The sequence below is a fragment of the Uloborus diversus genome, chromosome 4 (assembly GCF_026930045.1).
Source record: "Uloborus diversus isolate 005 chromosome 4, Udiv.v.3.1, whole genome shotgun sequence".
Lineage (NCBI taxonomy): Eukaryota > Metazoa > Arthropoda > Arachnida > Araneae > Uloboridae > Uloborus > Uloborus diversus.
Window position 1 is genome coordinate 24,013,335 of NC_072734.1, and position 144,179 is coordinate 24,157,513.

Sequence of the window (144,179 nt, forward strand, 5' to 3'; positions counted from 1 at the left end):
CTCAATAATAAAATTGTCTGTACAATTTCCTTCTTTCTTTAAAAAAATAATGTACTCCAGATTTTGTTTAACTTCCCATGCCCAAAAATGAAATTAATTAAAACTTTAGAATGAAAATAAAAACATCATCACAACAATCATTATTGTTCAGTGAAAATCAGGGCTACGGGTTTGACATTGAACTGGTTTTGGGGTTAAAAAAGTCGGAGTTGGGAGTGGAAGGCTTTAAAATTTCATGAGTCGAAGTCTTATTTTCCCTCAGTGTCTGCACTTCTGCCTGAGTCGGGAGTTGGTCCCACTGCCTTGCAGCCCTAGTACTTCGAATTAATTTAATTTTGTTTGAGCTTTTTTTTTTAAATCTGTTACTTGCATTAATGTTAAGTCTACAAGATAAGGAATTTTAATTTTTATTAATATTTTCTGTTGCTGTCTTGTCCATGATGTGCAAAAGAAAAGCACTAGATTACTCCAAAGCTGTCGAAGATGAAGACAGACTCTGCAACCTCCACAGCCTTTTCTGAAAAAATCAAGTCATTCGGGTCTCCAAGCCGATCCATTTTTTTTCTCTAATTCTATGAACATGAACCAAAAATAGAGAATATATTCAGAATCTTCACAATTTTTTTTTGTACCAAAAAGTTATTTTTCATGTTATCATTTATGTTAAAATTTTTTGAATATTTCGGAAAATTTCCTTAAAATAATCAAATTAAAAATAATCTAAAAAATAAGTTCTATAAATGTTCATCGAGAGCTATTTTAAAAAATGTTTGCTTAAAGCAAATCCACCTTTGAGTGGGTTCTATAGATCTACAGTCGAATCTTGACTGTAGATCTATTCTCATGAGCCACCATCCGTCGTATAAAAATCGGATCGCTCAAACGAACAAAATTTTACTGATTTTTGTGAAAAAATTCGATCGGCAATTGTTAAGGATTTTATTTGCTGAAAATTGTTTGTAGGAATAGTTACATATAGAAAAAAAAAAGAAACAGAAAAGAAAAAAAAAAAAAAAAGATGCATAGCAAGCCTTCATGTGGAGTGAAATTCGTCAGGAATGACCATTCACTGTGCCAATGTTGGTCTGCTTAAACATACAAAATTTACTATTAGTAGTAAAAAATGCCCAAAAACAATTGTTTATGCTTTTATTTACTCATTTTTTAAACAAGAACGTTTACATTAACTAAAAAAAAAAAAATTAATGGCTAAAATTAAAATAGATATTTTCTAAAACGGAAAAAAAAGTGTCATTGATTACACTCTCCCTATATAAAGTTATCGTTGTGTCTATTTCGTCACAGCACAATTTCAAGTGACTTATTCATTTATCTATTTATTATAGTTTATTATTATTATTATTTATTTATATCTTTTTTTTTTTTTCGCTGTCGCGACGGTGATCAATAACGTCTAACCTGTCGACGCAGCATTAAAAAAGTTCCTTTTTTGCATGTCGCAAGTTGTTTTCGCTGTAATGTGTCTATAAAGACTGGAAAACTGCATTGCAAGCCTTCATGTCGGTTTCTATGTGGGCAATGAAACTAGCCAGGTGCCACCTACTGTCGTATAAATATCGGATTGCTCAAACAAACAAAATTTTACTGTTTTAAGTTAAAAAAAAATTCGGTGAGCAATTGTTTAGGATTTTGTTTGCTGAAAATTGTTTCTAGAATAGTTACATATTGAGAAAAAAAAAAAAAAAAAAGGTGCATTGGCCATCCAACTAGCAAATGACGTCATCGTTTGTCGATCCACAATGATATTGGGAAGTGAGCACTTCGATTAATATTTTGGTTAAATAAAACTATTTGGTTTATTTATTATTGACTTCTGTTATTTTAGTAGCATTACAAGTTCTACTTTTTCATTTGAAAACATAAAAAGGAACCGATAATCATACATTAAAAAGTACACTGAGCTTAATTCATAGTATTTGACATAAAAAAAATTATAAGTATTACAAAGTATTCAAATAATTAAACACGATTTTATTTTACAATCATGTTAAAACAAAGTGATAAATAAACACAGTTTTATTTTTCATTGGAAATTGTTTTTTAACTAATCGCATTTTAACTACTCGTATATTGTATTGAAACATTAAGTCTTAAGAAGTATTCAAATAAATAAATGAACTTTCATTTTACAATTACATCAAAACAAAAAATAATATTACTATTGTATTTGAATAAGAATTAAATGAAATTTTAAAAAATAAATAAACATTTTTACTTAAGAAAACGGGAAACATGACTGCAATATGTTTCAAAGACATAACATCAAATTAAAGTACATAATACCATATTATTAATGTTAACTTAGCAGAGCAAATTTATGCTTTTCAAAAGACGTGAATGCTTGGGTGCCATCCCCTAAAGTAGACGGTGCCCTACCCCCTTCAATTATGAAAACTTCAAAAAAAAAAAAAAAAGAACCCCAAAACATCTCCATCTCCCTTAAAATTTAAAGGGCACAGTTATTTATAACTATAGCCGTTGAAAAGCTATCATTACTATGAGACTATGATTCCGACCCCCCCCCCCCCCTTCGGTGGGCACTCTCGAAAAATTACACAGGAATTCAACTTGAAAAACGTTAATTAAAGAATGTATAATACAACATCATGAATTCTGTATGTTGTACATCCAAAAAATGTATTCAATATCTAAACAGCCTTTTTTTTTTGGAATTCGGCTACTTTTCCATTTTCAGCTTTTTCTGCTGCTAATGATTCTTGTGTGTGGGGGGGGGGCTTTAATAGTTCATCATTTTAGGCTTTTGAAAAATTATTTTAAAAAGCATTAATTGATGACAAAGTAACCTTTTTCAAAAAACTTTTCATAGAATGACCATTTTAACAACTTTCTTTACTACTTAAAACCTCATATATGTTAAATTTAGATCAACATTTTGCTGAGTATGCTCTTTTAGGAAATCAATGTGACAGTTTTGTGACAGGGGGAAGGGAGGGGATAACAAGAAGTGTGACATCACGCGTTGTTTATAACAATATGCTCATGTTGAACAGCGTTACATGTAACAAGGAGGAGGGGGGGGGATTTGTTCAAAAGTTTGCATAATACTTTATAGACAGCCCCTTAATTCAATTTATGTTACAGTTTCAGAGTTCCTGAAAGCTTATTAATAGAAAACCCAAGGAGTTCAAAAAATATGTAGTTCAAGATATTTTGCCCTTTTTAAGCATAAACAAACAAGCACAGAGCATTTGGCAAAAACACGTTGTGTATCCACTGCTCAAAACTAATCTTTCGCAAGCCCAAAAATTATGAATACCGTTAACTTAACCACAATGTGTGCATAAATATCATAAAACTTAAAGACAACCCTGAAAAAAAACCGTATATATTTTTTTAATTTACGCACAGAACCAGCTTGTTTGAATAACATTGCAGGGGCGTAGTTGGGGGGAAATGTTTGAGTATCGGACCCACGACCTCCGGCGTTCAAATCTAGTCTTCTATCTCAGAACTACGGAAGCCCATCAAGGAATGTTTTTTGATCAAAATAACACATGCTAGCGTATGAAACAATTTAATCGAAACGGAAAATATAAGATTAGTTCAGTTAAAACCCTGTTTCAATAAACTTGCTTACATATTAACTGAATATCAACACCAAGTTACGTTGCTTCTGATAGCAACAAGTATATCTGCAGAAAATTTTGACATATGTATATTGTCAGCTTGGAAAATCCATTTCGAATAAATGCGTGTACAAAGTTGAAAAAATAAAGAAATAAAAAGTTGCAAGTTAACCGTTTCAAATATTAAAGCAGTATACTAAAATTACAAATCACAGACAAAGATATCAGAAAAGAAACTGACAATTGTTCGTGTAATGAAGGAAAACTTAAGTAATCTTAACTGCATAAAATGTAAATTTGTTTATCTGAGAAAAGTACTTACCTCCGAACTTTAAAATTTATTCCATGAGACGCCCAGCTTTTTTCTTCACATGCAGGTTGTTCGGAAGCGGAAATCGCTGACTCAAATTCATTCAGCAGACACTTATATTATATATATATTTTTTAATTGCCTCTACATTCCGGTACGTGGAAAGGATGAGATAAATCCAACAGTATTGTATTCAAAAATGTGCAGCCGAAGTTAATATTTCCTATTTCATCTATTTCAACCAGACCAAGAAGCACTATTGTTTAACTGGTAGACTGCACTGCTTTCAAAGTTTCGCGCCAAGTTCAAAGATCGACTACTGGTGGCGTAACGAAGCGGGGGGGAGGGGAGTTGTCTGGCCTGGTTATCACGTGGGTCTCGATTGGAAGCCTTCATGTGGAGTTAAATTAGTCAGGAATGACCATTGACTGTGCCAATGTTGGTCTGCTTAAACATACAAAATTTACTATTAGTAGTAAAAAATGGCCAAAAAGGATTGTTTATACTTTATTTACGGCCAAAAAGGATTGTTTATACTTTATTTACTCATTTTTTAAACAAGAACGTTTACATTAACCAAAAAAAAAAAAAATCAATGGCTAAAATTAAAATAAATATTTTCTAAAACGGAAAAAAAAGTGTCATTGATTACCACTCTCCCTCTATAAAGTTATCGTTGTGTCCATTTCGTCACAGCATAATTTCAAGTGACTTATTAATTTATTTATTTATTATAGTTTATTATTATTATTTATTTATATCTTTTTTTTCGGTGTCACGACGGTGATCAATAACGCCTAACCTGTCTACGCAGCATTAAAAAAGTTCCTTTTTTGGATGTCGCAAGTTGTTTTCGCTGTAATCTTTACCAATATTATAAAGAGAGAGGGCGGATTTTTGTGTGTTTATATGTTCGAGGTAATCTCCGGAACTACTGCACCTATTTGAAAAATTATTTCACTACATGAAAGGGGCTTTTTTACTGAGTAACACAGGCTATAATTCGGAAAAATCCGATAGATAGTTCTTTTTTTATTCCAATTTAGGCCCAAAATTTCACGTAAATTGCCTATTATTAGCTATTAAAGGGGTGAAAAATTACTTGCACATATTAATATTTTATATCGTTGAAAAGGGTAGAATTTTCCGTGTTCTAAGCAATTTGTTTCATTGCTCTAACTTCATTAGTGCCGATTTACACGATTCCCGCTTTCGGACATCTGACGTCATTTTGAGCTCGAAAACCAGTTTTCGCGCCTCCAAAACCTGCCTGACTTCGTCGGGAATGGGTTGTGGATCGTCCACAACTCCAAGTCAGAAAAGCGAAGTCCGACGTGCAATGATTGGCTATTGATGTCACATGCTTTCGTTTCTATGGTAACAATAAACCTTCTAAAATCAGGGAAAAGGTAGCCATCTTTGTGTCTACGGTAATGATTTTGATAAAGTGAATTTCAAAGTGTAACTTCGAAATTGAACAAAGCTACGTAAATCATTGATAATCGCGCGAAATGAATGAGCCTCTTTTTTATGAAGGACCATCATGCACTGGAAAAAAAGCGATTTTAAACATGCTAGGAACTGCAGCGTAGCATCTATACGAATTAGCTGGGTAACTCTTATCGGCAGGATCATTTCTGTATATTCTGTCATAAGAATTATCTTGCTGGCAAAAAGAAGATATTATAATTTTATTCTTGCTTATGGAGGCAATGAGAAGATTTACTAGATTTTCAATGTTACACCTATAACCTTTTCAAGTAAGTACCATTGTGATTGTTTATCATACAAATACTTTGTGATATTACTTAGATTATTATGTAATAAAAATAATGACATTGTTTTCATTAGTAGCTAGAAGTGTTTAAACAATGTTTTACGCAATATTGTAATAGCTTCATTTCATAACAAATGAAGAAATCTTTAAATAATTATCAATCAAATGTTGTAAAGTCACTTTTTTCATAGGAACTTCCAAGTAGGTACATATTCTCAATTATGGGACCGCTTATAGTGCAATGGATTCTTTTAAATTTACTGTGTTTTATTCTAGGGCATAATTGTTCGTAATTTATTATGGGACATAATACTATGTGTATTGTAAAAAAAATATTCACGACAAATTGTTATGTGCTGAATCAGTTCATGATTTGGCTGGGCTGAAGCTCTGTTCCACTCCTATTTTTAATTAACAATTGTACTAAATGTTGAAACAACAACAAATTTTGGCAAAATATTCAGTATTCAGCTGAAGATAAGGACAGAATTTTAACTTAATGTTCGGTATTCAGTGCATCCCTAGTTTTTGGTTTATGCGGTCTTTTAAAAAAAATTCGAGTTTACGGAAAAAACACACACAGGTATAAATTTTACATTTAATGATAATGATAAAAATAAATACAATGTGTACAAGTTAATTACAACTTTTTTCTTCAATTTCCTGATAAATATTTTCCATGAACATTCAACAGGAGTTGAAAAGAAAGTTATTGTTCATTAGTTGGCTACATAATAAGAATATTAAATGCAAAAATTTTGTTCGATATCTTTCTTTCCAAAGTTACATCAACATTGGAAAAGGATAGGCATTACTTGCGAGCGTCAAACTATCGTGAAAGGTGGGTGGACGAAAGGAAAACAATCTCAATGCATGTTACGCATGTTCATTTTAAGCTATATTTATCTGATTTTTCTGTTTATATACAGGAGGGGGTATCTTCAAGGGGTTTTTTTTCCTTGCCATCATTGAATAAAAAATGACCATAAACATCTTTCATCTGACTAAAATTTCAATGTTTAAAATAGTTTCCTCTCACATCCTTCACAATTAAACCTCTGGTTTTGCTAATCAACTTTAGCTGAGGGTAAAATATTTATCTTCGTGTTTGTTGTTTCTATATTCATTTCCTTTTGTGCTTGCAAGTAGCGAGAGTCAAAAAAAAAATAATAATTTGAATTTTGACATCTTGAATTCAAATTATGTTTTTCGCAATCACGAGTGTGTATGTAGGGGTGTGTGTTTGTGTCCAGGCATGAATGTGGGTATATGTGTGTATGTATGCGTGTGTGTATGTGTCTGTGTGCAGGCATGAGTGTATGGGTATGGGTGTGTATGTCAGTCTGTGGTGTCTGTGTGCAGGCATGAGTGTGTGGGTATTTGTGTGTGCATGTAGTTGTGTATGTATGTGCGTGTGTGTAGGACATGGATGCTACCTGGAGACGGTTTTGGCTAGGGGAATAGCATTGTGAAGAGCCGGTCGACAGTGATGCTGCAGAGGGTGCTGGTGGGAAAATAAAATCATAGGATATCAAAACAGTCAAATGAAAGCAATAAGCAATCATGATTGCTCAAAAAAACCATAAAGATACACTTCTGAACATTTCTATGGTGCAGACTGCGTCATGACCCCCCCCCCCCAGTAACTTCCCACCCATAGTCACTTCTTTGACCACTAGACAAGGCGGTTGGTAAAACTAGCATTTGTAAAAACCCCAACTGGATTTTTAAAGGAGCACCTGGATTTTTTCAGGTAACTTTTAAATTTTGGTTTCTTTCAAAATTTAAACTGATTATTTTTCAATTAAATTATGGAAAAAGTTAAATAAACAATAAAAGTAGAATCTATATGTCTAAACAAAATATGATGTATGTTAGTGATTGTGTGTGCTATGTAGTTTATACAAATCCACAATTGCCAGATTTTTGCCAAATTTGTCACAAAGGTCCTTTGATACTTGAGAATTTACATGAGGAGTTTCACCCCACGGTGCACAACCATGGGAGGGGGGGGGGGGGGTCCTTACATTGTAAAAAAATTCCGAAACGTTACTGGGTATTTCCGTGTTACGTTTCGGGATTTTAATTGTTTTTATCCACTTCCTGGAAAAATCAAGTATCGTTGTCAAAAAGTTTCCTGAATTGCTACAAGTCGCACAAATGCAGATTTTTCACTGTTGTGAAAAATATTTTTAGCTCCCAGTTTAAAGATTAACTGAGCGTATTTATAAAGTGTATCGGCTTCAGTTACGTTACGGCCCGTTCATGCTAATTAAGCTCCCAAAGGGAGCGATTAAGTATGGACTACGTTGCTTTGCAAGAATTGCAGGTGAGTTAAATTCTCTTCACTTACCAGCAATTCTGGCTTAGCTTCGGCCATGTTTGAAGTAATGCTCTTGGAACTTCCTTGATAAAGCAGGAAGATGCCGAGCAATTACATTATACTTTCCTAAGTTTACTCGAATTTTCCAGAGAAACGACTGGCTTTTAATGGGAATATTTCTGAATTTTTCAGGATGCTTCCAGGATAATATCAGGAAGGTTACTGAGATTCAGCGAAAAACTTTCCTGGATTTTGCACGATATGTTACTGGCAGAAATTGGGCACATCAGCTGCCCATTATTTCCCAGGAACGTTCCTGAATCGTTTTTACAGTGTACACAAATACAGTTTATCAAATCTTGTGCAGAGGCAGTGGCGTAGCTACATTTTCTGCCGCCCGTGACAATTCCTCAATTTGCTGCCCTTTGGTTGAGAAACAGTCAAAAGTATTTAAAGGAAAAATAAGAACTTAATTACGAAGAAAAATAAAGAATATGCTCTATTCAGAAAAAATTTCTAAATTAGTCCTAAGAATGCATTTTAACCTTTTGGTGACACCAGGCAGGAGCTTAGAGGCCGCCGCTCTGCAATTTTATGGTTTCTTTGGTCCTTTCAAAGGGGGTAATGACATCCTTTTGGATCCGTGCTGGGGTGCCTGTCTTAATGTTGAAAAACTCGGAAATTGCCGCTTTCCTAGATCCAATGCTGCCATATTACAGAATTTGGATGGTTTTCTTTTTCACTGATACAGGGTGATAAGATTAATGAGCCCTATAAGTTCGATTAACCATACTGATTCATGAGAAGGAAAAGTTGTGTATTGAAAATCATTACTTTCCATGTGAATGTGAAAGGTTTACTTAGACATCAATTCACTAATTAAAAACCTTCTGCTTAAATGAATGTCTCAGTTTGAAACTCGCTGTTTATAGGAATTTTACTGATATAAAGCAGTAAGATTAGTCGCAGTTATTATTTGAGTTGTGAGTAAGTACTTTTATAAGATAAACATAAAATTAATTCTGGTCTGAATAAAAGTTTTGTAATAAGTGACCAATTAAAGCAATTTCTGAAACAGATAATGCTACCCCAAAGATAAGCAATTAATTGCCCAGACCTCTCTTTTCTTACTCTTGTTGTAACTTTCCTCAAAAAAATAGTTTTTTTTTTTAATAAGGTAGTTTTCGAGTAACTTTCTTAAAATCAAGTGCTAGTTTCATATTATAACGAGAAGTTTTTTTTTTTTTGCCTCCAGTAATTGATCAGAAGCATGATTTCCCTATTAGCAAATGTTGAACTTTTTTCACATCAAGAGCATGAAATTGCCACCCCCCCCCGCAAAATGGTGCGGACCAACCCCTCCGTCCCACCTTAGTTACGCCACTGTGCAGAGGTCGTGCAATGCTTAGGAATACACATAGGAGGGTATTCGTCTACCTAATGGGGAGAACCCCCCATAAGGAGTTTTCCTTATACAGCTCCATAACTTACAACAGATCTTTGCAAAATTTGGCGTCTTTTTGCGATTTTTAATTTGTGATAATTCATCTGCTTCGTGTTATCATACATAAAAAATAGTTTGCTCATATGTATATTATTTAGATGTGCGTAACATTTACTGTCTGGCCACGGATTGTATGGAAAGACAAACATCCGTTTTACAGCCGGAAATGGACAAATCTATTATTTTTTATCGATGCCAGCTTTTGCAGAAGCAGAGTCTCATTCAAATGAGTGGAATACGGGCATCAAATTTTTACTTTTCCCCCTTATTCACATAGATTCGTCTTATCTGGACGTATAAAAATTCCATGCAATCCGTGGTTGGACAGTATGTACTTCGGACAATAATTTAGTTTAACTTTTTAGTTCTGAAAAGTAATGACTTGAACATAATTATTCAATTCCCCTCCCCCTCCCTTTATTTCTTTTACTATTTGTGTATTTAAAAAAACCTTGAAAGGACTACATATTTGTTTTAGATATTAAATTCAATGCCTCTTGTAACAGTTCCGTTTTCTTGTAACGGCTGCATATTAGCCATTTCCCATTTTTCAAAAAAGTACTTATCAGACTAAAGTAAGCAAGAATTATTTCAATCAAATTCCAAGACGTTTTTTTTTTTAAATTGTTGGGGGGAAATGCTTTGATTAACTGAAAATGGCCATATTTTTTTTAACAACAGCTCAATGCAAGGTTTCCAAGAGAAAAAGCCATAATTCAAAAGTCAATTCCGATCACCCCTCCCTTACATCCACCCTTACTCGAAACAACTTCGAGATGAAGAGATAACTAACTCCTGCTCAAAGGTAAAAACGTACACTGTGTTCAAAATGAAATATATGTACATTACTTTCCTTTTGATACATCAAATAAATGCCAAACATATTTTTTCAATACTGCATTTGTCTATAAATCCTCAGCCCAGGAGTTAACTAGAATTTTCTCGAACATTAATGCAATAAAGGCGCTCAAAAGACATTTGCACGATGGCACCGATCAGGCTTGGTGCTGGCCTGCATACACGTAGATTTGCACATGTGTTAAATGTAGCCTCCCCCCCCCCCCGAAAAAATATTTCAACACCACTGTTAGTATTATTCCACAATAACATGCAAAGCAGTTCTAAAAAAATATATTTTTTGATACATCACTACAAGCATTTTATTAAACAGTGAAACTTCTCCGAGAAGCCACCCCTTCGTTCAGTGAAAATGTGGACACAGAAGGGGTGGCCATACTTAAGAGTTTTCGTTATTGAACTCGAGCTGTACTATGAATTATATAATTCAACACTTTTTAATGATGTTTCAAGAAAATAAAGGGGTCAACATACACAGGTTTCACTGTATCACTAAATGAAAAAATGCTCCTCATCGAGTTCTGAAAATGTAATAGCAATAACACAGCAAAAATTATCAACTGTTGTTTTCCGAGCGGCTATCCGAAAGAAAAACTTTTGCACACTGAGAACAGTGGTGTTCCCATACGGTATATTCCATGTATGCCGTATATTCTCAATTATTTTTTAGACATATAGCGTATACCTTCAAGTTTCAAAAATTTCCATATAAACACATATTACATATATCGTTGCCTCAGAGCAACACTAAGACATCTAATCCCCGAAATAACATTAAGATATCCTACTGTTGCTCTGAGGCAACGATTTGATCGCATACAAATATTGTGCGTAATGGTTTACTGGGAGTATACCCTCAGAAAAATGCATACAACAGCAGCATGATGTGATAAGATCCTAGAACATACACCATTCTATTTTTTTAAAATTAATCTTTGAATTTCAGGGGGGGGGAGGGAATGCTTGTTCGATGAACCCAGAATTATCTTCTATTTATTTTTTTAGCCTGGCTTAATTGTGCACATGTTATGTATTGAATATGCACACAGATTTAAAAAAACCAGCGGTAAACCATTACCGCGAAACACGGGAAAGCACTGTTTGGCAAATTTAGAATTTTTTACTTCTATTTTTAGCGTGGCTCAAAAAAAAAGATTAAAAAAAGCGCTATCCAAGACATGTTTTCTAAAAAATAAACCTTCAACATTTACGGAAAACACTTCAATTCTTTAACAATTAAAAAAATAGTAGGAAATAACAGAAGATTCAACGGAAGCAAATATAAACAAACAGGTGCAGACGCCCTGTCAAAACACCGAACCGGTTACGAAATTTGCATACGCTTCCCGCTTTCCGCCTTCGTGTAAATGAGCAACGATTTTCCTCTGACTTGTGACGTCACATGTCTGCCGTCCGATGTCCGAAAGCGGGAATCGTGTAAAAGGGGTCTTACGACGGGAGCAATTTGCATTTTAATCTCGAACTTTTTTAGGCTTAGCTGAAATTTTGGCAATACTTTCTTCATTAAATCTATCAATAAAAAGTGAAGGAATTGTCACAGTTTTCTTTTTGACACCATTGGAAAAAGCGACATTTTTTACTCCAGAAATATCTCGACCTTCGGTAGAAAAAGTAACCTTCTATCTCCAAAGGAAAAAAAGTTACAAGCCGTTAAAAATAAAGTTTGAATAAATCTAATCTCCATTAAAATTACTGATGTTTTGTTTCGAATTGCCATGGTTACGTCTTTTAGCTTCGCTTCATTTTAACATCTTAAACGTCCACAAACTTGGCCCCACGGAATTTAAGCAATGGGGAAATGCTTTCGCCAATTCTGCATATTTTACGATCTACGTTATGATAATTCCCGCAGACAATGTAGAAATTGCGGAAAGAGTTTGAAAACTAAGAGTCTTAGCAATTTTCCCGATTGTCGCCAAATTTGTGGACTCCAAAGACCAAGGGCCAAAGTTCTTCGGCCATGGCCTTGCTGATAGTGGCAGAAGCAAATAAAGTGGGGTTGTTTCCTTCAGTCAAAAGAAGTACTTTTAGTCACTGAAATTTTTTTTAACAGAACGGTTCAAACACTTGATAGTTTATCGAATTTTTTTAACTTTTCAATTTACAAAGTTTGAACAGAACATTGTCTGTCGGGTCCTCTAGTGTGTCTATAAAGACTGGAAAACTGCATTGCAAGCCTTCATGTCGGTTTCTATGTGGGCAATGGAACTAGCCAGGAGGCCAGGAGCCACCGTCCGTCGTATAAATATCGGATCGCTCAAACGAACAAAACTTTACTGATTTTTATAAAAAAAATCGATCGGCAATTGTTAAGGATTTTATTTGCTGAAAATTGTTTGTAGGAATAGTTACATATAGAAAAAAAAAGAAACAGAAAAGAAAAAAAAAGAAGATGCATTGCAAGCCTTCATGTGGAGTGAAATTAGTCAGGAATGACCATTCACTGTGCCAATGTTGGTCTGCTTAAACATACAAAATTTACTATTAGTAGTAAAAAATGCGCAAAAACAATTGTATATGCTTTTGTTTACTCATTTTTTAAACAAGAACGTTTACATTAACTAAAAAAAAATCAATGGCTAAAATTAAAATAGATATTTTCTAATACGGGAAAAAAAAGTGTCATTGATTACCACTCTCCCTCCATAAGGTTATCATTGTGTTCATTTCGTCACAGCACAATTTCAAGTGACTTATTCATTTATCTATTTATTATAGTTTATTATTATTATTATTTATTTATATCTTTTTTTTTTCGCTGTCGCGACGGTGATCAATAACGCCTAACCTGTCTACGCAGCATTAAAAAAGTTCCTTTTTTGCATGTCGCAAGTTGTTTTCGCTGTAATGTGTCTATAAAGACTGGAAAGCTGTATTGCAAGCCTTCTGTCGGTTTCTATGTGGGCAATGAAACTAGCCAGGAGCCACCATCCGTCGTATAAATATCGGATTGCTCAAACAAACAATTTTTATTGTTTTTAGTTAAAAAAAATTCGGTCAGCAATTGTTTAGGATTTTGTTTCTTGAAAATTATTTCTGGAATAGTTACATACTGAAAAAAAAAAAAAAAAGGTGCATTGGAAGCCTTCATGTGGAGTGAAATTAGTCAGGAATGACCATTGACTGTGCCAATGTTGGACTGCTTAAACATACAAAATTTACTATTAGTAGTAAAAAATGCGCAAAAAGGATTGTTAATACTTTATTTACTCATTTTTTAAACAAGAATGTTTACATTAACAAAAAAAAAAATCAATAGCTAAAATTAAAATAGATATTTTCTAAAACGGAAAAAAAAAGGGTCATTGATTACCACTCTCCCTATATAAAGTTATCGTTGTGTCTATTTCGTCACAGCACATTTTCAAGTGACTTATTCATTTATTTATTTATTATAGTTTATTATTATTATTTATTTATTTATTTTTTTCGCTGTCGCGACGGTGCTCAATAACGCCTAACCTGTCTACACAGCATGTAAAAAGTTCCTTTTTTGGATGTCGCAAGTTGTTTTCGCTGTAATGTGTCTATAACGACTGGAAAACAGCATTGCAAGCCTTCATGTCGGTTTCTATGTGGGCAATGAAATTTGCCAGGAGCCGCCATCCGTCGTATAAATATCGGATTGCTCAAACAAACAATTTTTACTGTTTTTAGTTAAAAAAAATTCGGTCAGCAATTGTTTAGGATTTTGTTTCTTGAAAATTGTTTCTGGAATAGTTACATATTGAAAAAAAAAAGGTACATTGGAAGCCTTCATGTGGAGTGAAATTAGTCAGGAATGACCATTGACTGTGCCAATGTTGGACTGCTTAAACATTCAAAATTTACTATTAATAGTAAAAAATGCGCAAAAAGGATTGTTAATACTTTATTTACTCATTTTTTAAACAAGAATGTTTACATTAACAAAAAAAAAAAAAATCAGTAGGTAAAATTAAAATAGATATTTTCTAAAACAGGGAAAAAAAAAAGTGTCATTGATTACCACTCTCTTATTTATTTATTATAGTTTATTATTATTATTTATTTATATTTTTTTTCGCTGTCGCGACGGTGCTCAATAACGCCTAACCTGTCTACACAGCATGTAAAAAGTTCCTTTTTTGGATGTCGCAAGTTGTTTTCGCTGTAATGTGTCTATAACGACTGGAAAACTAGATTGCAAGCCTTCATGTCGGTTTCTATGTGGGCAATGAAACTAGCCAGGAGCCACCATCCCTCGTATAAATATCGGATTGCTCAAACAAACAATTTTTACTGTTTTTAGTTAAAAAAAATTCGGTCAGCAATTGTTTAGGATTTTGTTTCTTGAAAATTGTTTCTGGAATAGTTACAAATTGAAAAAAAAAAAAAAAAGGTGCATTGGAAGCCTTCATGTGGCGTGAAATTAGTCAGGAATGACCATTGACTGCGCCAATGTTGAACTGCTTAAACATACAAAATTTACTATTAGTAGTAAAAAATGCGCAAAAAGGATTGTTAATACTTTATTTACTCATTTTTTAAACAAAAATGTTTATATTAACAAAAAAAAAATCAATAGGTAAAATTAAAATAGATATTTTCTAAAACGGGGGAAAAAAAGTGTCATTGATTACCACTCTCTTATTTATTTATTATAGTTTATTATTATTATTTATTTATATTTTTTTTCGCTGTCGCGACGGTGCTCAATGACGCCGAACCTGTCTACACAGCATGTAAAAAGTTCCTTTTTTGGATGTCGCAAGTTGTTTTCGCTGTAATGTGTCTATAACGACTGGAAAACTGCATTGCAAGCCTTCATGTCGGTTTCTATGTGGGCAATGAAACTAGCCAGGAGCCACCATCCGTCGTATAAATATCGGATTGCTCAAACAAACAATTTTTACTGTTTTTAGTTAAAAAAAATTCAGTCAGCAATTGTTTAGGATTTTGTTTCTTGAAAATAGTTTCTGGAATAGTTACATATTGAAAAAAAAAAGAAAAAAGGTGCATTGGAAGCCTTCATGTGGAGTGAAATTAGTCAGGAATGACCATTGACTGTGCCAATTATGGACTGCTTAAACATACAAAATTTACTATTAGTAGTAAAAAATGCGCAAAAAGGATTGTTAATACTTTATTTACTCATTTTTTAAACCAGAATGTTTACATTAACAAAAAAAAAAAAAAATCAATAGCTAAAATTAAAATAGATATTTTCTAAAACGGGGAAAAAAAAGTGTTATTGATTACCACTCTCTTATTTATTTATTATAGTTTATTATTAATATTTATTTATATTTTTTTTTGCTGTCGCGACGGTGCTCAATAACGCCGAACCTGTCTACACAGCATGTAAAAAGTTCCTTTTTTGGATGTCGCAAGTTGTTTTCGCTGTAATGTGTCTATAACGACTGGAAAACTGCATTGCAAGCCTTCATGTCGGTTTCTATGTGGGCAATGAAACTAGCCAGGAGCCACCATCCGTCGTATAAATATCGGATTGCTCAAACAAACAATTTTTACTGTTTTTAGTCAAAAAAAAATTCGGTCAGCAATTGTTTAGGATTTTGTTTCTTGAAAATTGTTTCTGGAATAGTTACATATTGAAAAAAAAAGGTGCATTGGAAGCCTTCATGTGGAGTGAAATTAGTCAGGAATGACCATTGACTGTGCCAATGTTGGACTGCTTAAACATACAAAATTTACTATTAGTAGTAAAAAATGCGCAAAAAAGATTGTTAATACTTTATTTACTCATTTTTTAAACAAGATTTTTTACATTAACAAAAAAAAAAAATCAATGGCTAAAATTAAAATAGATATTTTCTAAAACGAAAAAAAAAAGTGTCATTGATTACCACTCTCTTATTTATTTATTATAGTTTATTATTATTATTTATTTATATTTTTTTTCGCTGTCGTGACGGTGCTCAATAACGCCTAACCTGTCTACACAACATGTAAAAAGTTCCTTTTCTGGATGTCGCAAGTTGTTTTCGCTGTAATGTGTCTATAACGACTGGAAAACTGCATTGCAAGCCTTCATGTCGGTTTCTATGTGGGCAATGTAACTAGCCAGGAGCCACCATCCGTCGTATAAATATCGGATTGCTCAAACAAACAATTTTTACTGTTTTTAGTTAAAAAAAATTCGGTCAGCAATTGTTTCGGATTTTGTTTCTTGAAAATTGTTTCTGGAATAGTTACATGTTGAAAAAAAAAAAGGTGCATTGCAAGCCTTCATGTGGAGTGAAATTAGTCAGGAATGACCATTGACTGTGCCAATGTTGGACTGCTTAAACATAAAAAATTTACTATTAGGAGTAAAAAATGCGCAAAAAGGATTGTTAATACTTTATTTACTCATTTTTTAAACAAGAATGTTTACATTAACAAAAAAAAATCAATAGCTAAAATTAAAATAGATATTTTCTAAAACGGAAAAAAAAGTGTCATTGATTACCACTCTCCCTATATAAAATTATCGCTGTGTCTATTTCGTCACAGCGCAATTTCAAGTGACTTATTCATTTATTTATTTATTATAGTTTATTATTATTATTTATTTATATTTTTTTTCGCTGTCGCGACGGTACTCAATAACGCCTAACCTGTCTACACAGCATGTAAAAAGTTCCTTTTTTGGATGTCGCAAGTTGTTTTCGCTGTAATGTGTCTATAACGACTGGAAAACTGCATTGCAAGCCTTCATGTCGGTTTCTATGTGGGCAATGAAACTAGCCAGGAGCCACCATCCGTCGTATAAATATCGGATTGCTCAAACAAACAATTTTTACTGTTTTTAGTCAAAAAAAAAATTCGGTCAGCAATTGTTTAGGATTTTGTTTCTTGAAAATTGTTTCTGGAATAGTTACATATTGAAAAAAAAAGGTGCATTGGAAGCCTTCATGTGGAGTGAAATTAGTCAGGAATGACCATTGACTGTGCCAATGTTGGACTGCTTAAACATACAAAATTTACTATTAGTAGTAAAAAATGCGCAAAAAAGATTGTTAATACTTTATTTACTCATTTTTTAAACAAGATTTTTTACATTAACAAAAAAAAAAATCAATGGCTAAAATTAAAATAGATATTTTCTAAAACGGAAAAAAAAAGTGTCATTGATTACCACTCTCTTATTTATTTATTATAGTTTATTATTATTATTTATTTATATTTTTTTTCGCTGTCGTGACGGTGCTCAATAACGCCTAACCTGTCTACACAGCATGTAAAAAGTTCCTTTTCTGGATGTCGCAAGTTGTTTTCGCTGTAATGTGTCTATAACGACTGGAAAACTGCATTGCAAGCCTTCATGTCGGTTTCTATGTGGGCAATGTAACGAGCCAGGAGCCACCATCCGTCGTATAAATATCGGATTGCTCAAACAAACAATTTTTACTGTTTTTAGTTAAAAAAAAATTCGGTCAGCAATTGTTTCGGATTTTGTTTCTTGAAAATTGTTTCTGGAATAGTTACATGTTGAAAAAAAAAAGGTGCATTGCAAGCCTTCATGTGGAGTGAAATTAGTCAGGAATGACCATTGACTGTGCCAATGTTGGACTGCTTAAACATAAAAAATTTACTATTAGGAGTAAAAAATGCGCAAAAAGGATTGTTAATACTTTATTTACTCATTTTTTAAACAAGAATGTTTACATTAACAAAAAAAAATCAATAGCTAAAATTAAAATAGATATTTTCTAAAACGGAAAAAAAAGTGTCATTGATTACCACTCTCCCTATATAAAATTTTCGCTGTGTCTATTTCGTCACAGCGCAATTTCAAGTGACTTATTCATTTATTTATTTATTATAGTTTATTATTATTATTTATTTATATTTTTTTTCGCTGTCGCGACGGTACTCAATAACGCCTAACCTGTCTACACAGCATGTAAAAAGTTCCTTTTTTGGATGTCGCAAGTTGTTTTCGCTGTAATGTGTCTATAACGACTGGAAAACTGCATTGCAAGCCTTCATGTCGGTTTCTATGTGGGCAATGAAACTAGCCAGGAGCCATCATCCGTCGTATAAATATCGGATTGCTCAAACAAACAATTTTTACTGTTTTTAGTTTTAAAAAAAATCGGTCAGCAATTGTTTAGGATTTTGTTTCTTGAAAATTGTTTCTGGAATAGTTACATATTGAAAAAAAAAAAAAAAAGGTGCATTGGAAGCCTTCATGTGGAGTGAAATTAATCAGGAATGACCATTGACTGTGCCAATGTTGGACTGCTTAAACATAAAAAATTTACTATTAGTAGTAAAAAATGCGCAAAAAGGATTGTTAATACTTTATTTACTCATTTTTTAAACAAGATTGTTTACATTAACAAAAAAAAATCAATGGCTAAAATTAAAATAGATATTTTCTAAAACGGAAAAAAAAAAGTGTCATTGATTACCACTCTCCCTATATAAAGTTATCGTTGTGTCTATTTCGTCACAGCGCAATTTCAAGTGACTTATTCATTTATTTATTTATTATAGTTTATTATTGTTATTTATTTATATTTTTTTTCGCTGTCGCGACGGTACTCAATAACGCCTAACCTGTCTACACAGCATGTAAAAAGTTCCTTTTTTGGATGTCGCAAGTTGTTTTCGCTGTAATGTGTGTATAACGACTGGAAAACTGTATTGCAAGCCTTCATGTCGGTTTCTATGTGGGCAATGAAACTAGTCTGGAGCCACCATCCGTCGTATAAATATCGGATTGCTCAAACAAAATTTTACTGCTTTTAGTTTAAAAAAAATTCGGTCAGCAATTGTTTAGGATTTCGTTTGCTGAAAATTGTTTCTGGAATAGTTACATATTGAAAAAAAAAGAAAACAAATTATGTTTTTCGCAATCACGATTTGCGACAAGATTCTACTGGTTAGAGTTATTGTTTCTAGAAATGGCTCCCCCGCCCAAGCATGTCCCTCCTCCTTGGTGCTTACGTGTATATAGTTGTGTGCGTGTATGCACGTAGGCGTGTGTATGTGTGTAAAGGCGTGCGCGCGTATGCGACTGTGTATGCGCATGCGTGTGTAGGACATGGACGCCACTGCCCAGCAAAAGTGGATTCCGGGGGACAGTGCTCAGGACCAGCCGCGCCGTCGCCGGTGGACGGTGGTGCTGCAGGCCTGGTCCAAGCTGAAATAGGAACCGGAACATCACGGACTGTCAAGTGAGAACAATAAGCAATCGTGATTGCTCAAAAAAAAAAAAGGTGCATTGGAAGCCTTCATGTGGAGTGAAATTAGTCAGGAATGATCATTCACTCTGCCAATGTTGAACTGCTTAAACATAAAAAAAGTCTACTAGATTGATTTGCCAGTGTTGACCACCTGCCAGTAGTTGACCACTCGAACATTAATATATACAAAACAAGAATAAATAAGTAGATATTTTTTATCTGATTGCTGGAACTAATTTCTAGCATCCCATGAAGTGTTCTTTTATGATTTATAGTTGCAACTAAAGTTTTGAATGGAGGTTAGGACGGTACAATTAGAAAGACACTTGAAAATTTTCAAGAATATCACTTTTCTTACTACAGTGAAACCTGTGTAAGTTGACCACTTGCGGTGCACTACTTTAGTGGTCAACTTAATAAGGTTGATTTATATGATACAGTGAAACCTGTGTAAGTTAATAACTTGCGGTGCACTACTTTAGTGGTCAACTTAAAAGGTGGTCAACTTACAAAGGTTGATTTATATGATAAAAGCTAATTCTGTGGCTGAAAAAAGCGGTCAACTTAGCCATGTGGTCAACTTCACAGGTTTTACTGTAAGGACTAATTCTGTGGCTGAAAAAAGCGGTCAACTTACAAGGTTTGTCAATTTCACAGGTTTTACTGTAGTGAGAATTGTCATGAGATAAAATGTTCAAACGTATTCCTCGACGTTAAATTTTATTCTTTAGGCTCATTTACTGATATATGCTGATCATCCATGTTTGTACTAAGTAAATTTAAAAAATTTCATCATTTTACTAATCATTCATGCTGTTATTGAGGAGTGGTCAACTACTGGTTGCCTAAAATGCAATTAATGCCAGTAGTTGACCAGAACGGTCAAGTAATGAACTTATGGTTTTAAAGCTTTTTTCTGGAAACCAAAGCGATTACAAACATATTTAGCTTAAGATAAACTATGATGCTACTTTTGTTCAAAAAAAAAAAAAAAAGTATTTTTGCAAGCAATTGACTAGCCACCTGTCCCCTGAACCAATAGAACTAAAATTTGTGTTACGGTTATTTGAACAGATGCTCTCCTAATTGCGAAATTTTTAAACAACGTAGTACTAACACAAATTTTGTTATAGTAAACTAATTCGGAAATTTCGAATTGCAACATCCACATTTTTCTTGCGCAAATTGATCCGCGCATTGAAAAACCTCACATTGTGTTGTAACGAGTGGCGTGTTACAAAAACTGCAAAGATGAAAATTGTTTATCCTAGTGACAGTATAAAAGAGAAGCAGTTTGCATAACTCACAGGGTAAGACAGTAGTAGAAGCATCAAACACACTAAACACCATGTGCAAAGCTAAAGAACAAAATCTGTAAAATGCAGAGTGGAAAGCGTGTTTCTTCAGTCTCTCTCTCGGTGCTTAAATTTTCAAACAAACAATTTTTGGTCGATCGATTGAACGCCATTTCTGGCTCATCAATACACTGATCAATTTACGCAAGGAAAAAGTGGGTCATTTGAAAATTTTGAGATTCAATTACTGTAACCGCGACCATGAGATCACTGCTTTGTTTAAAATCATCAATCTCAAACGCATTCCTTCAAATAACCGTTCTGAAATTTTGAATCGATAGGGTTCAGCTAATAGACCGCTAGGACTCCGTGTTTAAGGAAATTTACTTTTCGACACCCCTATAAACTATTAAACATTTTTCAGTTAAGTGTTACTTAACAGTAATGTTGTAATATTTAAGCATTATTCTGGCAGCTATGCTGACTAGATTCGGGTCGACGGTAACGTTCGGGTCCTGCGGTTACTTACAAGATGGTAATGTCATATCTGCTTGGAGTGGCTGCTATGGACTTGGCGAGAAATTAAAGAAATATCACTAAGTTGGCATCATTTTTGGCAACTTATTTTTGGCACCAAATTTGGCAAAAATTTGCTAAATGTCGTCAACTTTGGCGACTTTTTAAAATTTGACAGGTCATCGCTGGCAGAGTTTAAAAGTATGTGCGAGTGTTGATTTTTTTAGCTATCGGTTTTAATTTACTTTGCGGATTATCCGAGGAATTTTCTTATCTGAGGTTACCATGTCACTCTACTCTGCAGGTGGTTGGGAGTTTACTGTACTTACTCTGATCACTCGTAATATCAATGCATTATTTTCAGTAAATATTTAAGCATTATACGAGCGGTCTAGGATGGCTAGATTCTCCGCCTTCGGCGTCTCATATATCAATGACGTCATATGCGTTTGCAGTCTGCAGACTTGGCAATAAATTGAAGATGTACTATAAAGTTGGCACCATATTTTGGTGACTTAGTTTTGACATCAAATGTCACGAAATTTTCAGGACATTTTAACCTATTAGTCATCACTGTCGTGTAACCACCATGACGTCATTTACCCAACAACCAATCAGGGCCGCTTTAAGGGAACATTAGGGCTGCGTTCGGAAACGATCCACCGGTTACACCGCGTGGTTAGCCCGGTGTGGTTATGACGTATTTGGAATTTCTCTAGGAATTCCGGTAGAACAGCTGTGTTTCCGAACGCTCGTGGTTAAACCGCGGTAGTTCTAGTTCAGCAGCAAACGACACTCCAATCAAAGCTAACTTTCATGAAAAGGCAAGTCACGTGCGTTACGATCAAAACATGAAACACGACCGGATTGGCCAACACAGACTTTGTGACGTTTGTGATCTCGCTAACCGCTTCCAGACAGCGGTGCCACAGGTTGCTACCAAGTCGACCGCCAGAAAACAACCGCAGTGTTTCCGAACGCGGTTAAGTGACGTCACCGGTTCCACCGCAAGCGTTTCCGAACGCTTGCGGTGGAACTGATAGTTTTATAGACACATAGAAAAATTTTCAATTTTTTTCCAGTTTTTTTTTTTTTTTGTGAAATTAAATAGAACTTGTAGAAATTTTCACTAAATGGTCAACTACTGGCAAATGACCCTATTATAATAATAGACTAGTATGTTGTGGCCATCACGAAACTTTCTTCTATATTTTTCCTTTTTCTGATCCCTCCCCATGCTTGACGAGGAAGCAATATTCCTAACAAAAACAAAATTACACATGCAAAAACTTGACGACCATCCCAATGCCTGAATTATTGTAAAAACAAAACAAAGAGCGAAAATTGAAAGTTACTTTAAAAGCCTTACTTGAATTAATTACAAATATTTTATTTATTAAGAAACATAAGATGGCAACAGTTAAAAATTTTAAATCATAGAGATAATATTTCCGATCATTTCCATACAATTAAAATACGTTCGGATAAATCTGCAACGGTCTACCACTGACGTCACAGCTACGTTGCCTTATGATGTCATCTAAATGGGTGGAGCTACGTTTTCTTGCCGGTCTGAAATAAGCGGATTTACGTTGTTTTATCTCGCTGGTTTTTTTTTTTTGTTTTTTTTTTCTAACTCATTCTTTTCCTTTTTCTTATACTTTTGTAATTTTACTGGTACGACAACGATGTGACACCTATTATTTCCACAGGAAATAAGAGATGTGCACATAGCACATGGGTGCCGGCAAGGGGGGGGGGGGGGCAAGGAGGATTTCTTATACTTCACGGCTTTTGAAAAAAAAATCAGAAAACAATTTTCAAGAAACATTTTTTTTTTTATATTAATTTTTTTACTAGTTATTTATAAGAAATTTAAACATATATCACTAGATTTTCTTTTATATTTAGGTGTTTATATTATTTTTAGGGGCATTCTTCATCCTCGACTTATAAAAACTAAATTGGATTAGTTAAACATATTGAAAAATTACAAAATATCTTAAAGAACTGCAAAATGCATCACGATTAATATTATTCCATCGTTTATGTTTACCTGAATTTGCAAAAAGCCCCCCCCCCCCGGCGACTTTAAAAGATAAAGTTGCAATAATTTAAGAACAAAAACTTTTTAATACTTTTAAAATATTTTTAATGATACTAAATAAGAAAGAAAGTAACTACTTTTACTGAATAAGAAAGAAAGTAAAAATAACTGCATTTTAAGCAAAGGGCAAATACAAAACTGCAGAAATACTGTGATCAGAAAAATGTAACTTTTGAACTGAATAATTAAATAGAAATACGTTTTAGAAGTCGCTTTAAGATAAATTAAATGAATAATTAATTATTCGCATAATTTTTTAAAAATTGGAAAATCAATAAATAAATAAAAATTAATTTTAATTTTGACTATGTCTTTCGCAATCACGAGTTTGTGTGTGTATGTAGGCGTGTGCGTATAAGTCTATCTGCAGGCATGTTGTTGTGTGCAGGCGTGTATATGTAGGTGTGTGAGTGTGTATGCAGGCGTGTGTGTGCGTGCAGGCGTGTGTGTGCGTGCAGGCGTGTGTGTGTGTGCAGGCGTGTGTGTGCGTGTAGGCCTCTGCGTGTGTCTAGGATATCTATGCAACCTGGAGACGGTGTCCGCTGGAGTAGCAGTATGGGGACAGGGGGATGGCCAAGGTGGAGTCCCTCCAAAAATCCACCGGTGGTGGCAAAAAATAAAATCAAAGGACGGACGGACGCCCAAAACGGTCAAGTGAGAACAATAAGCAATTCACAATTGCTGAATTTTAAAAAAAAAATGTAAAATAAAAAAGTTTATATAAATATGTTTTTGAGCAATCGCGGTTGTTTAGTGTTTTTACTTGACAATAATTGATTTCCTTTGATTTCATTTTTCTATGCTTATGATGCAAACTTCTCTGGTGCACGGGTCTCCATGAGCGTGTCCATCTTCTTCAATGGTGGCGCCCATGTCCTCTGGTCCTCGGGCCTCCGCGAGCATGTTCCTCCCCTTGGATGGTAGCGTCCATGCACCTCGAAATCGAATTATTTATTAACGACTTTTTCGATTTCACACATCCTTTTTAAGCGAAAACATTATCCAGCACGCAACATCCAAAACATAACATTCAGTATCAAGCCCCAGGCAATCATTTCAATTTTGAAGTCAAGAATTCAATTACAGCGTTGCGGTAAAATCCATTAGTGGGAAAAAGAAGCCCATTGAGCAAGGTCCCCATGTATACAGCGACCTTTGCATGTTCTTAACATGTGGCCGTATTCTTCTGATCGGTAGGGCGTTGGATTCACAACTGCAGGATCGCGGATTTGATTAGGCTGGTCGGAGATCCTCCGTGCACGCTAATAGTGACAGGTTCACGTCACGTTTAATCAGTCGTAATCACGAAGACCTCCAAGTTTCCTTTCAAAATCGATATCTCCGAGGGTGCTGGATCAGGGATTACCCGGCTCCTGGTCTGGATCAAGAAACTTAACTGTTTTCAGGGTCCCATCTGACCAATGAAACCATGAGTAAGCGGTAGGTACGGGAACATGGGCGCCCATATGCATAATTTTAAAAATGAGGGGGGGGGGCTCAGATATTTTTTCATGGTTTAGCAGGATATTTTCCCCATAGAAACCGATTTCAGTGCAGATTAGACTTTTTGAAGTGTGACATTTTTAATAAATTATTCATTGGTGGCTAGAGAAGAAATGTTTTTACATTTTTGCAAAGAAAACGTACTAAAAGCAAGGAGGTTCCAATATCTGGGGGGGGGGGCCTTGAGCTCCCACTTTCCCCCCTATATGGGCGCCCTTGACGAGGGAGCCTGGAGTGTAGGCTAGTGTTATTTAACACGTTGACCACGGAGGTATTGCTATTTCTGTTACTTTAATCTGCTATTATTCTATTACCAAGTATTTGCAAGAGAAAAAAAGTTACACTTCCATCTCATTTCATTCCCCTTCCCCCGAAATTTTAAACTTTTTTTATTCGATCCTATATTTACAAGTTTATTCATTAAAAAAAACGTATTGCTAGCTTTATATCCTTGAAATTAAAATCAACAAAACTTATGAACTAACATTTGGCACTGGGGTGCTAAAATCAGATGTTCCGGTCAGCCGAACGCGGAGCCCCTAGTGTTTAGGTTCCAAGCACGCTTGGTACTCGTTTTATCGACCCACTGAAGAAATGAAAGGCCGAGTTGACCGTGCCGAACATTGGCATAAAACCTGGGTCTGCGGCGTAGCGAAACGAGCAGGGGACTCTTATTCAAGTCATCTTAGTTTATTCCATAAAATAATACAAAAAAACCGAAACTTTGTCAAAAGCAGTCATTTAAAGGAGTTGGGATGCCTGAGCACAAATGCGCTAAACTTCAATGATGTAAATTTTTCGTTTTAATCCATTCCTCTGTTTCCTCTTATTCCTTAGATATAATTTGGATTTGGTATAACAATATTGCCCCTCCCCCCCCCCCCCATCCTGCTCTTCCATTTTCATTGTTTTTTTGTCAGCTGTTTTATTTCACGGACTCTTAAAACCTATTGTTCCCAATAAACTTAGCTATTAAATTATCCCATTTAGCTATTAAATTTTATTTAATTGCTAAAATAAAAATATAATGGTTGAGTAACTTGATAAACTTATTTTGACAATCGCCACCCCTATTTTAAACTTTAATAATATTATTAACAAGAAATAACCAATGTATTTTAGTACAAATAAACAGATTTTTACCGGGTGTCTTTACATCCAAAAGTTCACAACTTTGAATTGAAAAAGGGGTTCCTGGAAACCCCGAAACATGTGTATCCAACACTCTATTTATTTGTGCTAATAAACGTTAGATAATTCCTGTTATTCCTCGGCTCAAAGGAATTAAATTATTTCTTAACAAAAAAAATCGTGATTTTTTTTCCATTTTTTTTCGTATACCGTTTTATTTTACAGAGAAACTTAAAATCTATTTTTCCTCACAAAATGTTTCCCTTAAATAGCTAAAATAAAACATATTTTAGTAAATAACTTGAAAAACTATTCTTGATATCTCCTCCCCCCTCCCATTTTTCGAATAAAATAATCATATCTTTCATAACGCCAAATTTATGTCTTAAAAATAAATAATATTTAATTAAATATGAAGTAAAACCATTTTTGCTTTAAAAAATAAACTCCCTTTCTGTTTTATAACAATAATAAAAAGGAAATAAAGATAAAAAAAGAGAAATAAATAAATAAAAAAATGTGATCGGAAAGCGAAAAGAAAAAAATTTTGAAAAAAAAAATAGAACCGACTTCAAAATTGCTCTAAAAAGTGAAAAATAATTTTATTCTTTAAACACCATCGATAATGCTTTTAAACATAATTTTTGAAGTTGGCGCAAAAACAAAACGTAAAATCCAGTGTAACCATGCTTCGTTCATATTTTTTTTCAGAAAAGCATCCAAAGTTACGAACGAAACATTTATATCGCTATTCAAATATGCCGTCATCAATGCATAATGTATGTGATAGTGAAGAAGCTGGTCCTGGTTAAATTTATAGTTGTATTTGAGTTATGGCTGTGAATGATTTTATCTATCGTTTTTGCGCCAACTTCAAAAATAATGTTTAAAAGCATTATCGATGGTGTTTAAAGAATAAAATTATTTTTCACTTTTTAGAGCAATTTTGAAGTCGGTTCTATTTTTTTTTTCAAAATTTTTTTATTTCATTCTTTTTAGTGTAAATGTAGGTATTTCAGAAATAAAAAGAAGTTACCATCACGAAACTTCACATTTTTTTCTTAAAAATGCTCCATACTAAAAAAAAAATATTGACACGCGTTAAACTTTAAGCGATTGGCACTAAAAACTTATCTTTGTTCCTCTCTGGAAATCATGCGGAGTTAATTTAATTATAACCATTTAAGTATTACGTTTTTCCTAACTAATTTACATTCCACAGCATCTAAGTTGCTCATGATGCAATCCTGTATTTTCTTAGTCCCGATCATCTGTTATCGGTATAGATGATAATGATAAAAATACTACAGAGTAGTTGAGTCAAACCTAATGGTAGCATTGTGAAGGCTAAGCAGATCCTAATCACTGCATCACCTCGCTTCCAGGTTAGGTTTATCCTGCTATAGAGCAATAGCACTGAAGAAAGGAAGCTTTTGATAATTCACATAGGGTTACTATAAATCAGCAGGGTTACTAAAATAAAATTATTTATACCAAAAATTAGACGACAGCGCCAGATTCCCCGATTGTCGAAATATCCCTCTGAAGAAATTTGATGCTTGCTTCAGAGAAGCCTTCATTCAAAATTATCACTACAATTACTATTAATGTTACTGTTATATGGCACCAAACTTTTATAACAATGAGTTTCCTATTGTGGCGTAGATGAAAATAGCGAAGACAATGTGAAAGCCAAATGAAGCGAATACTCGTTAGTCTCAACTCGAGATCTTTATTCAGAACCACGAATGAACGTTACATCTCCTTATATACAATTTGAGAAAGTGCTGGAACTTTCCAGACTTGGAAAGATACAGAAATTAATAGAAAATTCGAGAAAATACGGGAAACAATAGAAACGAAATTTTAGTAAAATTCACTTTTTCCTAGTCGGGATTTGAACTCGGGTCGCTCGTGTGGGAGGCGAGAATTCTACCACTGAGCCACCGTTATCCACGGATGAAAAGTGCGAACTTCGATACAAAATCATTTAATAGGGTAATTGCATAAAATTTACTGTTTTTTGCCCATAACTTTTTTTCTCAAGAACAAATATGGTCAAACAAAGTAATGGGACCTAAGTTGAGCCATCCCCAATCCATTAAAAAAAGAATCATCAAAATCGGTTCACTAGGTGAAACGCTATGAGTGGACAAACAAAAAAAAAAAAAACATACATACGGTATGAATTGATAACCGCCTCCTTTTTGAAGTCGGTTAAAAATACTACAAAGTAGTTGAGTCAAACCTAATGCTTGCATTGTGAAGGCTAAGCAGATCCTAATCACTGCATCACCTCGCTTCCAGGTTAGGTTTACCCCTACTATGGAGCAATAGCACTGAAGAAAGGAAGATTTTGATAATTCACATTGGGTTACTATAAATCAGCAGGGTTACTAAAATAAAATTATTTACGCCAAAAATGAGACGACAGCGTCAGATTCCCCATTATCGAAATATCCCTTGAAGAAATTTGATGCTTGCTTCAGAGAAGCCTTCATTCAAAATTATCATTACAATTACTATTAATGTTACTGTTATAGGGCACCAAAGTTTTATAACAATGAGTTTCCTATTGTCGCGTAGATGAAGAAAGCGAAGACAATGTGAAAGCCAAATGAAGCGAATACTCGTTAGTCTCAACTCGAGATCTTTATTCAGAACCACGAATGAACGTTACATCTCCTTATATACAACTTGAGAAAGTGCTGGAACTTTCCAGACTTGGAAAGATACAGAAATTAATAGAAGATTCGAGAAAATACGGGAAACAGTAGAAACGAAATTTTAGTAAAATACACTTTGTCCTAGTCGGGATTTGAACCCGAGTTGCCCGTGTGGGAGGCGAGAATTCTACCACTGAGCCACCGTTGTCCACGGATGAAAAGTGCGAACTTCGCTACAAAATCATTTAATAGGGAAATTGCATGAAATTTACTGTTTTTTGCCCATAACTTTTTTTCTAAAGAACAAATATGGTCAAACGAAATAATGGGACCTAAGTTGAGCCATCCCCTATCCATTAAAAAAAGAATCATCAAAATCGGTTCACTAGGTGAGACGCTATGAGTGGACAAACAAAAAAAAAACATACATACGGTATGAATTGATAACCGCCTCCTTTTTGAAGTCGGTTAAAAAATTATCAAACGCGAAAATCAACTAGCAAAGAAAACGAGTGACGTCAGAAAGTTACGTAGCTCCACCCATTCTTGTGACGTCAGAGGTAGACGATTTATCCGAACGTATTAAAATCACGAGAAATACGCAGACGACAATCTATTACGATTTATCTTTCTTATTGTTGCATTAATAAAACTATTTTTATTCGCAAAAAAAAAAAAAAAAAAAAATCAACACCTCTTGGAGCGATTGGAGTCAAAATTGAACCAAAGCCTGTTTACGTATGGATTCACATATATTCCAAATTTCAACCAGAACGTAGCATTACTTCTTGAGATAGGGCACTCACAATGGAAAAAAAGAACGGGCGATTGCGCTACCCCCTTTTTAGCTGTTGACACCAAAATAAAATCAGCTCTTATACTCACTAAGGGCTACTTGTCAAAAAAATTTTGTTTGATTCCGTTCGTTATTTCTTGAGATACAGCAGTCACAATTGACGACAAAAAACGTTCTATAGCTCAACCCCCGTTTGAGTTATTGACACCAAAATTGAATCAACACCTGCTCCTGTTAATGGCAACATATGGACCAAATTTTGTTTGATTCCGCCAGTTACTTCCTGAGGAATAGCAATCACGCGTAACTCAAAAAACGTCCCATTGCTCCACCCCCCTTGGAGGAATTCGCGCCAAAAACCAATGGGCACAAGTTCACATAGGGGCACATATGTGTACCAAGTTTCGTTCGATTTCATGCGGTAGTTTTTGCTGTAGAGCGGCCACAAAAAACTGGTCACACACAGACGTGACACACATACACACAGACAGACAGACATTTTCCAAAAATAGTCGAAATGGACTCAGCACACCTCAAAACTTTCGAATCCGTCAAAATTCGAAATTCGAAAATTTGCACGAATCCAATACTTTCTTCTATATATTAGATATAGGAGAAAGTAAAAAAACCCCTCCCCAGAAAAAAGTTTAAAATTTTAGATGTTGAATATTTTTCGCAATCAGGAATTGCGATAGTACCCTACTCGTTGGGTTTCTTGTTACTACTAATGATTTTTATCGCAACCAAAATTTGAATTCAAGACGTCAAAAATCAAATGAATGCCAGGGGCTGGATGCTGGATGTTGCGTGCTGGATACTGGATATTGTGTTTTTATTTACATGTGTATCAATTAAAAGATGATGAAGAAGCTGATTGCATCAGCTTCTATAAAACTCACTCGTTTTTCTTTACTAAATGATTCTGCCGCTTGGACATTAACAGTTTTCTTTTGAGCATTATTTTTAACCTCTCTTATGGATCTTGTTGTAGTTGGGGATTTGTGCACTTCTAATTTTTATGCGCTCGTTTGAAGTTTTGGTTCAAGAAGAGATTCATAAAAGTTATCACTAATTTTCACCAGTGGCTTAAATTAAGAAATATTTTAGAAAATGAAATTGGTCTAAAGAACTATTGAAGGAATTTTAGGAGGGGAATTTTGTTGTCAAATTTTTAAAAAGTCCAAAAATGTTGTAAATTACAGAAATTTAGAATTGTTTTCCAATATTTGTAGTCTTTCCTAAAATTTAAACGGTCATATCAGGTAAGCTAATTATTAATTAAGTTAATTCAATAATTTATTTTTCATTCTGCTTATTAATACATTTTATTTATCGTGAACTGGCATTTTAGCAATTAATAAATTATTGTCAGTCGCAAATTTTTTAAAGAAAATTGCTAGCTTTTCAAGGAATTACATATAAGACGATTTGTTCCTTTATCTTGGCAAACGAATAATTTTACAATTAAAAATATTTTCAATATTTTTAGTGAGTGATTGAAATATTGCGGATCATTTCGGAGAAAAAATAATAAAAATTTTTACATGTAAATTCTGACCTATTTATTTTTGTATGATCTTTTAGAAACCGAAAAAAAACTTTTTCAGAAATTTCAGATTTTTAAATGTATGTTCTTAGTAGCAAAATGTAAATTTTAAAACTGATGCGTATCTCCTGTCATTGTTGTATTCATTGCTTTTTAGAACTAATAACAGCTCGTTACATTTCACTTTAACTTGAATTTTTAGAAACATGACCATCGTAGTTTGTAGGTGAATGGTGTCAGAATAACGTAATATAATTGATATTTAAAAAAATGGTCTTCGACTGATCACAAGTTACATACTTTCTGTTTTTTTAAATATGTATATTTTTCCTCATTTTAAGTCTAATAAAAACTAAAATAACTGCACTGAGTAAAAATTACACTAAAATGTGCCCCTCTCCCTTCATTTAGTTTAAATTCTCTTAACTTATGAAAACTATTGCTGCACGCTGCACTTCATAAAATGAACCAATCAGCGACTATTTTATAATGTGTTTAAGTTATTAAGTAACAGACACACTTCCTAATTTTAATTTGCTTCAAAAATAAAATTTTGTCTCGAGGTACATTTTCCTGCATTCAAGTTAAAGACTTAGACCATTTAGAATATCGCTGTAAGACTTCCTTGCTTGAAACGGATGTCCGTTTTCTTTCAACGTTTCTAAAAAATGTCTCAACCGGAAAAAGCATTAAATCAACGAAAAAAGCAAAAAATTGTATTATTTATCTTCCTTTTCGTTTCCTTAGAACTTTTCGAACTCTATCATCCTTAAAAAGCAGAACGTTTATTGTCAAAGTAAGCTGGTGTAAACCAAATATTTTTTAAAGTTCATACAGCTCTTAATTAGTAGCTCAAATTTTATCTTTTATCGGTCTACTTCATTTATTGAGCAAATCACAAACAGCTAATGGTGTTGTTTCCTTCAGTCAAAAGTACTACTTTTAGTCACTGAAATGGATAGAATGAGTAAAAATAAAAAAAACATGGACCCAGAAAATACTTTTATTTTCCCAACAGTTATTTTTTAATTAATTTTTTAAAATGTCCGATTTTGAAAACAAGGCGTGGTCTCTATGACGTCACAAATAATGCAATTTCGCACATTATTCTACCACGTTTCCACGTTATGATAATCAAGAAGCGAATTGAATATTGCCCTTTACGCATGATATCAACCATATTGTTGCCAGTACACGTGAGTAAAGATGCGAATTAAATATTTTTCTCCGTGAATGGCAACAATGAATGGCATTTAATCATTTGTGATGTCAGACTACAGAAACGTAAACAATGAAAGCGCACCAATTTAAATAATTCTTTAAAAATATTAAACTTTAACAAATTATTTAAAAGATGGTCAGATCCTATATTTTTAAGCATGTTCTTTCAGATAAAAATACTTTTAAAATTTTGGAAACGACCCCATTATCCTCACTTGATCAAAGTCGATGTTGCTCTGATTGTTCAGATTACCATGACAACGATTGTTTTTAATATTTATTTAGATACTGTTTGACCACGGATTGTATGTAATTCGGCAATCTGCCAAGTAAAGACGATTCCATCTGAATGTATCTAGCAGGGGAGAAGGGAAAATAACGACGAGATTTTTATGCACGCGTTTTATAATGTCACTAGTGCCTTATTCATGTATTGCATTCTCAAAAATAAAATAGGGGAAACAAAAATAGTTACCATGGAAACAACAAAAAGAAAATAAAATATTTTCATTTCGTTCAGGAACGTAAAAGCAAAATGATAAGCTCAAAACTTCGTTGTGAATAAATAAATTAATTAATTTTTGCCGTAAGAATATGCATCGAATATACTTCAGATTTAAAATATGCTGTTGTGAGCAAATTTTCATTTTTACAAAACTAAGGCTAAATAATAGAGAAACAAAAGCGCACATCTGAAACAAACCAACTAAAGCCCTATAAACTAATAGATACGTTCTATTCCGCCCATAAACCGGATATTAGCCTTTCCATGTAATAGTTGGTCAGACAGTAGTGAAACTTTTGTGGTCATAGTTACAACTCGTATGTGGTTTGGTTTTACTCATATTTTTTTCAGGGCTTAACTTAAGTAGACTTTACGTTATTATTATTTTTTTTTGTGTAAAATAACGTTTTTTCAGGAAAAATACCCATATAGATGAACTGATACAGCAAAACTCCATCTAAACCCAAAAATTCCACATTACGAATTCCCATTATTTAAGAAATAAAAATGCATAACGTGCTGTAAATAATCTTTATGATAAGTGCACTGATGGATATCGGTCATACAATCTTCATATTTATAACCGCATCCTTATCAATATTTCTTTCTTTCTTTTTTTTTTTTCATGGATGTGCCTCGTATTACCTATTTAAGAAAATCATCGGTCATAATTTGACGAGTGCAAATTTCTTGTCACTTCCATTCCTTTCCATTTGTAAAAACAAGAAACCAGACGAGTATGGCCTATCTCATTTCGTGATTCCGCAAAACGTAATTTGAGTTCAAGACATTAAAATTCAAATTCAAGAATTCAATTACTTCCATTTACTGAGAAAACACTTTCAGTTTTCTGCACGGTTTATTGGAGAATTCATTTTTGTCTAATTTGAATCTTATACACGCTGTAAAACTGGAGTGAATAAAAGAATAAATAATGAAATAAAGTTAACTGAAATGTGCAAAATATTGAAAGTAATAGTTTATAACTGTACTCACTTACATAGAAATAACGTGGTATATTTGTTTTAATCCAATTTCTCAAACAATATTGATACAGATATAATGATGTGATGTGATATAAAAATACTGACGTGCGGTCTTGTTCTAATTTCCTTTCCTTTTTCTAAAATTTCAAATTGCTTCTAGAAACTCTGCAACATAACAAAGAGATTATCGTTAACGGAACAGCTACCGTCGAATTTGAGTTTCCTAACATGACATAAAAATATTCGAATTGATACGTAAATTTTCAGAGTTTTTAATTATATTCAGTCTATAGGTGTGCACAGAATTTTTGCAGGACCATCGCCGAAATTTGTCTGACCCGTCCTTGAAATAAAGACTCCCTTTCTCGGGTGGAAGCTTTTACCCCGACGTACTTATGCACATTATTAAGAAAATACAATAAAAAAGTTTCAGGTATAAGATATTGTTACCGACTTATACAGTGAAAACTCTCTGAGCGGCTACCCCTCCGTTCCGCAAAATTTCGACCGTTCAGAGGGGGTGGCCGCTTTAAAAGGTTTCCGGTACCGTTGCAACATAATTCTATAATACATAATATAAGCAAGTCTAATTAATACATAGAATGAAGTTTGAGACTTTTCTAAAAGAGAAATAGCATATTATTTAATTATTGTTTACATTTTTCGAAGAAAGGATACCATTTGTGACTTAAGTTTTCAATCTTCTCTAACAATTGTTCACAAAATCGAATTCAAAATGTTGCTTGTTGCAATTCAAAATGACAAATAAATTGCTCTAACCATTTTATTTGTCATTGCATCTGAATTTTCGATGACTTTATTTATTATCCCCAATATCACTTCAGTTGAAAGTTTAGTTTGCTCATGGTTACAAAACGTATTAGTAAATTGATTTTCAGAGACCGAATTAGTGCCTGAAGAGCATAAAAATGTATTTGCTCAAAAGACGTTAATAATACACACAGCGAACTCATTAGTTAATTTAAATCAATCCCAAACTAATATCAGATTTGATTGAAAAACGCTTATTTTCGCTGACTCGTTAACCAGAAAATTTTTGTCTCAGTCGGCAGTGTAATTATCAAAGCTTTCCATTGCTGTTTCGTGCTGGAAAGAATTTGAATTCGTACTCTATTAATTCTCTCGCCGATTTTCCACTTTCATGTAGCTCAGAATTTCAATACGTAGTTCAAGATTCAAAAAATGATCTCCGACAGTATTGTTTGCAACCCAGATTACACATACACACACTAACAAAATAAATATGCAAAATAAATGCAACTAATAAAATAAATATAGGTGATATTTTCAGAGCCGGCCTTAAGCCGATTAGAGCAAAAGAGCCCAATGGGGCCCCGCGGCAGCAGGGGCCCCTCTAAAAAAAAATTTCCCCTCGCAAAAATAAACAAGAAAATAAAGAAAATAAAAAGTTCAAATGAACTTAACTGATAATAATTATAATATACTAAACTGATATTTAAGCTGGGGGTATGGAGCTACTTTCAGTGTGATTAAGGGAGTAGGGTTGATTCCCTGAGACTTTTAGCATCCCTATTAAAGTAAGCAAATATCTGTCCCTAGAAACCTATCTGAAACTAGTAGTATCAGATAAATTTCCAGAAGAAAAAAAACATGTGGCCGATTGAACATTTTTAAATCCATATCTAAGGCCATACCCGCTGTACCCTATAACTTTCGGTCAAGAGAAAGGAACTAGGTAGTGGGAACCAAAGTGCACATTTTTAATGATAATCAGCAATTTATACGGGCCCCTATCCCAGGATCTTACTATCACATTGGCAATGCGGAAATTTACCCTTGAGATTCCGAAATTTCAGTAATCTCCAGAGCAATCTTTTTAATTTATTTCATTTATATATTTACTTTTATTATTTTTTACTTTCTTCATTTGTGTTGATAAAAAATCTTAAAACTCAGCAATAATGACAATTTTTTAATACACAATTAACACTAACGTAGGTGCAATTCTGAAAAATAAGCAAACAAAAGATACTTCAAATACTGCGTGCATTTATTAGCGTAAAACGTCTCCATAACAATTCTATAAACCGAATTGCCATTAATCTTCTAACGTTTCTACATATTGCCTGAAAATAGGTTTTTTAAGTCTTAAGTCGTTGGTTTTCTCAAAAAATTTCTTGGGGCATCCACCAAATCCTGACATATCTCCTAACGTGACTGAAGATGCGTTTTTAAAATTCAGTTTCAAAAAATTCAGGAGGAGGCTACTCCTTACCTCAACTTTATCACAAAAAAACTGACTAAAAGTACATCATTCAGTGTCAATTTTAAAGGATTTCCAAGGAAGGAAAATTCATAAGTTTCACCACCCTCCTCCCTTTCTTCTCCTCTAACGTCTGCAAAGCACAGAAATTTTGGGCCGTCACAAATGACTTTTCCCGGCCTCCCTTTTCACCCCTAGTTTAAAAAATATTGGATCTCCTTCAGGCTCGTGCCCGGGACAGCAGATGCCCCATCTCTTGCCCCCCCTCCCTCCCCCCCGTGCACGCCCCTACCGCAAAGACAGCCTAAAATAGTGCTTTTAAGATTTAAATTTCAAAATATTGTAACGGATTCGGTGCGACTTCCACTTTCTTGAAATGAAGACACAGTTCTTGATAAAAACACAGGAAATTTATTTACACTATGTACAGGAAAGATCTTCAACAACTGCTAAATTATTCATCAGCAATTAAGCAATTATCACACAACACCGTAAACTCAACGTTTACACACGTATTTACTTCCAAATACGAAAACAACACAGCGAAATGCCTCGCTATAAACAGAGCAAAATGCTCTCAGTTCGAAATATCAATCGAAACTAACTGTTTATCCATCGCTAACGGCTTAAACACACCGAAAAGAAATTTCTCAAATATTCCACACGCTTCTGTAAAGTAGTAGACCGTTATCAAATTTTATCAATGAACAAAAAGGGAATAGGGGTCGTATACTTTAGCCATATGAAAAAGGGGTTGTATATTCATTACGGGAAACTATTTACAGGTTACGTTCCTACAATAATTACTATTTACAGAATTTGTAACATTGCCCCCTTCCTAAGGACTGCACGTCCCGGGCAGTACAATCCCCAGAAAGGGTGTCGAACTTCTATCAAAAGTTTACAAATATTCACATTAATTAACAACTAACAGATACATAGGAAACACAATAATAACAAGAAATATTACTAAACATTAAAAGCAAAAAAATTATCTACAACTTTTATGTTATCAACCATGGTTGTTTACGTAATACTCATGAACTATGGCCATAGTATGGGGCTAACCGATCATAATGTACAACCCTAGGTTTTGCATTAGGTGATTTTTGGATCCTCACTACGACGTCATTTAGTCGTTTAAGGACTTTGTAGGGTCCATCCCAATGCGACTGCAATTTGGGTGACAGACCTTTCCGTCGGATGGGATTCCATAACCAAACCTTGTCGCCTTCGTTGAATTCATGTCCAGTAGACCTTGTGTCGTATCGGGTCTTCATCTTCTCCGCCGCGATGTTGATTCGCTCTCGTGCGAAGTTATGAACGTCTTCCAACCGGGCCTGGAGATCCTGGATGTACTCCTCAGGTGATGAAGGCGCATCCGGAGGACGACCGAAGACGAAATCACAAGGTAGCCGAAGCTCTCGTCCGAAGAGCATCTGGGATGGGGCATATCCGGTAGTCTCGTGGACAGCATTGCGGTAGGCCAGCAGGAACAAAGGTAGCTTCTTGTCCCAATCCTGTTGATTTCTGGATACCATAAGCGAGAGATTATTCAGGATTGTGCGGTTAAATCTCTCCACCATGCCGTCCGATTGTGGGTGTAGTGGTGTTGTCCTAGTTTTCTCAATTCCGAAAATTTGACATAGGCCCTTAAACACAGCAGAGATGAAATTCCTCCCTTGATCGGAATGAATCTGCAAAGGTGTTCCATATCTCGAGATCCAATGTTGAACTAGAGTCTCTGCTACGGTGGTAGCCTCTTGATCTGGAATGGGATATGCTTCCGGCCATTTGGTGAAGTAGTCGATGGAAACAAGAATGTATTTGTTCCCATCAGCAGTTCTTGGTAGAGGACCCAGGATGTCGATCCCAATTCGTTCGAAAGGAGCTCCAACGTTGTACAGATGTAGCTTCCCTCTGCTTCTCTTCTTCGGTCCTTTACGAGCAGCACAGGCGTCACAAGAATGGCACCACTTCTCCACGTCATCCTTCGCCTTGCTCCAGAAGAAGCGCTCCCGAACTTTATTGAGGGTTTTCAAGACACCAAAATGTCCTCCAGTCGCACTACTATGTATTTCTGTCAGAACATCTGAAATCCTTGATCGGGGAAGTAGTAACTGCCACCTAGATGTTTTGCCGTCGTCAGATTCCCATTTTCGGTGTAGCACGCCGTTCCGTAAATGGAGCGAGTTCCATAAAGCCCAGTATCTTTTTGTTGCAGGACTGAAGATGGAAACGTCCTGCCAGCTAGGTCGCCGACTGTCACTTTCCATGAACTCCAAAATTGGTTTTATGTCGGGGTCTTCAAGTTGATCTTTTCGAACTTGGTCGTCACTCCATGGATCAGGTTCTGATGATATTGGAGTTACTGTCACCTGATAGGCGGTAGGGCTAGTCGTTCCATACTGTTTCTCGATTCGGGAACAATAGTGGCAGTTCTCAGGACAGGGTCTCCTTGATAAAGCGTCAGCATTACCGTGAGATAACCCTTTTCGGTGCTTGATCTCCATGTCATATTCCTGGAGCCGCTGTATCCACCTGGCTATCTGGCCTTCTGGATTCTTGAAGTTCAAAAGCCAAGTTAACGAGGCATGATCTGTCCGAAGCAGAAATTTTCGGCCGTAGAGGTAATGATGGAAGTGTTCTACAGCTTTCACTATGGCCAGTAACTCCTTTCTGGTGACGCCAGTAATTTCGCTCCGACTTTGATAAGCATTTGCTCCAGTAAGCGATGACATGTTCATTTCCGTCAATTTCTTGGGATAAAACAGCTCCAATTCCCTCGTTGCTCGCATCAGTGTCCAGGATGAAGGATTTTTTAGGCTGAGGATAGGCGAGGATAGGCGTTGATGTTAAAGCCTCCTTCAGTCGTAGAAATGCATCTTCGCATTCTTTGGACCATTCAAACTTTTGCTTGCTCTCCGTCAGCTTATGCAAAGGTCGTGCAATGTTGGAAAAACCCTTCACAAACTTCCTGTAGTACGTGCAGAGCCCCAGGAAACTTCGCAACTGATGGATGTTTTCGGGACGACTCCAACTCCTGACCGCAGATACCTTCTCTGGATCGGTTTGCACACCCTCAGAAGAGATGATGTGACCAAGGTAGTTCACTTCCCGGCGGAACAAATTACATTTGGACGGGCTTAACTTCAGATTGGCTTCCTTAAGCTTTTGCAGCACCTTCCTAAGATTTGCCAGATGTTCTTCGAAGCTGCGTCCCACGATGATGATATCGTCTAAGTAGACCAGACAGGATTCATAAGAGAGTCCTCTTAACACTGTCTCCATAAGACGCTCGAACGTAGCTGGTGCATTGCAGAGGCCGAAGGGCATCACTTTGAACTGCTATAAGCCTTGTCCAGTTGTAAACGCTGTCTTCTCTCGGTCATCAGGGTGTATCTCAACCTGCCAGTAGCCGCTCTTCAAGTCCAGGGTCGAAAACCACTTGTGTCCGGAAAGAGTGTCCAAGGTGTCGTCTATCCGTGGAAGAGGGTAACTGTCTTTCTTGGTGATTTCATTCAGTCGTCGGTAATCGACACAAAATCTGGTGGAGCCATCTTTCTTTCGGACCAAGACGATGGGAGAGGCCCAAGGACTGGATAAAGGTTCGATTACATCATTCTCCTTCATCTCTTTCAGGAGGGTCTCAACCTCTTCCTTCTTGGCGAACGGTAGTCGTCTTGGATGCTGTTTAATTGGGGGGTGTTCTCCAGTGTAGATCCTATGCTGCGTTAAATTCGTCCGACCCACATCCTCCGATGTAGATGAAAACAGATGCTTGAAGTCGTCCACCAATTGTTCCGCAGCAGTTCTTAGATCTTTCGTTAATGGTGCACTCCCAATTAACTTCGATGTCAAGGACTCAGAAGACACAGTCTCGGGGGAATTGATTCTTCTAATGATGCAGTTTACTGGAGTACAAGTTGCTAACACTTCACCTTTCCGGATATTCCTTGGCCTTTCACTCACGTTGGCGACTCTCACGGGAATTACATCCTTAGAAAGGTCCACAAGCGTAGATGCTACCAGCACTCCTTTTAGGCTATTGCTTAGGTTAGGGTATTCAATGAGTCCAAATCGAAAACTATTGCTTTCTTCAAGGGAGCCAGGTATTAATGATTCTGACCTTGAGGGAATCGATAAATCTGTTTGAGCTATTATTTGATGAGCGGATTTTACATCACTCTCTGCAGGGAAAACGGCTATGTCTTCTCTCATCGAGTGCAGCTCATTAGTCTTGAAGTCGAGAGTGAAGTCATATTTCTTCAAAAAGTCCAATCCGAGAATGAAGGGGTCCGTGATATTAGCGACGAATGCCGTATGATGGTAGGTGGCATTCCCAAACACTATTTCCAAGTCCACTTTACCGTCAATCTCAATTTTGTCACCTGTCACAGTCTGGAGACTTACGCGTGGCGATGTCCACAGCAGTTTCAATCCAAATTCACGAGCCACATCTGTCCTAATGATTGTCACATTGGCTCCAGTGTCAACAATCAGTCTGCAGGGGTTCCCATTTACATGTGCGTAAATGAAAAGTCCATCACTGCCACTACTAGAAGAGGAAATCTGCAGAGCTTTAGTGGTGGTGATTTCCTTCCCTCGCGTAGCTTGGCGAGCCGGACAACTCCTTCGCAGGTGTCCTTCACTACCGCATTTCCAGCACTTCTGCTCTTGTTTCTTTTGGGCTGTTATGCTGCTCAGATGTCTTGTCAAGTCACCGAGTTGTCTCTCAAGTTCAGCGAGGTGGGACGACCTGGAATCAGACTCATCAGCTTCCTGAGTCCGGATTAGATGGCGATCCACACGGGTTGCTTCTTGGGCGGCCTCGTATCTCATCGCATACCCAACGGCAGAATTCAGGTCTTTGACATCCGCCATCCGTAGAGCTTTCTGGATTTCCGGATCTCGAACCCCGTCGATGTAGTAGTTGAGTGCCAGGTTGTCTCGAACATCCGCAGGGCAGTCGTAAAAAGCAAGATGAGACAGTCTCTCGATGTCCGCCGCAAGCTCTTGCAGGGTTTCCCCAGTTTTCTGGAAACGGGACTTCAACTGGAGTCGGCTGAAATCTTTCTGGCACTTCTCACCGAAGCGAAGCTCCAACGCAGCTGTGAGGGCGGCGAAATCCAGGCGCTGGCTGTCTGGAAGGGTCTGGAGAATGTCCGCTGCGTCACCTCTCAGGGATGCTGCAAGATGACAGGCCTTGGTAGCAGAGTCCCACCCGTTCGCTTCCGCCACTATCATGAATTGAGTTTTGTAAACCTGCCACGAAGTTTTCCCATCAAATGTGGCAAGTTTAATGGACGGTCGAGCAACCGATGTGGGAGCGCCAAACTGTACAGAGCTGCTTTCCGCGGTCGCCAATATCCTTTCCACGTCCTTAAAGATCTCTTCTTTAAATAGATGAAATCTTCTATCTTCTTCTTCCAGTTTATTTTCTACAGCATTGCATCGGCCTTCAACGTAACTTAATTTTTCTTCAATTTTCTCTTCGATTTTATTTTCCACTGCGATGAATCGGCCTTCAACTGCCTCAAACTTTCCTTCAATAGCATCAACTCGATGCTCTATCTCATTAAATTTATTTTCTATCACGGTCTTTACCGAAGTAAGATCGTTTTTAATTTCCTCTTGGTTAGAAACTAGGTCATTTTTCAGCACCGTTAAATCACTTTTCAATTGGTTTTGATTAGCCGCCATATCATTTTTTAATTGTTCTTGATTAGCTGTAAAACTTGCAGTCAAGTCACTTTTTAATTGTTCTTGATTAGCCGCCATATCACTCTTCACAGAGTTGATTGCATCAAGCAGTTGTTTTAATTGTTCATCCATTGCGCGAGTAATCACCATAAAAATAAAGTCCAAATTTAAAAAGTCTTTATGAAAAAATGTCCAAAGTCACACTTACTCCAAGAAAGTCCAGAAGAAGCCCCACGTTGGGCGCCAAATTGTAACGGATTCGGTGCGACTTCCACTTTCTTGAAATAAAGACACAGTTCTTGATAAAAACACAGGAAATTTATTTACACTATGTACAGGAAAGATCTTCAACAACTGCTAAATTATTCATCAGCAATTAAGCAATTATCACACAACACCGTAAACTCAACGTTTACACACGTATTTACTTCCAAATACGAAAACAACACAGCGAAATGCCTCGCTATAAACAGAGCAAAATGCTCTCAGTTCGAAATATCAATCGAAACTAACTGTTTATCCATCGCTAACGGCTTAAATACACCGAAAAGAAATTTCTCAAATATTCCACACGCTTCTGTAAAGTAGTAGACCGTTATCAAATTTTATCAATGAACAAAAAGGGAATAGGGGTCGTATACTTTAGCCATATGAAAAAGGGGTTGTATATTCATTACGGGAAACTATTTACAGGTTACGTTCCTACAATAATTACTATTTACAGAATTTGTAACAATATTTTCTGATAAAGTTATCTGAAACCTTTTTCCTAACTAATGACCCCTTTCTTTAGAATCAGCACAATAGCTTAAAATTTTCGTTTTAGAAAATACTACTACGAGAGAACCCTCGAACCCTTCTTTCTCTTGGATAGCATAAAACTGATTTCAATTTCGAAAAAAAATAAGGGAAGAATCTCTTCCCTTTTCCTCCATCGTTTCCAAACAGAGCCTAAAATTGAGTTTTTAACACTTCAATATGGAAAAATTTTCGAAGAGTCACTGAGTGCCCTAACGTCACCAACGATAGTCTAAAATTGCGCCTTAAAGCCCTCGATAGGAGATCACCAAATTCCTTTCATCTCCATTTTCATCAACATCACCTTGGGACTAAAATTCCGGATTTTTTTTTTTTTTAGAGGAACCCTTAATTTCCTGTCATTACCAAAATTAATCTAAAGTTATTTTAAATTTTAAAAATAATTCGGTAGGCAGGGAACCTCCGCCTTACTCCTTTCCCTTCATTTTACACAGAATTGTCATAGGCGGATTTAGGATTAAGTTCCTGGGGGGGGGGGCAGGGTTTTTTTTGAGCAACATTTTAAATTGCCCCCCCCCCCCATATTTTGGTCTGTTTTCCTGTGATGCATAAGGCCATGCTTTACTTTTTTGTGTGTGTTGTTTTCATTAATGTGTGTTTTTATGCTGTCCTTTTTGAATTGACCTTAAGAGAGGTGACTGCTATCAAGAAGGCTCGACACAGGGCTTGAGATATTCTATATCCCACTTAAAAGGACCCTTTCAAGTGGGATATAGAATATGTCCAATTTTAGGGGATCCGAAGGTTTCTCCCTCGGAGGAAATTTTGTAAAATGGATATAAAATTCTGCATTTTGAAGCCTTATAAGGGTTAATTGGATAAACAAAAATCTCGAGGGAAAATAGACAATTTTGTTTTAGGTTTTATGATTTAAATGTGCTTTGTGATGTAATTTAATACTTTAAAAGAAATGGCGTACAAATTTAGAAATTGGCTAACATGAGCGTAACATACTACTTATTTGAACAATTCATAATTTATACACTTGATAAGAAATAAAATTAAAGCGCACTTTGCTTAGGAGTTTCAAAGACTTGTCCAATTATTTTCAAGGTTTGGTTGGTTAGATTGGGTTTGGCACAAGAGCCCAGCCCTACTGCGCCAATTCTTTTCAAAGATTTCAGAACATTTAATAATTTAAGGCACCTCATTTGAAATTCTAGTTTCTGAAATTGAGTACTAGATTATATAGTTGTACAGAAATGTTCAAACTTTGTAAAAAAAAAAAAAAAAAAAAAAACAGCTATTTTAAGTTTAAAAGAAAAAATAAACTATAGAAGTCTATCATTACAACAATTTTTTTTTAAATTATAAGCAGTGTAGAAAAGGAATAGAGATAGTGTATCATTTTTCCCCGGGCTAAACAGATTAACAATATGCAGTTGAAGCAATATAAAAGCAATCAATACAAAAGAATTTCCAAAATACTGCATTTGAGATCAAATAACTAGCAAGATATGAAACATGTGAGTCACAAAAATTTTGAAACATGTGAGTCACAAAAATTTCAAGTAATATGTTACAAACTTAAGAACCATGATTTTTACACTTTTGATGCAGGATGTAGCAAGGAGCGGAATTGGACATATTTTGGCATTCCTCTCCCTACCATTTGTTAAGAAATTTTAAAATTTAAGGTTTGTAGCCACACGTTTCCAAATATTCAAGGTTTTCAAGCACTTGAAAATGAAATTAGTTTTTTAAAACACTTCCCATTTTTTAAGGATCTAATCATACATTTTTTTGCGAGTTACGAACCCACCTCTTTGCAGTGGCCCGAAGCTATAGCTTGTTTATCTTATAGGCAAATCCGGTCCTATATGTAATTCACTCTTACCTGCAGATTTTTGTAATTTTTAAGAAAATTCGTCAGTTTTTACAGTTAAAGGATTTTTACAATTTTATCAAAATAAACGTGTGAGAATCCAGAAGTTTCTTCAAATTCTTTCGTCTGTAACAACACAAAATATACAAATACAGATACAAATGTGACGACCAGCAACAGGTTCTGGGCCCAGCTAGACTGGTCCTAGTCAATTTACAATCCCCAGTGAAGATCAATGGCCCTCTTAAAACTATCTACTCTCTTGCTCATTACCACCTCTTCCGGTAAACTGTTCCAAGGTTCCACTACCCTGCTAAAATAATAATTTTTCCTAACATCCATGTTAGCCTGAGATTTAAATAGCTTAAAACAATGACCCATTGTCCTGTTTTCAGTGCTAAACTTCAGCCCCGTAATATCTTTCATTTCATAAATTTAAACAACTGAATCATGTCTCCTCGGTCTCTTCTTTGCTCAAGACTACATTTTTAGCCTTCTAAGCCTGGAATCATAGTCTAAGTGAGAAAGTCCATTTATTAGCCTTGTAGCTTGCCTTTGAACCCTTTCCAATACATTAATGTCTTTCTTAAGATAAGGAGACCAAAACTGAACAGCATACTTCAAATGAGGTCTTACCAAACTTCTATATATAAGGGCAGAAGAACTTCTTTAGATTTGTTTGAAATAGATCTATTGATAAAACCAAGCATCTTATTGGTCTTGTTACTAGCAATGCAGCACTGTTGGCTAAACTTCAAATCCTGACTTATTAAGACCCCCCAGATCAGTAACTTTGTCTGCCTGACTAATGACTGAACCTTGCAAATAATAACTTGTAAACTTATTTCCATGCCCTAAATGTAGCACTTGACATTTCCCAACATTAACAGCCATACCCCATTTATCAGCCCACTCCGTAATATGATCTAGATCCTTTTGCAGCTGTTTTGCTTGTTCTTCATTTTCTACAGTCCCCATAACTTTGACATCATCAGCAAAACAATTCATGTTCCCAGAAATATTTTTGTGAATATCGTTCATAAAAACAATGAACAAAACAGGCCCTAACACTGATCCTTGAGGAACCCCGCTTAAAACCTCACTCCAATTAGAATAATTTCCCCTTACAACTACCCTTTGTTTCCTTCTAGTCAGCCAGTTTTTTGCCCAAATGAAAGTTTTCCCTCCTATTCCTATATCAGCTAATTTGCTAAGTAGAGCAACATGCGGTGCCTTATCGAAAGCTTTTTGAAAATCAATGTAAACAACATCTACAGGCTTCTTATTGTCCAAAACCATGGTGACTTTGTCATAGAAATGTAATAAATTAGTTACACAAGATTTACCTTTCCTGAAACCGTACTGAAAACTAGTCAATAGATTATTAGTCTCTAGAAAATTTACTATCTTAATTTTTATCAATGTTTCAAAAATTTTGCAAACCACCGAAGTTAGACTCACGGGTCTATAATTTCCCGCACTCCCTTTAGACCCTTTCTTGAAGAGCGGTGTAATGTTAGCCAGCTTCCAGTCCTCTGGCACTGTCCCCGAGTTATAAGAAGCATTGAAAATATTTACGATTACATCTGCTAATTCCTCCGCACATTCAACTAAAATTTTTGGATAAATATTATCAGGTCCCGGAGCCTTAATCTCCTTTATTTTTTTCAAATGAAGTAAAACGTCATCCCTGGAAAATACAAAGTCCTCAAGCTGTACTATAGCTTGTGTCTTGTTGGTGTCAACTGTTGAGATACAGTTATCGTTAAAAACACTCGAAAAAAAGTTATTAAGAACATTAGCAATATCACTATCGTCCTGAATTAAAATTCCGTGCTCATCAACCAGTGGCCCAATATGACTATTTCGAACTTTCCCCGAATTAGCGTATGCAAAAAACCTCTTGGGATTCCTGTTTATGTTATCTGCCAGTCTTTGCTCCAACTCTCTTTTCTGAATCCGTACCAAATACTTAAATTTACGCCTTGCCTTACAATATTGGAGCTTATCTGCACTGCGACCAGTTTCCCTAAATCTATGAAAAGCAGCTTGCTTGTAATTTAGAGCGTCTTTAGTTTCCCTGGAGAACCACATTCGCCAAATTTTAGTGTTGACACCCTTTCTCCTAAAAGAAACATGATCCCCAACCGTTTTCGCTAGCTTTTCCTTAAACACTGCCCACCGAAGATTCACATCGCTATTGTCAAATCCAGAAGAAAAAACTGCTTTCAAACTCTGCCTAAGTGCCACAAAATCAGTATCTAGTTTTTGAAATCACGCAAATTGAAAATAAACATTCTGAAAAGAAAGAAAACAAATCATAACAAGTAGATCGTTCTGTTAGCGCAAATGGGGGAGGGGGGGGGGGGTTCCCTTTGTTTTAGGTTCTAATTTAAAAATAATCGTCAATTATTATATGTGTTGCAGCTGAATGCATAGCTCGTTTAGCCAACATTTTCATTTATATGGTTTTCATTTATGAAATAAAACGAATTGAATTGAATTGAATATATTGGCTCAAAGGGTTTTCAGTCCAAAATAGTGAATTTAGGCATATTTTCAGCACCCCAGTGACATCTGTACTATTTGTATTTAATGTTCTTTGTTTTTTCTTTTCTCTCATCAGAAAAGGACATTCGCTATTCTCTTCATTTTCATTGAATTATTCAAAAAAGAAAATAATAATGATTTTTTTGTTTTGAGATTTTGGAAGATGTGTTGTTACTATTTAAAGTCCTTCCAAAACTGGGGGTCATTGCTCCCTATGCCTTCCCCCCTCCTATAAATCCACCCATGCCCTTCTGAACTAGTCAAAAAAGAAAAAAAAATAATGATTTTTAAAAAAATTTTTGGAAGATGTGTTGTTACTGCATAAAGTCCTCCCAAAACTGGGGGGGCATTGCCCCCCTCTGCCCCCCATAAATCCGCCCATGAGAATTGTCCAAATTTGCGATTTTAGACGTCGGCTTTGAAGACCCTTCCGGGGACCGTGGATGGTTTATCTGACCTCTAACGCCAACCCCCCCCCCCAAACCCTTGTCTCCGTACCAAAACTGCTGTTTTTAAACTTCAATTTCGAAAAATTACCCAAGAAGAGCTCCCCCGTTCTCTGCAATTCCGTTCCACTTCTGACATCCCAAAGACGGCTGATTTTTTGCATGTAGTCTAAAATTCCTTTTTTAGAACTGATAAATTTTGGTGCATTTTCTTTTTCCGTCTAAGCTGTAAATTGCGTAGGCGGCTCGTACGAGAGGGCCCCCCCTCCTCGGGCGGGGGGAGCAACCGCCCGCTCACTGCCAATGGTGAAGGGAATTGCCCCCTCACTTTTCATATTCTCAAAGTTGCACAATAATGATCGATACATAAAATGATTTTTTATGGGTGGATTGATTTATTCCACGAAAATAAAATTCTAACTAAATGGACTTTTCTAGTGTTATTTCACGATGAACGAACTTTGAATTGAAAGAAGAAAATCTACAGTGGTCATCCGTCTCGGTTTTGGAGGCCATATTCCATATTTTTTGGAATTAATTTAATCAATCATGTTAAAATCCCACAATATCGTCCAATTTTACAAAAAAAAAAAAAAAAAGAGAAATCAGCAGCCGAGGCGTCGTTCCCTAACCCCCACACTTCTTTTCACCCCCCCCCCCCTTTTCTCGTGTACCAAACGCGTATGATTGAGCATAAATATTCTCAGAGCTATTTTTCTTACGTTCTTAAAATTTACACTTATTTTTGTGGTCATTCATTCATTCTTTTCTTTAATAATAATAATAATAAAAAAATTTAAAAAAAAAAAAGAAATGTGATGTAGAAATTTGAAGGAAGACGGACAATTGGGGCAGTTTCGAATCCTTGCCCGAATCAGAAAAATCGGTCGGCACCTCGAATTTGTATCACCGTTCTGTTTAGGGCCCCGTCAGATCTCTCAAATCGGGCCCCGCATCTGCTAAGGCCGACTCTGGATATTTTTACTCCAAAATTATCGGAATTCGTTAAAGGCCAATAAGAATTCTCCTCTTTGAACTAAAAAGCTGCAGATTAGAAACAGAAAGTGAATAGATCTTCCTGAAAAATGGAATGGGAGCATCCACTCGGCAGCCGTTCAGAAGGGTTAGGTGGCCGTTGCTAGGGGTTTTTTAACATTATGTCTATGGGCGAAAAAATCCGTGCCGCAAAAAAGTGTCCGTTTAGAGGGGTGGTCGCTTGAGACAGGTGGCCGTTCAGAGAGGTTTCACTGTATCTCTAAAATGTAAAAAATTATTCATTTTCAGAAACTAAGATTATTCCTCTTTGAACATTTTTCAAACAGCTCTTTTGCTCTTTCATTTTTTAAACAGATCTTTTCTTTAAATAAGATATCTTTTTACATCGTTAATAGGAGTTAAATACATTTTTTACTTTCAAAGTCCACAAAGGTCATTGAGAAACAAACGTGGTAAACAAGTCATGGGGCAAACAGGGTGGGAGTGGGGGGGGGGGAGATATAAAGTTTTATTCAACATTGTTTTGGCGCTCGGTGTGCAAGTCAAAAACATCGAATTTGTTGAAAATGAAGAGGGCAGACATATGACAAATAAACCAAGGATTCCTCAATCTGCAGCTTATTGGAGAGTTGGGCACCAGTATTAAATTGAAATTCATTTCTCTTTGTAAGCAAACAACGACGCGTCACAAGAAAGAACTTTTTTAGTCAAAGCTTGATTAAAACCATCCATACTTATTTTGTTTTTAACCAGTTTTGAGATGGACTCGTTCAAGGTAAAGCGCCATCAACCCTGAGGCGAACTATACTTTTGTCAGAACCCTTTAGATAGAAATAAAACTGACGCGATCACGCCCTCCTCAGAACCTACGACAGAGGTTGAATAGGACAATTTTGCACATTTCTTTACGATCTAATAAAGTGGATGATTTGGAACAAAAAGATGGGAAAGTAACCTTGACTGCAACACTTTCCGTAGGAAAGAAGTGATGAGTAAAGTGTTACATCTCTTGAGATAATATGTGATATCAAATGCAATCGGAAGAAAGGTATTCGGAAACCAGTGATTTCAACATCCGCCGATTTTGATTATTGATCTGACATTATTTAAAACTTTCATTTCTGTCTATTACTGTTTTGTTGATAATTAATTCAATACAAATATGTACAAAAGTGACGACCAGCAACAAGCTCTGGGCCCCCTGCACTCGGTAAACTATTCCAATTACTTGCAACCTTGTATACATAGTTCTTTTTTCTCATTTTAAGAGAGATTGCGGTTTAAAAAGCTTAAATCAATGACTCCTGGTTTTGCAACTGGTTCAGAAGTTTAGTTCATCAACATTCTTCATTTTATTAAATTCAATTAACAGGATCAGGTTTCTTCTGACTCTGCACCGCTCAAGACTATATATATTAAGCTTTGTTACCTAACTATAGAAAATCGCCTATCAAGATACAGAGCTGCCAACTGCTACGAAAAAATCGTAGTTTCTACGAACGAAAGACTTGAATTATGAGTCATTTCAAGCATAAGCTCACTTATTTTGCACTGAAAAAGGGGTTCCTTGTAACTTTGTAAAAAAAAACATGTGAATGCAGTAATCTGCAATTCTGTGCAATTTTACGTTGCTTTTTCTTACTTTTACTTTTTTAGATTTTCAAAAGTTGGCAACTCTGAAGATATGACGGGTGAAAATTGCTTCTACATTTGAACGAAGCCATCGCCTGTTTGGTGATATTTTGATGGCTGAAATTGTATCCCTATTTCCAGTGGATTAAACCTAAATTCTAATAGTGTTCATTGCTGACCACTGTTTGTTACTTCATTCTCCTAAAACGACAGTCTTACCAGTAAAGCAGTTAAGTTACTGGATCCAGTTCAGCCTTGTCAAAATAAAGCGTTTCCCTGCAGGTCAAACATTACCAAAAGTCATTATCAAATTATCATGCTACGGCATGAGTTTCATTGTTGATGACGTCAGAGCAGTACTCTATCAGTGAGTTAGCTAATATATATATATATATATATATATATATATATGAAGACTTTGGAAATCCATTTCGTAACTTAGTAGCCGTCTGAACAAAGGTGTAAGAATCCATTGAATCGGACAACTGTGGATCAATATTTACAATATTTCAGACCCATTCTCAACTTGTTTTCCTTTCTAGAGCATAATTTGTGAAATGCTGAACTATGGTAACGTTCATTTTTTATCCGGCCTAAGCAAATGATAACTGTCTAGGAAAAATGGAAGAAAAATAAGACAGACTCTCGTATGAAGATAGGAGGCTAAAAGGATTTTAACGCACGTCTGCACGTGTACGGCTTCTACCTCTTTTCTATGAGCATCGGCAGAACGGTGTCAAATCGATTTCGATACATGTGTCTATGCCACGATAAACAGAAAAATTGACGGAATCTTCTAGAATTTGAGAGACAAGGTAAGGAATTTACGTTAAATGCGTTTTTCAGAACCCGAAATGCACAGCAGAACATTTTTGAGCACTTCGGTTTCCCACTTATTGCATTTTTAATATTCAAGGCTACTTCTGCAGTTGCCATTTTATTCTCTTAGAAGTTGGAAGAGAATAGTTCTCACATCAGTCATTCAAAACCTTTGCAAGCTTTAAAGATGAAAGCGTTTACATAAACATATCTCAATCCGGTTTTTTTTTCTGACAACGTCACTGAATTAGTAAATTCCTGTTTTTTTTTTTTTTTTGATCTTTTTTTTTTCTCTTTTAATAAAACTTTTCGCTTTTCATTTTTGATTTAAGAGCTTTAAAGAAGCATAGAAATAAAAACTTGCTTGAATTCACAGCCCTGAATCTATAAATTTTGGCCCTCCCCTGCAAAATAATCTGTAGCCCCCTCCCCCCTCCCCAGAGACCAGCAATGCGTATTTGCAACGTCAATAAGTCTTTCTACATTAGCTGTCAGTTTGTTTGGCTATCTTGGCTCCTTTATGAGGTTTTCCGCCTCCAGCTGAGTTACTTTCCATTCCGGGCTGATGAGTGCTAAAAAGCACGAAACTGCAGTCCTCGGATGGAATAACACAGCTGGGTAAATAGGTGGAATAACACAGCTGGGTGGTAAATTTTATGTATTTCTGCTTTAGCCCTGGCTTACGGCGGTAACTTACTGCAAAGTGCAAGTCTTAATGCTAGTTTTTTTTCTATTTCTTGGGCCGTTGGGCCCCTTTAAGTCACCCCTCCCTCCCGTACTGCGGGGTCTGCGGATACGCACATCCAGGACTGTTAATTATTTCATCTAGAAACGTACCGAGTAGCTGAGTTCCGAGTACTCGGCTTTTACCTACTCAGCCGAGCACCAAGTTACCCAGTACCAATTATGTTTTAATAAGAACCACTGACATACAAATACAAATACAAAAGTGACGACCAGCAACAGGCTCTGGGCCCAGCTAGACTGGTCCTAGTCAATTTACAATCCCCAGTGAAGATCAATGGCCCTCTTAAAACTATCTACCTCCCTTGCTCATTACCACCTCTTCCGATAAGCTGTTCCAAGGTTCCACTATTCTGCTAAAATAATATTTTTTCCTAATATCCATTTTGAACTCATTGGAATAGCAGTATAGACATGTATGTAATAGTTTTTAAAACAAAATTCCAGCTGAAATTTAGCTATGCATTAAAAGATTTTATTTATGCCAAACATTTTACAAAAAAGTTACTTTTAAAGTTAAAAATATTCAAACAAATAAAAGGTATGATTATTCAAGTTGGAATTACACAACGAATCATATCAATCTATTATAGTTTTAGTCCGTCAAACATAAATAATTTTTAAAGCAAATAAAACAACGTTAAAAGTACTAATGTTTTGAACCCTGCAGACACATGTTTCGTCGTTTCAATGAACGCCTTTTTCAATGCACAAAATGTGAACTCGTGGATGTAAAGACATTCGACAAAAGTCGGATTTTTTTTTGTAGTACTTTAATAATCCTTTTAAGGAAGAAGGCAGAACATATTTGTTCAGGCCGGGGCATGGGCGCCGGCCTGAACCGCCGCAAAATTGTAAGGGGGGCTCAGATATTTTCCCAATGGTTTAGCAAGATATTTTCCCCATGGAAACCTGTTTCAGGACAGATTAGAATCATTAAAATTTGACATTTTTAATAACTTATTCATTAATGGCTGTAGAAGAAATGTTTTTATAGTTTTGCAAAGAAAAAAGGACTAAAGGCAAGGAAGTTCTAATATCTAAGGGGGGGGGGGCTCGAGTCCCCCCTTGCCTCCCCTATATGGGCGCCCTTGGGCCGGGGTCTATAAATTTTGGCCCCCCCCTGCAACAAAATCTGTAGAGTCCCTCCCCAGAGGCCAGCAGTGATATTTGCAAAGTTAATTAGCCTTAGTGCTAGGTTTTTTGGGCCGTTGGGCCCCTTAAAGAACGTGGGCCCCCTGCACTGCGGGGTCTGCGGGTATACAGATCCGGGCCTGTATTTGTTGCAATCGGAGAAGAAATAATCTGTTTCCAGAAAATGTCGGGAGATTTTTTTTCCCACCGTAATTTAAAATACAATAATTTCGATTGGTCAAATATTTTGATAACATTTTTTCCCTTTTTTTCCCAAAGTATTTCTTAACACAAAGCCACAACCTTTTTCTTACTTTTATGAAAATAAGTAAAGTTTACTTCTCTGTATATGTTATCACTATGTCAAAAATTTGAATCTGCAAAACTGTGGTTTTAAAAATTCGCAAAATTTTTTTCAAATAATTAAGAATACATTGGAATATGATTGAAAGGTTTTTTTGTTGTGAGTCGATTTGATTTTAAAAGTTTCTTTTTTTTTTTAGTTTATACATGGAATGCAGTCGTATTTTTTGAATATAGTTATTGTAAATGATTGCATTGTAGATTTTTATCAATTGAAAATCTGTCTTGAACAATATTCAATTTTCGGTAGTGACCGAGTACCTAATTAAAATTTGGCCGAGTACTCGGAAAATTTGCCTAGTACCGAGTTTTTACCGAGTACTCGGTACGTCTCTAAGTTTCATCGTTTCTGACAAATTCAATTCACATCTGACACAATGAATATTAATATAGAAACCATTCAAGGAGTACAAAAAGATAAACATTTCGAGGAATAACAAAAATCAGGGCTACGGAGTCCGTGACAGACTGGTTTTGGGGAAAAGGGCAAAGGAGTCGGAATCGGTTAATTTGTTCGCAACTCTTCCAGGACCATTGAGCTATACGGAACTAATCGGTCCGTTTTTTGCCCAAGTGAGTATGGCAAAAGAATCGCACTTTTAACATTTAAACTCAAGTTCTATCATGTAAAGCCTTTTGCCATGCATTTTTCAAACCCTTAATATGTTCAAATCGTTGTGGCAAAAGAAGTGGTCTTTTGCCATTAAACAAGATGTTTTATAATGCAATTGGTTTTGCCAAACTCGCTCGAAATTCAGACCGTGAGCCTCAGTGTAGAAGAATGGGAAGTTCTCTCTCCTCTTAGAGTTATAGCTCAATGAACTACCGAGTAGGAGTCAGAGTTATATTAATTTTAGGGTAAAGGAGTTAGTGTCGGAGTCCGAGTTGAAGCCTCTAAAATTAAAGGAGTCGGAACCAGAGTTGGTCATTTTCCCTCCGACGCTGCAACCGTAATAAACACTTACGCAAATCATTTTACCTCTACTCCAACCAGGCCCGTCATTTGGAGAGGGGGGGGGGGTCTAGTTGCGGGGGTGTGAAATTAATGCATTTAGAAGTTCGCATTAATGTAGTTGCACTTTGATGTTTTCGATACAATTTGCATTATAAGTATGCACCTTTGCCCCCCCCCCCTCGTTCCCATGGAAATATTCGAAATGGCAGCCCTGACTCCAACTGCACCGTATTTGAATAACTATAGCAAAAAGACGTAAATAGCGCTTCTAAAATAAATATGATATACTAACATTGGAATAAAGAAAACAGTCTGCAACTAACCACATTAGAAAATAACATTTTCAAAAAACGAAACAATTTTTATTTACTGGAAATACCCAGAAATTGTTTCATAAATAAAATTTTTCACCGTATATCAAACGAAACTCCCGTAACTAACGTTCGCGCGGAAAAAAAAAAAAATTCAACAAAATGAGATGCGAAAAGATTTATCGTCAGCACTAAATAAATAAATAAAATAAAATAAATTGATTAAAAAATGAATAAATTGTTCATAAATAAAATGAAATAAATCAATAAAAAATAATTAAAAAAAAACTATAAGAATAGATAAAACGATAAAAAAGGATTAACAAAGGTGCAAAAACATATGTCGTCAGCAAAATAAATAAATAAATAACGTATAAAGCAATGAAACATAAGACTCACTATGTACCAATCACAAAAAAAAAAAAAAAATGTAGTGGGAAACGTCAAGCCACGGCAAATTCAAAGATAACCTTGCGTATTCCAACGAAATACCTATCATTATTTATGCACAAAAATGTGAAGTCCATTATCTTAATATGTATTCAATGCAAAGACAGTTAGTTCTCATCTTCCAACAGAAAATTCAGGCTTAAGAAAATTATCTTGAAATTTAAAATCACATTTATTAGTAACGCAGGCCTCGGCGGCTGTAGCCAACCTTTCCACAGGAGAAAATTCTGGTTGTGAAAGTGAGTAACAAATAAAGTAAAGAAATAATTTTGAAAACACACATATTTCAATTCATCTGTTGATCAAATTATCTATTAATCATACAAGTATGCACATTTCAAGCATCGACATCATGACATCCAGAGAGTGCAGTTTTGTCTTTGTTTTGGCTTCATCAGTTTTGGAATAGTCATGACCGAGCTAGAGGCCTATGTACGACGTTCTCTCATTTAAGCTGAGATCACCTTCATACTGGTAGCTAAAAAATCACTAATTTTACTTATAACCACTAAGCCTTCAATACAAATGTTATCACACACAGTAACATAGGTTATGTATGAGAGAAAAAGACCAAAAAAACTCATATTAGAAAATGCTAGTCATTCATCTATTTCTGTTTGATAAATATACATTTTGAAATAGCAAAACAGATTTTAGTTTTTGTAATAATTTGTTTTCTTATGTGTGTTTCCTTCTGTGGATATAATATAAGAAAATTTATTTTTGTTTCTAGTTACAAATGTTACACAAACATTTGGCACACACACAACATTTAATAGAAAAATTTAGCAGAGTATAGAATATAAGCGTTGATTAGTACATTATTCTATTCCAAATAGCTTCTTACAAACCCGGTTTTTCGAGTTTTTAAAGGGTGCGTGGGGGAACAGGGCCGCCGAGAGCCAAAGCGGGCCCTTTGCCAATTTGGTTGCCGGACCCCCTTCCTTACAGTAAACATACAATTTATGCGGCTCTGATTCCGTCCCTGGCTTCGCAAGGGATCTAGTTTTCGACTAGGCTGACATGGCCTCTCGTCGGCCCTGGGGCCGGGGGGGGGGGGAGCAAAGGTGTACTCAGTGCAATTTTTTCGGAAAACAACAAAAACTACGTCCACTTATGTATAAAAGCATTCCTTTTTCAAAGCCATAGGAGTTAATTGACCCTCTTAAATGACAGACTTGATAACAAAATGTTTCATATGAAAACAAAAGAATGATAATGTTAAATAAATAACTTATTATAATGAAACTTGATCTAGGAAACAAATGCAGCTATTTTCCTTAGAGGACATGAAATTTGCATGTAAATTTGGAGTAATTAACATAAAATGAACATTAATCCTGAATAATAATTAAATTTTTCTGCATGAAATCGAAATTAGTACGTCTCCAATCAAAATGTCATTCTATGAAATTAGTGTTGGATGACAGGACAAAATTAACTGTGATTGTGTTCGAGAGTTAAAGGGAGCTTGCTCTCCCAACAGTTTATTGTATACAAGCAGAAACTTATTATCATATTGGTGTAGAGTTGAATGTTGAATTCTTATTTGTACATCCATTCTTTTTATAATTAACATTTCTTGTGATAATATGTTATTTATACAAATTTCAATGTAGAATATCAAACTTATTTGAAACATCTATGTACTGTGATTAGGCTTAGCCACACCCCATTGCGGCGTTTGTGTTTTGGTTATAAACATTCTTCTCTTCCAACAGAAACTTACTTCAGGTAATTGTGATCACTTTATAAGATTTTTGATAATTGCTTTTACGGTCCAGTTTTCTGATTTTTAACACCAATGTAATGCGTTGTTTGTTTACGTATGCTTGTGATGTGAATGGTTATGTGATATGAACTTGCGTTCTATGGTGTTAGTACTATTTAGAACTTACACAATAAACAGTAGCATTGTGAAATTGGGTGCTTTTATTGACAAGTGAGAATTCATCTAGTGTAAAGCAGTTGGACAATGTACTCAGCCCTAAATCTTGTTATTTCATCCGTATAAAAATTATGTATGTTTTTGCAAATGTTGCAGTATGCTGAGAAATTTTTCTTGTGGCAGAAAATTTTCAGTTAGTTATGTTTTTAATTTTGAGTGATGATTGTTTGCACTTTTGTACGGAGCATAGGCTGTTTCCGATTTTGAAATTTTTGTCAATGAAGAATAGTTTTATAGATTAATTTTCACATGAAAAGTGAAAGAAGTATAATTGATGAATGCATTGAAAATTCTTCGTCCATTGGTACACGCATGTTTTACATCGTGTATGAAACGTCAAGAAAATTTCGTGATCAATATATACAATACATACACACTTACAAATATATGTTTTTATTTAATGGGGTAGATAAGTCATTGATTTGTTCTGATGAACTATACTATTCCAATGAAAAACTGTTTCTGCTTGTATATATATAATTTTATATCCTAATTTAATGTAGAATGTCATATACTGTTTTCTGATTTTTAAGAATTTACTTTTGAACCCAGTGATTTTTCCATTATTTATCTTTAAAGCTGGAATTATTTTCTTTTTGAAACCTTCTAATTTTATTGTCTTCAATTGCTTTCTGTATCATTTTGCAATTGAATTTTCTGGTTTCTTCTCAGAGTTTTATATTGCTCAAAAATTTAACTGTTTCAATTCAATAAAATTTTCTGTGTCAACATGTTTTTTCCTTCTCTTCAAAAGCTATTTTGTCTCTTCTAAAATTTTCTTGATAGGTTTGTCATCTTCCAAGCCAGCAGTATTTCTTATTGGTTCCAGAAGAACATTGACAAAAATCTTTCCTTTCTATCTCTCCTTACACACAATACATCCTTGGCATATGTAGATAAATATTGTGTGTCTAGGGCAGTGACGTAGCGAGAAAAAATCCTTGAGGGGGGGGGGGGGTAATTTTTTCTGAAGTTTAAAGTAAACTATGCCCTCAAGTTTATACACACACACACATATTTATATTATATATACATATATGTATGTTTATACAGTGAAGTGCCGTTTATACGTTTTTGAAGGGACTGTATGAAAAAACGTACAAAAGAGAAACGTATAAACGGTGCTTCACTGTATATATATATATATACATATATATATACATATATATATATATATATATATATATATATATATATATATATATATATATATAAAATTTTTTGGCTCATGGGGGGGGGGTTCTAACCCCCCTATCCCCCCCATGGCTACGCCACTGGTCTAGGGGGCGGGGCCTAATATAAACCGACTGGTGTACAGTATGAAAAACTGGCGGACTGGACATATGCAATTTTTGTCTAAATAACATGTGAGTTGTCTTTCTGAATTGATCCTAAATATGTTTTTTAACTTCAAATACAAAAGAAAATAATTTAGTTACAGTGATTGGATAATATTTATTATTAAAACTAACCAAGAAGTGATGTACTCATGATGTATTTTTATATCAATAATATAACAAAGTAATGCAATATTCCTTTTTTACTTGTTTTTTATATTCCTAAAATTATTACTAGTGTAATAATTAGAATTCATATTAAAAGTGCCCAATTAAATATTAAACATTGCTCAGAAGAAAAAAAAAGTAAATGTCTTATGACTGTATACTGACTAATGCATATTATTTATTTCTGATGAATCATATAACTGTAAAAGTAGCTAACAGAAGAAAAATTTAAAAAAGCTAATGCTAAATTAAATCCATTAAAATTGATAGAAATATGAAACAAAATATTAGATATAAATAATGAAAGAAACCCAAAATTGAAGTCTACATACTGTTGTTATAATATAAGAAAATAAAGAGTGATTTGAGGATACATTTACTAATTTAAAAACTTTAGTTTGTGCTAATTGAAAATATCGGATATATATCAAAATATCCGATATATATCAAAATATTGGATATTTTCGATATTTTGGAAAATATCATGATATTTTCGAACCCTGGGCTTTGGTAACAGTAGTTCTTGGTGTCACTGGATTTGACAGGCCCCATAGTGAACCAAAGATAGTACCATAGACTTGAGCACCTTAGTTCCCTTTCTAATGGCCAAGGTGCCTGAATTCTGTGTATAGAAAATATTATGAATGGAACATTTAAAAGAGAGCAATAATTAATGATGAAAAATTTTATAGTTAATCTTGTGTCTTACCTTACAGTATTCAAAGTTTCTACTTATGCTGAGTGTTTCTTGATTTAGTTCTCCAATGACACAAGGGATCGTGACAAACTTGAATATGTTCTAAAGAAAATGTCTGCCAAAAAGGAAAAAATATTGAAAAGTTTTATGAAATCGTTTAGTTTTTTGGATTTTAAAATTTCTATTTACTATTTTGGATACATGATTTTCTGTTCTATTTTTATGTATTGTTTTAAATGAAGGATTTTCAGCCCTTCATCCTTCAAGAGGTCAGTAAAATGAGTAGTAAGTGTGCTTGGGAACTAAAAATCAGGGGTTCCGCTTTCGGCTGACCACCTAAATAGATTTTCTGCCTTGCACCCCAGAACCCTGGGTAAGAAAACTGAGATAGGCACAGCAGGCTTTGACCTCTATGGGCTGTTGCACAAAAAATGTTGATGCAAAAAAATTATTGTTAAAAATTTTTTTTCCCCCTTCTGCTTTTCAATTTTGGAGTATTTGCACATGCTTAAACTCATCAGTAGCAATCTTGTTAAAATGAGATCCAACATGTTCTGATTTTCTCTACTGCTATGTTTTGAATGTAAAATTTATTTTGTAGGATGTACAAAGCCTGTTGTAATATAATTTTTTGAAATTTTAAGTACAATATACTTGTGAATTAAGTTACTAACTGCATTATATGCAATTTGTAATATATGTAGAGCTTAATTTTGGATTTGTTATTTCAATATCAGTCTGTAGCATGGGCGACCATATGCAAAATTGTAGGGGGGGGGGGGGTTCAGATTTTTTAACCATGGGTTTAGCAGGATATTTTCCTTGTGGAAGCAGATTTCAGGACATATTAGATTTATTAAAATTTGACATTTTTAATAACTTACTCATTAATGACTGGAAAAGAAATGTTTTTACATTTATACAAAGAAAAAAGCACTAAAAGCAAGGAAGTTCTAATTTCTAAGGGAGAGGGGAGCTCAAGCTCCCCTATATGGGTGCCCTTGCTGTAAGCTTTTTATGTGTAAAATATATTTGAATATATAATTAATTATTTTAGTGCTTTAAAATTATGAAAATAATTTCAGGGGGTGTTGTAGAAACAATTCTCAAGCAACAAAATGGCTTGTTGCATGAGTGATGAAGCCAAAGAACAGAAGCGAATAAATCAAGAAATCGAGAAACAGTTAAGAAAAGATAAGAGAGATGCTCGTAGAGAACTTAAACTTCTTTTACTTGGTATGTTTAATCTGATATTTGTTAATCTTAAGTCCATACTTTTACCAGATAACATTGCAAATTTTGAATGAATTTATGAAGTGAAAAAATAAAGCACTAGCTCCATGTGTTATGTAAGAATTTTCAATATCTCTTATGAACAGTCTGAAGAAAAAAATTTTGTTTAAAAATATTTTCATTATTTTTCCCTGTTTAATAATTTTTTTTTTTTTTTAACTTCTACTAAATGTGTAAATTCAGTGCAAAATTCTTATTCTGTGGTTGATAATTTGTTATGAATGTTAAAATTATTGTTAATTTTAATGAAAGCTGCTGAATTGGAGATAGGTTAAAACATATTTGCGACTGAAATTTTTACTGAATATTCAGAAATTAATATTACATCCATAAAACACTGTTTTGTTAATAAACTTTCACATCTTGACTAAACCAGTCAGTGTTCGCGCTCAACTATCCGTAACTTGGGTCCCAGGGACCCATTAATGAAGTAGATTTGGGTACTTTGGAAAAAATGAGTCCCTTAAATTTTAAACAGAAAATCTTAGCATATAATTGAATAATATACAACTATTTATACTTACAGAAAAGAAACTATCCACATAGTTATTTAAAAAAGGTATGAAAAAAACTAAATTGGTTAATTTTTCCCTTTTTTTCTGTGATTATCATATTTTCAAATAATACACTTGCAAGACTTAGTTATTTGAGAAACTATTTAGTCAATTACAAAGAGGTAAACTCAAAATTTACTTTAAAGTTGGATTTTACCATGAAATAAAAAACAAATGCCTTTGATTGATCAAGCAGAAAGCACTCCCTTAACCTTTGCTTTCATGAACATTTTTCTAGGTGAAAAAAGCAAACAGCTCCCCCCCCCCCCTCCATGAATTATCAAATATCATTGGCAATTTCATAGAAATAGAAAAAAATCGCAAGCGAATATTAACCCAACGCAAAAATCGCGATCGCAAAAAGGAAACATTTTCTCACATGAGCATGAAAATTGCTCATTTGCAATCTTAAATTAGAAAATTTGACTTTATTTTGACTCTTTCAAAGTATCTGTGTTGGCTTTCATGCTATTTTTAAAATCTCGCCACTTTCAAAATGGCGCGATCGATTAATACGTGACTTTTGCAAGTTCAAATAAAAATAGCCCATCAGAAATAGGTGAATTACTAGAAAGTAAACAAGGTTAAAGTGATTTTGTATAAAATTTATATTTATAAGCAATTTAACAAGAAAAATGTGAAGTTCAGAACTTTGTGTTTTGCACGCTTGGGAAAATGTTCGCCATTTTTTTTTCAACCCTCTTTTAATTGAGGATGCAAGATAATGATTTTCAAAAGTAATTCTGGTTACATGAATGCAAAATAGATAAGCTTTTACTACTCAGTTGTCCTGTATTAATCCTGAAAATTGCATTAAAACCACTCTTAATTTTGATCTTTATTGTTGTTTTCAGGAATTTCCCCAAGATAAAAGTTGAGAGAGAACTTATTCTTAGAATACAGTACAATTGGCTATTTATGAACTTGCAATATTTTGCTCCTTGAGCTCTGCCCAGGAGGTCACTGTAAGCTCCAGTCTTATCACTAAATTTCCATTGACTGGTCAACAGTAGGGGTGTGTTTGAATAGCTGATAAAGAGACAGGGTCATTTTAATCCTTTTCTGTTGATTCTCCTGGTCATTGAAGTTTAAAAGCATTCACTAGATAGATCTTCAGCATTTTCCACAATTTTTTTTCTGGTTTTTATCTTTTGTGTGTTCTGGGTCCTAGGACCCGAATTTTCGCAGAAGTTGCGTCCCTTTCCCACGAATTTGCGTAAAAAAACCCGCTATAGCGCGTAAACGCGAACCCTGCCAGTAAATACATTGTCATCAAGCATGATTTTCTTTCTCTTTTTTGCTCGTTCGTCTGTATTAAGCCAGACTGGGTATATCTCAGCAAGATCTTTCAAAGAAACATTTTCCATACATGGCCTGTTAATTCTCCAGATGTACCACCTTTCGAAAACTTGAGTAGCATTGTAAAGAGATATGTGAGTAAAATTAACTGCCCAACAAAGAAAGCAAATATTGAGAATGTCATAAAAGTTTTGTTTGGTGTGGACGAGATCAAAAATTTATGTTCTAATTTAGTGTAATCCATGCCAAACTGGGGACAAGATCCCATTCAAGCTAGAGGAGGACATATTTCGTATTAAATTGCTGTCCCGTGGATGAAAGTTAACCAATACGAATAAAACAATATGTGTGAAAAATTTTGAGCTTGTCCCAATTAATTTGCACAATACTGTAACTAGAACAAATGGGAGAACCTCTTCTCTGTTTTGAAACACGAACTAGTACTCATAGTCCTTTAGTGTTGTTGTATAGCAGGATTTAGAAAGAGAAAAAAAAGTCGGTGAAAGCCTACCTAGGATCTGAACTTCAAGGGTGTTTCACTCAAAGCTTTAAAACTTCCACTTACATCCCTTTGTTTATCACTACCTCTATTGTTTCCATTTTAATTTTGTATTGATTTTAATGATGTGTGCAATGAAAGAAATATATGATTTAGTGGTTCCAATTTTTCATTGTTAACTCTTTCTTAAAACTTAGAGTTTTCCTTTTTCCAAGAATTTTATTTCTTTATCTTTACTAATAATAAAGCTGAAAGTCTCTGTCCGGAGGATGTCTGTAGGATGTCTGGATCTCTGTGACGTGCATAGCGCTTAGACCGTTCGACCGATTTTCATGGAATTTGGCACAAAGTTAGTTTGTAGCATGGGGGTGTGCACCTCAAAGCGATTTTTCAAAAATTCGATGTGGTTCTTTTTCTATTCCAATTTTAAGAACAAAAATATCATAAGATGGACAAGTAAATTACGAAATTATCATAACCTGGAACTGTAACATGGGCGCAAGCGAATTGGCGAGATACAAAATTATCATAACGTGGAACTGTAACATGGGTACAAGTCAATTGGCGAGAAAATTCACCATACATTATTTGTAAATATAGAGGCAAACCAAAAGACCTTTTAATTTTTCTATTACGGGCAAAGCCGTGCAGTACCACTAGTATCATCATAAAACTCTTAATATCTATACCTCAGAGTCAGAGCCAAACTAACATAAGGTTAACTAAAAATTGCGATTTTCCTTTAATTAGAGCATGGTATGTAAAATCAGATTCTGCATCGAGCTCTATGTAATCCTAAAAAAAATCCTTTATAATAATTTAACAGTGTTAGCAGAGTACGAGTCGAAACCTTTCCATGCACCAAGGGACCAATTTTACTCTGCTGTAATGTAGAGTTTATGTGACTTAAGGGTTGGCCTAGTTTTGAGGTACAGATATGCTTACTTACTTAATTTCCTTCTGCCCAGTGGCACATAAGACCCACATGTTACTTTAGAGCACAGTTTCCACATGTATTACATTTAGGCAATCCAAGAAAAATCTTGCTATGTCATTAAATGCATTGCCATGATAATTCGCTTAATACAAAACATGTATTAATAATTTTTCTGTGGTAGTCAAAATTTGAAAATCAGCTTGCATCCTTTTCTATTAAATGCAGTTTTTTTTTCACTTTTGTATTTCATCTTATAAAATCAATTTTTATGTTTTTCTAATCCTTCTTTTTCTGTCAGAAAGTATGCATGCGACACACTTGTCATTTTTGCCTTAGCCATTGAAGAATTTTATCCTATGCATCCATGTTGATACAAAATTGTACAAGTCAAAACTTTTTAAAAGAAACTTTGATCATAACTTGTTTTATATTCCATTTTATGAAACATGATTTCATAAGCACTAACTTTGACAATTTAGACTTAAGACCCATTTTAAACTTTATACATTGCAACTCTTTTTTGCTTTAATAATGCAAAATCAAAATCTACCTGCAAATTAATATGCCATGTAAACCTGAAGCATTTTCATTAAAACAGGAAAATTCTTTTGCTTTATTTATTTATTTATTAATTTTTTCTGACTTGTATGGTTCAAGTTTCTGTTATTAATCAAAATGGTAATAAAATAAATGAGAAATGTAATACTAGTGAATTTAGTGTAAAAAGACAAATGCTCATTAAGAATTTGAATTAAGCTTTGGAGAAATAACATGAGATCCAAAATTTTAAAATGTCAAGATCAAAGCTGAATTTCCCACAAAATAAGTGCAGGAGCCACATTCTACTGCCTTGGTTACTTGTTCCCTTGCTTAAACCCTCTAAGTTCAGTCTAATCTAAAAAAAAATTATAAAAATTAGAAAGTAAAGGCTCTGGGCTTTCATGAGCTTCTATATAAATGAAGCCCCAATATACAAATGGTTGAAACAGTTGAAGGTTTGATCTTCCAACTAAAAACTCTTGATCCAGTCCATATTTAAATCTTTGGCAGTCTTCCTTAAACTTACATGTTTGAATGTTAACTTTGGGAATAAAACTTGCTTTGAACAGTAATTAGTAAAAAAAAAAAAAAGAACTCCTACAGTACTGAGACAATAAAAGAGTTATTTAATGTATGCAGCAACTTTTCAACTTTTGTTTCAATTGCCTATATCATAGCTCTGTCTCAAAATCTTTTTACCTCATTGCCCCTCCCCTCCTCCCACCCTTTCCTTTCATTAAAAAGAAATTAAATGAAATCTATTACTTGTTTCCCATCATTTTCTGATGAGATGTACACTCTATGTATGTTATGATTCTAGTATTTTTATTTATGTTTAGTATTTTACATTTGTGATTTTTCCCATTTTAATTTTGACTAATCAATAATTAAACTTTTAATCATAGGTACTGGAGAATCCGGGAAAAGTACTTTTATAAAACAAATGAGAATTATTCATGGTTCGGGATATTCTGACGAAGACAAACGCAGTTTCATTAAACTTGTGTACCAAAATATTTTTATGGCCATGCAGAGTATGATAAAAGCGATGGAGCTTTTAAAAGTTGAATATAAAGACCCATCAAATCATGTAAGATTTATGTGTTTTATTTATTAAGATGTTAGAAAAATCACTCTTCAATTTGGTTCTTTAGGTTTGATCTAATGATTCCATATTATGCCATTGTCTGGTTTATGCAATCTTTAGAATGTTTCACTATTTACAGTGGTAGAAATTGATTCCCGAAAGATGCCCTTGAATGAGAACTTCAGTAAGAATTAAATACTTTTCCTTTGTTCTGAAAAGTAAAATGTAATGATGCAGCAGCATTCATCTGCACAAATTTGTAGGAAACTGCAGACATCTGTTTCAGGGTTACTAATAATTTTTTTTTTCAGTGCAAAAGAAGTGAACTTATGGATAAAAAATATCCAATACAAATACAAATGTGACGACTAGCAACAGGCTCTTTTCCCAGCTAGGCTGGTCCTAGTCAATTCATTAGTCCCCAATGAAGATCAATGGCCCTATAAAAGCTATCCACCCCCTTGCTTGTTACCACCTCTTCCGGTAAGCTGTTCCAAGTGCCCACAACCCTACTAAAGTAGTAGTTTTTCCTTATTTCCAGGTTAACCTGAAATTTGAATAGCTTAAAACAATGACCCCTTGTCCTGCTTTCGGTGCAAAAATTGAATCCATTAACATCATTCATTTTGATAAATTTAAACAACTGAATCATGACCCTCTGATCCTTCTTTGCTCCAGGCTATACATATTAAGCCTATTAAGTCTGGTATCATAATCTAAATCTGAAAGTCCCCTTACTAGTCTAGTTACCCTTCTTTGAACCCTTTCCAATACACAAATATCTTTCCTCAGATAAGGCGACCAAAACTGTTCAGCATACTCCAAATGGGTCTTAACTAAACTCCTTAATAAAGGCAGAAGAACCTTCTTAGATTTGTTTGAAATAGATCTATTGATAAACCCAAGCATTCTTTTGGCCTTGTTACTTGCAATGCTGCATTATTGACTGAACTTGAAGTCCTGATTTATTAAGATACCCAGATCAATAACATTTTCTGCCTGACTAATGATTGAACACGAGGCAATAATTTCAGTCCATTTCCGTGACAAAAACTCGTGCTGCCATCTAGTGATAGAACAACAAGTTTACTTCTTATTTATTATAGTTGATTGCAAAATTAGCGGAAAAAATATTGACTGAAATTTTGTTGAAACTATTTTTCGAACACAAAAGTAGTCAATTAAGGGAGAAAGCTTTTTGTCTGTTTTTTTCAGCGAAGTGAGGATATGTTACGTTAGTTTCAGTTCGATTCCACGTCAAAAACTCGTGCTGCTGTTATCTAGTAAAACAACTTCTATTTTATTATAGTTGATTGCAAAATTGACGAAAAATATTGACTGAAATGTTTTGTTATAATTATTTTTCGAATACGGAAGTGATCAAGTAGGGAAGAAAGCTCTTGCTTTTTTTTTCAGCGAAAAAAGGAGAACTTGTGTAAAAATCAAAAAAATTTACCAGCTGTTTAAATTCGTTCGAGATTTTTATAAATCATTACAAAATTAATGTTCAATTGGGACATAAGGATATTTATTTAACAAAGAATATAAATGTATGTATGTGTGTATATATGTGTATGTTCCCTATATACAGGGCCTGATATTGCTGAAAAGGCCATGGCCCAGGGGCGGCATTTCACCATTTCATTTGGGGGGTCGAGTTTCTTAAATATGTATAACCTTAAAGCGAAACCAAACACTCATTAGCTAACAAGAAGTTGTCATAAAATCGGTTTAGTATGAATGAAATTAGTGTTTAGAAACAATTAAAATTTTGATTCATTGACTAAAACGTTATCATACAAAACATCTCGCTACAGTAAAACCTGTAAAGTTGACCACCTTTGTAAGTTGACCACCTGTCTATGTTGACCGCTTTTGTCATGAACGGAATTAGTCCTATCTTATATAATGAAGGAAAACCTCTGTAACTTGACCACCTCTCTATCTTGACCACCTGTCTATCTTGACCACTAATGAACACCAAGTTTGGATTGGAGTATTGTAAAAAACCCTTTGTAAGTTGACCACTTGGTTTATTTTTTAAAATTTTATTTAGCAAATTATTTTATTATTATTATTTTTTTTTAAAGCTTTCCAAGAATATTTCTGATGCCAGACCAGCATTTTACCAACTAAATGAAACAGCAGCATAACTAAACCTCCTTTTGAGTTTAACCACATGGGAAAACTACTAAGAACCCTTTTATTCTCCAAACTTGTTTTTCTTCTGTTGTTAAGCGAAAAATTTGTAATTTTTGATTCGCTATAAATTTTTAGGAACTATTAATATGAAATGAGTAACTTTTCATAAACAATAAGGCTTTTTTTTGATCAATTTACTGAAATTTTAAATTTGCACGACACATTGTATGTCATTCTGGGAAAATAATCTCTAAAAATATTTGAATAACATCTTAAATTATTGTTTCAAAGTAATGCTAAACAATGAAAGTGAGTTAAACAGAAAGAGTAGGTGTCAATTTGCAAGAATTACAAAAAAAAAAAAAAAAAAAAATCATTACCCCCTTTATAAGTTGACCACCTGTCTAAGTTGACCACCAAAGTACTGCACCGCAAGTGGTCAACTTACACAGGTTTCACTGTACTAAAGTTTTTATACCTTCTGGAAAAGTTATAATGCATGATTTTTGAAATTCGGAAGAGCAGGGAATCGTGTTACTAATCTATACGTGCCCAATGTCGTGCTGTTTTGCCAGTTCAGCTAAATGGAAAAGGTTTTTTTTTTCCCCTTTGTGCTTCGAAAATATTTCTCTAACCTCCTGAGACATGAAAAAAATCTTTCTCAACTAGCTGAGCCGATTGTAATAGTTAAAAATAATTGAAGTAACACAAAGTTATGTATGAAAACACTTTTTATATCTTGCTCTTCAAAATCACCCAGGCTACTTCAAAAAATGTGAGGGGCTTAAACTTTTCATCATTGAATAATCTAGTCATGTCGGCGCTCTCAGCTTCAATGAGATATCATCTGCCACCAGCTCTGTTATTCACTGTTCCAGACTGATGAGTCCATAACAAAGACGAAACTGCAGTCTCTGGATGTGAAAACCATTCTGTCGGTATATTGCTTGTAATTTTTCTTGCCTCATGCTAAAAATTTTACTCACAGTTGAAACATTTTATTTTTCGTTTTCAAAATCCAATCCAAATAACCATAATACCAGCCAACCATATAGAAAAATAATTATCATCACATCTTCTGTTAATTTCATTCGAAACTGAATCTATTACTTCATACAAAATATTCAAAAATCAATGTTAGATTTCACATCATCATGTGGATTTTTGTCACTTTTTTTTTTTTTGCGTGTCTTTAAAATTGGCTCAGAGGAAGAATTTTTTTGAAAAATTTCACGATTGATTGAAATATAAATCTAAAAAAAAAATATATTTTCAGTTTCAATTGTAGATTGAACTGTGGTAGTATGGTGCACAGATCAATTGTAGATTGAACTGCGGTTTGAATAGTCGAGTAGCGGACTGAAGATATAGATTTTGATAGAGTAAAGCATTTTTCAAAAACCTTTTCCCGATGCAAACAAATTGGATAAAAATTGAAACGAGGTCATATATGCTAAAGGGCGTGAGCTTTTTCACCATTGAAAGAATCGTTTTGCAATAATTCTTCCATTCGTCAAATCACTGCCTTGAAGTTATAGAGAAATGTTTTTATAGTTTTAACTCTCGAAGATTATCTTGTGTCACTCCGCAATTGCATAATTATAGAGCCCTATGAAAGGTATTTGGTTGATATGTCTTTTTTTATTCAATAATCACATGCATTTTTAAGAAGTTTCTTTGAAAGCATTATAATGTATTGAGCAGCTGAAACGTGTTTCTAGCAGAAGAAATCGATGAACACTCGTTAAATAAATATACACTTAAAAAATGAGCGTAAAAGTGAATGTAAAATATCAAAGAATTTTCTTGTGAAAATCATGCTGCCACACCACTTTTCACGAGCCTCTCATATTGAACATACCATCGTTACACTGGGCACACAAGTGTGAAATATTTAGCCTATATGAGGCAATGTCTTCTTTAGTTAAAATTAACCATGGTTCTCTATCAGTTTTCTATGTTCTGAAAAAGCCGAAAATACTTCATGAATTTCTAAGTCATCATCCAAATAACGAGAAACACTTTTTCTAGTCTGAGAATGTGTCGAGTTTCATCAAATAGTTACTGAGAGCCAGCGAGATTTCCTTTAATGAACCTTGATTTCCGACTTACATAATGGAATTCACCCATTTTCTATCATTCTGATCAAAAAATTTGGGGGTGCAACCGCCCCCTCTTGACCCCCCCCCTATTTGCCGCCCCTGCCATGGCCTATGGCCCCCGTTCTTTAGGGGCACCAAACGGCCCGAGAAGGAATGTTGGGAGGGGGGGAGGGCAGTTTCAAACGCTAGAAACAAAACGTACCACACATGTACTGATCAAATTTTAATTTTAGGATTGGAAAAGGGCATTTTTCTTTCATATGAGGAAGAAAAAATGCTCGCAAAAACTAAAATAAAATATCCATATAAACCCCTAATTTTCTGCATCAGATAAATAATGTTCTAATGTTCCAAAATAATTAGAACGTGAATTATAACTGTTCTTGACTGATTTCATGCTAAACTGTAGGTAAGCGTTCAATTAGAAATCCATTGTTGATAACGGTCATCGTTGAACAATGCTTTTATTAAAATTTGTAGCGTGAAGAAAATCATTAAGAAGAAAGATATGTTGTCATTTTTTCCCCTTCAAATATGAACAAATAAAATTCCGGCTTTTCCTGAAATCGGGGGTTCAAAAATTTTTCCTTTCTGGTTAATTTTCCACAATCTTTCAAGGAATTTTACATTCTTTTTTCAAGCCTGGCTTGTTAAACATGCATCACTTGACCTAACTTTTAATTCCAGTTAGACTATGCAAAGTTGGGTGATGCAGCTAAGAAATACAAATCATTTTTTGAACTCGAAAGAGGTATAATAAATGAAATAAAGCTTGTAATCCAAATGTCGTTGCTTTTCAGCGCAGGAGGGGGGGGGGGGGACATTACCAAAATTTAAAAGTAATGAAAATGGAAAATGAACTTTTATTTTTCACTTTTCACTTTCTTGCACAATAAACAATTTTAGAAATAAATCATTAGAATAAAAACAATTACATTTTAGATTGTTCGTAGCTATGAAAAATATCAAACGTTGTAAAATGATCAACGAAAATTCCTAATACAAAAACAATTTATTTCACCATAATTTAAATTTTTCTCACAACATTAATTAAAAAATAATATTAATAACACTACAAGGAAAATGCAGCGGAAATATAAAAACAAATAAGTTTTACTAAAAAGCATAGCTTTTAATAATGTAAATATCATAAAAAGTATAAAGTTTGAAATTTTTTCCCGAAAGTAAAAATGAAAATTAATAAATAAATAAGTATAAAATGTTAAATTTGCAAAACCTCCCAGACCCGTGTTTTGAAGTCGCGAAAAAGTCTTTCTTTTTAATATAGAAAAGATGTGAGCAGAGACAATCAACTGCAGTGGAGTTTTCAAATCCGCAAGCTCACATCTTTTTTGAAAGGAAAAAGGGGTTCCTTGTAACTCCGAAACACGTTTTAGCACACTTTCCTTTATTTATTTTTAGCTTTTATCCTTTGCATCGCGGTTTCACCCGCGTTAATAAGACAACAATGTATTAAAAAACTATTTTAAGTATGTCATGCTATGACAGAAAATTACGCACCCTTGTCCATCGATGTTTTCCCATAAATAAGAAAACAGAAAAAAAAAATTTCTATTGAAAATAATTGAAAACCCTTGATTTAAAAATTTACATCATATTATTCGCAACTCCAACGAACTATAGGGGGCACTGTAGCCACTTTCTAATGGCCGACGAAAAAAGTAAAACAAACGCACGTGGTAACGAAGAAAATGCCAATAAGCCTAGTAAATTTTGTTCGTATGCATGATTTTTTCGTTTCATTCTTTTTAAAATAATTTTCAAAGTCTTGTTGATATTCTGGCCTACGCAGAAAGAAATGAGAATTCAAGAAGCATTACTGAACGTCAGGAATTAATATAAACTACGTAGTTCGTAGTTCTAAGCAGCCTTTTCCACGATGTTGAATTCGATAAATTATTATTTAATTAAATTATTATTATTTAATTTTATCAATTTTTGATAAAATTAAATAATAATTGTGGCCTGACAAGAATAACAATTAATGCTAGAAAATTTAATATGACATTACGAATTATTATCAAAAGAAGATGATACTTCTTTGCCTTGCTTGACTAGCGCTTATTGTTTTGCATTCGTGGCCGAGTTATTTCTCTCAAATTCGGTCAATTAAAAATTTTTCTGTTTCCATGTTTCTAATTTCTGAGTTATGATTTAATTATGTCATGCTATGCAAATAATCAACAAAATTCTCACGGGATATATGGTGTTATTTTTTTTTCAATTTGATTTACCATTATTTCTTTTTACTTATCGAATTCTGTAAACTTTCTACCATTTTATTACACTCATGATGAAAATTAAAAATGGTTTAACCAACATGCCTAATCTCGCCAAGGCTACTTTGCTCGCACAATACTAAAACTATAACCCTAAACAAATTTGGCGAAACCTATCAGCTGACAATAAAAGCAATAAAGTAAATTCTTTCTCGGTTAAACATTTTTTATTTTGTTCTACGATAATATATTCAAGAAAATATTTTGCATACTGTCCATTCCAACTAAATGCTGCTGTAAAATATAGATAGTTAAATTAATTTAAGATTTAAAAAAAACCTATATTCTTACAAATTCACACAAAACAATAAAAAATTTTACCTGGTATAAAGTTATCCAAGTTTGTTAATCCAGAGTTTTCTTGTGTTTAGACTTTCACAATTTCTCAATCAACTCACGTTTTAGAAGGAAATAAGGAAAACTAACATTATTCTGAGAAGCTCGAGAATACTCTACTAAGGGACGAAACAATTTCTGTAGCTGAAACAATCTAAGACACATTGATTGTGTTAATAAATACTCAGAACAAACTGCCTGTGTTTACGTCAACAGACACATGTGAAACGCAATGTGGCAATGTTTTAGTTTTTTCGGCAGTTTTGTAAATCACCGCAAGGTAGCTTATTCAAGCGCTGGAGTTGCGAATAGGTAACTTGAATAAAACGGAAAGCTTACATTCTCATCGTCTGTCACCGGAATCAAACCCGAGATAGTTGCAACACTGGTCAAGCTCCTTACCAATTGAGCTACATTCACGTATAAGCTATAGCTTAATTAAGCAATAAATAATGCGTTGTAAAATGTTATCGATTGAATTTCAATTTATTGCTGCTCCACTCACTCCTATTAGTCATTGCGTGATGTTATATAACCTATAGCCTTCCTCAATAAATTGGACTTCAACACTAAAAGGATTTTTCAATCCGAACCAGTAGTTCCTGAGATTAGCGCGTTCAAACCAACAAACTCTACAGCTTTATATTATTAGTGTGATGATATTTACATTTCTAAAAGCTATGCTTTTCAGTAAAACTTATTTATTCATTTATATTTCTGACGTACGTTCTGATTGCATGAACAATTTAAAATGTAATTGCTTCCATTTTCATGATATGTTTCTATAATTGAACTTGCTAACGTATCGCCAGATGGCAGCCCTTGCGAGGCGGAAAGAGACTGAAAATAAAGGTTCGTGATTGAACCCTGTAAATGATAACTCGTACACTTATTTCCATGACCTAAGTGTAGCACTTGGCATTTCCCTATATCAACTGCCATACCCCACTTAGCCGCCCACTTAGTAATATAATCTAAATCCTCTTGACATTCTTTTACCTGTTCTTCATTTTCTACAATCCCCATAACTTTTTCTTCCTATTTCTATATCGACTAATTTGCTGAGAAGAGCAACATGCGTTACCTTATCAAAAACTTTTTGAAAATCAATATGAACAGCATCCACATGCTTTTTGTTATCTAAAGCCAAGGTAACCTTGTCGTAGAAATGCAATAAATAAGTAGCACACAATTTACCATTCCTGAACCTATACTGCAAACTAGTCAACAGACTATATTCAGTAAAGTACCGCCCAATAGCCAGGGCTAAAGCAGAATTACATGAAATACACTGCCAGCTCAGTCATTTCCAGCCGAGGACTGCAGTTTCATGCTTATTAGCACTCATCAGCCCGGCATAGGAAAATGACTGAGCTGGAGATATTAGTCTCTAAGAAAATCCGACAAAAGCACCGAGACAGAATATTGGCAGTTTAAAAAGTAAAAGTAGTTGATTAACCAAACAACCAATGAGAAAATTATGAACCATTGAAGAAACAATAGGAATGCAAATTATCTTTAAAAATTTTCTCACTGGTACAAAATGTACGCTGGAAAGAATTAGATTGGTGAAAAGATTATCTTTTAAAAACTTCAATATTCATCAAAAATAGATGACATTTCATACATTAGGTGCGATATGTATAAAAATTGATTTAAAAAATAAAATTGAAAACATGGCTATAAATAATTGGATATGATCAATATATGGGTTTTTGCAACATTTAGCATGAATTAGCTAAACAAGGTTTGTATGAATAATCAAAGAGGTTTTATTAAGCAGAACATTTTTTTTCCCTTCAGATTTAGAATTTAGCTAGATTCTATGTGCTGTGTAATTCGAAAAAGATTTTAAAAAAGTTTTTAATCTGTATGAGGGGGTATAAAAGTTCTATTGAATTTTTGTTAATCTAAATATTTTTTAATGGAACCTTTATTTTGTAGAAGTTGTCAAAAAGCTTTAAAGTTCACTGAAAGCTCCTCAAAACTCAAAATTTCCAACAAACATGAATGTTGTAATTTTATTTCTTATATTTTATTTTCTCGCATAATTGACTTTTACATGATCTATCTTTACCTAGGAACATGCCGATTTAGTTCGAGGCGTTGACTTTGAAACCGTTACTACTTTTGAAAATCAATTTGTCACTGCAATTAGATCGTTGTGGAATGATCCAGGCATTCAAGAGTGTTACGATAGAAGAAGAGAGTACCAGCTAACAGATTCTGCCAAGTAGTAAGTATTGATCGTATTTAACTTAACCAGTTCATTGAAAATGGCTGTCAAGGAATAAAGTCCCAGTCGTCAAATGTGTCGATCATGTGTTTCTTTTTGCTAAAAATAATATAGCGCTTCAATAACATGCTTCTAATTCTATTTGAGCCCTTCTCTTGAGTCTCTTGATTTTGTACTCATAATTTTTTTCATTGTTCATTTCAGACCAAATATTTTCAATTAAAGTATCAAAAGCAATTATTTCTGACTTTTTTATATCAGTTCGTGCTTGAAAGCGGTAAATTTTTACGTTTGCAATTTTTTTTCTTAAGATAAGTAGATTGTATTTGCATTTATGACCATTTACATTTCCAAATTCTCTGAAAAATAATCGTATCAGACTACAAAAAAATTTCTGACTAATTAATAACCCAAAGTTTGTATAAGTTTTGCTTTCGTTTAGTTTCAATTGCCTACATTTGTGTCATATTCGAAATTTGCAAAATATTTCTTTTTGTTATGTTTATGTATTAATATTAAAACATTTTTCCAGTGATAATTTTGTTTGTTGTTTTTGTTGAATATCAGAAACATTTAATTTGTTAGTATTACTAATCGCAACAAAACATAAATGTGAAAAAGAAGCCAAGTTTGGTCGAAATGAGGTTCGAGGTAGACGGTGTCCCCGACAAAAAATAGTTCAGATCTAAGCTGTTACCAAGTTCTACAGCAGTTCCACATAGATGTTGGATTTTCCCATGTTCTTCAATTCATTTAGAAAACATTTTTTTACTTTCTTTGATAATGGATTTTAAACTTGCGGAAAGTTCTAGTCATCGCTATTTTTTTTCAAACATGCCAAGTTTTAAATCCATTATCAAAGAAAGTGAAAAATTGTTTTCTAAATGAATTGAAGAACATGGGAAAATCCAACATCTATGTGGAACTGCTATGGAACTTGGTAACAGCTTAGATCTGAACTATTTTTTGTCGGGGACACCGTCTACCTCGAACCTCATTTCGACCGAACTTGGCTTCTTTTTCACATTTATGTTTTGTTGGGATATCATTACTTTTTGAAAAGCTAAATCAAAGGTTATGTTCTAATTCAGACGATTATAAATGCAAAAGCTTATAGAACTATATGATTTCCTTTTTTCCCCCTGCTTTTACGGTTCACTGGTTTGCGGTTTCTCTTTATTAGAAGTTTTGAAGATATTTCGATAGCTGGGGACTTGGTGCAATCGCCAATTTTCAGCAGTAATCGTCTGTTTTTCTCATTTATCAGCAAGGCCAAAGTACATTAGTTCTTGGTCTTTGACGTCCTCAGATTTGTCGACAATTGGGAAAATTGCTGACTCATCTCAAAATCTGTCTGGAATTTATTGTTCAGGGGGATAATCATAACGTAGATCATAAAATATGCAGAATTGGCGAAAATATTTCTCAATTGTTGAAATTATTGCTACCATTTTTGCTCCTCCTGTAAAATTTTGCATTTAATTGAGATCTAAAGATTTTATAAATATTAAAGCTGGTTATTTTTGATTTTAAAGGCTTAGCTCTAGATTTGCAATTTTAATTATTTGATGGATCATTTTTCATTTTAGCGGAATTTAAAATATTATTTAAAGTTCCATTTTGGTTAGAAATTTAATTGTTAATTTAAAACATCAACAACCTTGTTTTGGCAACGTTAGACGAGCCCTTTTGTTTTGATTTATTTGGCGAAATATTTTGCAATTGCGCAGTAAAGTGATTACGCCATGATGCTCATAAAAAATGGCGTAATTTTTTGCTACTTTAATGTAGTTTTTTTGACTTTTTAGATTTTTCCCTTTACATATGCATGAAAATCTATCTTTATGCCAAATTTCAAGTATGTGAGACACTTGGAAGTTCGTAAACATTGCGATGAGTGAGTGAGTGAGTCAGTGTTAAAAATGACACTTTTCAGATCTTAATAATTCCATAACTATACGGGGTACACTCATGAAATTTAGGATTATAGGTCTACTATGCAGCTCTATTAGACATAAAAAATTTCAAGCATGTAGATTTAATAGTTTTTGAGAAATGAGGGGATCAAAAGTAGCTTGAAATGGTTCGTGGAAGATACACACTGGCAGATGTGTCGCCTGATTTCTGAACTTGGCTGACACACTGCCGTGTGTCTAAATAGTAAATAGGTTATTATTTACTTTCTAGGCTGCTTGCATACTTTTTAAAAAAATGGTTTTTCAAATTTCAAACATGGCTACCAATTTTCGTGACTCTGTTAGCCAGTAGGAACTATTCAGAATGCCTAGTCTAGAGCTTTAAAATAAATACAGTCGAGCCCATTTATAGTGAAAACGAAAGTACAAAACTAAAACATTTTTTCAAAATATTAAATAATGAACAGTAAAACGTAAAAGGAGAATTGAAGCTATTGAGTTATAGCCATATATCAATTATATATGGCTTTGCTACAAACAGGCACGACTGTATTTTAACATTGCAGAGCAACATTTTCATACCAATGTCTTTTGTGTTTTATAGCTATTTGTGCGACTTGGAGAGAATTGCTCGTCCTGAATATTTACCATCACAGCAAGATATTCTTCGAGTACGAGTGCCAACTACAGGAATCATTGAATATCCTTTTGATTTGGATTCTATTATATTCAGGTAAGCTTTCTAATTTATTTCTGTTGTTATTTGAAAATTTCATTCTACTTACATAGGTGTTAAGTTTCACAGCTATGCATGCTTGTTCTGAAAATTTCATATTATTTCAAAAAAGTTTTTTAGTAGTAAAATAATGTAATCATTTTAAAATGAACTAATACTCATATATGTAACAAAGCAGTAAAAATTATGAAATTAAAATGAGAATACCTGATTGTCTATCCCAGGAATGTAGCCCAAGTTTTTATTAGGAGAGACTGAGTGAAAAATATAAGTTTTATATGTGAAAAGAATCAGGAGAATTATATGCAGATACTATATTTTTGATAACTGTTCAGTGTTGGAAAATTATGTATTAAATGCATTGTCAAGTACGCTGAGATAATATTTGGACTGCTTGCTCTTGTTGCTTTTACAATTAAGTTATATTTCGGCCATTGGTAATGTTTGTTATTTGTCATACGATCAAACATTGTATGTTTAGCAACACCAGTCTGGTTAGGTAATTTTTTAATCTGCGGTTCACTTTGTGTAAGTTTTTAGCTCTCACATGATAACATGCTCCTTTCATTGATGATAATTGCATGTAGCACAGTGAATATTTTGAAACATACATGAACACTAGAGAAAAACATTTTCATCAAATTCGTGCACTGTATTTTTGGTGCACTTTGTTTAAACTCAACAGCCTCTATCCCCTGCTGAATGATTGCTAAAAAGAAGTCCTTATGTTACAATTAGCAAACTTACAGGAATTGTGATTAAAAAGTTAAAATTATTTTGATATTTTTTAATATTTTGAAATTTGGTCATTGATTATTTTTATTATTGTTGATTGTTATACTATATTATAATATAAATATATTTATTTTGATTATTTTCTTTGTGAAGTTAGAAATATTTCAGTAATGACTTATGCAATATATGTATATTTCTACTATTCCATGTATCTCAAGTAAAAAAATACCATTAATTGATCAAAAAAAAAAAAAAGGTTCATACAAAAACATATTTTTAGGACTTAAAATACATAAAATTGAGAAAATTTTTCATATATTGTTTTTGAACTCCTAGTCTTTATCCAAAAAGTAATTTTAGTGGTTCAAGCACAACTCGCAATTGTAGCAATTATTTTTATGTGTGAAATTAAAATATTATTTATTCCCTCTCCCTTTTTACATTTCACTTTTTACTTTTAATAAACTGAAATGGGTATCATAATAAATGTTCTGTCGGGAAAATGGAAATGTGATTCTTCAAGTAAATATTCTGTAGCTACATAAATTGAAATAAGTTACGACTATTAAAAACTCAAACGTGATATTGCATATCATATTTATGATCTGAAATAGCTCATACATGAATTATATAAATCTATGATCCATCTTGTGTCACAATTTAAAAACCATGATGTTTCAAAATAACTTGGGATAGAAAGAAATGAAGAAATCTTCCTCAAAAGTAATTTCTGGCTACAGCCTTACTTGGACTAAGTGTTTTTCAAATGAAATTTAGAATATAGAAAATTCTCCTGTATAGAAAACATTACTATAGTAAGATAAAAATATATAGTATCTGCTGTCAAAACTATCTGCAGGTACGAAAAACATTACTGCTGTGCTAAGCATGGCAGTAATGTGAGTTATTGTCCCAAGGTGGTCGTTAGTAATTTAATTTACCTAAATGTCAAGTTTTCTGGCGATTTGTGAACGCGAAATATTAAAAAAAAGCTTTAAGAAAATAGACGTAACTGCACATTTCGTGTAGTTTGCTATGGCAATTTTGAAGTGACAAATATTAAGCCTTTAAAGTGATATCTGCGCAGTTACCACTTTTTTCCTTGTAATTTGTAGATACGACTTTTATACCTTAGTAAAGCAGCATATTTAATAATGTAGTAGTTTATTGTAACAGGGTACTCTAAAATTAGTTTATTGTTGAATAGTTGATATAGGTTGATAATAAGAACTAATACAACTGTGCATAAATGTTCAAGTAAATATTCAGCCTTTTCCATTTAAATTTTTATTTAAAATGCAAATTCTGAAAAATGAAATGCATGTAAAATATTCATATCTAATTCTTTCATACAAAAACAACCCCATTTCATTCTATGGCCAGTTATATTGGGTTGTTCGGAAAGTAATTTCGTTTTCTCCCGTCAGAGGACTTAATTACGTTATTTCGAAACCAACTTCACACTTAAGCCGCATAACCATTATATGTCTTGAGAGCTGATATTGCAAGGCTTGTGTATGAAAAAGTTCTATTAATTCTACGCAGTAGTTTTTGGTTGGTGCCCTTTTAAATATGGAGAGCAATAAGCAGCATTTTCGTCATATTTTACTTTTTTACTTCAGAAAAGGTAAAAATGCTGTCCAAGCGAGAAAAAAAATTGACGGATGTGTATGGAGAAGGCGTGTTAACAGCACGCCAGTGCCAGAACTGGTTTGCAAAATTTCGATCCGGCAATTTTGATGTCGAATATGCACCACGGTCTGGAAGGCCGGTCGAAGCTGACAAAGATGCGATAAAGGCATTAGTTGATGCAAATTGGCGAATAACCACACGAGAGATCGGTGAGAGATTAAATTTGTCGAATTCGACTGTTTATGGCCATTTGAAAGGCATGGGCTTAACCTCGAAGCTCGATGTGTGGGTGCCCCATGTCCTTACGGAGCCTCACACAAGTTTGGTCACTCGCCAAAAACTTTTACAGCTTGAATGGGACGTACTGCAACATCCACCATATTCTCCAGATCTGGCGCCTTCCGACTACTATTTGTTCCGGTCCCTGCAAAATTTTTTGGATGGCAAAACCTTTACCTCAAATGAAAATGTCAAAAACCACCTGAACCAGTTTTTTGCCAGCAAGGACCAAAACTTTTATTGGAGGGGAATTATGTTACTGCCAGAAAGATGGCAAAAGGTTTTGGACCAGAATGGCCAATATATAATTTAATAAAATATTTATTCATTATACGAAAACTGTCTTTCATGTTCCCCAAAAAAAAAACGAAATGACTTTCCGAACAACCCAATATTTGTATTTAAGTATTGTCTGCTGTCAAAATTATCTTCATGCTGGATAAAAATGAATCTAGAAAATAAAACATTATAAATGATAACATCAACACATTCTTTGAATATATAGAACAGAAAATTTTTATAGTTTACAGTTTCAAATGTCCAAAATTTTGAATCTGGTTTTTTTCAAAAGGTAGATTTTGTTAGATTTGTAGCTGCAAAATAAAGCGGCAGCTAAGTCCAAATACAGCATATTATTTAATGATACATTAAGTGCGCTTTACTAAACTATTTTTGTCATATCTGTGCAGATACTCCTAAAAATGCCTCGTAATAGTCACTTACGGTGAAATTAACCTAGTATATGAAAAGGTTTTGAAGAGGAAATTTGTCGTAACTGCATTCATTAATTTTAAATTAAGATTTTTACAAAAATATGCTCTTACGAAGGGGTAGATAAGTTATTTATGGAACAACTACCGCGAGTAGAGCATTTAATTAAGTCATAAATCAAAGAAATAAGTTGTAAAACTTTAATTAAGTCACAAATCTAAGAAACCAGTTGTAAAACTTTAATCATGAATTTCTCATTTTGAGCTCCAATGCAGATACCACTTTTGCGCTTAGCACGGCAGATTACACAGTGAATAGGCAAAATTTTTATTAATACAATGTCTTTTGATTTCAATCATATATCAATGAGAGCTAAAGGTGAACTTTTTTCATTTGTTTAAGTACCTATTTTGAAAATAATCAATTTTTAATATTAATAATTAACGGTTATCAGGTGATGCAAATGTATCCATCCGCAAATGTATGCATCTGTATTATCTAGCTATGGTCAAGACATGTTGGTGTTAATGTCATTTTGAAATTTACTTTAACTATTTTGCTCATCAGAAATTAAATATTAACTTCACATTGTTTTTGTGGTGTTGTAATCTAGCATTGTTTGTTGTTTCCAAGTTCTAAATTGTAAATAAGCTTTTATTGAATGGGGCTGGGTGGTTGTGCTTCCCAATTTTTGTAACATTTTAAGTTGATACCTCCCTTATCCATGTTCAATCTTCTATATATATATGTTTGAGTTTCTTATTGTAAACTTCAATGTTTTTAGAATGGTTGATGTTGGAGGACAACGTTCTGAAAGAAGGAAATGGATTCATTGTTTTGAGAATGTAACTTCTATAATCTTTTTAGTTGCCTTGAGTGAATATGATCAAATTCTCTTTGAATCAGATAATGAGGTAAATTCTTCTTTCTGCTCTGAATTTGTTGAGGAAATTTACAAAAATGTAATAACTGTACTCGTAATTATTTTTGAACTTAAAAAAAAAGAAATAGTACTAAACTTATTTTTTCTTGTCAGTGAAAACGGATGCTAAGGCATTGGTTTTCAATCAGGGGCCTGCCTACTGAGGCATAGTCAAAATGTAAAAGGGACATGAAGCTGTTACCAAAGTTTTTGAAGGAAAAAAAGGACAAATCGATGTTAAAAAGTTAGAAGATTGCTGGTGGCATTTCGGTCTGAGTATCCGCACCAAGAACAGCATTTTTTTTTTCAATGATGCCAAGGTTTGAAAATATTTGCACTCTGAAACAAAAACAAAAACAAAATTAAATAAATGAATAAATAAACAGTTGTTTTCAGCCCCCCCCCCCCCCATCCAAGTAGTAAAACCACTAATAGTAGTAGTTACGGGGAACCCTGAAGTGTGATATGATACATAAAATATGACATTGGTTTCTCGATACCAGTAGCTCCCAACTGGGGGGGGGGGGGGGCATCACTCTCAAAAGTGCAGTTTGGCTCTTTAAGGGGGCAATAAATTCATGAGGGGTAATAGGAGGGTGATGAAAATTCAAAAGACAAAATATTCGTCAAAATTGAAAATGTATACGAATCTAAATGTTAAAAGTTCATAGAAGGAATTACAAATTAAAAAAGAAACAAATTAAAGTTCAGGAGTTTCCTCCTCACATATTGGTAGAACCTTGAAGAATTATTTCATCATTCATTGCCAAGTTTATGCATTTTCAAGTGTTTATTTTCTTGTCATTGTTGGTAAGTGTCTGTTTCCAGTTTCTCGGGTTGAAATTTAAAAAAGAAAATAGTTTCATAAAATGTGATCGTCTGGTTTTTGAAAAGTATGTCAATCATCATAGTTAAGTATTTTCTTTCAAATAGAGAGGGGGGAAAACATAAAAAATGCCCTCTTGCTTATTTATTTATAATTTTTTTCTAGTTTATAAGTGGTTAAATCAAGTTGCTTTATTATATACATTTTATTTCAAATTGAAATAAGTCATTTATATTTTGAATAATATTGATATTCTCCTTTGCCAACTAATGTCAAGTAGGTGGTAGAAGCCAAAAAGAAAAAAGAGTAGTGGAAAGAAAAAAAGAAAGTGAGAAGGAAAAAAGAGGGTGATAGAAGTGATAGGTATCAGTGAACCACTTAAGGGTAGCAATGGACAGAAAAAGATTAGGAATCGCTGTTCTAAATAATTAAATGAATTATAACGCTAGGATAGCATTTATAAAATCAGATAGTTACGAAAATTTAAAGTGGACAATATTTTTGTGTGATAAAAGAGGAATGCAGGTAAAAAAAGGCTTGGAACCCACTGTGCTAAGGAAACTGAACTTAAAAGCAAAGATTTCTTGTATTTCTTGAAATATTTTTGCTATTAGGTTTTTTATTTAATTAAAAATGATTTAAATGTTTCTATTTAATTTATTCTACTAAGTTGACTTAATTTCCACCTATGCTGAGAAGTTGTTACTTATGACAATTCATATGCAGTAATTTTTGTAATGACATATTTAAACTGTTATATGTATAATAATTACTGGTAATCAAAATATAAACTATTAATTGTTTTTATTTAAAGCCTTTTTTGTGTACCATATATTTTTATGTGTTTGCCAAAAATTTTTGGGAATCCTTTACTGAAGATAAATTAAGAGAGTCTAATTATATTTGCTTTGTTAATTTTTTTTAAAAATCTCGGCTCTTCCTTGGAGATGTAGCGTGAGAGCACTAAATCCCTAAATATTACCAAATATGAATTTTCTTTCTTCTGTAGTTCATAATTATTCAGTGTGAGAATCATTAAGTGTGAGTTTATTTACAAAATAATTTGCTGGTTGTTTTGAGATTCTAACAAAAAATTAAATTGCACAGAAAATAAAACTAATGCAGATCAACTGATTAAAATGGCAACTAATTGAGAGATGTAAATTTATTTGCTTCAAGTTAAAGTTACTAGAGTTAAAATTATCTGCATGAGTGTTTGGCATTTTGCTTTGCAGCAACTTTATTAAAAATGTTCAACTATTTCATTAGCTTGACAATATTTTTGCTCTTACAGCAAGATGTTGAAATGTCTCATACATATTTTTTAAGTGTTTAATATTTATTTTGGCAGTTTAAGCTTTTTCTGTGTTTTAAACTTTCGATAAATGTTCGAAAAATTCCACTCTCTGCTTTTCACAGATTAATCTATCTTTGGCAATGTACTTACTGTGTTACTGCTGTTTATTTTACAATAAAAAATTTTGAGTGTTTTTCAAAATTAACAGCTACTTTATTTTCATTAAATTAAAGTAATATCATACAATATCATAATATCATACAAGTTAATCATTTGTCATTTATATTGTACTAGCTGCATTGCCCGGCTTTGCACGGTCTACCTCGAAAATAAAAGTTCTGTCAAGTGACGCATGTTCAACAATCAGGCTTCAATTAGAAAAAAGAAAATATAGTGAATTTCCCGTCAAAATAATCATTCTTAAAGAAAGAAAACAGCAAATCAAAAATTCCCAAATTAATTAAACGCAACACCTAAAATCCAAAAGAAAAAAGAAAGAAGATAAACCGCCAAATAATAATCAAAAGTGAAAACCTTTATCTCAAAACAAAAAATTTTTTAGTCATAGTCGAGAAAAAAAAAGTGGCAACCTTCTGAACTGTTTGCACGCTAATTTAAAATGCAATCAAATGAGATCGCACTACGGATAAATTTTCCACATAAAATTTCTATTCCATTAAGCTTAATGATGCTTTTTAATTTTTTTTCCCGGTGATCTTACAGCCTTTTTTTTTTTGCAATTCAAAGGAAATGAACCTCATGGGTATTTTTCGCGGCTTTCAAATGGCTCCAAAATCGAACTGGTCGGATAATTATTTCAGTAAGAAATAACCATTTGATGCCATTCTCAAGTCTTAAAGTTAAATTTCGAACGATTAGGTTCTTTTTCGGCATTCAAAAAAACCCCCTACGTTCTGTCTCGGGCGCCCTAGTACCTCCTTGCCAAATTTGGTCGCGATCCGACATAAACTGGATTTGTATGGGAAACAAATAAACATGCACATATATGTACACACATATATACATACATATTCTTTGTTTTCTTTAAATATAGATTAGGTATTTCTTCTCGTTTTATTCAGTTATTTGCATTATAATAGTGTATTATTTTCATAGTTCAAATTTTGAATCTTTCCCTTTTGCCTTTAGAATCGGATGGAAGAAAGTAAGGCTCTATTCAAAACGATCATCACATATCCATGGTTCCAAAATTCATCAGTCATACTTTTCCTTAATAAAAAAGATCTCTTAGAAGAAAAAATTATGGTCTCACACCTTGTTGATTACTTTCCTGAATATGATGGTAATATATTTTTTTTTATTTTCTTTTTGTATACATCATTCTTTGAATGGTAAAATTTCCTCTCAGTTAATATTTTTTCTCACTTCCATGCATAATTTTAAGGTTATCAAACAAATAAATAGAAATTCTAACTAGTATTGTATTGAATAGTTTTATTAGTTATTTTTGTTTCAGATAAAGGGTGCTTCCCAAAAGTTTATAGACAGTCATTTTATTGAAACCACGAGCTAACTATATGAGTCAGCAAGAAGAGATAAGCTATGCAAATAACGAATGATGACATAAAGATGATAAAACGCTCAATCAACTTTCGTTGATCTAATTTTAAAAAATAAAAACGAAAAAATGCTGTTCCAAAAATATATGGACAATCAGTGTTAAAACCTGATTTTAGTATTGATACTCAAAATTAATTTGCATACAACATGGTCATTTATTTGTGACACAGACGTTTTCCGACATAAAAATGTAAAACACGACCTGTGTTTCTGTTTCTGAACAATTGCCCAGATGCTCTGCTATGTGCAGTTCTCTAAAAAGGATATTTTGCAATATCGTTTGAAAGGGTGTGGATGGAAAGTGATGGACATTGCAAGCAAAATTGGACATAGTAGGGCTGGTATGTATCAAATTTTGTCAAAAGATAATTGTATTGAAGCAAACTTTCATTCTTTAAGACCAAATAAAACAACTGAATGACAAGACAGAGAGATGGTGAGATTAGTTTTAACCCAGAACCTGTCAACACGGTCAGTTTGTAAAGAAGTAAGCTTTCCAGTGTCAAAATCAACAGTACATCGACGACTGCAGGCAAGTGCATTTCTTGTCTATCGCAAAATACATCGTTCGCGGAAGTTTACAAAATGGTATAAAGATGCTCATGCAGACATGCCGATCGCTACGGATTATCCGTAGTTACTACGGAAAAAATTTTAAAAAGTAAGTTAACTACGAATTACGGAAAAGGCCCTTTTTTCTACGGAAAATTTTTGTGACATCAACAAACGCTAAATGCGATGAAAAAAAAATTGGCGATCGCCAAAGCGAGCGAGTACTGACGATTATGGAAGTCTGCAGTCGCAGACAATGGGAGATGGAGAAATGGCGACGGTAGAAAGCAAAAGAATCCGGTTCTAACCGGAAATTCTCCCCACCACGTTGGGTGATATTTGCAGCAACCCTGTTCGTTCGCTTGCTCCTTCTTCGCACGTGTGTTTTTAGTAGGGATGGAAGTTTTAGTTCCTTTCGAGGAACTAGTTCGTTTAGTTCATCTCAACCTTGTGAACTAGTTCAATGAACTAGTTCAAATGAACTATTCAGAGCTTTTTGGCGGGAAAATATAGTCACATGTTCCCAGATAGGTAGTTCTCCCTTTTTAAAGGCCGGGGAGGGGGGGGATAAATTTTGCAATTTGCCGGGCTGTGGAAATTTGGGCTGATTGAATTTTCGCATATTTATGTATATTTTTTGGCGAATTTCCGCGTATTTATTCATATTTTTCGGTTTAATTATCAAAACTAATATTTTTTAACAATCAGGGGTTCCAACGTGGGGGAGAGGGGGGGGGGTCATAACACAGGCTGCGCCATTGAAATTTTTAGGAAGAGGGGTAGTAGGGGTATTTTTTCTTTTTTTCGGGGGAGGCTCCTGCTTTGGGGGGATTCGTGATTTTTAGAGGGTTGGGCCTTTGCTCAGAGGGGGGGGATCCCTTGAGCAATACATTAATGCATATATACATCTTTACAATTATTTTTAACTCATTTTCTTTTACCATTAAGTATTCATGTTGATTTTTAATTTTTTGCGTCACACTTCATGTTCTGTGTTAAAGTTTCGTCATTTTAGAGATTCGTTGGTCTTGTTACCAAAATTAATGTTTCAGAGTTATTCATTTTTGTTTTCATCCTCACATTTACTTTCAAGAGCATTTTTTAATTCTCAATCGATAGCGTACACAGACTTAGGCCCCCCCCCCCCGCTTATAGAATAGAAAAGTGTGCAGAAGTTAAAATTAAATAATAATAATAATAAATTTTAACATAGTATTATTTCAGAACGTGCGGCTTCCTACCTCTTGCCCTCCCCCCCTCGCGCCCAGGATTTTTATTTAACTACTTAAGTTATTCTCCCCCCCCCCTTCCCTTCATTTCGCCACTAATTCGCTAAGAATATTTACTGGTTCTGCTCTGCAAACAATTCATGGCGACAGAGCTGTATTAACTGAAATGTTTTACTGTATTGGTTTTTAATTCAATGTATTTTATGATATGATTGTGTTCCTTTTTCATTTTCTTTTGAATATTTTAAACTCTCAAATATTTTGTTGAAATATTTTGCCTTGAAAGCGACTGTAGGAATTCGGGGGTACAAACTGACGCCCTCTTGCCTCAGGCAGCAACTTTTTAAGGGCACCCTCATTTGTGTTTTTCTCGCTGAAACTCCTTATAAAAACTCAAAAAAAAAAAAAAAAAAAAAAAAAATTAGACAAGGCACCAGTTTCAAAAGATATACAACGATGACTAGGAAAGATTGTAGAGCCAGCACTGAAAAGTGATAATTTACTTAACACAACCAAAACGATATACTACATGTTAAAAAAAATAATAAAAACTTACGGAGATTAATTCAAAAACTATATAAAAAAAAAACTTAAGGGGTCAACAAACTTGACTAGTTGCGAAGTTTTCAAAACACATTGAGCAAATGATATTGTACTCATTTTATGAAATATTGTATTTTTATTGTATTTGAAAACAATGATTTTTACGTTGTTGCGGACGTAACACGTACAAGTCAATATTTGTATACTACACAAATTGTTTTTAGAAAGTTGATGCTTCGTTTATGATACATATAAGGGTTCCTTTTATTGGAATATACCACAAAATAAAATGCCTAAAAATTCCAGGGGAAAACTGCAAATTTATGCGCAAAAATCTCACACCCGTGCAAATGGATTGAGAAATAAAATAATAGTTTAAAAAACTAAAAAAACACGCTTTCGTAGCAAAATGAACTAAAAAGTGAAAAATAATCTTTGGATGATAGTAGTTGACCAATCAATTAATTTTAATGTAATACAAAAAAGCGCGGGGGGGGGGGGGGCTTCTTATCAGTTGTCTTGAATTTCCTCCATTTGTTGTCCAAGTAAAAATGTAAATAGATAGCACCCCACGCTCTTTTGTATTACATTAAAATGAATTGATTGGTCAACTACTATCATCCAAAGATTATTTTTCACTTTTTAGTTCATTTTGCTACGAAAGCGTGTTTTTTTAGTTTTTTAAACTATTATTTTATTTTTCTGTTTTTTAGTCTTATGTTGGAGAATTATCAGGCGAAGAAACTATTTATAAAACGAGTGCGAGGTAATATCTTAAAGTTAAGATAAGGGCACCCCGATGGGAAGCTACTGTAAGTCATTGATGTATGTTTGCGGAAATCATATTTATACTTAAAAATTTGAGATGCATTTAAATAAAAGTTTTGTTCATCAATGATCTGATCAGCAATGAATTTCCAATTGAAGGCTTACCTAAATTTTGGCATGAAATTAGTTAAAAACAATTATATTTCATGTTCTAATTACCTTGGAACATTGGAACAAATTTTGTCTGATGCAGAAAAATTAAAGGTTTTCGTAGGTATTTTAAAATAATTTTTGCGAGCATTTTTTAATGTATTTTTTAAAATTTTCCCTTTTTCACATTGTTGGATTTATGCCAAAATATTGATTAAAACTGGAGGAAACTAACAATTAAAAGAGTTAATTAATTAATTTAATTATAGAATATTGCATTGTCATCGGGTGTGAGGTCGCGTGCCAAATTTCAAAAGAATCCGATCGCAGGAAGTGGGCGAAATTTGAGCTGCAAGATTCCGTTACAAGATACATACACAGTGGCGTACCGAAGGGGGGGCGGAGGGGGCGGTCCGCCCCAGGCCCCTCTTTGACATAGGCCCCCAAATTTCAATTTTTGGTTTTCACCAATATTGTCGCATATCTTGGTTTGAATGCTTAAACAAGTTGGCTTAATAAATCATAATTTTTTTAAAGACCAAATATTTGTTCAGGGATACAATCAATACCTCTTCGGGATCAATGGAGGGTTTATGATACCCAGGCCCCGCTTTGACATAGGCCCCAAAATTTTAATTCGTTTTCTTTTTCGCCAGACGTGCCTATGTCATGGTTTAGATAAATAAAAAGTTGACTTTTTATGTAGAATGAATATTTTCTCAGTGACTCTTGCCTAAACAAAGAGAGGGCAAATTATGTCCCACAGGCCCCGCTTTGACATAAGCCCTGAAATTGTATCTTATTTTTTCCAGTAGATCTGTCATATACATCATGATTAGAAATATTAATCAGTTACCTATATATGCGAGTATATATCATAAATTTTGTTAAATATGACTTTTTTTCAGTGACTCGTCCTAGTGTACAAAGGTACATGAGCGCTTGGGCCACGAATTTAATGGGGGCCCCAAATTTATTTTTAAATTAATTAAACCAATAAAAATCATTTGCTTTTATTTTGTTAAGTGCTTTCAGCAAAGTTTTATGCATTTTTTTTTCAAACAATTTATAAAAAAAAAACTAATGCATAACAGATGCACGTTTATAATTTTTGATCATTACAGTATACAGCTAAAATATCTGTTTTATGTTTTGTTTTGTGTATTAAGACTACGATGGTCTAGTCTTAATTCATACACTACTAATCGGGGGAAGTTACGCTCTTCGCTTTAGAAATCGGATTAGTTAGTTAAACCCACGCATACGCAAAATTTTTTTGTCTTAATTTCTGTCGAACATTAAATATTTTTAATTCTACCAGCAAAGCCGCGCGGAGAAAAGAAAATTTATATCCTAAAATTAATTAAATCTGGAATGCGTAAACGTTTCTGTTCACTGTACTTGGATGTTCAGATGCAATAAATTTTTAAGATACAATATAATTTTAGGACTTTTTTCTGTTTTTGATATTTTCTGACAAAGCACAATTTTATTAAAAATATAGTATTTACTTAATTTTACTTAAAACCATGTGTTTTGCCGTGGTATTTACAACAGTGTCCGAAATCAAACCAACACTACTGAAATATGTAAAAATGTACCACTTAAAATAATTATTGTAATATATGGTACGTACACACAGTTTGAGAAACTTCAGTTTTAATACCAGGTAGGCCCCCATTTCGAGTAGCGCCCCAGGCCCCCATCTGTCTTGGTACGCCACTGCATACATACATACATACATACATACAGGTGAAGCTAATAAAAGCGTGTTAATAAAAATATGAGTTTTAAGAAAGGCAGAACATTTTTATTAGAAAGCACAAAAAAGTCGTTCCTAATTTCTTTTGCACTGTCGAAAGTGGAAAAAAAATTCTTTACAAAGCCTTTTTCTTTTCATTTTAAAGTCCATTTGTGCAATGGAAATAATTTGAAGTTTAAATTTAAAAAACAAAATAATAATCTGTCAATTTAATTCTGAAATAAGCGCACCCAATGCATGTGACGAGGCGCACATACTCCGCCTATTTCACTAATCACGCCACGTCCATCGTGCATCGCGATTGAATTGAAAGGAAAGTCAAGAATATTCCCGAACTTTCCCCCACCCGCCTCTGCTAAACAATAGCTCCATTGAATCTTGAATGACTGAACGAAAAGCAGATGCACTGCAAGAGACACGCAGGAAAACTGGTCGAACTAGATGCAATACTGAACTAAACAGTCAGCTTTTAGTTCAGGGAACTAGATTTCTAGTTCAGTGAACTAGATGAGGAAAGAACTACTGATGAACTAAAAATCGAACTAAGAACTAAACGAACGAACTAGTTGCCAAATCGAACGAGAGAAAGAGAACTAAACGAAATCGAACTAAGAACTAAATGAACGAAGAACTAAACGAACTAAGAACTAAACGAACTAAGAACTAAACGAACTAAGAACTAAACGAACTAAGAACTAAACGAACTAAGAACTAAACGAACTAGTGAACTAGATTGTTTTCTACTGAACTAAAAGCTGAATTAGTTCGATTGAAAGACCCGTTCACTGTGACCGGGTCCGAACTAAACGTTCCATCCCTAGTTTTTAGTCTCTGGTGTTTCTTTCTGATTTGTTTATTTTCTTTAATGGATGGAAACACTCGATCGACGTCCCCTCTTCCCGAGAGTCGGGCTAAAAAAAAAAAGTTGTCAGAAATTCACAGACGTTTACACCAATGAGTTTATTTGCTTGGAAAAATCTAAAATATCGGAAAATATGGCGTTTTGTACGATTTGTACAAAAAACTTCAGTTTGGCGCACGGCGGCCGCGACGATTGTCGGCGGCACGTTTCAGCGAAGTCGCATGTTGAAAACTCCAAGGCGGTGCAGAACACTAAAGAAGTCTCCACTTTCTTCAGAAAAAAAGATGAAAACTTGGAAGTCAACAAAGCAGAGTGTCTTTTCACTCGTTTTTTGATTGAGCATAATTTGCCCATTGCTACTGCAGACCATTCTAAACAGCTGTTTAAGGAAATGTTCCCAGACTTTTTTTTCTTTTTTCTTCAAGTTGTTTAAATTTTTCAGAATGATTTTTGTTGGAAAAAAAAAAACAACCGAAGGAGGAATTAGTCAGCACAGCATGTTTAACTATCTTCTGTTTGGCTTGCAACAGATTTCTAGAATTCATGGACTCAGATTAAAAAGTTCAATTATTTCATCTTTTTTTTTCCTTTAAAGACTTTGCTTTAAATGTGTTTTAAAATATCTTGAAAAAATAAGCTGTATATAAGTAACAGTCATCCTCATGTGAAAAAGGTATGTCATTTAAAAAATTTATATTAACTTTTGTTATTAGTTCTGTACATATGAATAAATATTTTGAAAATTGCTTTAAGCTTTTCTGCCATAGCACACAAAATTATTTAAGTGGATTCATAGTATTTAATATTAGATTCATGAATGCTCTTGATACAAAAAGGAAATAATACTTGCATTAAGCATTGAAGAAATTCAAATTATTATCCAGTGTACATTTAATTCCATATTTCCTCTTATAATCTTGATGAACAAGTTTACTTGGTGTAATACATATAACCTTTTAATTTTCGATGTCGCTATATGTTTGACTTTCGACTTTTGTGTTAGCGTTTGTCGGGCATTGTTAAGTACTGATAAGCGCTGAAAACTACTGAAAATTTTTTGAACTTCTACTGAAAGCTTGAATAAGAGAGTGGCATCTCTGCTCATGTACAGCAGTGAGCCCAAAATTACATGGATTGGATAAATTAAGGGTTAAGTGTTCTTTTTTGTGATGAAAATAAATTCAATTTAGATGGTCCCGATGGTTGGGCATATTACTGGCACAATATTCGCAAGGAACCACGAACTTTTTTTAGTAGACAATAAGGGGGAGGCTCACTCATGGTGTGGAGAGCATTCTCTTTCAATGGAATAACCGATATATCTTTCTTCAAAGGTCATCAATGTTCCGAAGACTATCAGAAAACGCTTGAAGAACAGTTACTTCCATTTGGAAAATTACTTGGTGAGAACCAATGGATATTTCAACAAGACAACTGCTCCATCGCGTGTCTAAATCTACAATGCAGTGGTTTAGACAAAATCAAGTAAAAGTAACTCTTATGGACTGGCCAGCCTTAAATCCTGACCTTTACCCAATAGAGAACCTCTGTGGAATATTAGCTCGAGATGTATACGCTAATGGGAGGCAGTTTGCAACAGTCCAAGATCTTAGATTGCAAATTGAATGCAGTTGGTTTTCATTAAAGCCAGAAGTTCTTCAAACGCTTGTTTTAAGTATGCCTGATCGAGTTTTTGAAGTTGTTAGGAAAAATGGCTTAAAAGTTTAAACATTGAAGAAAAAAATGATGTCTATAAACTTTTGGGGCAGTAAAATTTAAGTTAAAAATTAATTTTATCATAAAGTCTGATTGTTTAATGTAATTTGTATAAAGTGTGAAAATTGTAATGATATTTTTTTATTCTAAATTGTTTTAAATTTGTTACTTCTCTCTTTAACTTGTAAAACATGGAAACCTTGTTGTCTCTAAACTTTTGGGACGCACTTTACTTAAATCTTATCGCTGAAAAACGTGGAAAAATTGATTGTTCTAATTTCTAATGACTTACCATGAAGAATTAACTATAAAAGTCCTTCTTAACAAGAATGTATTATGTATTTTGCTTACACTGTCTAGTATCATATTAACAGTAAATTTTTATTTTGCTTATAAAAACTTTGTTTTCAGGTCCTAAACAAGATCATATAGCTGCCCGAGAATTCATTTTGAAAATGTATCTTTCACAAAATCCTGATCCAGATAGGATGGTGTATTCTCATTTCACCTGTGCAACAGGTATAAATTTGTTCTCTTTCTTTCTTACTTTAAAATAGATTTATGGAGGATGAAAAATATTAGTGAAATAAATATTGTAGGATCCGATGCGTTCTGATGTTGATACAAAAAAGCTTTGTCACTCAAATTACAACTCCACTTTATACTAAATACTTAGTTTGTAATTGATATTAAGACTTATATTCAGAACCTATTTACAATGATGAAATTAGATAGGAACTACATTTTAAATCGCGTCATTTCTTCACAAACTTATTCCGATTGCTTTCCTGCACCCATTCTTGTTCTCCCTCTACTCTTCACTTGCTGCGCCGACTCATGGGATATGTTGTGCTCTACGTGATGCTGGCTTGTTGAGCTCTCACCAGGCAGCCATTGTTATGGGGCCCCCGATCTGGGCCCCTACAGTATCGCAAGTTTTAAACTCAAAATACAGACTGAAGAAAATAATTTTGCTATGTGCCCATATTTAACCTGCTTGACTTCTGTTTTCACATTTATTAGTCCCAGATGCAAATTTTGAAGATTATTGCAGAATATGTCAAAAAAGCAGATTTGAGGTATTAAAAGTTTGAAGTTAGATGGGAAAAAATGGTGGAAGAATATGAAATTTGCTCAGTGTACTGCTCATAATATTAATTTATGCATCTTAATATAATCTGAGCAGTCCTGAATAAAAATTTCAAAAATAGTAATTAATTTTATTTTTATGCAAATTTAAGTAAAGTGTGGGTATCAAAGAATAAATGAATATTAATTAGTTGTATATTTATGAAATTTTGAATTGAAATGTATTATTTTTTTAAAAATAATTCAAATGAAATTCATACCTGTTTCGGTGACAGTTTACATTGTTTCTGAGTTTCAGTATTTATTTAAAAAACCCATTTCTACAAATCTACCTAACATTATTCGACAGTATTTGTTACTGAGATATATAAGGTTGCATTTCCTAAAACATTATTTGCTTAAACAAATTGCTGTTGTAAGAATGTATGTTGAGTATTGATTTGATAATTTTTATTTATTTTTGATAATTTAATATTTTTAATGAAAATTTTTAGTGTGTATTATGTATATTATTTAGAAACTTACCTATATAAAAATATAATTTAAAAATTGAGAATATTTTCTCATTTTTAAATTATATTTTTATATAGGTAAGATGTATACATTTAGATGCTTCTCTAGAGAAGCATCTAAATGTTGTGTAGCATAGTTTAGTGAACTTATAATTTTCTCCCTAGCAAAGGTGCAAATATACGAAATATATTATTTTTATTTTCATCTGATATGAAAATATTTTCACTTTAGTAATGAACACTTTTTAAAAGTTAATAAAACTACATCAAATTATGATTAGCATTTCTTTACAGATTATCTAACACCCAAGTACTCTTATTTTTGTTCTTCATTAAATCTACCAGTAAAAAGTGAAGGGATTGTCTCACAGTTTTCTTTTTGACACCACTAGAAAGACCGGCTTTTTTTACTCCAGATCTACCCCGACCTATGATCGAAAAACTAAACTTCTATCTCCAAAGGAAAAAAGTTAAACGCTGTTTTAATCAAGTTTGAAAAATCTCATCTCCATTCAAATGTTATTGATGTTTTATTTGGGGTCGCCATAGTTACGCCTTTTAGATTTGTTTGTTTCTTTTTTATTCACAAATTTTAAGGGTTTCAATTTTAGCGGAAAATCTTAGGCTCAACTCAATTCAAGCCCTGAGCTAAAAAACAAAATATATTTCTAGAGACAACGACTATAAAAGTGACTTTTCAAATGTACAAAACTGCAGTTTTGCAATGCTCAGGAGCCCCTTAACCCTTACGGCTCTTCAAGTTGGTACAAGTTTTTTAAAACCTGGAGAAGGGGTGCATTTTGTTCCAAAGGGAACTCATAATGTGTTTTTAATCTGTTTATTTTTAATTGAAGATTTAAATCTTTGCAAATCAAATAAGATAGCGAAGCAATCTTCTGAGGCTGGTGAGTGTCAGCGAGCAGAGGGCGGAGCCCCCTAGTTATTAATAAAAATGTATTCATTTCGATTCAACTTTTATTTATTTTGTTTACTATTTTTATTTTATTTTCTTGGAATTCTATTTCCAATCTATGTGAATTATATTTTTAAATAAGTCTTTATAGATTTTCTATGGAATAGCATGTCTTTGCATATAAATATTTATATTTAAACTATGAGTATCATAGCATGTTTTTTTTTTCTTTTTCCTTTAAGTTTTTTTTACTGAGATCCTTATGCTGGTATTGCATGTTTGTATTTTACAATTAATTATTTATAGTTACGTTGATCTGAGGTATGTAGAAATTTCTGATCCTATATTTCAGTTTTTGATTTCTTCCATACATAATTGTGTTGTGACTTTAAAATATCTGCTTATATTTAATGCATTGTGTGGTTTTTAAAATTCTTTTTGCATGCTGACAATAATTGGAATGATATATAGACACCGAAAATATTCGACTGGTCTTTTGCGCTGTAAAAGATACTATCCTGCAAAACAACTTGAAGGAATGCAATCTGGCTTGACAAATTGGAATTAATACATCCTTTCTCTGTAAATTGTATTAAGTATAAAAAATTCGATTTTTGAATTGTCATTGTAGGTTTCCATCTTTCCACCCTTACTCCATTTGCTTGTAAACTGAATGACCAAGAGTCAAAATTAATTTGACTATAAATAAATCAAGATTAGTTTTAGAACTTTCTATATTTTTTAGCTTTCTCTTAGATGTTTTAAAATCACTGACTAGTTTATCAGTATGGGTAGTGCAATAGATCTAGCTAGAAATTTTTCTAACCTATTATGACTAGTTTGCTGAATAATAATTAAAAAAAAAAACTCTTGTCAATTAATAATTTCTCTTCGCTAAACTGTATTGTAAATTTTTTAGATATTTTTGAATTTCTGAAATGTATTTATTGAGTATATGCATAAAGTGCATGTGTTTAAAAAAATGTATTGCAGGATTCTATTAACAATATTTTCAAAAAATTTGGAGAAATATTTTGTTTTGAAGAATTTTTTACAAAGCTTTCTTTTATGAAAATACAATAGCCCCCACTTATAAAAATCACGATTGTTCTAAACAGTTTTGATACCATAAAGTGGCTAATTCAATAAAGCTGGATTTTGTTTTGTTTTTGGCGATTTGATCCATTAAAGCGTTTGATTCAATTAACCGGCGCCCACTGTATCCTTTTCAGAACTTAATGCATAGTTTAATCTATAAATGGAATAAAATGAAAGTAAAAAATAATTTGGAAACTGGTTACTCTGCCAGGTTTTGAAGGGAGTGAAGTTGTATTATCGAAGGCAAGCCAGCATGGGCAAACAAATAAAAAAACTTTACTAAGGATGTTTGGAGAAAGGTTAAGCAAATGTTTAATTTATTACTAAATACATATTTTATGGCTTCAAAAGATGTTAATATCTTTTCTTTCATTTCTTCGTCTTTGCAAATGCCTGAACTCACGCTTGTACTCACATTTTGATGTTTAATTTATATCATTCTTTAACTTTCTTTCATTATTGGCTGCTGTTGTTTCAAAAACTTCAAATTTTTGAAATTAATTTAACATTAGTAAAAAAATTTAAGTTCTATTTTGCCCAATTCTTGTTTTCTATATTTTATTAAGTTTTATCTACACTTTTGTTGAAACTTATTTGTCGAAATTTTCTTATTTTTGATGGTTGATGACTATTTTTGTGAAGTATTCTGGTGTTAAGTTTTGTATTTGGATTAATTAAATAGTTAGTAACATTTTTGAAATTTACTTTTTGAGTATTATAGATGAAAAGAAAAATATTTTTTTAACTTGGATTTTTTTTAAGTAAAAACTTCCAACTTGTTCAATAACAAATGCGTTGAAAAATTGAAATTATAATCTTAGTTTTTTTCCTACATATTTCATAATATTTTTAGCTTTTGTTTGGTAGCTGTTTGAGTGGTTTGATTTTCATTATGATGCACTGATGCAAAATGATGCTGATGACTGTAAATGGTTTAAAAAGAAAAGATAGGACAAAAGCTCGTGTAAACAAACATTTTTCATTAAAATACTAACTATGGTGCAGCATTTAAAGCATTGGGTTTTTTTTTTTTTTTTTTTTTGTTTTTTTTTGGTGATGGAAAGGATTAAAATTTTTTAAAAGTATGTGAAGTTATTAAATACTTGATGCAATTATATGAAGAAAAAAAGGTCATGGGTCAAAAAAAGCCAATTTTGAAAAAAAAAAAAAATGCATTTGAATGTTTAAAATTTTTGACTAACTGGATTTCTCCCCCCCCCCCTGTATTACCTATTTTCAAACAAGTATTTCAGCTGACTTATGGGGTTTTGTACAACGGATGATACACTATTTGATAAGTATACTTTAGCAACCATTGAATGTCGTCCTTGTTTTGTTTCTATGAAAAAACTTGACTGGCGGGATTTTTCTCCCCAAATCCTTCATTTACTTTCAATGTAGGACATTGTAAAAACAACTATCAGTTTAAATTTTTATCAATTGATCATGCAAATAAGACCAAGGTGCATATCTCTTTTCATTAGTGATTGATTGTTCTTCAATTTTTAATTATGATTTAAAACTTGTTTCTTGTCTTTATAGCATTTATTTTCAGTGTTTTATCTGTATTAATTTTTTCTCTCTCCTATTTCAGATACTGAAAATATTAGGTTTGTGTTTGCTGCAGTAAAAGACACCATTCTCCAGCAAAACTTGAAAGAATATAATCTTGTATAGGTGGTAATGTTAGAATTTTTACTATTTTGACTTTTTTCATGAGTCACTGTGGAAGAAGCTACCTTTTGGTTAGTACTTCCAACAGTGATTTCCTTTTCCCGAAACAAAATCAATTTTGCAACTTGTGAACTATATATATATGTATATAAATATATACACACATATATATAGTAAAATATACTTTTGAGGATGTTTTATGATGTCCGACAGAGATGTGATTTTAGTGAGCAAGTGCTATCAGTAAACAAATGCCATTGAGACAATTTGAGAAGATTTTGATCACTGATAGCTTATGCTGATTCTTATTCTGAATGAATGCCCGAGGCAGAGCTTTATGGGATTTGTTTTTATGGTTTCTTTTCCATCCATAGTGAACTTTATAGCATATCTAAATCATAATTTTATAAACAAATTCAAAAGGAATCTGAAAATTTTCAATGTGCCAATTTGCTCTTAAAGAGGAAAAAAAAGAAAATATGCTCACAATTTATACTAGTGTTTTTTTTATGATTTTTTTTTTTTTTTTTTTTTTTTTTTTGCTGTAATGTTTTACTGAAATTTAGTGTTTTCCCCTGAATTTGAAACTTGAATATTGAATGATTAAATTGTGCATCATGCTGTTTTGAAGCTTAATTTTTTGCATGTAAGTTACTGTCAAAATTGTAAATTATTAAATAACAATCTGTGATCAATAACTGTATAAACAGTGCTTCAGTGTTGTCAACAATATTCAATGTGCTCACACTGTTCCCCCATATAATGAATAGCTGCAAAGCATTGTGTTTTAATGGGTCCAAAATTTTGAAAATAGAGTTTACTTTTTTGTTACCAATTTCAAGAAAAATATTTTAGACGATTTAATTGAAATGTGGTTTTATTTTTCCTTCCTTTTAAATACTCACCGGTGATTTAATGATAATTGTTTGAAGTTATGAATTAAAATGCCTGCATCTTTTTGCATTTGAAATCATGGATGTGGGCATTTAATTTTAACCCATATTCTGAACATTCATAGTGTACATAATGCAATACTTGAAAAATGCTAGTCTTTAAAAAGTATTAAGGTTTACCAAAAATACAAAGGAAATTTACTGTAAATGATTAAATTTTTTAAATACCCTTATTTCTTGCTTTAAAAGTTGCTCTTTTTTCCCTTTGATGCATGGTAATTTATATTTTTGATTGTTTTCAATATATGTAATCAAAATACAGCACTCATTCTAAATATTCTGCTAATAGTTAATTTGACGAGTTATGTATTTTAATTTATTGATTTATAACTTAAACTTATTTTCATTTTTAAAGTTTGCTTTGTATTTATAAAAAGCATTTCTACTGCTTTTGTTAATTTGTAAAAATATTATTTTTCTGTAATTAAATTCAATTGAAAGTTTATGAATGGAACTGTTCTTTGCATTTGTATTTGTTGTTTTATTCTGTTTGAATTCTTAAGTCAACTTTGTATCATAGATGAATTTCCCTCTATTGCGAGTGTCATGTAAATTTTTATGTTACTGATCATGTGTTTCATCAATACTGATCAGCCTTCTTATATTGTTGGTGCTTTTGAATATACTACTATTCCAAAGGGGGGGAGGGATATTGCATGTAATGGTAGTGTAAAAATCCTGTTTTAGTGTAACTATGCTTTGATATATATACTTATATGTATATATACAGAATAGATAATTGCCGTGCTGAAGTTTTGTAAAATATAAACTGTTGCATTTTGTCTTGAGACATCTTTTTCAGGCATTTGTTATTTACATGCCATTTAATGTTTGTAAAATTAAAGTAATCTGAATGGTGTCTTGGCTGCTACCGTGCTCAGTACATTTTATAAAATTTGAAATCATTTCATACAGTAAATAAAATGTAGTGGATACTTTTTTTAGCTTTTCCTTTAGAAACTGATTAATAAAAATGCCTTATTTATACATGTGTGTCTTCATTTTTTCTATTAATCATGTATTTTTAAATCAACTGATGGATCCTATAGGGCATAGAATTGAGAAAAAAAATAAAAATTGCTAAAGACATTCTAAACATAGTTGTAAATGCATGCTGTAAGAGGGAGATAGCGATGGAGTAACCATTAGGAAAATACACTTTGAGGAGGAACGTACATTATGTCTTCATCCACTCCATGATGACAACTGAACCAAGAGCCCCTGGATGGCCTTATCCACAACATCCTCAGAGCAGCTGTTGCGTCAGGACTACCTTCTGAAATAAGCAAGTTACTCTGCCCCACCCTGTACTACATGAATGATTTTGTCAATGCTCGTCATTTAGTAGGGTCAATTGCCCCCCTCCCTCCCCTGAAGCTTTGGGAATTAATCTATATAGATGTAAATGAGCATGTTTTCTGCTACTTTTTGGTATAAATTTATTTGGTACATATGTGTCGTGCAGTTACAAAACCGGCCACCTCCAAAAAACTAAATTTTTGGGGAAAGCCATTTTACTGTTGCATCAAGCATAATCGAGGTCAAAACTAAATCTCTTCGGTTTTTAGTGATATTAGGGAAGGGTGTTGAAAAACGTTTATGTAAATGATGGTGGTATGTGGAGGGGGGATTTACGGTATTTACTCATATTTTCATTTTTGAATTGAGCAAATGATGCCATCAAGATGTTTTTGTAAAAAATCAAACACTCAACAGTCTCCCAGTTTGACCCAAAATGTTTGGTCAGTAACTTTTGGACATCACACACTTTCTGAGGCTTCACCACTAAACCTGGAAATACACTCGTAACCTTACTGGTTGCAATGCTCCTCTTAGTCTTCATAAGACTTTTTTGCTCCAACCTCAGATCTATAGAAAATCTCTCCTTGAACCAGCACCTTATTATTCTGCTTCGTTATGAAAAATCTCTTCGTTGGTGCAAATTTGAAATGCCATTGTGCTGGGGGCAGGGCCGGATTTGGAAGTGTGGAGGCCCCTAATCAGGGTTTGAAAATATCCGATACTTTGATATATATCCGAATATTTTTATAAATATGTATATATCCGATATTTTCGACCCGTGAAAGTTAGGATATTTTGTAAAAATTTTATTGTGGGGGCCTCTTTGTTGTGGAGGCCCCGGGGCAGTAGCCCCGCCTGCCCTCCCCTAAATCCGGCCCTGGCTGGGTGTTTGAGGATAGTTCTGATGGTTCTCATCCAATCAAGATCAGTGTAGTAGTCTCTTCCTGGCTTGTACACCGTTCCACTTTCCAAAAGAATGTCGTCAAATTCTGAAGGCTGAATGAGGGTCTCAATTTTTTTCAAGGAATGAATGAATGACTGGGAATGGGGAAAATGACTTCCACTTTTTTTAGATGGGTTGGGGCATAACAAGTCATCCAGTATTGAAGCATGAACATCATTGTTGTGTTTTTGTTTTGACCACCACAGCCGTCAGCTACGCATCTGAGTACAGTTGACTCCAGTGAAATCGGTATTCTGTAACCCACAAACTTTTCAATGATCGACAAAGCAGCGCGTACCACTGACCAATATTAAACACGATGACTATGAAGCACAGGGAAAGGCAAACTGAAAGAGAAGCTGAAAAGGTACATTCCAGATCTGGATCGGCAGCGCCATCTAGCGGATATGGACATGGCCGGTTTTGAAACTCACAGACGAGAGGATTTGCCCGCGTTTACAGCACATCATGATTTTCAAATGCACATTAATTGAGGATTTTGTCGGTTTTGCCGTGACTTTAGGTATCCAATAGGTGGAATATGTATCTTAGCACCCAAAACACTGAAAAAACATATTTCCAAAAATTGAGGAGTTGGCCGGTTTTGCAACTACACAACACATATATTCTCTTTGCATCCCCCCACCTCTTGGGAAAATTCGAAAAGAAGGGTCTAATTTAGTCACATTAGAAGGTTTTTCTGGCGCTTCAAAACATTTGATTGCAATGTGAGGGAAATCAATTTATTTATTTATTTTTATTAAACGAGGGAACTCCTCTCCCTGCTTTTTGTCACTCACCATATTTGGGAAGATTGCTGTGCAATTGTATTTGGCTTGAAAAAATTTATATAGTCTATTAGGAAGAATCAGATAAAAATACTTATTATGGTTAGAACAAAATAAAACTCTTGCTCCCTTCCAAAAAAAAAAGAACTAGATGAAGTAGCAATTCAAAAAATATTTAATAAGCTTTTTCAAAAAAAATTTGAAAGCTCATGTTTTTAACATATTTTATCGCACTTATATTTTTAAAGTTATGATCCCTCCAAGCTTTTGTCAATCCAACTACCCCTTTTAAGGCTTCAAAATGCAAAATTTTATATATATTTTTAAAAATTTCCTCTGGGGATGAACAGTCAGAACCCAAGAAATTTGAGATATTCTATACCCCACTTAAAAGGGAGCCCTGCATCTCTCTCTCTCACTCTCTTGATATCATTTTCTCTCTCAATGTCAATTCAAAAAGCATAGCAGGCACTGCATTAATAAAAACAACACACACACACAAAAAAAGTTAAAGCATGGCCAAAAAAAACAAGAGGAGGGGTGCACAAAAGGGAACCCCGCTCTGCTCCTGCCATTTCAGAGTACTGACCTTTCGGCCGGAGCCCCCTAGACCCTGACGGGAACGAAATCCAACCACTTACGACTCTAGGCACCGTGGACTCAGGTACAGACCTGGCTCCGGTGGCACCCATTGTATTCAAAAATGATCGTTTCCACCATTGACAGAAAGTTGTCAGGACTACAGAAAGGACATCATACCTGAAATACATTCGGGACCCCATTAAATCTAAATCCTGCCCTGATTACAGCTAGTGTTGTTCCAGACCGATTCCTACTAATTTTGGGTTGATAAAAACAAATATGTTGGTGGATCTTTTTATTAGCTCTTGTTTTCAAGAAACACAAAAGCCTACTGGAGAAAGGCAGACAACAACCACACATTGATCTGCAGGTAAAGTTCTAAAAAAAAGTCTTGCACAATAAATCATTAAATAAGTCCTGTATCATTTAACTATGTTTATTTTTCCAACAGCAGCCGTTGCTTCTGACCTAGTGCTATAAACACTTTATTTTCAAATGTGTGTCAAAGGAAGACCATCTTTTGTAATAGTTCAGCAGCACTTGACGAGCCTCGACTCAGGCAAATGACCCTGATATCTGTGTTCCATTGTAAACATGACTTCGAGAAACCTTTCCTCTGCTATTTTAAGCAAAATGTTCTAGAGGAAGTGAATGAAATAGTTTCAGAGACATATGTTTCATCAATGGTCAGTGGTCACAGAACTTTTGTAGGAATTTTTTGACCTCCTGTTTTTAGTTCTTGTGTTCTTTGAAATACTTATAATACACCCTTAACAACTTCCTAGATGTTTTTCTCTACCCCTTCAAAATTTTTATAATTAACAGTGATCTTCATAATTGCGCGCAGTTGAAAAGCCATAAAAAGTTCTCTCCTTAACCTTAACCTTCCATATACCTTAGAAATTTCCCTCTAAGGTATTGGAAAACCATCTTTGTTCAAAGCTTTTAAGCTTTCATGAAGTTGTTCATTATTCCTAGCAGAATGAGCATGGGTGTAAACAACTGGTATGTTGTTGCCATCACGAAACTTTCTTCTATATCTTTCTTATTAATTCTGATCCCTCGCCATGCTTGACGAGCATGGCGAATATTCCCCACGAAGCAATATTCCCCACAAAAATAAAATCACGCACATAAAAACTTGACGATCGTCCCAATTTCCGAATTATCGCAAAAGCAAAGCAAAGAGTGAAAATTGAAAATTATTTTAAAAGCCTTGCTTAAATTAATTACAAATATTTTATTTGTTAACAAACATAAGATGGGAACAGTTTAAAAAATTTAAATCATTGAGATAATATTTCCTATCATTTTCCAACTATTAAAATCACGTGAAATATGCAGATGACAGCCTATTACGATTTATCTTTCATATTGTTGCATTAATAAAACTTTTTATTCGCACAAAAAAAAAAAAAAATCAGCACCCTTGGAGCAGTTCGCTCAAAAATTGTACCAACGCCTGTTTACATAAAGGTTCAAATGTATTCCAAATTTCATCTAGAGCAAAGCACTTCTTGAGATATAGCACTCGCAATGAAAACGAGAGAGCGTTGGATTGTACCACCCCTTTTCAGCTATTGACGTGAAAATGGAATCTGCTCTCATAACTTCTTAGGGCTCATTCAAACCCTTCAAAATTCAAAAATTTGCATGAATCCAATACTTTCTTTTATATATTAGGTATAGAAAAAAGTAAAAATGGGTGGATCTACTAGAGGCTCATTTTTGGCATTTCTCTTCCCAGAATTTAAATTTCTTGAAGTCCATTTGGATTTTATGTAGTGGGATTTTCTACCCCACTCAACTAGGAGTCCAAGTTAAAAAGATGGTCAGTCCCATGTGAAAGGTGCTTCTATCTGCCAGGAAAAAATAGCACGAACTTATATAGTGCAAGGTGTAAAATAGTTTAATTTCCCTGTACATCTAGTATTGTTTGCTAGTTTTCTCACTAAGGTTGTAAATGTGTAGGGGAGAGTGTTATACCTTGGGAGACTGCTAGTTTCTAAGAATCTATTTTTTGCAGACATGTTTTTTGTAATCTCCAATAATGATCTTCACCACTAAATGGTGCCATTGTAACAATCAGCATCAAAAGAGTTAAAGATGATTTTGTGAGAGAAAAAAAAAAAAATTCACGACATAAAGTAAATATCTTCTTCATTTTTATTTCATTTTCTGTCCTAGCATTTGTTAAACTAATCAACTGAATTTTGTTTTATTTTAAAAGAGAAGTACTTTAAATATTTTGGTTATGAGAAAATAATGATAGTGCATTTAGTCAAGGATTCAAGTTTAGTCAACAGTGCAGCATTGCAAGTAACAAAGCCAACAGAATGCTTGCATTTATTAATAGATCTATTTCAAACAAATCTAAGAAGGTTCTGCCTTTGTATAGGAGTTTAGTAAGACCTCATTTAGAGTATGTTGTTCAGTTTTGATCTCCTTATCTCAGGAAAGATTTCTGTATTGGAAAGGGTTCAAAGAAGGGTTACTAGACTTGTATGCGGACTTTCAGATTTAGACTATGATAACAGACTTAATATGTATAGCCTGGAACAAAAGTGAGTCGAGGGGATGTGATTCAGTTGTTTAAATTTATCAAAATGAAAGATGTTAACAGGTTAAATTTTTGCACAGAAAGCCGGACGAGGGGTCATTGTTTTAAGCTATTCAGAACTCAGGCTAACCTGAAAATTAGGAAAAGTTACTTTTTTAGTAGGGTCGGGGGCACTTGGAACAGCTTACTGGAAGAAGTGGTAAAGAGCAAGGGGGTGGATAGCTTTAAGAGGGGCATTGATCTTCATTGGAGACTTATAAACTGCCTAGGACCAGCCTAGCTGGGCCCAGAGCCTGTTGCTGGTTGTCACACTTGTATTAGATTGACCACATTTTGGTTTTTCATAAACCATGTAGTATTGTACCTCCGGACAGTCGAACAAACTCTACCTTGGGACATGTCCTAAGGTGCAACATATGTATGTTTCTTAATAATTGAGATATGTTAGGAACATGGAAAAATGTTCTATCTGATGCAGTCTTTTAAACCCATTTAGTGTTAGATGATAATTCTTATTTATGATTAATTGTTCATTAATTATAATTAAATTCATTACCATGAAAAAAATAATTTTTCTTTGTTTTTCGGTGCAAAATTGGTTCATGTCATAGCTCTTTCTTGAATCATAAAGAGTGTCCCATGGTACAACAGGACATGTCCCAAAGTCGATGCGCCCTCAAGTTTTGACAACCTTTTTTTTTCATTTTAGTTGTTGAATTTCCCCTAGCTTTTAATTTCTCCTTTTTTTTTCCCCTTTTTGCACTTTTTTTTTTCATCTCCCCCCCCCCCCCCCCCAAGGTTGGCGCCCTCTTGAGGGACCCAGTCAGCCCCGGAATTTATCGCTATTAGAAACTAAGGATTTCCTAGCAGCCAACATTCTATGACTGTGGCAACCGTAATATTAGCAGCTATGTTTGATCAAAACTACGAGGAAACTACTTATTTGGAAATCATGAGCACATCCATAGGGAGTTCAACTACCCCCCCCCCCTTCTAAAATAGAAAATATTTCAAATGAAACCAGAATTATTTTTTAAATGTTTAATACATGGTATAGCTTCACTTTTTCGATGAGTTGGGCTCTAGTAGATGAAGAGTTTGATTTGGAAAGAGTATATTCTTTTGGGAGTTTAATGAAAAGGGAAAATTACTAGTGTTAAGTTGGTTTATCATCACACTATCACTATCCAATATAACACTAGGTAATACAGCAGGAAAAACTTTCCTTTTAAATGAAATGAGGGCATTCTTTGGGGAGTTTCAACCAATTCCTCACAAGAAGTTTTCTGTTGCAAAAGTGTGGTTACATGTTAATTTTCTTCTCACCCATATATCATGTAAAAGTTCAGAAAAGTGCTTCTTCTGGGCATGTCAATTTCAAATTTTCCAGATGACAAAGGGTATTGCAATACATTTTATTGGGGGAGGGGGAACATAATACATAATGTTTCCAAAATTGGAAGGCAATCAACCTCCCTGATCTAGCACATAATCCTGCAAGAGGTGCTAAACACAACCCCTGCATCCACCAACCAATGGCACTGTAATGGAAACAGGGGTTCCTTCTAGCACCCTCTTTGTTGCCAGTAGTTTCAACAATTGTCATAGCCTATAAGCTTAAGCAAAATTTAGTGGGGTCATAGTGCAGGCAGGGGCAATTTCTCCTGTTAAGCCTAATACGCAATTTAGGAAAGTATGCATTACATAAATAATGGATATAATGTACATTTTAAGTAGAAATAAAACCATTTTTTAAAAAATAGTTTTAAAAATGTTAATTAAAATTATGTGATTCAGTATATCATTTCAATCATAACAAAATAATTAATTAAAATAATTGATATTTATCAATACAATTATAAATCTATTGTATTTTACTATAGCTAAAAGTATACCGAAATTAAACACTAAATGTCGATACAAAATTTGAAAAAATATTTCCCTTTTTAAGAATATGAACTAATTGAAGAATATTGTAATAATTAATATTTCAAAGGCGTATAAAAAATCTCAAAGTACTGATCAATGCAGAGACCGACATTGTACATTTTTCATTGTACATTTTGCGTCCATGTGAAATGTCTGTTATTGTACTTTGAGCAAACTACACATCTCCTTCTAAGTTTTTTACCACCGTTTTCAGTGTGCAATTATAGAAAGCAACTCCAATACAAGCGCAGATCCAGGGGGGGGTCATGCCCCCCCCCCTTAGCCAGACCAAACATTAATTAAAACATTACACAACATTGCCTTTTTAATCTTCCTGTTACTGAATTTTTCAAAGGAGAAATTGAGGACCACCCAGTTTGTGAACAAATTTAAATTATATCCAAGCACAAAATTATGGGGGGGGGGGCAAGTGTGGGTCAAGGGGAGGTCATGGGGTCATGACCCCCCCCCCCCCTAGCTAGCTAGACCAAACATCGCCCAACAGAGCCTTTTTAATCTTCCAGTTACAGATTTTTTCGAAAGAGAAATTGAGGATCACCCACTTTATGAAAATTTAAATTATATCCAAGTGCAAAATTAAGGGGAGGAGGGGCAAGTGTGGATCCAAGGGGGGGTCATGGAGATCATGAGCCTACTCCCCTTAACCAGACCAAACATTACCAACCAGATCCTTTTTATTCTTCCAGTTACAGATTTTTTCGAAGGAGAAATTGAGGATAACCCTGTTTGTATAAAAAATTCAATTATATCCAAGCGCAAAATTTATGGAGGGGAAAAGCATGGGTCCAAGAAGGGGGGATCATGACCCCACTCCCCTTAACCAAACCAAACATTACCCACCAGATCCTTTTTAATCTTCCAGTTACAGATTTTTTTTCGAAAGAGAAATTGAGGATCACCCAGTTTGTGTACAAATTTAAATTATATCCAAGCGCAAAATTAAGGGGGAGGGGGGGACAAGCGTGGATCCAAGGGGGGGGGGTCATGACCCCACCGCCTTAACCAGAACAAACATTACCCACCAGATCCTTTTTAATCTTCCAGTTACAGATTTTTTTCGAAGGAGAAATTGAGGATCACCCAATTTGTGTACAAATTTAAATTATATCCAAGCGCAAAATTAAGGGGGAGGGGGGACAAGCGTGGATCCAAGGGGGGGGGGATCATGACCCCACCGCCTTAACCAGAACAAACATTACCCACCAGATCCTTTATAATCTTCCAGTTACAGATTTTTTTCGAAGGAGAATTGAGGATCACCCAATTTGTAGGGGGTGGGGGGAAGCGTTTTTGTATTTAAATTAGAAAGATTTTCGTGCTGAGAGCTCTAGCTTTAAGCAGTTTGAAGCAGCATATTGCAGTTATATATAGACTGCAATGCATATCTCAACACAAAATACCTGGTACCTCTAAGAAACGAGACAATGTAGAGGCTTTGCTTTTAAAAAAAAAGTAAAGAGGGGGGTGAGGCAGGGGTTAAAGTAATTTTTGTTGGATATTTATAAACAAATTCTGGCAAATAGGTTTCTCTTTAAAAACCTGGAATTACTTCTTGGATTTTTTTTTTTTAAGAAGAATATCTTGTTTGAACAGATCATTGCTAAACCTTATTGCAGTTTATTTGCACATAAACGATTAATATTCGCAAAAGAGTTGTTTTGCGGAAAATAAATTTCTTTAAGTGTGGGTAAAACAGTGAAACCTCGCTTAACGTACACCCCTCATTTGGGGCAGCTTTTTTTTTTTTTATTTCCTCCATTTTCTAGGATTAAAACATTAAATTTCCCTTTATTAAAGTGGAGACTCTCAAACTTGGTCATGGATACAACTTTTCTTGTAAAAAGGATTTTTACTCCCATTAAAACGGACACTCTTTGACAATTTTGGCGAAATGTGGTTAGTTTCCGTTTGAAAGAAAAAAGATAGGAGAATCTAAAAATCTTAGATTAGGGTTCGCTTCCACCACATTGTAAACTACAGGTTTTAACACAGAGTGAAACTAGGTAATACAAGCTCCTGAGAACAAACAGGTCAGATTCCAAGAAATACAGCTGTTGTTAGTGAGTGAGGCTATTAAGTTAACAAGTCACATGGTAAAACGGCCGAATTTTTTGATCTCATCCCCTGAGTAACAAAACTGTCACTATGTAGTAAGATGTGTCTTGTGTAGTCTATTCCAGTCAAGAAAAAATTACCTCCGAAAATCTAATTGTATACAAGCAATTTTTAAAAAATGATACTCAAATTGTAATATTTTGTTGTAACTCAAAAATTATTTTGATATTATTGAATAATGAATTGGGACCTTCCAATATTCGGTGCAGTATTTATTTAGTTAATATTTAGCTTACTTGTGTTTTTAATATTTCTCACAATTAGTCAAAGTCACTCATTCAATCATCTAATAAATCACCCGCGTTTTATTTACTAAGTAATTTGATCAAAAATATTTTTCACATTCGAATAGAACATATTTCATTCGAAAAATATTTCAATTTTCTCTTTGCCCCATAGAAAAAAAAAGTGAACATTTTCCACTTTTTTATTTGAAGAAACAATTTTACTGCCAAAAATCAAAAATAAGGTTTCAATGCAAGTTTTGTTATAAAATAAAATGTTTTTTCTTTATGTACTGTAATTTTCAAAATAAATTTCCAATTTGTTCATTTTGAAAAAGCTCAGTCATGTTAACTATTTTACTTTGCCACACATTCCTCTACTAAAAACCCTATATAATTTCACCGAGATGCTATAAAATAAACGATTTCAATTAAAAAACATTCTCATAATGATTATAACACGAGGGTAAGGTTTTTAATTATACCCATACTTCATTTGAGTTTTTATAAACTAATTTCTGTGTTAACTATAAAATATTATGTAACTAAGAAAATCATACCTTCATAACGTGCAAGTTTTATTGTATTTAGTTTATAGTATATTTACATTAGTAATATTGTATCATATTTTATTTTATGTAGAAATTATTTCTTTCAAAGTAGTTGTCGATTTGTTCTTAATGCCCTGATACAGATGACATACCATTTTGATACTAAATGCTGTTTCTATTAATAGTATATGGCTTAGCCAAGAAACTACCATGCGATTTTTTTCATTCTACATTTTTCATAAGCTAAAAAATAAATCTATTGTTTCCAAAATATCTTCTTGGATGGAAATGACTCTTCTAGGCTACACATTATTTTAAAATGTTAATAGTTGATTCCCTCAAAGAGGAATTAACAGACGAAACGCGGTATTAAGTTCTTCGATGAATTAAATGTATTCTGTCGCTTTGGCCTCTGGCTCCTGAAGTACAGTTGACTCTTTTACCTGAACACCCAGATATTCTGAACACATTTTGATGGTCCCGGGAATTACGTATGCATTACTTCCGTCTCCCCTATACTGAACACCCTCTTAAACTGAAGACTTTCATTCGGTCCAATGAGTGTTCAGAATAGAGAGAGTCGATTGTACTTCCTTAGCAAACAAAATACTTTTAATCAAATATGCTTTGTGTGTTTTGTGTTCTTTTTCATGACTGAAGGTTTTTTATTTATGTAAAAGAGAAGTCAATTAAAAAAATAAATGAAATAGTTGCATTAATTTATTCCTTTGGGAGGGGCCTGAACCCCCTGGACTTCCCCTAAAATCTGCTACTGACTATTCAGTATGGTATTTGTACAATTTGAAATTCTTGTTCGTTTTATAATTTTTTCATTTTCATTTTAGTATAATCTAGTGCATTGACCAACATAAATGACTGCTGCTGCTCCTAGTTCAAATTAGAAAAATCAGGCCTCCACAAAGTTTAAAAATTGTAACATTTAGAATATACATAGTTTTCTTAGAAGCATACTGTATTTTTTGTTTTACATATGCTAATAATGCAACAATGATTTGTTGGTAAGTAAGAAACAAGCACAAGATTTCAATACCAACGTTTTCAGATTCTTCATACATAACAAAATATGGTAAAACTACGATTTAGACCGAAGAAACCCCCCTTTTTTTATGAGCATGTCGTAACCCCTCCCCCCACCAAGATAACATTGTTTATGGGTACATGTTTGGTGACCCCCCCCCCTTAACCAAAGCCTGGATCTGCCCTTGCTCCAATAACTTATAATTGTTTCACAATCATTGTTGGAAAGATCCATACATGGACCATTTATAAATTTAAAGATTTTCTCCTTTAGAAAGATAACATGACATTTTACTCATTACACAAATGGATCTAAAACTGAATCCCACGCAAGAATATTTCACATGAAATCCCATCCTAAAACAGAATTGAAACTATAAATAACCACTTCAAAATGAGTACATGTTTCCCTCTTCAACTGCTAGAACGTGTTTATGTTTACATTCACTAAAATCCAATAAATCACAGTCACTAGAGGGAGGAACCCCCATTCTGAGGTCAAAGAAAGAAATTCTTAGTTGTGAGAACTCTTTTGAATGGAACATGGATAAGTAATGCCACCTGATAGCCAATATTTCATTCCAAAAGGAGGACTCAAATGATCATCGCAAATGAGAGTCCTTCGGATCTGAAGGGCATCTTGCACTGACGCAGATTTGCGTTGTTCGTCCCAAATGGGTTAATGAGAAAAAAAATCTTACACAAAAAAGAAAAAGCTGTTCATTGTTAAAATCCCAACTCGTAAATTTTAGCTTTCTTCAAAACTCCCACTCACTTTTAAAAATAAAATTCCGACTTAATTAAAACTGAATTTTTGATTTTTCAAGAAAAAATTTCATGTTCAATTCCAATTTATTTTTGAATTTGCAGTTTTGTAAGGATATGAACCTAAAATTATACAATTTCTTTGAAAACAAATACAAAACCATATTAATGTTAGAACTTTACGATTAATTCTTTAGTGTTTATTTCTGCTGTTATTTTAAGTTTTTATGCAAGTCCTCGTTTCACATAATATGCACGTCCATCTGTTCTGGATTCAATGAGATGGCTAAATCAGAGGTTCTCCACCTTGAGGCTTAGAAGTATTTCAAAGGAGGTTTGAATTTTCAAAATAAAATAAGAAAGTACAACAATTATTTGCTCAATTTTGTATTCACATAATATTTTCAACGTTATTATTGCCCCCCCCCCCTTTTCTGAGCTTCTTCATTTAATTTTCATCTAGATATGTCTTTAAATTTGGAATGTCTAGCATTAGCATAAATAAAATCAAAATATTGCGCAGTGAGGATGGGGCATAAACTGAAATCAGTGTACGAACAGGGAGCACACTCTAAAAGGTGGAGAGCTTCCTGGGCTAAAAAACACAAAAACCTGCAGAAGATTATGCTGCAAAATGTTTTTCCTGGCACATTTTCAAAATGTCAAGGTTTTTGACGAAATTAATACTTTTCTGTGACTTTTTGATCAAACTGAAATTCTCTGACAGTTTCAGCACTTTTCTGACAGCTGGAAAAAAAAGGATTTTCTTGTGATTATTGATAATCTAATCCTAATAAGTTCCATTTTAAAAACGAAAACCAAAAATGAAAAGAGGCATTTACTTGTAACAATTTATGAGTACTTAATAATTAAATACAGTTTATCTTTATATGAACTAGTCGCAAAAGAAAACAAATTTGCTTCTTATAAATCAGTCTTGGAAGAATAAAAGGTTCATTTAGTTTCCTCCAACTTCTTCAGCAGCTCCTTCTCCATCTCTAAGCGTCGACGTTTCGTTAATGCTTCTCTGAACTCCTTCCGGCTTTCTTCGTCCACAGGCGGATACAATTCTCGCCGTGTTTTTATAACCCAATCTTCAAAATACTGCGGCTGATTGAAAACGTAGAACAGTGCAACAGGAAATGTTACATATAAACCTATTTTGAAAACTTCAAGCTTCCAGTTACCCATGACGCGAGATTGATAGAAATAAAATGTGGAAATTATAAAACGTCCAAATGGATTTCGAACTTTTTTTACAAAAGAAGCTATTCACATCTTATAATTTCAATGACAATAGCATCATCTTTGTTCGTGAGAAATCCGATTACAAAACCGCAAACATAACTCAGAAAATGTAAACAAAATCAGTCAGTTACACCTGCAGTTAATGGACTTTACCCACGGCGTGGTAACGGTCCATTTAACTTTGCATGTTTGCATAGAGCAACCGGTTGGTTGTCAGAGCAGCTTTTGCGAACATTAGCAAAAATACCCGGCGTTGCCTGGGTCAGTAATAATTGTAAGTAAAGAAACAATCGCTACTTTCTTTCGTTTTCTGTTTTAACTGAAAGAACTCAAAGCACACCGCTTTGACGTGATTAAAAATCGAGCTTCTTCCTTACCCATAAAAGTAAAATAGCAATAATTATTGGCAACTCCAACGAACTATAGGGGACGCTGCAGTCACTGTCTGATGGCCGATGAAAAAACTAAAGCAAACGCACGCTGTAACGTATAAATTGCTTCTAAACTTAGGAAATGAGAGAAATTTTTGTTCGCATGAAAGATTTTTTTGTTCTTTATTCATCTGAAAGGATTTTCCAAAGTCTTTTGGTTATTCTGACCTAGAGTCCCTATATGAAAACGTAGTTTTCAGAGTTGCGACAACAGCTACGCTCGAAAGTGCTACCGGTTACAGGGGGAAAATAGGGTTGCCGCCGAGCTGCAAGATTGGCTCCTTGTTCGCTTTCGAGTTTCATTTAAAAAAAATAGTCGTAAACGGGAGCGGAAAGAGTGGCTGAAGCGGGTTCTGAAGGATGTAAGCACACGCGGATGCGAAAATGCATGCTGTCAATAAATGAAACGCTCGATTTTGATTCAAACATTAAAAAAAGACAAAATGGCCCTGTGTTAGCAGAATTAACAGCAGATTTTTCTTAAATCTTATTCTCTTTAATACGATCAATTTTAAATTAATCAAAAGATTCCGAGACAACGAAAATTATATAATAATTTTAATTGATTCAAAATGAATGAAAGAATAAAGACTGATTAAGAAAATGTAAATAAATAAATAAGCAACAAATAACGAACATAAAAAAATTGCTTGTTTTTGCTACATTAAATTAAGCTTTATAAAGATTTTTGAACATAGAAATATTTCTTATATTGATATCAAAAGCATTACTTATTTTTTTTTCGATAAAAGGAAAAATATACAATTTTCTGATTTAAATGGAACAAAGTTTAGCATTAGCTTAAAAATTCCGAAAGGAAATATATGCCTGGGATGCCCACATACGGGGGGGGGGGGGGCAGGTGCTGTTAGGGGTGTGGCACCCATGTATATGCAAAGGAAAGTTTGAAAGAGTAATACTAGAAATATGTAGAAGCTTAAAACAAGGTATCCTATCCAGGCCAGGATCTATACATTTTAGGCCTCCTGCAACAAAATCTGTATAGCCCCTCCCCAAAGGCCATCAGTGTATATTTGTAACGTTAAATAAGTCTTAGTGCTAGGTTTTTAAAATTTTTTTCTTTAATTTCAGAGGCCGTTGAACCCCTTAAGACGTGGGGCACCCCACACTGCGAAGATCCTATCTCGCCCCAACCCACTCCAAAAAAAAAAAAAAAAAGAGATTAAGAACCTCTGAATATTTTGATGGTTTAGTGGGTACACCTAGTTAATAGATTAATTCGTATAAAGTTGAAAACTGAAATTATATTAATCAGAGGTCATTTTTTTTAAATTAGATGCAAATAGAAATATTCAGAAATAAATTGGGAAGTTAAGGAGGGAGGGGGGGGGGGGTATTTTGACACATTATATTTTTTCAACATTCTTATATGCATAAGAAACAGATGTCTCCATTATTTTATATTTATTTCTTGAAAGTACACTATCTATTATTTAAAATTTTCAACAACATTTTTATACCAAAACAAATACTAGAATGAAAAGTAGTTAGATAGTAGACATTTTTTTAATGAAACAAAATTAAAACAATTCAGAGCACCAAAAAAGGACTTGTACTTATTTTGAATTTTTATGACAAAGCAAAAACTAAAAATTGAAAACATTTAGCATGAGGAAAACTCATTTATTTCATGCTAAGTTTTCAGATCAATAGCATGATCTTATAGTTATAATCTTGTTGTTGTTGTAAACAACATATATCTCTGTTGTTCAATTTACTTTTTGGTGTTATTGTATCTATACATTTTATTTAAAACACAAAATTTTCAGCATTTTCATCCGAAAAAGAAAACATTAGTTTAATTAAAAACTTCAGTCACTAATGGGCTAATCTTCAAAAAGTGCAACTTTGCTGTCACATGCCTTTTACAGTTAAAACTAAGTAATAATTTATTATTTTTTAATTTCAGCAAAAATATATCCATTTAAATCTGCCGACAGTTTTTTTTTTCTAATAATTTTTCTCTTTTTTTTTTGGTTCGCAGCATGTGAATTCTCACCTCCATGTGTTAGAATTTAATTGATTCAAAATAAATAAAGAGATAAAAAAAGGTAAGAAAATGAAAATAAATAAATGAACGGAAAGGCAAACGTTGTAAAGAGTTTTAAATCTAAAAATATTTCCTGCAACCATCTAAAAAGCAATATCACTAATTAAAATGGTTTTCTATTTAAAAAAAATGCTAATTAAAATTGCATGTTTAAGTTTACCCTGTACAATTTTCTGATTTAAATGTGATTAAGTTAAACATTAAATTAAAAATTTGAAAGATATATATGCAAAGGAAAATTTGAAAGTTCAATACTAGAAATAGGTAGATGGTCAAAACGAGGTAACCCCCCCCCCCCCCAAAAAAAAAGAAAGAAAGAATACCAAGAACCTCTAAATATTTTAGTGGTTCAGTAGGCATTCTTGGTTAAAATATTAATTTGAATAAAGTTGAAAATTATTACTTTAATTTGATGTAGATAGAAATATACAGAAATAAATTGAGGATTTGAGGGGGTGTAATTTGAAACATTACTTGTTTTCAACTCATATGAATAAGAAACAAATGTATCTATTGTTATTTATTTCTCTGCATCACATCATGCATCTATTACTTACATTTTGAACAATATTTTCAAATCAAAACAATATTATAAAGAAAAGAAAGTAGACACTTTCTTAATGAAACAAAGAAAAAAATCATTCCCAGCACCAGTAGTGGACTTATTTTCAATGTTCGTGGAAAAGCAATGTTTACATTTATTTTTGACAGAGATTTTAAATACAACTTGAATACAGCATGAAGAAAACTCATTCATTCCATACTAACAGTTCAGGTCATTACCACATAAAGATTACAACAAAAGTCTCTAATGTTCAATTTATTTTTTGGTGTTGTTACATCTGTAAACTTGATTTCAAACATAGAATTTCTAACGTTTTTACACAAAAAAAGAGAGAAAACAAAGACCAGGGTTCATACTCTATTTGGATGGAACAATTCCATGACTTTTCCAAGACTTTTTCATGACTTCAATGAACATTTTCATGACCTCGTTACTCGAAAAGAATAGCACTATTTAATCTCAAACTTGATAATTTTTGGAAATGAGCATTAGCAAAACGTCTACATGAATGCCACAGCCTCATTGAAGCACTTACTCGTAATGGAAAAAATATAAGTGCACACTTAAAAAACTAAACTATTCTTATTTGTCTTAATCATATAAATTTAAGTAAAGTAAAAATGCAGTGAAACGAATATGATGATGCTTAAATGACATATATTTTATTTATAAATAGGTAGAATGATATTGAATGGGACAAAGGTTGAATGAGTCATCACTAAGTTTCAATAAATTTGCTTCAAAAGTTGCCTTTTAGTGTCAACACTGCATTTAATCATCCACGTTACTTGGCAGCATTTTGGTTCTTTAAAGTAAAGCCACATAGTTTAGTTTTTTATGTTTCTAAATCAGATCTTTTCTGAAAAAACAATTTAGTAATGAATCAATCTTCTGATTCAAAAGTACAGTATACTCCCGATTATCCGTGTGCGGATTATCCGGTTTGCGGATTATCCGTGCATCATTTCGGAATAACTTTTCTAAAGCTTCGATGATGTTATCGATAATATCGATAACATCATTGAGAAAATTAAAGAAATCGAAGGTTTCGAATCAGTTGACGCTGAAAATGTCGAAGAGTGGTTTAAAAGCGACGAATGTGAATCAGGATTTCAATGTCTAACTGACGAAAATATCATTGACTTGTTACTGAATCAAACGCAAGTGATGATACCGAAAACGAAGATGAAGAACATGAAGATTATACAATTTCACATTCTACTGCTCAATAATCTGTGGAACATTTATTGGATTACATGAGTGAAAGAAGTTACGATTACGGAGAAATAATTGCAGTAAGAAAAATTCGTACGGACATACGCAACAATTTAAACAAACAAAGAAAACAAATGTATCACCGATTTTTTTTTAAGCAATAAATTTCGAAGAAAAGTTCCTGGTTTGTGTGAGTATTTAGTTTTTTCTAATTTCCCCTTAAATAGTTACCCTGCATATTCCTTATATGATTTTTTGGATTATCCGTGTTTTTCGATTATCCGTGCTGCGTCGCCCGGTGATTAGCACGGATAATCGGGAGTATACTGTATACTTGTTTTGTTTAGTATTTGCACTTTTTCAAATGCATATAAACTAATTAGGTGCAGAAATTTCAGAACATGTTTGATTCCTGACTTGAACGTAGCAGTGGGTCGCATGGATTAGTTTTGCAGGCCCTATGTTGGGCACTAGTGTTTTAAATTATTAAAAATTCTTTATCTGTATTCTATCGCCTGACTTAAGATCTTTATTTTCTAAAACCTTCAACAAATGAAGATAAACTCTGATAAAATTAATAATAAAGTTCTTACGAGTGATGGAATCGAACTCGGATGCAATTGAATTGCTTTTTTTTTTTTTTGAGTGGTCGTGGCAAAACTTAGAACATGAAATTTCTTTACTACAGAATATGAAACATAAGTGTCGAAAATAACAGTAAATTCAAGACAAGTGATGTCCAAGCAGTAAAATCACATCGCAAAAAACGGCAAGCAGCTGCGACAGAAGTGGATCAAATGAGATTTCAAAATTCAGATTTGATATTGGGATCGTTCAATTTTCCACTTTTACCAGCTTTTATGTGCTATACTGTTAAATCACTCAAGATTTCTAATGCTCCTTTAGTTATTGTTACTTTCTTTCTATCCAGGACATTTTTCCATGACTTGAAATAAATTTCCATGACTTTCAATGAAAATTTCAATTTTCCATGACTTTTCCAGGTCTGAAATTCGCTTATTTTTTTCCCATGACTTTCCAGGATTTCCATGACCCGTACGAACCCTGAAAGACATTTTTCTCAATGAGGCAATTAAAATCAAATTCAGGGTACCAAAAAAGAATTTGTAGTTTTTATAGATTTTGGGGCAAACTATTGTTGTCAATAACTGCTTAAGTAACAAAATAAGCAAAGATTAATCTTTGTGTTTTCCGAAATGCAACATAACTTTAAAATATTCACATGTTCAAAATGTGGTTATTATTATCAAATTTTTAAAAATTCTTTACTCCAAAGTATCATTTCCTAAAACTAATAACTACGGACAAAACACAAGTTTAATCAAAAATTTCAGTCACTTATAAGCATAAATAAAATAAATTTTGTTATAGGTTTTACTCCCATCTATTCAATTAGAGAGTTTCTATTAGACAGGGCAAAATATACTAATGCTTGCAATTTATTTTCTTTTATACTATTTGTAAAGTGAATGTTTGTGAAAAAAAAAAAAACCCTTGATTGAAATAAATTGAATTTTTTGTTCAGATTTTTCATATAGATTGCAATTCCATTCATTACCCTGTATCATGGATGGATGATCATGACCTATATTCCAACATCCTGAAAAATGCTTCCAGAATTTAGTCAGAAACAGAGAAGGTGCATTGACAGTCGGAAGTGGGCTAAGATAACAGTTGCTACCTATCCCTTCCAAAATTGGAGTTATTTGCAGTTATTCAAATCCTGTCCTGTAGTTTAAGTGGGGAGAAAAATCTCTTCTTGAAAGGGGGAGGGGGATTTCTGGACAACTACACAAAGAGAATAAGCATCAATGAACTGTTCATTTAATGCTGAAATAAACAAACCTAAATATATCTTTCATAATTTTATGTATACCTAAATTTTTTAGCCTTGCATTGAATACCAAAAAATTTATTAAAAATCTAAATTGAAAACAATATTTTTACATGACAAACAAGCATAAACCTTACAAGCATTTGTTTTACAAAACAAATTCAAAACTCTAAATTTAGAGAATCAAAACAGAATTCCAGCTATTTCTCAATTTCTGTTGCAAAATTATTGTTTGTTTTACCTCTTTACATTTCAATATTGTTACAAATCCTGTAAATAGTAATTATTGTAGTAACGTAACCTGTAAATAGTTTCCCGTAATGAATATACAACCCCTTTTTCATATGGCTAAAATATACGACCCCTATTCCCTTTTTGTTCATTGATAAAGTTTGATAACGGTCAACGCATTTCGAGAAGCGTGTGGAATATTTGAGAAAATTCTTTTCGGTGTATTTAAGCCGTTAGCGATGGATAAACAGTTTAGTTTCGTTTGATATTTCGAACTGAGAAGATTTTTGCTCTGTTTATAGCGAGGCATTTCGCTGTGTTGTTTTCGTATTTGGAAGTAAATACGTGTGTAAACGTTGAGTTTACGGTGTTGTGTGATAATTGCTTAATTGCTGATGAATAATTTAGCAGTTGTTGAAGATCTTTCCTGTACATAGTGTAAATAAATTTCCTGTGTTTTTATCAAGAACTGTGTTTTCATTTCAAGAAAGTGGAAGTCTCGCCGGATCCGTTACAATTTGGCGCCCAACGTGGGGCTTCTTCTGGACTTTCTTGGAGTAAGTGTGACTTCGGACATTTTTTTCATAAAGACTGTTTGAATTTATAGACTTTGTTTTTATGGTGATTACTCGCGCAATGGATGACCAATTAAAACAACTTCTGGAAGCAATTAATGCTGTGAAAAGTGACTTGACCGAAAGTTTGGCGGCTAATCAAGACCAATTAAAAAGTGATTTGACTGCAAGTTTTACTGCAAATCAAGAACAATTAAAAAATGATATGGCGGCTAATCAAGAACAATTAAAAAGTGATCTGACTGCAAGTATGTTGGCAAATCAAAACCAGTTAAAAAGCGATTTAACGGTGCTGAAAAAGGACTTAACGTCTAACCAAGAAGAAATTAAAAACGACCTTATTTCGGTAAAGACTGTGATGGAAAATAAATTTAATGACATAGAGCATCGAGTTGATGCAATTGAAGAAAAATTTGATACCGTTGAAAGCCGATTCAATGCTGTAGAAAATAAATTTGAAGATGAAGATAGAAGATTTCATCTACTTAAAGAAGAGATCTTTAAGGACGTGGAAAGGAGATTGGCTACCGCGGAAAGCAGCTCTGTACAGTTTGGCGCTCCCACATCGGTTGCTCGACCGTCCATTAAACTTGCCACATTTGATGGGAAAACTTCGTGGCAGGTTTACAAAACTCAATTCATGATAGTGGCGGAAGCGAACGGATGGGACTCTGCTACCAAGGCCTGTCATCTTGCAGCATCCCTGAGAGGTGACGCAGCGGACATTCTCCAGACCCTTCCGGACAGCCAGCGCCTGGATTTCGCCGCCCTCACATCTGCGTTGGAGCTTCGCTTCGGTGAGAAGTGCCAGAAAGATTTCAGCCGACTCCAGTTGAAATCCCGTTTCCAGAAAACCGGGGAAACCCTGCAAGAGCTAGCGGCGGACGTCGAGAGATTGTCTCATCTTGCTTTTTGTGACTGTCCTGCGGATGTTCGAGACAACCTGGCACTCAACTACTACATCGACGGGGTTCGAGATCCGGAAATCCAGAAAGCTCTACGGATGGCGGATGTCAAAGACCTGAGTTCTGCTGTTGTGTATGCAATGAAGTTGGAGGCCGCCCAGCAAGCAACCCGCAAGGATCGCCATTCAATCTGCGGCGTGAAAACTGATGAGCCTGATCCGGTTTCGTCACGTTTTGCTGATCTGGAAAAGCAAATAAAAGAAATTGCAGGAATCCTCAAAAGGAATTCGGCTCCCAAGGACCATAATGGACAATCACTTAAGTGCTGGAAATGTGGTGGCGAGGGTCACTTACGAAGAAACTGTGAAGCTCGTCAAGAAACCAGAGGGAAGAGCACCTCTCCCTCGCAGGTCCAGGAAAACTAAGCCATGGCAATCTCGCGGGGCGGAGGTCGCCAAATTGGAATGAGCCCCATCTTAAAGTTTTCCAGATTTCATCGACGTGTGGCGGCAGTAATGGACTGTTTGTTTACGCATATGTAAACGGGTTTCCCTGCGAACTGATTATTGACACTGGAGCCAATGTTACGATCATTAGAACAGATGTGGCTCGTCAATTTGGACTCAACATTCTGTGGACGCCGCCCTGCGTTACCCTCCAAACTGTGACAGGTGACAAGATCGAGATTGAAGGTAAAGTGAACTTAGAAATTGTGTTTGGAAATGCCATTTACCATCATACCGCATTCGTTGCTGCTATCATAGACCCCTTCATTCTCGGATTGGACTTTTTAAAGAAGTATGACTTCAACCTCGACTTCAAGACTAACGAGCTGCACTCGACGAGAGAAGACATAGCAGTCTTTCCCGCAGAAAGTGATGTAAAATCCGCTCATCAAATAATTGCCCAAACAGATTTATCAATTCCCTCAAGGTCAGAATCATTAATACCCGGCTCCATTGAAGAAAGCAATAGTTTTAGATTTGGACTCATTGAATACCCCAACTTAAGCAATAACCCAAAAGGAGTGCTGGTGGCATCTACGCTTGTGGACCTTTCCAAGGATGTAATTCCTGTGAGAGTCGCCAACGTGAGTGAAAGGCCAAGGAATATCCGGAAAGGCGAAGTGTTAGCAACTTGTACTCCCGTAAACTGCATCATTAGAAGAATCAATTCCCTCGAGACTGTGTCTTCTGAGTCCTTGACATCGAAGTTAATTGGGAGCGCACCCTTATCGAAGGATCAAAGAACTGCTGCGGAACAATTGGTGGACGACTTCAAGCATCTGTTTTCATCTACATCGGAGGATGTGGGCCGGACGAATTTAACGCAGCATAGGATCTACACTGGAGAACACCCCCCTATTAAACAGCATCCAAGACGACTACCGTTCGCCAAGAAGGAAGAGGTTGAGACCCTCCTGAAAGAGATGAAGGAGAATGATGTAATCGAACCTTCATCCAGTCCTTGGGCCTCTCCCATCGTCTTGGTCCGAAAGAAAGATGGCTCCACCAGATTTTGTGTCGATTACCGACGACTGAATGAAATCACCAAGAAAGACAGTTACCCTCTTCCACGGATAGACGACACCTTAGACACTCTTTCCGGACACAAGTGGTTTTCGACCCTGGACTTGAAGAGCGGCTACTGGCAGGTTGAGATACACCCTGATGACCGAGAGAAGACAGCGTTTACAACTGGACAAGGCTTATGGCAGTTTAAAGTGATGCCCTTTGGCCTCTGCAATGCACCAGCTACGTTCGAGCGTCTTATGGAGACAGTGTTAAGAGGACTTTCCTACGAATCCTGTCTGGTCTACTTAGACGATATCATCATCGTGGGACGCAGCTTCGAAGAACATCTGGCAAATCTTAGGAAGGTGCTGCAAAAGCTTAAGGAAGCCAATCTGAAGTTAAGCCCGTCCAAATGTAATTTGTTCCGCCGGGAAGTGAACTACCTTGGTCACATCATCTCTTCTGAGGGTGTACAAACCGATCCAGAGAAGGTATCTGCGGTCAGGAGTTGGAGTCGTCCCGAAAACATCCATCAGTTGCGAAGTTTCCTGGGGCTCTGCACGTACTACAGGAAGTTTGTGAAGGGTTTTTCCAACATTGCACGACCTTTGCATAAGCTGACGGAGAGCAAGCAAAAGTTTGAATGGTCCAAAGAATGCGAAGATGCATTTCTACGACTGAAGGAGGCTTTAACATCAACGCCTATCCTCGCCTATCCTCAGCCTGAAAAATCCTTCATCCTGGACACTGATGCGAGCAACGAGGGAATTGGAGCTGTTTTATCCCAAGAAATTGACGGAAATGAACATGTCATCGCTTACTGGAGCAAATGCTTATCAAAGTCGGAGCGAAATTACTGCGTCACCAGAAAGGAGTTACTGGCCATAGTGAAAGCTGTAGAACACTTCCATCATTACCTCTACGGCCGAAAATTTCTGCTTCGGACAGATCATGCCTCGTTAACTTGGCTTTTGAACTTCAAGAATCCAGAAGGCCAGATAGCCAGATGGATACAGCGGCTCCAGGAATATGACATGGAGATCAAGCACCGAAAAGGGTTATCTCACGGTAATGCTGACGCTTTATCAAGGAGACCCTGTCCTGAGAACTGCCACTATTGTTCCCGAATCGAGAAACAGTATGGAACGACTAGCCCTACCGCCTATCAGGTGACAGTGACTCCAACATCATCAGAACCTGATCCATGGAGTGATGACCAAGTTCGAAAAGATCAACTTGAAGACCCCGACATAAAACCAATTTTAGAGTTCATGGAAAGTGACAGTCGACGCCCTAGCTGGCAGGACGTTTCCATCTTCAGTCCTGCAACAAAAAGATACTGGGCTTTATGGAACTCACTCCATTTACGGAACGGCGTGCTACACCGGAAATGGGAATCTGACGACGGCAAGACATCTAGGTGGCAGTTACTACTTCCTCGATCCAGGATTTCAGATGTTCTGAAAGAAATACATAGTAGTGCGACTGGAGGACATTTTGGTGTCTTGAAAACTCTCAATAAAGTTCGGGAGCGCTTCTTCTGGAGTAAGGCGAAGGATGACGTGGAGAAGTGGTGCCATTCTTGTGACGCCTGTGCTGCTCGTAAAGGACCGAAGAAGAGAAGCAGAGGGAAGCTACATCTGTACAACGTTGGAGCTCCTTTCGAACGAATTGGGATCGACATCCTGGGTCCTCTACCAAGAACTGCTGATGGGAACAAATACATCCTTGTTTCCATCGACTACTTCACCAAATGGCCGGAAGCATATCCCATTCCAGATCAAGAGGCTACTACCGTAGCAGAGACTCTAGTCCAACATTGGATCTCGAGATACGGAACACCTTTGCAGATTCATTCCGATCAAGGGAGGAATTTCATCTCTGCTGTGTTTAAGGGCCTATGTCAAATTTTCGGAATTGAGAAAACTAGGACAACACCACTACACCCACAATCGGACGGCATGGTGGAGAGATTTAACCGCACAATCCTGAATAATCTCTCACTTATGGTCTCCAGAAATCAACAGGATTGGGACAAGAAGCTACCTTTGTTCCTGCTGGCCTACCGCAGTGCTGTCCACGAGACTACTGGATTTGCCCCATCTCAGATGCTCTTTGGACGAGAGCTTCGGCTACCTTGTGATCTCGTCTTCGGTCGTCCTCCGGATGCGCCTTCATCGCCTGAGGAGTACATCCAGGATCTCCAGGCCCGGTTGGAAGATGTTCATAACTTCGCACGAGAGCGAATCAACATCGCGGCGGAGAAGATGAAGACCAGATACGACACAAGGTCTACTGGACATGAATTCAACGAAGGAGACAAGGTTTGGTTATGGAATCCCATCCGACGGAAAGGTCTGTCACCCAAATTGCAGTCGCATTGGGATGGACCCTACAAAGTCCTTAACCGACTAAATGACGTCGTAGTGAGGATCCAAAAATCACCTAATGCAAAACCTAGGGTTGTACATTATGATCGGTTAGCCCCATACTATGGCCATAGTTCATGAGTATTACGTAAACAACCATGGTTGATAACATAAAAGTTGTAGATAATTTTTGCTTTTAATGTTTAGTAATATTTCTTGTTATTATTGTGTTTTCTGTATCTGTTAGTTATTAATTAATGTGTATATTGGTAAACTTGTGATAGAAGTTTGGCACCCTTTTTGGGGATTGTACTGCCCGGGACGTGCAGTCCTTAGGAAGGGGGCAATGTTACAAATCCTGTAAATAGTAATTATTGTAGTAACGTAACCTGTAAATAGTTTCCCGTAATGAATATACAACCCCTTTTTCATATGGCTAAAATATACGACCCCTATTCCCTTTTTGTTCATTGATAAAGTTTGATAACGGTCAACGCATTTCGAGAAGCGTGTGGAATATTTGAGAAAATTCTTTTCGGTGTATTTAAGCCGTTAGCGATGGATAAACAGTTTAGTTTCGTTTGATATTTCGAACTGAGAAGATTTTTGCTCTGTTTATAGCGAGGCATTTCGCTGTGTTGTTTTCGTATTTGGAAGTAAATACGTGTGTAAACGTTGAGTTTACGGTGTTGTGTGATAATTGCTTAATTGCTGATGAATAATTTAGCAGTTGTTGAAGATCTTTCCTGTACATAGTGTAAATAAATTTCCTGTGTTTTTATCAAGAACTGTGTTTTCATTTCAAGAAAGTGGAAGTCTCGCCGGATCCGTTACAATATTATTATGCAAATGAATGAAAATAAATATGATACTAAGCGTAACAAATCAGAAATACAGCACTATTTGTATGAAGAAGATCAAAATTTCATTTAATTACACTATTTAGCATTTAAACACAGAATTTTTGTTGGTTTGTATGTCATTGTTGAAAGTTCAAAGACCATTTCGGCAACAAATTTCCTGAAGTCATCAGCATAATAAGAAGCATAAGAAACTTGAATGGCATATTATGTATGGAAGTTTATTATTTTTTTTAAAAACTTCATTAGTTTTGATAAAGCTGTCAAGCTAAGAAAACTTGGAAAATGATTTCTGTACATCCTTGTAAACTAAATATTGGAGATCAATCTATTATACAATTCTTTAAGCGAACAGTACAATACTATCATGAGTTTTCTAGAATATCTGCATCAGGGCTGTAATTCAGCTGGTAGTTGAGCTTCCTTCAAGTTGCAGAATATCTGGAAGAAACTTGAAAAACATTAAGGGCAAATAAATTTAAAAGCAGAAGTAAAACTCTTCAAATGTGCTAAATCATCAATACGGCTGAACACAATTAGCAGGAATGTTTTTTTAAACTAGTTCATAAAATTATAAATGGAAAATAAATAAACACACTTTAATCGAAATAGAGCTGTATTTCAACTACTTTGCATTAAGTGTGTTGTAAAATTTAATTTCAAATAACAGGATGTGTTTTAAAAACACTTGAAAAAGTAAAACACATATTACAGGGGAATATTTTACCTAATTCATCAATCTCTTTTGACTAGCATGATTGTTTTTCATTTAATTATGTACATAAAATTATGTACATATTTAATACTGTGCATCTCATCTTTGCTCTTAAGAGAAATCATCAGTTTATGATGACTAAAATAAGTAATGAACATTCGTGATTCTAAATTTTTTAGGAACCGTGAGAAAATTTGCTTGTTTTTTCTGCACCTCACTTAGGAACATCCACAACAAAATTGTAGGGGGAGGTGGGGCACGTTGGACAGTGGGGCATGTTGTACGGGTTCCAATTATTTGAATAATATTAATATTTTTTATTTTATTTTTTGACCAACAAATAGTTCCTATGGTCCTACAAATCCTATAATGAAATCACATGGTACAGTTATATTGAACAAATTTTATTCCAGAAAGTGTTATTTCAGCAGTCCTGAGTACTTTTCAGAAAACTATGAATTAATTTTTTTAATGGTTTTAGTCAAGATTGCGGAAAAAAAAATTGAACTCCTGTCTTAAACTTTTAAGTGAATGCCACTACCTCATCAAAGAGCTTACTTGTGATTGTGATTGAAAAAATGTGAGTGCATACTAAAGAAATTAATTATAAACTGTTTTTGTTTGTTTTTAATATATAAATTTAAGTGAAGTAAAAATATAGAGAATGCAATATACTGATGCTTGAATTTAAATTCTTTAAAATAAAGCCACATTTTTTAGTAAATTCATTTATCTATACCTGATATTTCAGCTGGCCACAGGAATCAGTTTTGAAAGCCGTATGTTGGGCACCACTGTTTTAGAGCATTTGAATTCCCCTTTATTTCAATGTTCTATTTCCTGACAAAAGTATTGATTTTCTAAAGACTTCAACAAATTAAGATAAGCTCTGATAAATTGAATATTTATTTATTTATATATTTATTTTTATGAGTGGTTGAAATGAACTCAGATGCAATTGAATTTCTTTTTGAGTGGGTGAGGTAAAATCATGAACATGTAATAAATGAATATAAATAATGAAAGAAAAATTACTTTTAAAGTTGATGCATTATAATAATAACATAAGAAAATAAATAACTCTGGTTTAAGGAAGCAGTTACTAAACACTTTATTTTGCATTGGTTGAAAACATCGGATGAATATCAAAATATCCAATATACAGTCGACTCCCCCTACAAAGCGATCCGACTTATGCGCAATGGCTATAACGCGATTTTTTCAACAGTAAAGAATTTTTGAGCTAGCGCGAATTCCTTGCCCGCAACATGAAAATTTTCGGAAAGGAACCGCGGTGAGTAAGTTGTTTTCATGAACGGACCTTCATCCCTTTAGAATCACTGAGAGCAGAAGTACCCACACTGTACTAGTCTTTTATCGCTTATATAAATAACTACTTCTCATTTTCCATTATTTTTTTTCATTCTAAATGCGAACGTTAACAAAATATAACCACACCTAGGAGCGCTGCTTTATCTAAAGTTGGTGAAGATAGAAAGAAAAAGAGAACGTTTCTGACAATTAAAGAAAAGGTAAAGCTTCTTGAAAAGCTGAAACTTAACCAAAAAATGCTTTGAAGGGTAGCACAACAATTAGGTATGACGGTATGAGTGAATCTTCCATACGTACAATTAAAAGTCAAGAAAAGGAAATCCATAAAAGTTCACCGAGTAATAGTATCCACGCAAAATGCAAAAATTATGAAAATGGAAGCTGTTTTTTATTGTAAATTAAAGAAACCAGGAAGAGGGATAATGCCATAGATGGAAACTTTATAAAAGAACCAATGAAGCAACTGTATTTAAAAATATATTAGAATAACTGCAGCATAAATCATCATTTTCACTTTTTTTAAGTTACAAATATCATTACTGAATCAACTGTACAGTACAACTATAGGGCATTTGTTCTCCTTACTACATGCCGTACGTACAGTACTGGTTTATTTTATGTCTTTCTTTCCCATTGATCATTGTTTTATTCATCATAGCAGTATTTTATGTTGAATAAAACGGTTTTTTTTAAATACAATTGAAAATTCAGTTCTTTATGTAAGAAACCGTAAGGTATGGTTAAGAAAAGATTTTTAACTGTTTAAGGTTGTGTTTACACATGTCTAAAATGATTGGTTATGTTTATAAAAGTTTTTACACATACCTTTTTCCACAAGGCGAAATTTCGACTTATGTGAGGGGTCTTCGAACGCATCCCTCGCGTAAGTCGGTACTCGACTGTATATCAAAATATCGGATATTTTCGAACCCTGATCTTTACAGATAATCTCAAAACCTCACAACGACAGCCTTTATTTTAAAATGTAATCCCACACCAGTTAAAATTTAACTCTACATTAATCGAGATAGGATTATTTAAAAATCATTTTCCCACCAAATATCGAAATTTTTACGAATTTGACGTGGGGTGAGAGCTTCATGTACTTTATTTTTCTGCTGATCTAAAAGAGTAGAATTCTTCTAAAGTTTGATTCCAAGAAACAAGTTGTGTCATAATGACACACGATAGATGTGAAACATTTTAACTATTCACCAAACACTTTTGAACAGATTGTGTTTCTTATTCATATTTTTACATAAAATTATATACATGTGTCCACTGACAATGATCATCTTCTTCCTTCTTAAGAGAAATAATCTGTTTACAATAACTAAAGTAAGTAATTACAAATGTACATATTGATCTCCGCGCTGCCTGAACGCAGTACATGCAACCATACAAAATGAGAAAGGTAGCGAGAAGAGTGTAATGTCTCACTTTTCCCCCAATACCTGAAGGCAAGCAAGCCACTGCTTTCCTTCTAACTGACATTGCTTATCCCCACCACTTTTCGTCACACAAAAAGGTTGGATCATAACTTCAACGCCCTCGCATAAAAAGTTTCACTTAAAAAACCTTTGATTCAGCATTTTATCATAAAAGTATTGATATTTCAATCAGCAAAACTTTAAATGTACCTAATTTCTGACAAACAAGAGCTGTGGCTGGGAGGACTTTTACAATCTCAAAAACCCATAATAATGATCCTGATCTCAAAGGTAATTCAACACTTGTTAAAACTTAATTATGTATCAATCATGGCCATAATTATTTAAAAATCATTTTCTCAATAAAAATAGAAATGTTTACTAACCTGAAGCGGGGTGATAGCATGCACTTTATTCTTCAGGTGATAAAGAAAGAGTAGCATGTAAAGGAAATAACTAGGCAACCTAAAAATTAGTAAACCCTAATTAGAGCATAATAAAAAGTACCAACACACTACTTGAAACGAACTTAGAACATCTCAGTTTTCTGTTTATGATGGAACACACAGCGACTGACATGCTTGTTGAATAAAAAAAGAGTAAATTACCAAAAAAAAAAAAAAAAAAAAATTACCTACAGTCAGGGTTGGCCAGATTGGACCCAATTGGGTTGGACCCAATGGGTTTTTTTGAAAAAACCCATTTAAAAAAACCCATTATTTAGCCCACTTTTGGGTTTTTTTAAAATTTTTTGAGAAGTTTTTTAAAAAAGTAATTAATTTAAATACTTTTACAATTTAAACTTCTATTTTATTTGTTCTTCACCACAGACAATGGACATAAAAAATGAATTTTGAACTTTAATAGTATTTCTTAACTCTTAACGGCATTAAAAATACTTCAAAGATTTAAAAAATATATATTTAACTTTTATCTTTAACTGGTCAATAAATAACTCAAATTATCTTGACTAAGTCCTGTCACGTCTGGTTTTCTCAATATTTGTAGGTTGTACAGAGAAAACTACTCTAGCTAAAAGGCTTTCATGTGAATTATTTTCTCCAACCCGACACGTCACAAATTTCGAATTAACAAGTTATATTTTTTTTAGAAATTAACAGGTTTTACAAATGGTCGGACAGAAAACAGAATAGGATGTACAGTATTTTCATTATCTTACAAAAAAGTTTAATATTTCTTAATCTGTACACAGAAATAGAAAAACAGGCAACATAAAATTTAAAGAAATGTCTTGATTAAGCTGGAATTCAGTAAATAGGGATTTAAACTACTTGAGGTTCTACAGTAGTTTTGCATAAAAAAAATGAAATACAATGAAGTAAAATGCAAAAAAAAAATAGTAGTAATTAAAAACGAACAATAGATTTTATCACTCAAGAAGTAATTTTGCCTTAACTGTTGGTAATCATGGAAACTAAAAAATCTGAAACTTCACCATTCTTGGGTTTCGTCGTCTTTCATACTCTTCTTCATAAAACGCTGAATTTTTAACTAGTTTTCCAGCTTTTTTTTAATTTTACCCCAAGACAATTCTTGTGCTTTGTTCATATACTTACGCTACAATATGCTACAAGTACCCTACATTTTCCCTAAAAAAAGACAAAAAAAACCCCACATTTCTTTTAAAAAACCCAGCTTTAGTTGGGTTTTATTTTAAAAAACCCAAAAAACCCTGGGTCCATGGGCTTTTTTAAAAAAACCCGGGTTTTTGCCAACCCTGCCTACAGTTCATTAAATTTTTAATAAAATAGTACATTTTAAATTGGCTCGCTCAACCTAAAAAATTTATAAAAACTGAGCCGTGTGTCAAGCAAGTGTTGTACTTCATATCCACCTCAAACGCTTTAGCAAATTCATGTGGTTACATTAATTTCATAATCGAATTGACATTTCTTTTACAAATTTCAATTACAGTAGAAGACCATTATGACGCACACCTTGGGACCAAAGCTTTTGCATTATACAGGTTTTGGCGTTATATAGGTCGCTTCACAAATTTTGAACTAATATTCAGAATATATCTATATTGGCACTTCAGAATGGGTTTTATCTGCAATGAGTAGTAAAGCACTAATTATAGAATTAGTTATTCACAAATAAATATGTTTCACAATCAAAAGAAAGTGAATTATCTTGCATTTCTTGTAGCTTCATGGTTTGCATAACAGCTGCATTTTCAAGAGCCATCTGGTATTTTCTTTTTACTGTGAATAATAGTTTACATTTAAATGCTTTGAATTATGATGGGAAGATGAAAAACTGTTTAAAAATATAATTTGCCTAACAATTTTTATGTGTGCAAAGCAAAACAGAGGGATTTTTTAAACTTTAAAACCTATTGTTTACTTCTGAAAAGTTGTGCGGTGGTTTATAGAGAATTGCGTTATATAGGTCGGTGTAATAAATATTTGGCAGAAAATCATAACAAATCGTTTTTCCTTAAATCCATTGTATTTCCTCAGCATCTCCTTTCAAAAAACAAAAATTTGACACGGTAAATACTTACGTTGCATAAAGAGAAGATTTAACTTGAAGTTTAATAGCTTGAAGGAACATTAAAAAACGATACATAAGTCAATTATTGTCGAAGAAATGATCAGGAAAAATAAAAACCTTAACATTAAAACGTAAGTTAAAATAGGTTTTAATATCAAGTCACATTCATTTAAAATAAAAATTTCTTCAACATACAGCATTTATAATACAAATCACAAGTTAAGATCTCCTCGCATCACAAGTGTATGTTTTGTTTACTTCCACTCGTTGCCAAGCACGAAATTGATCGCGCCAAACCGAATACAGAGATCTATCGTCAAAAAAATTAATTTACACAATTTAAACTTTTGCCTTGTCTTAAAGTGTTGTTTTTCAATAATGTTGTGATTGGAATAATTGATTTAACAGGAAAACTAACTATAAAAGACCCAAATAAAGTATCAGAAGGGAATTTTAGCACACCGGAACACATGTTCTTGATATAATTACGTGATAGTTAAAGAAATAGGAATGGACTCACTCAAGTAAAGCTACATACGTATAATTTGAACATTGTAGAACAGTAATATGAGCATTAAAATCTTGGACTCACCTTTAATTTTCCAGATTCTGGATTTTTCCACAGCACTGTCATACGCTCCATGTTAATCCTACGGGAGAAGAAGAAACACTGCCTCAGGCAGTCTTCGACCAATAGGAAAATGATGCCGCGTTGTCGCAACTCTGAAAACTACGTTTTCATATACAGTGGCTCCCAAAAGTGTTCGTACACTTTGAAATTTTTTAGTAAAACCAAAATAACTCAAAACTGAATTCGAATATAAAGTCCAATATTTTTTCACATCATTCCTATGTCATTCTAAATATAACCCATTGGTTTTTTCAAAATATTGACGGATCTTCTTTTTGAAATGGGTCAGAAAACGAAGAGACTGAGAAATAACACGCCAATCTCCATTGCTAGAGATAGGTGTTCATAGCGAAAGCGATTTTGTTGTGCTTCTTTAAGGGGTCTAAGGACCTTTAACCTTCAAAATTTTCGACTTTCTGGAAAAAATATATGTTATGCATATTTTAGTTCTGAACAATTTGATACCTTATTTATTACCATACGCCAAAAACTTTTCAAGTTATTGTAAAAATGCGTAAACTTTCCCCATAGAGATTAATGTTAACAGCAGATGTTTAAGTCTCTTTTTCTCAGGTGCCGGTTTCTTCGGTTTTCTCGTTTTGCGCGCATAATAGCTCAGAGGGTTTCTTATATATTTCCGTAAAACTTTTCATACTTGTTTATCTGGTTTATATTCATGACCTGAACCTAAATTTGTTTAATTTTTTTTAAATTATTTATTTATTTTTTGAAATTTTACAAGTCATAATCAAAAATTTCCAAAAGTTTGGGCAAAAATATATATATATTTTTTAATATTACCGTTCATTTTCAGTTAAAATTTAGGTTCAGATCATAAATATATACCAGACAAACATGTATAAAAAGTTTTACGGAAATATATAATAAACTTTCTGAGATATCATGCGCGCAAAACGAGAAAACCGAAGAAACCGGTACCTGAGAAAAAGAGGCTTAAACAGCTGCTATTAACATAAATCTCTACGGGGAAAGTTTACGCATTTTTACGATAACTTGAAAAGTTTTTGGCGTTTGGTAAAAAATAAGGTATCAAATTGTTCAGAATCAAATTATGCATAACATATATTTTTTCCAGAAAGTCGAAAATTTTGAAGGTTAAGGGTCCTTAGACCCCTTAAAAAGCAGAATAATGTCTTCTGCGTATTTCAATGCATTAAATAAGAAAGACAAACTTAGTTATTGTTAAAAATTATCTTTCAATGGCTGTGACCTTACCGATCCTTTAGTAGATGGATGGCGAATCTATTGCTAACGATTGATGTTTACAGTGTTCAGGCAATTTTGTTTTCTTTCAGTTCTAGGTAGAATCATGTCTTTTGCGTATTTTAATGCATGAAATGAGTATAATAGGCTTTGCTATTCTCAAAAATTGTCGATCAACGGATCTGATTTTCCTGATCCTTTAAATACAGAAATAAGAAGAAAAAAAACGAGTCTTCGTTAATAGTCGATCATTACCGCGATTTCAATGATAAGCATTTATGAATACCTCCTAAACAGAAATAAAGTTGATACAAAGTCTGCTTTCAAGAATCACAAATCTACTGAATTGCAAGTACGTTGTGAATTGTAATTCCTATTCTTAAGTTGAAGCTATTTTTTCAAAGATGGAAGCTTTTCTGCACTGTGTTCACACAGAATGGCTATGACAGGGAGTTTTGGTGTCATATTCAATCAATTCTCCTGTTGTAGCTTTTCAGTTCACACACACTTATTACAGTTGCTACCTAATTTTCAGGTTTGATATTTAATATATTTTATTACATATTTGTTCATCACTTTTTTTTTTTTTTGTTTAATCAACTTGCTTCTGTAGCAAGATTGATAGGCATAAAAAAAAAATTGAAAGATAACAAAATTTAAATTTAATCTCCGAGTGCTTTCTCCTGCGTTCAAATTGCTTTTAATAATATACCAAATAGCTGTACTATGATACTATACTATAACTTTAATTAATGTGTTTGTTTACCGATTGTCGAATATCTAAATTTGTTTACAATTAGAGCGCCTAAATATTAAAGTACCGTCAATAACTCGAAGTCCCAAGAGACGGGCTAAATGGTTCGAGTTATTGATAGTTCGAGCTATGGGAAGTTTTTTTCTCATGAGGTAATGAATAGTGGTTCTTTATTTTAATCACACTAGTCAAACTGTTTGAAACCCGTCAAAACACTGGAATTTTTCAGCTTTGCAGGAAGCAAATAAAAAATTGTTCAGGTTGAGTTTTTCTAATAATCAATTTAATATAGATCAATATAGATCTTCACACATTACAGTAAAAATACAAAGCTGATGAAATTAAGGTGAATGTTTCCAGCTCGTAAATACCTCGCACAAAGTGTGTTTACTACATAATATTCATTAAGACTCAATCCTTTCGCTTTAAAGCATTGGCTTTGATTCAACGATCAGGACCTTTAGAAATTTGAACATCTTTATTTCTCACATCTTATTTGCTCCTGTCCTCATGCTGTACCCGAAAGCAGAACAACATCCCCTCTTTTTACGAAAATTTTGCGCCTTTGAAATTCATGATTAATTTAAAAAATTCAATCAAATTACAGATACGTAAACAGAGCAATTCGTCGTAAGAAGCAATACATATAAGACTTCCGCCGGAAGTTTTGAGTGACCCCGTCCAGCACTGCCACCTAGTGTTCAAAAAAGTAAGCGTGGCTTGGAATTTGGTGAATAAAAAAAATTACCCGACATCCTCTTTGAAAAAAAAAATGCTTCGAATAGACTTGCAAATGCGAAGTTAGTTAATCCAGAATTTTCATCTGTTTAGGAAGTTATGACATTCCATTTACGACAGTCAACTCACTTTTTAGAGGGAAATAATGAAGACGAACATTATTTTGAGGAGCTCGAGAACAAAACACTTTCTGTTGCTGAAAGCAATTCGCAACTCCAACGAACTATAGGGGGCACTGAAGTCACTGTCTAATGGCGGACTTAAAAACCGAAACAAACGCACATGGTAACGAAGAAAATGCTAAAAGTGTTGTGATTTTTGTTCGTACGTATGATTGTTTCGTTTTATTCTTTTTAAATTAATTTTCAAAGTCTTGTGGATATTCTGGTACACGTAGAAAGAAATGAGAATTCAAGAAGCATTACTAAAGGTCAAAGATTAATGCAAACTACGTAGTTCGTAGTTTTAAGCAGCCATTTCCACGATGTTGAATTCGATATTTATCAATTCTTGATAAAACTAAATAATAATTGTGGCCTGACAAGAATAACAATTAATGCTAGAAAATTTAATATGACATTACAAATTGTTATCGAAAGAAGATGATACTTTTTTGCCTTGCTTGGCTAGCGCTTATTGTTTTCCATTTATAGCTGAGTTATTTCTCTCGAATTCCTGAATCGGTTAATTTAAAAATTTTCTGTTTCGATTTTTCTAATTTCTGAGTTACGATTTAATTGTGTCATGTTATGCAAATCATCAACAAAATTCTCACGGATATATGGTGGTAGTTTTCTTTTCAGTTGATTGACCATTATTTCTTTTCACTTATCGAATTCTGTAATCTTACTACCATTTTATTCCACTCATGATAAAAATTAAAAATGGTTTAACTAAAAACGTGAAATCTCGCCAAGGCTACTTTGCTCGCACTATACTAAAACTATAACCCTAAACAAATTTGGCGAAACCTTTCAGCTGAGAATAAAAGGAATAAAGTAAATTCTTTCCCGGTTATTCATTTTGTTCTACGATAATATATTCAAGAAAATATTTTGCATACTGTCCATTCCAACTAAATGCTGCTGTAAAATATGGTAAGTTTAATTAATTTAAGATTAAAAAAAACCCCATATTCTTACAAATTCATACAAAACAATAAAATTTTTTACCTTGTATAACGTTATCCAAGTTTGTTAATCCAGAATTTTCGCTTTCACCAATTATTAAGGAAATAATGAAAACTAACATTATTTTGAGTAGCTCGAGAATACTACTAAGGGACGAATTAATTTCTGTAGCTGAAAGAAAACTAAGACACATCGATTGCGTTAATAAATACTCAGAACAAACTGCCTGTGTTTACGTCAACAGACACACGTGGAACGCCATGTTTTAGTTTTTTCGGCATTTATGTAAATCACCGCAAGGTAGCGTATTCGAGCGCTGCAGTTCCGAATAAAGAACCAACAAATATTCATTTAGAAACGAAAGCACGAATTTAAGCATATAAAAATTTGTAGAATTTCCAAAATATGAACTAACAAAAACGAAAATCACTAAAAAAACCGTGCGCTTGCTTCATTTAATTAAATAGTACACACACACACACACACACACACACACAAAAGAAAAAAAAAAGCTCTCTACTATGTTTCCCTCAGGGTGCGAAAAGTAGAGTTTCCAAATGTTTAAATGACTTTAAACTCATGTTTGCTCCAGAGAAGCCTTGATTCAAAACTTTCATTATGATTACTTTTAATATTGCTGTTGTTATCAATGAATTCTTGTGACATTGGGTTTATATTTAATTCGGAACTCCAGCGCTCGAATACGCTACCTTGCGGTGATTTATAAAACTGCGAATGCAACTAAAACATTGCCACGTTGCGCTCCACGGTGTCTGTTGACGTAAACACAGGCAGTTTGTTCTGAGTATTTATTAACGCAATCGATGTGTCTTAGTTTGCTTTCAGCTACAGAAATTAATTCTTCCCTTAGTAGTATTCTCGAGCTACTCAAAATAATGTTAGTTTTCATTATTTCCTTAATAATTGGTGAAAGCGAAAATTCTGGATTAACAAACTTGGATAACGTTATACAAGGTAAAAAATTTTATTGTTTTGTATGAATTTGTAAGAATATGGGGTTTTTTTTAATCTTAAATTAATTAAACTTACCATATTTTACAGCAGCATTTAGTTGGAATGGACAGTATGCAAAATATTTTCTTGAATATATTATCGTAGAACAAAATGAATAACTGATAAAGAATTTACTTTATTCCTTTTATTATCAGCTGAAAGGTTTCGCCAAATTTGTTTAGGGTTATAGTTCTATAGTATAGTGCGAGCAAAGTAGCCTTGGCGAGATTTCGCGTTTTTAGTTAAACCATTTTTAATTTTTATCATGAGTGGAATAAAATGGTAGTAAGATTACAGAATTCGATAAGTGAAAAGAAATAATGGTCAATCAACTGAAAAGAAAACTACCACCATATATCCGTGAGAATTTTGTTGATGATTTGCATAACATGACACAATTAAATCGTAACTCAGAAATTAGAAAAATCGAAACAGAAAATTTTTAAATTAACCGATTCGGGAATTCGAGAGAAATAACTCAGCCAACAAATGCAAAACAATAAGTGCTAGCCAAGCAAGGCAAAGAAGTATCATCTTCTTTCGATAACAATTTGTAATGTCATATTGAATTTTCTAGCATTAATTGTTATTCTTGTCAGGCCACAATTATTATTTAGTTTTATCAAGAATTGATAAATATCGAATTCAACATCGTGGAAATAGCTGCTTAGAACTACGAACTACGTAGTTTGCATTAATCTTTGACGTTTAGCAATGCTTCTTGAATTCTCATTTCTTTCTACGTGGGCCAGAATATCCACAAGACTTTGAAAATTAATTTAAAAAGAATAAAGCGAAAAAATCATACGTACGAACAAAAATCACAACACTTTTAGCATTTTCTTCGTTACCATGTGCGTTTGTTTTGGTTTTTAAGTCCGCCATTAGACAGTGACTTCAGTGCCCCCTATAGTTCGTTGGAGTTGCGAATCACCTACAGTAAAGAAATTACATAGAGAGACGAGACGTTAAATCCCGGTTATCACAAATTTGCCATTTCAACTGCGCTTGCGCGCGGACTTAGCTTTTTGGGCTTTCTTTTTAAGATTTCGTGTTGCTTGTTTATATTTAGGCTGAGCGAGAGTCCCACCAAATTAATGAATGCGATTAGAAAATTTTCACAGCGATTTCGTAATACATTGTATGAAACTACGGATATGAATAACTGATAATCTTAAAAGAAAAATAACACTTCAATATTTATTAGTTTGGAAATATTTATTTAACATAAATGTAAAACACGTACTTCAAAAATGATTGGAATATTAATACAAAAATCCGTCTTTTGCGGATATTTTACGTTAGGCGTAAACAACTTAGTAATATACATTTTTATTTAGGTTGAGGGTTCAGCTTTGTATTAGAAGTGATGCTGCAATTCTAGTACGCTCTTCTGAGGTTAAAAATTTGGTCCTGAAAAAGGATAGACAAATCAGACACCGAATCCATTAATAATTAAGACGCAAAACTCTTTCTTTACCGAGGCCTAAAAACTAAATCAGAGAAAACTTTGTGATTTCTAATTTTTACTTTCTTCTATATCTAATATATAGAAGAAAGTACGTATTCGTGCAAATTTTCGAATTTCGAAGGATTCGAACGTTTTGAGGTGTGCTGAGTCCATTTCGACTATTTTTGGAAAATGTCAGTCTGTCTGTGTGTGTGTGTATGCGTGTGTGTGTCACGTCTGTGTGTGACCAGTGTTTTGTGGCCGCTCTACAGCAAAAACTACCGCATGAAATCGAACGAAATTTGGTACGCATATGTGCCCCTATGTGAACTTGTGCCCATTGGTTTTTGGCGCAAATTCCTCCAAGGGGGGTGGAGCAATGGGACGTTTTTTGAGTTACGCGTGATTGCTATTCCTCAGGAAGTAACTGGCGGAATCGAACAAAATTTGGTCCATATGTTGCCAGTAACAGGAACAGGTGCTGATTCAATTTTGGTGTCAATAACTCAAACGGGGGTTGAGCTATAGAACGTTTTTTGTCGTCAATTGTGACTGATGTATCTCAAGAAATAATGAACGGAATGAAAGAAAAATTTATCGGCAAGTAGCTTTTAGTGGGTATAAAAGCTGATTTCATTTTGGTGTCAACAGCTAAAAAGGGGGCAGCGCAATCGCCCGTTCTTTTTTTCCATTGTGAGTGCTCTATCTCAAGAAGTAATGCTACGTTCTGGTTGAAATTTGGAATATATGTGAATCCATATGTAAACAGGCTTTGGTTCAATTTTGGCGCCAATCGCGCCAAGAGGTGCTGATTTATTTTTATTATCATTATTTTTTAGCGAATAAAAATAGCTTTATTCGCAACTCCAACGAACTATAGGGGGCACTGCAGTCACTGTCTAATGGCGGAATTGAAAACTAAAACAAACGCATGTGGTAACGAAGAAAATGCTAAAAGTGTTGTGATTTTTGTTGTTATGTATGATTTTTTCGCTTTATTCATTTGAAAAGATTTTTCAAAGTCTTTTGGTTATTCTGACCCATATAGAAAGAGATTAGAAACCAAAAAGTATTACGAAAGTAAACAATTAATGCAGAACACACAGTAAGTTGTTCTGAAGCAGCCATTTTCATGATGTTGAATTCGGAATTCATAAATTTTTGGTTCGCTTCGAACGGCATTTTCATTTTGTACCGTTTTTTCTATACATTAGTACATATTAAGTTCAGTTTCGTGACATTTCCGGCATTTGTTGACATTTTTGTCACATAGTGCACATACGTGGCAGACTGTCAAGAGTAACGTTTAACACTAGATAATTTATTTCTATGACTATATGATTGGATATCTAAAGAAATCATGCATTTAATTCATTCGTCATGGAAATGATTTACCTGATATGCGAAATCTTGTCAAGATACATTATTCTTTCACACAATTTTAAAACCATAACCTTATAAACAGATTTTTGGCGAACTTTTATTTTTTATTGTTCAAATTCTTAACGTTCTTTCTGGATTTTTCAATCTGTTCTGCGATAAATATTTTCAAGAAAATTTATTTGCATACTTTCTATTTCAGTAGGATACTGTAGTAACAAAGGTTATTTAAATAATTTATGTGGAATTAGGTTAAGGAAAAGTGTCCGGTCAATGTTGTTAAGTTCGTTTTTTTTTTCTTCATCGAATTGAAAAACTGATATTTATTCAAATTCACTCAGAACAAAATAAATAAAATGTGTACTCACAGTTTAAATATGGTGGTAGTTTTCTTTTCAGTTGATTGACCATTATTTCTTTTTACTTATCGAATTCTGTAATCTTACTACCATTTTATTCCACTCATGATAAAAATTAAAAATGGTTTAACTGAAAACGCGAAATCTCGCCAAGGCTACTTTGCTCGCACAATTCCAAAACTATAACCCTAAACAAATTTGGCGAAACCTTTCAGCTGAGAATAAAAGGAATAAAGTAAATTCTTTCTCGGTTAAACATTTATCATTTTGTTCTACGATAATAAATTCAAGAAAATATTTTGCATACTGTCCATTCCAACTAAATGCTGCTGTAAAATATGATTAGTTAAATTAATTTAAGATTAAAAAAAAACTCATATTCTTACAAATTCATACAAAACAATAAAAAATTTTACCTGGTATAACGTTATCCAATTTTGTTAATCCAGAGTTTTCTTGTTTACGCTTCCACCATTTAATACTTTTTTGAAAGAAAGAAGGAAAACTAACATTATTTTGAGAAGCTCGAGAATACTACTAAGGGACGAATTAATTTCTGTTGTTGAAGGCGTTCTTAGACATGTTGAATGCGTTACTCAGAACAAACTGACCGCGTTTACGTCAACAGATACACGTGGAGCGCAACGTGGCAATGTTTTAGTTGCATTCGCAGTTTTATAAATCACCGCAAGGTAGCGTATTCGAGCGCTGGAGTTCCGAATTAATGCAACAATAAGAAAGATAAATCGTAATAGATTATCGTCTACTTATTTCTCGTGATTGTAATTGTATGGAAATGATCGGAAATATTATCTCAACTAGCAAAAATACCCGGCGTTGCCTGGGTCAGTAATAATTATTAGAAAAAATCGTTACTTGCTTTTGTTTTCTGTTTTAAGTGAAAGAATTTAAAACACATCTTTTTGACGTGATTAAAAATCGAGTTTCTTCCTTACCCATAAAACTAAAATAGCAATAAGTATAAAGAACAAAGTAGTATTGATTTAGAACCGAAAGCACTATATTTAAGCATATGCAAATTTAAAAAAACATGAAATTAATCTTCTCATGTTTAAAAAGATTAATCTGTTGAACCTTTTTTTTTTAACACGGAGTCTAAAACCTTCTCTGTATGGCTAATGAAGTACGAAGTGATTAAAAAAAAAGTAGCTGCGCTCGTAATCCCCTTATACTTGCTTTAGTTATTTCGGGAGATTTCAATCATTGTGGCTCTTGGTGCGATTTTACCGAATTTGCGAAAGTCGTTTCGGGGTACCTTCGATGATGCACCCCCATTCTTTCCTTACTTTGTAAAACGATATGATATTAATTTTCGTTACAGAGATATCGTCGCCAGATGCTGAGATATTTTTGGTCACCATAAAATGGAGCTAAACAGTTTCATCCGAAATGTTACCAAAATAAGTAATAAAATTTGGTGATTGTTTGAAATTGTGCAAAAAGGAAAATTAATGGAAGTTTTTGTGCTGTTTATGGATTTGCCTAATTTAGTTGCTGGATCATTTAACACAGTAAAAAAAGTCTTTTGAAAATTCTTTGATTGGCGATATTTTGTTTACATGGTGAAAGCTGAGAAACATTATGACGTAGTCTTCGGCTTCAAAAACAGCAACGTTGAAAAAACTGCCAAATGCATCAGCTACGGAAATCTTTCTGCAAAAATTTTGGCGATCTGCTGGTTGTTTGGATAATGAGTAAGTGTTCAATCAGCATAAACAATAATAAAAACCATTAATTACATTAAAGTTCCGTTTAAATGGAAAATCATCAGCCAAATCATGTATTATTTGCCAATCTTGTGCAAAAAACTTACTTCAAGATTTGACTTGAGAAAAGCCTTGAACAATCACGAAAAGCAAAGAAAGTCAACAATACAACAATTGTCGCTATCGACAGGGAGTTGAGATGATACACTAAATACTGTATTGAGTTGAGGAAAGCCTTCGAACATGGATCTAAAAAGCTCATAACTCGTTTTTTATTCTACTTAGAAATTTCGAACAGGTGCCATCTTCAGCAGAAAAATCAGAGCTTTCGATGGAGATATAATGTAAATATGTGCAAGTATTTTTTCATCCCAATATTAGAGAATTTATACAAAAATTGTGTTTTATTGCCCCCCTAAGGGTTATTCTGATGCATAAGCTATATTATTGTAAAGTTTCATCAAAATCCGTTCAGTAGTTTTTGCGTGAAAGAGTAACAAACATCCATACATCCATCCATACATCCATACAGACAAACTTTCGCATATATAATATTAGTAAGATGATTTAAAATTTTTAACTGTTGCCATCTTATGTTTGCTAACAAATAAAATATTTGTAATTAATTCAAGCAAGGCTTTTAAAATAACTTTCAATTTTCGCTCTTTGCTTTGCTTTTGCAATAATTCAGACATTGGGATGGTCGTCAAGTTTTTGCATGTGTCATTTTGTGTTTGTTGGGAATATTGCTTCCCCGTCAAGCATGGGGAGGGATCAGAAAAAAAAAAGAAAAATATAGAAGAAAGTTTCGTGATGGCCACAACATACTAGTTATCTGTTGCTATCTCAATTTATTACAAAATTTCAAATGTTTGTAATTAATTTTAGCAAGATTTTTGAAATCAGCTAAGTCTGCACAAGCGCAGTTGAAATGGCAAATTTCTGATAACCGGGATTTAACGTCGAGTCATAGAGAGGCCCTGCAAGTTGCACCGCTGACCGCTGTATCCCAAGATCCTTAGCTTCTTGCTAAGTATTTTGAGATACATCTTGATTCAAAACATTCCATTACTGAATCTAAATTGGTTGTTAATTTAAACTTAGATATTGTAACAAGTTTATGAAGCACGTTTTTGAAATTGCATTAAAACATGAATTAAAATGCAAACCAATCCGCCAGGTACTTTATACGGTCTCTTTGCGAGATTGGTGAAAACTATACTCGCGAAGCGATCACGTTATCATAACCCCGCCTATCATTGCACCGCTGTATCCCAAATTCCGGCTTCAAATTCATCTCCTTTTTACCGTAGACGGGGCCTCTCTATGCATATTTCTTTACTCTATGCCCAGAATCGACCTGAGTTTACTTTAATGATTGATTTAATTTTTATTTTATTTTCTTAATTTTTTTTTTCATTTTTATTTTTTAAATTTTATTTATTTATTTGTTTTTTTTTTTTTTTTTTTGAAATTCAACATTGTTTGCCTTCGGGAAAAAACAGCCAATTCTAGAAACTATACTTACTTTTCGCAGACTGTATCCCATAATTCCGACTTCAATTTCATCGCCTTTTTACCATAGACGGGGCCTCTCTATGTATATTTCTTTACTCTATGTTTAATCATAACATGGGGAAATTACATGAAATTTACTGTTTTCCACCATAATTTTTTAAAACTATGTTTTTAAGGAATAAATTATAGCCTAAGTTGCTCCCTGATAATGTAGCTATCTATGGTGAAAAAATGGTTAAAATCCGTCCAGTAGTTTTGAAGTTTACCCCGGACATCCGGACAGAAGTAGCCCTTAAGATAATTCAAAAGTAGTGCTGAGAAGAAACTCGTTTCAGTAATCTCAGTATTTTTAAACAATATGAACGAGTTAACAAGGTGCCTAAGTTAAAATTTTCAAAAAAATTTTTTCAATAGAAAAAAGAAGAGGGCATTCATTGGGGTCTGGGGAGATTTTTTCAACCCCCCACAACACAGTTTCAGGGTATCTTTGGTCACGTAAAGGGGGAAGGGGTATGACTCCATGATCCCCATCTTGGATTTGTGCCTGTCTCTCCCTGTCTTTTTGATAAATAAGTTTGAAAAAACTTCTTTAACGTTTCAAGAGATTTTTAGTAATTTTTAATCCCCACACTGCCCAAATCAACTGAGTCAATGAAAAAATTTTTTTCTACTCGAGTGTAAAGAATCTAATTTTAAATATGATGAATAAAATAATTGAAAATAGAGTAACTTTAATGTTTTTTTAAGAATTTTTGAAAACACTAAAACACATGTTTACCAAAGTTTCATGTCTCTAAATTCAACCAACGAAACTTTGAAATACCTATTTATGCATCAGCTGGCAGGACC

General features: G+C 33.9%; 1 protein-coding gene across 2 annotated transcripts; it reads left to right on the top strand.

The window, feature by feature from the left end:
• Positions 1–56,288: 56,288 nt before the first annotated feature.
• Positions 56,289–99,732, top strand: LOC129221551 (guanine nucleotide-binding protein G(q) subunit alpha-like). 2 transcript variants are annotated; one of them, XM_054856045.1, is made up of 10 exons: positions 56,289–56,557; positions 60,059–60,209; positions 65,001–65,185; positions 74,144–74,298; positions 76,819–76,947; positions 81,092–81,221; positions 84,502–84,655; positions 92,927–93,034; positions 95,501–95,611; positions 97,722–99,732. In XM_054856045.1, the coding sequence occupies exons 2-9, from the start codon at positions 60,092–60,094 to the stop codon at positions 95,581–95,583; spliced, it is 1,062 nt and encodes a 353-aa protein (XP_054712020.1). In that variant the 5' UTR covers positions 56,289–56,557; positions 60,059–60,091; the 3' UTR covers positions 95,584–95,611; positions 97,722–99,732. The 2 variants fall into 2 exon arrangements, with proteins under 2 accessions (XP_054712020.1, XP_054712019.1); XM_054856044.1 differs by lacking the exon at positions 95,501–95,611.
• The last annotated feature ends 44,447 nt before the right edge of the window (positions 99,733–144,179 follow it).

Coding starts and splice junctions, on each gene's coding strand:
- LOC129221551 (XM_054856045.1), top strand. CDS start 60,092: ATGGCTTGTTGCATGAGTGATGAAGCCAAAGAACAGAAGCGAATAAAT. Junction 74,299..76,818: donor CTAACAGATTCTGCCAAGTA/GTAAGTATTGAT, acceptor TGTGTTTTATAG/CTATTTGTGCGACTTGGAGA. Junction 93,035..95,500: donor TCATTTCACCTGTGCAACAG/GTATAAATTTGT, acceptor AATGATATATAG/ACACCGAAAATATTCGACTG.